This window comes from Tachypleus tridentatus, chromosome 3, assembly GCF_004210375.1.
Source record: "Tachypleus tridentatus isolate NWPU-2018 chromosome 3, ASM421037v1, whole genome shotgun sequence".
NCBI classification, from domain to species: Eukaryota; Metazoa; Arthropoda; class Merostomata; order Xiphosura; family Limulidae; genus Tachypleus; species Tachypleus tridentatus.
This window is the reverse complement of record NC_134827.1, coordinates 28,065,062-28,209,240: the sequence shown is the minus strand read 5'-3', so window position 1 is coordinate 28,209,240 and position 144,179 is coordinate 28,065,062. Positions and strand designations below refer to the sequence as shown.

Genomic DNA, 144,179 nt, shown 5'->3' with positions numbered 1-144,179 from the left:
ATGTTATCTAATTAATTCACTTTACCTTTTCTGAAAGAAAGTTTGACTACAGAAGAGATGTTATCTAATTAATTCACTTTACCTTTTCTGAAAGAAAGTTTGACTACAGAAGAGATGTTATCTAATTAATTCACTTTACCTTTTGTGAAAGAAAGTTTGACTACAGAAGAGATGTTATCTAATTAATTCATTTTACCTTTTCTGAGAGAAAGTTTGACTACAGAAGAGATGTTATCTAATTAATTCACTTTACCTTTTCTGAGAGAAAGTTTGACTACAGAAGAGATGTTATCTAATTAATTCACTTTACCTTTTCTGAAAGAAAGTTTGACTACAGAAGAGATGTTATCTAATTAATTCACTTTACCTTTTCTGAAAGAAAGTTTGACTACAGAAGAGATGTTATCTAATTAATTCACTTTACCTTTTCTGAGAGAAAGTTTGACTACAGAAGAGATGTTATCTAATTAATTCACTTTACCTTTTCTGAAAGAATGTTTGACTACAGAAGAGATGTTATCTAATTAATTCACTTTACCTTTTCTGAGAGAAAGTTTGACTACAGAAGCGATGTTATCTAATTAATTCACTTTACCTTTTCTGAAAGAATGTTTGACTACAGAAGAGATGTTATCTAATTAATTCACTTTACCTTTTCTGAGAGAAAGTTTGACTACAGAAGAGATGTTATCTAATTAATTCACTTTACCTTTTCTGAGAGAAAGTTTGACTACAGAAGAGATGTTATCTAATTAATTCACTTTACCTTCTTACCTTTTCTGAAAGAAAGTTTGACTACAGAAGAGATGTTATCTAATTAATTCACTTTACCTTTTCTGAAAGAAAGTTTGACTACAGAAGAGATGTTATCTAATTAATTCACTTTACCTTTTCTGAAAGAAAGTTTGACTACAGAAGAGATGTTATCTAATTAATTCACTTTACCTTTTCTGAAAGAAAGTTTGACAACAGAAGAGATGTTATCTAATTAATTCACTTTACCTTTTCTGAGAGAAAGTTTGACTACAGAAGAGACGTTATCTATTGTTTATGTTAAATTTATTTCTAAATCACCGTGTTTTGAAAAGATCTAAAACCTTTGTTTTATTTTGCCAGTAACGCACATATAATATTTTCGCAATTATCACGACGTTATTCGATGTTTCCTATCAGTGCATCAAAATCCTGGAAATTAGGAAAGACTATTCTATATGAGTGATATAACCAGGAGAAATGAGCAGAATACGAAATAGAAACCAGTGTTCATAAATAAATACACGTGATATATGATTGTGCTAATTTTTAGATTGTTTGTTTGTTTGAATTTCGCGCAAAGCTACTCGAGGACTATCTTCGCTAGCCGTCCCTAATTTAGCAGTGTAAGACTAGAGGGAAGGCAGCTAGTCATCACCACCTACCGCCAACTCTTGAGATACTCTTTTACTAACGAATAATGGAATTGACCGTCACATTATAACACTCCTACGACTAAGAGGACGAGCTTGTTTGGTGTGATAGAGATTCGAACCATCGACCATCAGATGGAGAGTCGGATGCCTTAACCACCTGGCCATTCCGGGCCAATAATCCTCAGAAACCAAATTGAAACTGTAATTAGTTTGTATGGATATTTCAATCTTGAGAAAAATTCCCCTGAAACACGTGATTGTTTCTGTTTACCATTTTTAATTTCCCATTCATTGTATTTAGTTATGTATGACGACTGTTTCATTCCTGGATATCTCGTAGTACAGTGCTCGCTTTTCTCCTTAAATTTCAAATACTTTAAGGAATCAGCCTTCATCTGAATTATTAAAATGTCTACTGAGATGAAAACCAAATTTTACAGAAATGTTCGTGTAATGTTGTACAATTAACAGTAAGACTTTAAAAGCGCATCTTTATTTTTTCTATAAATGTTGTTCTCGATGGAACAGTGCTACGTTTGCAGACTTAGAATGTTAAAATCCGAGGTTCGATTCCCGCGGTGGATACACCAGGTATTCGTATGTGGCCTTTCCTCTACAAAAAAAAGAGCAAATTTTTATCTTCATCGCATTTGTTTGTAAGAACTTTCCTCCTGTAGGTTTTTCTTTGTTATTATAACTACCACTCGTCCAGTAGTTTAGTAACTATAGGAAACTTCTCTCGCGTTTTCTTTTATAAGTGTACCAAACACGGCATTACAATCTGTATACAACACGGTTTTAGGTATAAAAAAAACAGTATTACAATCTGTATATACAAGGTTTTAGGTATACCAAACACAATATTACAATCTGTATATACAAGATTTTAGGTATAGTATACCAAAAACAGTATCACAATCTGTATGTAACACGGTTTTAGGTATACCAAAAACAATATTACAATCTGTATATACAAGGTTTTAGGTATACCAAACACAATATTACAATCTGTATATACAATGTTTTAGGTATACCAAACACAATATTACAATCTGTATATACAATGTTTTAGGTATACCAAACACAATATTACAATCTGTATATACAAGATTTTAGGTATAGTATACCAAAAACAGTATCACAATCTGTATGTAACACGGTTTTAGGTATACCAACAACACTATTAAAATCTGTATATAACACGGTTTTAACTGTACTAAAACATGACATTACAATATGCATACAATGTTTCAAATATATTCATAAAGCATTACGGTCTGCATGTAACACGGTTTCTATAGTTTCAAAACAATCGCAGTATCTATCTATTATTTAGTGTAAACTGTGTGACAAGACATTGACTTCTCGATACCGATTTTAAGTGCATATAATTTCCATAAATATATATTAGAAACAAGATGCTACAGATGTGTTAGTCGTTGTGTCTGCACACTGCTTACGTATGTAAGTTTCTTCATCGAAACTCGAAAACGTATGTTTTCATTTAGCTCCGAGCTATTCTATTATCGTGACAAAACTATCTGTTCTACACACATGAAAAACATTCTTAATAAGTCTGCTCACTGTAGTCGTTGTGTTTCTTGTTTTTTTTTAATGAGCTCTCCATGTAAGTATAGGAGCTGGAAAAATATATGCTTTCTAATTTGATATATTGAACGGCCGACTTTGGCGTAAGAAACTTAATACAAAGTACTACAAACAAGCGTATTTCAACAAACGTCATGGAGGTAAAGATATAGAAAAGAAATTAGGAAGAAAAGTACATACTGCTAACAACTTTGGCTTTTGTAGAAATGAAACAAATTAATTGCCTATTAATCAGTGATCTCGAGAAACCCACTTGTTGAGAAATTTATTCATCGTCGTGAAACTGACGATGACCGAAGAAGGTCGAAACGTTGTTCGGTTTTCTATGTAAAATATTTTCTCAACCCAAACGAGCCGTTTTTGCATATAATTGCCTATTAGATATACACGTTGTACGTAGGTAGACGTTTAACAATAGTTCATGTCACTAAACTATGGATAACTTAGAATATACGCATCTATATATATTCATTAATACATTAGCTGTATACCATTCTTCTGGCAATCTAGTAACGTATTTGTATTTGTCTTAGTGTTTGTAAAATAATTTTTCCCAATTTACTTATATCCACGAGGGACAACTAAAAATAATGTTCATTTTACTTCCAAGCTCCTCAGACTGCGCCATCTGGTGTCAGAGCTGTTGCAGTGAGCTCCAGAGAAATTCTTGTGTCATGGCTGGTAGGTGCTTTTTTTATTTATTTATAATAATTTATTTATCATTCTTCTTCTTTGAACGACTTTTTTTCTCAATTTTAAAGCAGAAATTATACTTCTGTGTTTCGAATACGTTTCTCTTTTCTATCCAACAATTTTTTTCTCCTTTTCAAAGAAGAAACTGAAAAACTAACAAAGGATATTTGACATGAAATTCGATGGACCAAAGAGCAACAAACGTCAATATAAATTTTGGATCGATGTAATGCCGTATTCTTAAGCCTTGTGTCGAACAGCGCAGCATCGTGTGCTGAGACGAATCAGAGAAATAGATTCACGTTCACAGAGTTGAAAAAGTTATGCTAAAACGATTTTGAATACGCAAACCTGAAACTTACGTGACAACCACAGACTATCAGAGTGGAACAGGATGTATCAGAATCGCATTTTTTTCCATTATTTGGCGTTTTGTAAATAACGTAATATTGCAGAAAATCGATCGTTGTGGGGGGGAGATATGTAGGAGCCTCTTCAAATGTAAAATACCCGGTATTCTTACACTCGCAGTAACACAACGGTACGTCTGCTTATTTATAACGCTAGAAACTGGGTTTCGATACCCTCGGTAGTCAGAGCACATACAGATAGCCCATTGTATAGCTTTGTGTCCAGCTTCAAACAAAACAAATAAGCTCATGTTGTGAAGATCGAGATTTATAATTTCAAAAGAAATGCAATGTTCCTTGCCCTTAATTATCATTGAAAGTCAAAAGAATGTGGATCAGCTTAGGGTACCAGGACCATAAGAAAACGTTTTGCAATAAAGTCGTACTCAAAGCGTGGTAAGCAAAGTTTCAGAAACCACTAAGCAACAACTATGAAAGATATCCGTTGGAAAAGAGGCAAATAGGATATGAGTTCCCCGAGAAAAAAATTCCAGTCATATCTCCTTTATTATCATTGCATATCTCAAGCAGTTGGAGAATGAAACGAGAATCCATGATATTACATACGATGTCATGCCGTTTCAGTTGCTGGACGCAGCAGCTAGGAATTTTTGTGCGACTAGACGCTTTAAACAGGTGTTGGTTAATCTTTATATTTGCACATTAGATGAATTATGGAAAGATTAAAAGAAGAGAGGTGTGTTTTTGCACATGACAATTTTACGACGAAGCCTTTTGAAATGGAAACTATGCTACAGGGCTATTTCAAGATGTGAGATGGTCAGAAAGAGAATCCCCCCAGTGGCACAGCGATATATCTCTGGATTACATCACTAGAAATCGAGTTTCCATACCCGTAATGAGCAGAGCACAGGTAACCCACTGTGTAGTTTTGTGCTTAGTCACAAATACACAGAAATACCATAGCCGGACTTTTCCACATGGACTGTAACCACGTGACAAGGCTGCATATCATTTTAATACCACGTACTCAACTTTTGTGAACATAAATGTATATAGAGAGAAACATTGATATGAAAATAAGTATATATATATATATGTATGTGTGAGTTTGTATACATGTAAACAAAACTAGATATAAAATAACATTATACTTACTTTTCTGTATGAAAACAAACCAGCATTGTAAATAATTTATCCAATTGATCCATTATTCAAAAAATCCATGTATGTCTATGTTTACAAATACCGTGTTTTCTCCGATGTTTGGAGATACTTCATATATTTATTTAATGTGTAGTGATGGTATATTTGTTTAATATGTAAAGATACTATAATTATCTAATGCCTATAGATACCATATTTAGGTAATGACTGAAGATATGTTTGTCTAATGTTTAGAGATACAATATTTGTTTAGCGCGAAGAGCTACTATTTGTGCCTAATATAGGGAGACAACTCGTTTGGAATACTTCTCGGTAAACGTGTCCATTTTGCCGTTTATCACCTGCGAAGGAGACTGGACTGAATTACTGTGAAATAAGTCAAAATGAGTCATTAACGTTAACTCCAGCTCTTGTGCCTTATAGCGTCTCTACACTGCGGTTTACCTAGAAATATTGAACCTGAAATGAAGGAAAGGCGCCTATGTTGTGCTATAAAAAAATAGATATTGTTTTTTATATAAAAAAATTGGACACTTTTCCAAATAGATATTCTTATAGAGATTTATTATTAATGGGCCCATTGATATTCTGTAGCCATACATTAGAATGGAATGACGTAGAATGATTAGAAATCGATTACCTTTAAATGTTGGTCTACATTGCGGTGTAAGTGAAAAATGATGTAATTTTTTTCAAACACGCTATTGCGCATGTACATATTTTCAGAGAGCAGTCTCTCTTTCTCTTTTTATCTCACCTGGAATTTTTTACTTTCTGAGAGTATTTTAGTCGCGTTGTCTGTTTGTTTGTTTGTTTAGCCTAATTTAGCAGGGTAAGACTAGAGGAAAGACAGCTAGTCATCGCCACTCACCGCCAAATCTTGGACTACTCTTTTGCCAACGAATAGTGGGATTGACCGTCACATTATAACTCCCCCACGGTTGAAAGGGCGGGCATGTTTGGTGCGACCATGATTCGAACCCGCGACCTTCAGATTGCGAGTTAAACGCCTTAACCCACCTGTCCATGCCGGGCCGTGTCTGTCGGAATGGGTGTTGGGTATTGAATATGGGCAGTTTAACTCAAACATATACATATATAAGTAGATAAACGTTTTTCTTGTACTGGATGTTATCTGAAAATCAAATTCAAAAGATCAGATATCATTTATTTCCGAAATAAGAAGAAGGAAATAGGGCACTCTATTTCTATCGAAACACAGTTGTAGCTCCTGTATTGGTTAACTCGCATTAATTTATCTTGCATTATTTATTACACTTTCTACACTCAAGTTACAGCTCCCCAGTGGCACAGCGGTATGTCTGCGGACTCACACCTCTAGAAAACGGATTTTGATACCCGTGGTGGGGAGAGGCACAGATAGCCCTTTGTGTAGCTTTGTGCTTAATACCAAAACAATCAGTCAGTTCTCCCCAGTGGCACAGCGGTATGTCTGCGGACTTGCAACGCTAAAAACGGGTTTTGATACTCGTGGTGGGCGGAGCACAGATAGCCCTTTGTGTAGCTTTGTGCTTAATACCAAAACAATTAATAAAACTACAAGTGCCAGTTTTATAACTTCCTCTATTTTTCTCCTTTTGGTCTATTAGAACGTATCACTGTTAAAGTTACCACACTCCAAATATAGCTATGCTCGGATCCAATATTAACGATACAATTTATAAAGTAATGAATATTCTTTATGATCCAATTATTTCCCATATGAATAACTGATGCTGATTAGGTGTCCATTTCCATGGAAATTTGTGCCGACGATTGCGCAGTGACCTTTAATTTAATAGTGCGATACACCGAATCCAGTCATTTTGTATTACGTCAACTTCAAAGACATTGATCATTACACTGTTCTCTTCAGTGGTTCCTCAGCAGAGCTCCAAGGTTTAATCTAATTTGCAACAGTCAACAGTCGTGTTTTACGTTACATGCTTACTTTGTTGCTTTATTTAACTTGTTCATTTCTAATTATCCGATTTACCCATGTAGAGAAGTAATATAATTAATACGTTTTAAACATGAGCTTTTCACGTATGTTGCATGTTTTGTATCGTGAGTTACACATGTCAGTGACATATATCGTGATATGACGCGACGAGTGATTTTCAAAATATACACTCTCTATAATATTGTTTTAATAACATTTGTTGTTATAAACACGTAGTAGATTGCAAAGTCCACATATAATGCAAACTCAAGATAGAATTTTTAATAAAACAATGAAGAAATTTATGATCCGTAATAAAAGTACACCTCCCCTCCCCCCTCCCTTCAAGAGAGCCAGTGACAACTAAAATCTGGATTGAGGCTCAAAGCGATGAACCCCGCACAGGTTGCTTATTGTGTGGTTTTGCTCTAAAACAAACCAAAACGACCAAATAAAAGTTAAATTCTTTCCTTCGAAGCCTTTGGTGTAAGATTTAATGTTGTTTTTACAGGTTCATTTTACTTTGACATCTCAAGGAAAGATGGACGAGACATCAAAAAGATGTGTGTCTATTTGATAAATCTGCTGTTTTTTATTTAAAGTTTCTGTATTATCTCAACATTAAAACTCGTAAAGCAGAAAATATTTTCCTTTGAATCGAAAGATCGAAGGTATATTCGGAATCTACAGTAGCGTTCTCTTGTGGCCAATATTAAATTATTATTTTTTTAGCAGTATCATATGGCACAACGATAAATATGGAGGTTGACAGAACTGTGACCGGTAAGGTGAATGTATCTGCTTTACCAGTTTTGTGTTTTTCTTATGTATAGTTTTGTAAGAACCACTAGTTTTTGTGTGTGTTTTCTTATAGCACATCAGACTATCTGCTGAGTCATGTATAATGGTGCAGAAGTTCTGTGAATATTCTACTATTCTATTCTATTGTTGTTATAGATTGGTGGAAGCTATTACCGGGGTCCGTGCACTCTTCTAAGTAGCAATTTCATCTACAAATTGCGATGCGTATCCATAGCTTATGTCGTATCCACAGCTTATGTCGCCTAGGAATACATGACTGACAAACGTGATGACCGAAATAGGGCTAACTACCTATCTTTGAGAGACACCTGGCTCGGGAGTGAAGTTCTCCGAAAATGTGCCCTCTACGTTTAAGTCTACGTTTTCTGTTTTCCATAAAACTGGATAGTCAGAGAATAATACTTAGCGGTAGTACAAATTACGACATTCCGATCATTGAATCATTGCCAAATGCTTTCTCGAAATCGACAAAATATGGTACAGTGCGGTTTTCTTTAAATAAAGCTTTCTACTATGGATTCAGCTAATTAGATAATTTTTGTTTATTTGAATCCATTTTTGAGTTCCGGGTCTTTTGATGTGATTTACAGGTAAATAAAGAGTCTGCGATATGTTATTTAACAGACTGTTGTGTTTGTTCATTCGTTGTTTTTTTTAATTTCACTCAAAACTACTCGGGGACTATTTGCGTTTGCTGTTCCTAACTTAGTAGTGATAAAGTACAAAGAATCGTAGAATTAAACGTCACGTTATAACTCTCCCACGGTTAAAAGGGCGACCGTGTTCGATGACGAAGATTCGAACCCTCGACCCGCAGGTTGCGAATCGATTAATTTGGAACTGATATACTAGAGAGAGAAGGCAGCTGATTATCACCATCCGCCGCCAGTTGGGATACTCTTGTTTTACAAAATTGTAAGACTTTACTATCAGCATTATAGCGCACTGTGACTCCAGAGTGCAGAGATACGTCTAACAGCAACGGGATACAAACCACATTTCATCGTATTTACAGTTCGGACAAGCTCAACAAGGTCCATATATACATAAACAAAAAGTGGTTCAATAAACTCTTCACGAGAGAACCATAAAACCAGAAATTACTGATAATGCCATTGGTTCTTAAATGTGTATGTCCGACGTGGAATAAGGCTAAGTTGTTTTCGTAAAGCATTGGAATCTGTTGTTACCAAGGGTTGTGAGTTTATGTGCTCAATTAAATACACTTAATCCTGTGCATTAATAGTAACGTTAAAATGTTCTCAAGTCAATTGAACATTTTGCCGCTAGGACTGTTTTGTTTGTTTTTTTGGTGTGTTTTTTTAATTTCGCGCAAACCTACTCGAGGGCTATGTGCGCTAGTCGTCCCTAATTTAGCAGTGTAAGACTAGAGGGAAGGCAGTTAGTCATCATCACTCACCGCCAACTCTTTGGCTACTTTTTTTACCAATGAATAGTGGGATTGACCGTCACATTATAACGCCCCCCACGGCTGAAAGGGCGAACATATTTGGTGCGACCGGTATTCGAACCCGCGACCCTCGGATTACGAGTCAAACGCCTTAACACACTTGGCCACGCCGGGCCCCGTTAGGACTGTTACTCGTCTCTGTCTTGTGTACACATAATTTTGCTCTCGCTCAGTGTAATGAATTCCAATATATTTTTTCTTATTTAAATATTTTTTCACTTTGATAAGAATATTGTTTACGTAACCCTACGTGAGAACAACAGGGCAATATAATTTATATTTAATTTGTGTTAAACAGGTTTTAAAAAATGTGTAGATGTAACTAAACTGGCCTCACAGAAATATCATTGGGTCAGAGGTAGGCTTTATAGACTATAACGCAAATATTCGAGTTTCGATCCCTGTCTAGCTGTGCACTTACAATCGGCCCGGCATGGCCAGGTGGTTAAGGCACTCGACTCGTAATTCGAGGGTCGCGGGTTCGAATCTCCGTCACACCAAACAAGCTCGCCTTTTCAGCCGTGGGCGCGTTATAATATAATGGTCAAGCCCACTATTCGCTGGTAAAAAAGAGTTGGCGGTGGGTGGTGATGACTAGCTGCCTTCCGTCTAGTCTTACACTGCTAAATTAGGGACGGCTAACCCAGAGACCCCTTGTTCAGCTTTGCGCGAAATTCAAAACAAACCAAAAGATTTCACACACTATGGAAACAAACTGAAGAACACAAAACGGAAACTTTGGTTGCTCTGGTGCATCATTAGGCAGTGGGATTATTTATTGTGATAAGCAATGTTGTAGTTAAATTGTCATAAATAGCGTTGTAGTTAGGCTTAGGTAACATGAAATTTTAGGTGCATCATTAGGCAGTGGGATTATTTATTGTGATAAGCAATGTTGTAGTTAAATTGTCATAAATAGCGTTGTAGTTAGGCTTAGGTAACATGAAATTTTTCTTGTTTAATCGGTGAATTATGAGAGAATTATTTTTCACCCTATTAAATACATGGATCAGGTGTTTATGATGCTCGACTAACAATCTGAGAGTCGCGGGTTCGAATCTATATCACGCTAAACATGTTCGCCCTTTCAGCCGTGGGGGCGTTATAATGCCAAGCCCACTACTCGTTGATGAAAGAGTAGCCCAAGAGGTGGCTGTGGGTGGTAAATAATTCTGCTTTTCCTGTAGTATTACACTGCTAAATTAGGGACGGCTAACACAACAAACGAACCAATCACAACTTTGCGCGAAATTCATAACAAATAAATTGAGTACATTTTTACTTTTGTGTATCAACAACATACAACAATAGATTACGTATTTCTTAATCCACGATTATGGCACGAAATGTTATAAAACTATACACAATCGCTAAAAAATTTGTTTTTTTCATCTGCTAAATAATTTAGTAAAATAAATTAATTGTTATTTGCTAATCAGTAACTTGCTAATCAGTAAAGTATTTGTGGTAACTACAGGAGACCCTAAACATCGTACAGTTCTTTTATTATTTTATTCATATTTAACATTTAAAAATTCGTTATTATTAAGCTATTATATGGATTAAAAGCTAATCTAAATCTCCTTCGCTGACCGATCGAACCTCATACAGTATTATTGGCAATTACGGTTAAAGAAATCGATAAGAGAGGAGATGCTTCGCTGACGTATCAGTAGATTTCGATCATTATTGGTTATTGTTGTTTTTTGTGTTATTTGTTTTATGGCATTACGTACCTATAGTTTGATTGGTACATTAAATACGATGCAGTTTGTACCATGTTACTCACTACTTTGTGTGTGTTTTGATCTGTGTTATTAGCTTACTTTTATCGAAAGTATCAGACATTTCCAGCCTGATCGAATTTTGAAACAGTCGGGTTTTCATTTTTCGGATTCATTTTGTTCGTCAGTTTCATAATTCAATTCTGGCTATAATCAGGCCCTGCGTGGTCAGGCGGTTAAGGCGCTCGACTGGTAATCCGAGGGTCGCAAATTCGAATCCCCGTCGCACCAAACATGCTCGCCCTTTAAACCGTGGGGGCGTTATAATGTCACGGTCAATCCCACTATTCTTTGGTAAAAGAGTAGCCCAAAAGTTGACGGTGGGTGGTGATGACTAGCTGCCTTCCGTCTAGTGTTATATTGGTGAAATAGGAAAGGCTAGCACAGATAGCCCTCGTGTAGCTTTGCGTGAAATTCTAAACAAACAGTCTGTATTCAGGTTTTTTTGGGGCTGTTGTTTTTTTTCGAATAATTTTAATTAGATGACAAATGAGTAACGTGTACACGATAATCCGAAGACACTCTATCTTAAAGTCTTTTGCCATCCATTCGCATTAATAAGTCAATTTGAAGAAAGGCCGCTAAAGTTTACTAAAACCGTACATCGCTTGTGGAGAAATGTTCACAACCAGATGTTCTGACTTATTGACAAGAAGACGTTTCTCTCAGTAAACGTGTGAAATAGACATCAGTCGGACAAAAGTACACGACCGATACACGACCTCGTCTCAAGCTGTACTGGAGACTGTGTGCTATACTTAGATTTACCAAAGCAAATCATAAAAAAAGAACTGTATTTAGTGTACTGAAGGTACCATATTCCCTTTACAAAGTGTTATCTGGATATGGTCCTTTCTACCCGAAAAAACAAACAAACTAAAAATGTCTTTATACAGGATGTTCGGAAAGTCACTGTGCAGTTTTGTACAACAGCATTCATTCAGTCTGTTTCATGCCAGCAACTGATAGCGGTGTTTAGAAACAAAATAAGAAGGATCCAAGCCTGTATTGATGCCAACGGGCATCAACATTGTTTATAATTGGCATTCATATTTACCTCCTGCATTCTATATTGAAACATGTCTGTTAATAAATATATATGTGCACACTGACTTTCCGAACACCCCGTACTATACTTTTTATATGAAAATATCTTGAAATGGGTACAAAGATATATTATGTCACATATTGTGTGCCATACCACTGTGAATAATTTGTACATAATGAAAATAAAGAAATTCGACATAATTGTGTTACGTTTCTGAAAACTGCTACAAATTTGACCGAATGCTCCCAAACATGGGTCGAGACTTTGAAGAATTAGGCTTAACTAAGGAAAACTCGGAAAATTAATTAAACTTCAAATCATGGCATTAATTGGTATGCCCTAAGTTATAAATAACTGATATTTTATTGCAAGTGTTCCGTAGCACGTGCTCGTTCTCTTCTCAAATACTTCGTGTTGCGGTTTGTTTGTTTGTTGTTGTTTTTTTTTGTTTAGGGTTTAACTCTTGTCCCAACTATGTGTTATGCCTGTAATGTTTATCTTGACAATGTTAGAAACGTCTGCTTGTCTCTGGAATAAATGAACTTTAAATATCATAGAATACGTACGATCTTAATTAAAGTGATACAAAGACAGAACGATCACCTTCAAAACGGCTTTAGAAATAAACCAAATTTTAAGTTTGTTTTTCTATACGTAGCTCTTGAGAGAACCAGGAACAGGAGATTATGTGAAAGGTTACTACGTTGGGATAAAACCACGAGGCTCATCACATCCCTTCACCTACAGAACTGTGGTGCTCAGAGACGAAGACTTGGCCGAACTAGAGATCTCAGGCCTAGAGCGAAACACCGACTACGTTGTTGTTGTTCAGGCTTTCAACAGCAAGGGTCCAGGTCCTTCGTCAGACGAAGTTTACATGAGAACTCCCCAGTTTGGTAAGTTCATGAAAAATGGCAGTCAAAAGACGTTGGTTATAGCAGGCAGGGATCAGTGATACTAATGTGTGTATACAGAGGATAAACTGCTTTATTTGTTACGGCATGCAGGGGCCGTTGTTACAAAGGAATTCTGCAGAAAACGTGTTGTCATGTTTGTTCAGGCAGGCAGAGACAGTTGTTTCAAAGGAATTAATTCTACAGAAGACGTGTTGCCATGTTTATTAGGGCACGCAGGGGCGGTTGTTACATGAGAATTCTACAGAAAACCTGTTGCCATGTTTATTAGGGCACGCAGGGGCGGTTGTTACATGAGAATTCTACAGAAAATGTGTTGCCATGTTTATTAGGGCACACAGGGGCGGTTGTTACATGAGAATTCTACAGAAAACGTGTTGCCATGTTTCGTAAATAAATGGTAGCTGGTTAATAAGGTGGTTCAATGAAGGAATTACCATGCGGTTTGGCCTACGAGTGGCTATGAGTTTTGCACTTTTGGATAATAAATGTCATTGTACCGTTATGAATATGTTCTATTATTCTGCCAGACACATCGTACATTCATCAAAGTCTCAAATTTCCAATAAAAAATGTTTTTTTAAATTCTTGGGATTTGTTAGTTGATTTACCTTAAACTACGGACCCCGGCATGGCCAAGTGGTTAAGGCGTTCGACTCGTAATCAGAGGGTCATGGGTTCGAATCCCCGTCGCACCAAATATGCTCGTCTTTTCATCCGTAGGGGCGTTATAATGTTACGGCCAATCCCACTATCCATTGGTAAAAGAGTAGTCCAATAGTTGACAGTGGGTGGTGATGACTAGCTGTCTTCCCTCTAGTCTTACACTGCTAAATTAGGGACGGCTAGCGCAGATAGTCCTTGAATAGCTTTGCGCGAAATTCAAAACAAACCAAACCAAACAAGCCTTAAACTACAATGATGGCATACGTTAATAACAATGTTTAATTACAGTGTAATGTCTATCTAATGAACTAAAGATTAGGATTAGTTTTATGGTTTCTAGTGCCTTAATCTAATGAACTGAAGATTAGGACTAGTTTTATGGTTTCTAGTGCCTTAATAGTGGGAAATGAATACAATATCATAACCACCTTCGGTTTCCAGAATTTTAGAAACCTTGTATGTCATGTTGTTATAAAAGAACATACTTGTACAATTTTCAAATTAATGTAACTCCCTAATGGTATCTCAATTTGACAAATAATGTGGTCGAATTCTATATCTAATATTATATTATTGTGGTTGTTCTCCACGAGCCGTTATTTATTGTTTTGAATCAAAGTTATATCTGATTACATAACTCTGCTTGAATGGTCATACAAGAACTGACAAAATGGAATAACCTTCCCCCCCCCAGCGGTACATTGATATGTCTGCAGATTTATACTAATAGAAACCGGGTTTCGATATCCGTGGTTGGCAGAGCACAGGTACCCTTTTGTGTAGCTTTGCGCATAACAACAAACAAACAAATAAAATAGAAGACCGATTAATAATAACTATAGATTGGCTCTAATACAGTTAGGTTCAACCTATGAGAAGAAATCAAACACTCTTATATGCATATTCAATCAGACTCATACGCCTTTTTAAAACCTAAAACTAAACAGTGAATACTAGCGAATTAACACTTGATAACATATTATCACAATAATTAATCTATTTTATTCCTGTGTTCAATTCGTTTTAATAATTCTTTAAAGGAGAGTTTTTATGACTGAGGAAAATCACAAACCACCCCTCTTTGCACGTCACTGTGACAGAAAAAAGATTATAAATATATATAAACATACACACTTTTCTATCTGTCTGCCAGTTTTAGCAGAAAGTAGGTAGTTAACTAACCCGAATTTTAATAATTAAATTATTTTGAGTCAGTATTTCAGCCTGATTGTTGGTAGGCTATTTTTATTTTCAAAGAAATTCATTATTCCGGTTTTAATAAAACGTACATAAGAACGTATTGAATAAATATACGTTTTTTTTTATTCATTTTAATTATATAACTGATAAAGGAAACGAAAACCATAATTTCTCGGAAGTTACATAGACTTTTTATTGAATATAATTCTGTTAAGGCTGCTTTTATCACAAAGCTACAAAACGTGCATCTTCTCCATGCCCCTCGCCTGGAATTGAATCCTGGATTTTTAGGAAGTGTCACCGTAATCACACAAAACAGGAATACTGCACCAAACTCCAGATGGAAACGACCGCTAGCCTAAGGAGGTTATTATCTAGTTCACCAAACATGCTACGAAAGATCTTGATACCAAAATATTCAAACAAGTTACAGTAAACTACAGCCCCACCCCACACGTTTACGGTCTTTTCACAAAGAAAACTACTTTCTTTTCCTGTCCGTAATAAAGATTCATCACTCCAGATTCATCACTCCATTTCTTACTAGGCGTTCATCAGATATAATAACATTATCCCGGTTCGTAATAGAGATTCATCACTCCATTTCTTACTAGGCGTTCATCAGATATAATAACATTATCCCGGTCCGTAATAGAGATTCATCACTCCATTTCTTACTAGGCGTTCATCAGATATAATAACATTATCCCGGTCCGTAATAGAGATTCATCACTCCATTTCTTACTAGGCGTTCATCAGATATAATAACATTATCCCGGTCCGTAATAGAGATTCATCACTCCATTTCTTACTAGGCGTTCATCAGATATAATAACATTATCCCGGTCCGTAATAGAGATTCATCACTCCATTTCTTACTAGGCGTTCATCAGATATAATAACATTATCCCGGTCGCACCAAACATGCTCGCCCTTCCAGCCGTGGGAGAGTTACAATATTTCGGCCAATCCCACAATTCGTTGGTAAAAGAGTTGCCCACGAATCGGCGGTGGGTGGTGATGACTAGCTGCCTTCCCTCTAGTTTTACACTGCTAAATTAGGGACGGCTGGAGCAGATAGCTCCCGTGTAGCTTTGCATGAAATTCAAAAATAGACAAACAAACAATTTGTTTAAACATTCTCTATTTATATCTACAAGGCCCCCCGCTAGTACAGCGGTATGTCTCCGGATTTACAACGCTAAAATCAGGGGTTCGATTCCCCTCGGTGGGCTGAGCAGATAGCCCTTTGTGGCTTTGCTATACGAAAAACACACACACACACATATATCCAGAAACGTCAGCCGTATTTCATAGTTCATACCTTCCACCTCTGTTTCTTTTCTGGCTAACTTATGACGTCTCATTCTTTCTTGTTTTAACTCTTCGGATTCAAAAAACTCGTTAACTAATAGAAACGAAATAGTTAAATCATGGACTGATTAGATTCTCTTTGGAATGAATTACTTCTTGTGCTTAAAGTTTTCACGTTGTTGCCATAACAATTACTTGTATTAGGTCACAACAGTAGTGACAGTATTATTTTACGCGCATTTCTTTGCATAATACGAGTTTTCTGAGAATAAAAACTGAAAACTTAATGGTGTCTCGACTGCACACGTCGTGCACTGCTGGCCACTGTCAAAGTGGCCACTTGTCGTTACTCGTATATAAGACAGATTGTTACCAACCGCACTTGTTATCGTGGAGTATTGACAACTCTTCTGACAAACATTATTGTATAATAGATACGATGGTTAATTACACCGTCTGGGAACGTAGCACATAAAATATCGGTCATTACGCTGTTTGTACCAGCGTCTACGATATATATACTATATATTGTTAGTATAATATGTCATTATAATAATAATAATAACAGTTAACTAACACGCTCTAGTAGCGAACGAAAGACACAAGGAGTGCAGTCGAGATACTATTATGGTCTTTTTATAACATTAACAACTGGGTTTCGACACCTGTGCTGGGTACAGAACAGACATCTCATTGCGTAGCTTTTGAGTATTATTATACTGCTAGCGATTAGAATTTACAAACACGTGGTTTCCATATCTTTATATAACAATCGATTTTTTTCTCCTTAAAAATAAAACAAAACAGCGTTTAGCTGTTGATGGTTAAATAATTCACAACCACGTTTAACAATATAAATACTGTTATTACAAAGACGTAATATGAATTTCTTATTATCAATACGGGAGTCCAGTCTCGGTTTAACTACGCCAAGGACTTTGTTTTGGTATCAAGCACAAGGCTACACAAAGAATTATGTATTCTCTGCCCACCATGGGTATCGAAGCCCGATTTCTAGCAGTATAAATCCGCAGACGTATCGCTGTGCCACTGGGGAGAATGGAATAATTGATTTATTGTTTTGGTATTAAGCACAAAGCTACACAAAGAGCTATGTGTGCTCTGCCCACCATGGGTATCGAAGCCCGGTTTCTAGCAGTATAAATCCGCAGACATATCGCTGTGCCACTGGGGAGAATGGACTAATTGATTTATTGTTTTGGTATTAAGCACAAAGCTACACAAAGAGCTATGTGTGCTCTGCCCACCATGGGTATCGAAGCCCGGTTTCTAGCAGTATAAGTCCGCAGACATACCGCTGTGCCACTGGGGAGGGGAAGATTACGTTGATGAAGTTGTTAAGTTCGTCAGTATTTCCATGGATATTTTCAGATCGCCAATTCTTTTCAGTATATATTTAATAATCACATCAAACATTAGTTTTCGTATGTTGCTTAAAAGACATCACGATCATGAAAATTCACTTCGCTTATTTTCTCTTTTTAATTTAAGTTTTATCGTTAGAATAAATAAGCTTCTCTGATTCTCATAAGTAGTTTTATTACATTATTTATGAACTTCGTAAACTATCCCATCAAACTACTCCTTTCAACTGCAAAATTGATTTTTGTTTAAGTTACGAGCTCGCGTATTTCGAAAGCTAAGCCTCGATATTATTCAGCACAATGCCACTCAGTACACAATTTCGTTTTAGTCGAGTGCATGTTGTAAGAGTCTAGCGTGCCTCACATTAATTCAATTACACCTCAAGCAACCTACGTTAAAATTTACTACTTAATATTACTTTACTGGACTTGCAGGGAAAAGTAATTGGACTAAATTAGCTATAATCCACTGCTATCTATAATTATTAGCCATTACGGTTATAAACTACTGCATCTATGTATAATAAAACAAATGTGTTCGTGTATAGTGTATAAAGATACAGAAATCTACATGAGAAACCTATCGTGGAAACATATAATGTGTATTATCTTCAATATTTATTTGTTTGTTTAATACTGAGCTGCCTGATTGTATAGAATAAGTTTAATGTTTTTCTTTTCACTGTGAACTTTCTTTTCTGACCTTATGTAACCCTTATAGTAGGTAGTTTTTCCCTCTGTAACAAATGAACGAGGTTCTTTTTTGCGAGCAAAAGAAAACCAGAAATTCATTGAGAAAGTTCATTTGTTAGGGGTTCGCATCCCCGTCGCACTAAACATGCTCGCCCTTTCAGCCGTGGGGGCGTTATAATGTGACGGTCAATCCCACTATTCGTTGGTAAAAGAGTAGCCCAAGAGTTGGCGGTGGGTGGTGATGACTAGCTGCCTTCCCTCTATTCTTACACTGCTATATTAGGGACGGCTGGGGCAAATATCCCTAGTGTAGCTTTGCGCGATATTAAAAGAAATATATATGTAAACCCATCACGGTCGCAACGCTTGAATAGCAATCTGGCCCCGGCATGGTCAGGTGGGTTAAGGCGTGTGACTCGTAATCTGAGGGTCACGGGTTCGCATCCCCGTCGCATCAAACATGCTCACCCTTTCAGCCATGGGGGCGTTATAAAGTTACGGTCAATCCCACTATTCGTTGGTAAAAGAGTAGCCCAAGAATTGGCGGTGGGTGGTGATGACTAGCTGTCTTCCCTCTAGTCTTACACTTCTAAATTAGGGACGGCTAGCACAGATAGCCCTCGAGTAGCTTTGCGCGAAATTCAAAAAACAAAACAAGCTCTCTCTATGTTTGTATGTATATACATGCATATCTACACACACACATGTAACAAAACTCTAATCCTTTGTTTTTAACGTAATTTTACTTTACTTACCAAACTCTTCTTTATGTAACCGGTTTCTTAGCATCACTTACCTCGAGCTTTCTTATACATTTAAAATCACTTTAAATAAAACAAATATTCTTTTAAACGAGATCTGAACGAGATTTAGAACATCCAGGACAGTTTGGTGTTTTGCTAACTTGTTTATATTACACTACGTAACACAAATTTTGTTCCTGGATAGTATATGTTATTTCTTAATTGCTTATGTTGTAAAAGTACAGAAAATGGTCATTATTCCCTTCAAACTTTGCTTTGTGACTTAGATAATGAAATTTAGAAATTAACCTATTTTCTATGCAAAAATGGGCAAATTTGCACATTTTCATTTACATAAGGACTGTATAAAACAACATATGAATCAAGATTTATATGTATTTATACTAAAGTTATACAAAAATGTTTAGAAGTGAGTAGTTTTTCGAGATTTGCAACTGTAACATAAATCACTTTCACGTATCAGCCCCCAAATATAGTCTCCCACCATGTTTTCGTTATACGCTCCCAGGTCACAAAAGCAAAGTTTGAAGAGAAAAATAGGTCTTTTCCATTTACTTTAGGCATAAGTAGTTGAGAAATAACACTTAAGAGTGTAAAAAATAACACTTACATAGTGTAATTTTACACATTATGTTTTTGTACTGATACCCACACGTTGGTTTTTTACATGTGTTTTAAACGTAATCGAACTTGACAGCCATGTTATTACTTATACTTAGACCTTCATATTAAAGCTTCTGTATCTGTCCTATTGGATGGAAGTTATTACGGGAGAGCTGAAAGAACCGATTTAATCTAAATACTAATGTTAACTTTCACTCTGTAACTAGTTCTCCGTTTTCAACCGTGTTCGATGCACGTGGCAGTTCGAAGGTAGGTGGAATGTGATGTGAGCTGCAGATGAGTTGTAGAATAGTCGAAATATGTGAACGAAATAAAAATAATAAATTTTACAAATTTGATACCATGAGTAAGAGCCCTCCAGTGGCACAGCGGTATGTCTGCGAACTTACAACGCTAGAATCCGAGTTTCAATAGCCGTGATGGGCAGAGCACATGTAGCTCATAATGTTGCTTTACGCTTAACAACGAACAAACCACGAGTACGAAACCCAAGCGATTCGCCCTGACAAGTGTAAAATGTTGACAGAACTTTAGTAATTCACAAAGCGCTCTTTAATAAGAAATTATTACCAAATTTAAGCTTCCAGTAATTATTCTCGGTGCAAATAAAGTGAAAGGTTTGTTTGTTTGTTTGTTTTTTTAATTTCGCACAAAGCTACTTGAGGGCTATCTGTGCTAGCCGTCCCTAATTTAGCAGTGTAAGACTAGAGAGAAGGCAGCTAGTCATCACCACCCACCGCCGACTCTTGGGCTACTCTTTTACCAACGAATAGTGGGATTGATCGTCACATTATAATGCCCCCACGGCTAAAAGGGCGAGCATGTTTGGCGCGACCGGGATTCGAACCCACGACCCTCGAATTACGAGTCGCACTCCTTAACTCACCTGGCCATGCCGGGGCCTAAAGCGAAAGGTAGCGATTATATTTCTCCATTACTTTTTAATGGCTTTGATCTTTAACTTATCCAATTTAGAGTCCCACAAACGTTTAAAACGAGTGATGTTCTAGCAGTATTTTACTAGACAGTCAACACATAATGTTTTGTTACGTGCGTAACTGTTTCATGTTTTCAAATTTCTCTTTCCTTCTCTCTCTCTCTTGAAATGTTCACAACATCGAAAACAGTAGTATAATGTTTTCCACACTTACTGTCAGAAAGAATTTTAAAAACCAAAGATATTAAGGTAATATGTGTTGAGTGTGATACTGATATTAAATACCACAAAGATATTAAGATAATATGTGTTGAGTGTGATACTGATATTAAATACCACAAAGATATTAAGATAATATGTGTTGAGTGTGATACTGATATTAAATACCACAAAGGTATTAAGATAATATGTGTTGAGTGTGATACTGATATTAAATACCACAAAGGTATTAAGATAATATGTGTTGAGTGTGATACTGATATTAAATACCACAAAGGTACTAAGATAATATGTGTTGAGTGTGATACTGATATTAAATACCACAAAGGTATTAAGATAATATGTGTTGAGTGTGATACTGATATTAAATACCACAAAGGTATTAAGATAATATGTGTTGAGTTAGTGTGATACTGATATTAAATACCACAAAGACATTAAGATAATATGTGTTGTGTGTGATACTGATATTAAATACCACAAAGGTACTAAGATAATATGTGTTGAGTGTGATACTGATATTAAATACCACAAAGGTATTAAGATAATATGTGTTGAGTGTGATACTGATATTAAATACCGCAAAGGTATTAAGATAATATGTGTTGTGTGAGTGTGATACTGATATTAAATGCCACAAAGGTATTAAGATAATATGTGTTGAGTGTGATACTGATATTAAATACCACAAAGGTATTAAGATAATATGTGTTGTGTGAGTGTGATACTGATATTAAATACCACAAAGATATTAAGATAATATGTGTTGAGTGTGATACTGATATTAAATACCACAAAGGTATTAAGATAATATGTGTTGAGTGTGATACTGATATTAAATACCACAAAGATATTAAGATATGTGTTGAGTGTGATACTGATATTAAATACCACAAAGGTACTAAGATAATATGTGTTGAGTGTGATACTGATATTAAATACCACAAAGGTACTAAGATAATATGTGTTGAGTGTGATACTGATATTAAATACCACAAAGGTATTAAGATAATATGTGTTGAGTGTGATACTGATAATAAATACCACAAAGATATTAAGATAATATGTGTTGAGTGTGATACTGATATTAAATACCACAAAGGTGCTAAGATAATATGTGTTGAGTGTGATACTGATATTAAATACCACAAAGGTATTAAGATAATATGTGTTGAGTGTGATACTGATATTAAATACCACAAAGGTATTAAGATAATATGTGTTGAGTGTGATACTGATATTAAATACCACAAAGATATTAAGATAATATGTGTTGAGTGTGATACTGATATTAAATACCAAGATACAAATTTATCCTTACCTATCTACCCAGGACAAATTTAAAAAAAATAATTTTAAAACCAGCTAGTGAATCTCTGGCATGATTAAGGTATTACTTACACATCTATTTAAAGACAATCTTTTGATTCAATATGCCTGTTTTTGAAGATCCAGCGGGGCGAAAGGGTGTAGGAGGTGAAACTGCTTCAAGACAATCGAGGAGAGAATCAAAACCCATCAAAACCCAAATACCCAAATATCTCTACAACTTTAATATAATGGTATCTGTATTTCAGTTCAATCATTTTACGTCTATAAAATAAATTACATTAGTCTAGGAATATTTATTTTAATATAATTTTCCTTTTTGACTCGTCAATGTCGTCTCTTCAAACAACCTTCATTTAAACTTTCGATTCATTAAAACCACTTGTGAGCTGAAGATTATCATAGCTCGGTTCTGAGAAAAAGAAAACCCTCAAGACGTGAAATACCCTTCAACCCTTCAGGCATTCTCTCCCTACATCCCATGACTCATCTTAAAGCAAATAATCCCCTCTTCAGCCCTGAATTTATTCAAAGCAACCTTCTAATTAATTAAAAATAAAAAGGAATTTGAAAGATAAATTTATTTTAACAACAACAATAAAAAAGGTTTTTATACATAAACATTGGGTTTGAGAATATACACTTTGCCGTTAATTTTAACAATTTTGTTTTCGTTTCGATGAATCGTAACTGTTTCTCAACTTTTTCACTGTATACTTAGCTGGCTTGTGTTCTAATTGTAAGCCTTTAAGATAGGAGGTAACGAAAGATGCATCCCTATAACATAACTAATTCTACCATCGTCTGAGGAATGATGGATGTCTCATATCACTGTTAAGGTTTGCCGTGGATTAATGCTTGTCATTACACGGAATTAAAAAAAATAAATTTAAAAACAATACATACCCAAAAATAATCCCTTAATATAAAATAATGTTTAAATAATGATATATATATATAGGAACTTATGGCAGGGTATATCGGGAAAGCCACGTGTGCTAATTTTTTAGCCCACAGAAACGAAAAGTAGTTGTAATAGCTTTAACTCGACTGATTGATTTTGACGATCACAGGGCGTCAGGGTCGTGTCTGATTGGTTGACTTGAGAACCGAACACGCCATTTTGTTATAGCCTTCAAAATGCGACATGTCTTGTTCTGTGTTAAATCGCAATTCACTGAATTCTTGTTCCATTTATAAATGTTACGTCAGCAGAAAACTAATATATTTTTTTAAATGTCACCATGCTCATATAAATCTTTAGATGCACATATATACATATTACTTGTGTTATTAATATATACCAACTAAGTCAGAAATTATTGATTTTAGATATTATTGCGAAATAGCTATGCTGGATATAACATCTGCTGAGATATGGTGTTTAAACATTCAGAGGGCGCCACATTGTACCTGACCTAACCACAAATTAATAGGATATAAGGTCACATGGTTATGAAGTTAACCATTTTGTTTAGAATTGAGAACAAAGATGCACAGTGGGCTATATGTGCTCTGCTTAATACGGGTATCAAAACCTGGTTTCCAGGGCTGTACGTCCGCAGACATACCACTGTTCTGCTGTGTCTGCGTGGAGGGGGTCTGAATTGTAGTACAACTCTGGTTTCCGGAGTTGGCGATACATATTCGAATCCATTGAATATCACATCCCATAATCTATGGGTGTGTTATATGAATGAAAGTCAGCATATTGGCATGAATATTACCTCTGGTTAGTTGTCCAAAATTATGGACGGCTGCAGGGAATCTCAGTAGCTTTGACATAGATACAAATAAAAACATCATAATTAAATAACACTTGTCGTGAGCCTAATAGCTGTTGTTTTTTTTATATTTACTTGTTCCTATTCGTTTGTTTCACACTTAGAAACGTGTCGAACTGCAGACAATTGGTTCTGGGGAATCGAGACTTGATGTTTCTGAACATGTTGTTTCCTGTTATTGGCGCTTAAAAGAAAAAATAGCAGTAGTTACTCCCATTGTTTTAGTTTGGTTTGCTTTGAATTCTGCGCAAATTTACACCAGGGCTATCTGCACCTAGTCCTCTCTAATTTAGCAGTGTAAAACCAGAGGGAAGGCAGCTAGTCATCACCACCCACCGGCAGCTCTTGAGCTACTATTTTACCAACGAATAGTGGGATTAATCGTAACACTATAACGCCGCCACGGCTGAAAGGACGAGCATGTTTGGTGCGAACCCGTGACCCTCGGATTACCAGTCGAGCACCTTAACCACCTGGCCAAGCCGGATCCTCCCGTTGTTTCATTTAACGAACCGAACAAAGCCCTTACGATGACGCAAACTGCTGACTGGCCCCCTTCCCTCTAGTCAATAACTAAAATTTAAAGACAATTAAGTTATGCCTGAATCTTGGAGATCTCTGACGTAACGGTTTAGCCCACGTGCTTCATAACATGCCGTTCAAGTTGAAAAATTCCTTTTTATGTAGAAGTTATGTCATCAACTCCAACGCAACTTGTTCTTCACACTTTGAGTTGCTTGTTTGGAATTTCGCACAAAGCTACTCGAGGGCTATCTGTGCTAGCCGTCCCTAATTTTGCAGTGTAAGACTAGAGGGAAGGCAGCTAGTCATCACCACCCACCGCCAACTCTTGGGCTACTCTTTACCAACGAATAATGGGATTGACCGTCACATTATAACGCCCCCACGGCTGGGAGGGCGAGCATGTTTGGCGCGATGCGGGCGCGAACCCGCGACTCTCGGATTACGAGTCGCACGCCTTACGCGCTAGGCCATGCCAGGCCCTTTCAGTTGCAATCTACTTAGAACTGATAGGTTTTGACGCTATTCCAAAACCAAGAATACTGTTTCCGGTTTTAATTGAAAAAAATATGTAATTATATATGTTTGCTGTCTTCATAGATCGTCCATCTACACCTTCGTTAAAAGTATCTGTTACCATGGCAACGTCTATCACGGTGACGTGGGATGCTCCAAACGATCCAGACTGCCCAGTTTCAGGTAACATCAACAGTTATTTTTATTTTATTTACGTTTATAGAAATATTATAATGGAACTTGAGGCTTAAAAATCAAGTAAAACAAATAATATTTTATTCATTTTTTTATTTTTTTTTGTTTTCTAACTTAACCGAATATATCAAAATTAGAATACATCCTGAACCACAAAATCGAAGGAATGAAGAGTTGGCAACAGATTAATATTGATGGAGATGAAAACACTCACACGCTGCTGTCATTACACTGTGGCGCCATCTATCAATTCTACTTAGTGGCAATTAACGTCGTGGGAAAGAGTGAACCAAGCAAGACAATTTCGGCTAAAACAGCGGGCCACGGTAAAGACACTTTGTCATTCTGTGTACATAATTTAAATTAAACTTAATTTCACTATAAGCCAAAACACTCAAAAAAATATTAACTACATATTATAGTTGCCTTTTGTGAAATTCACTGTTCAGATTTTTGTAGAATTTTCGAAGTTTTAATATTGGTTTGGTTTGTTTTGAATTTCGCGCAAAGCTACACGAGGACTATCTGCGCTAACCATCCCTGATTTAGCAGTGTAAGACTAGAGGGAAGACGACTAGTCATGACCACCCACCGCCAACTCTTGGGTTACTCTTTTACCAACGAATAGTGGGATTGACCGTCACATTATAATGCCCCCACGGCTGAAAGGGCGAGCATGTTTGGTGTGACGGGGATTTGAACCCGCGATCCTCATATTACCAGTAGAGTGCGTTAACCCACTTGGCCATGCCGGGCAAATATTACTTGGAGCAACATTTTTAAAATAAGTAATCGTAGACTATTTTCGCAACCTGGAATTCTCGGGAAATTTGATTGTTGTCAACCACAAGCCGGCGCAATGGATTACCTGTAAGTCGCTCACTAAGGTACTATAAGTTTTGTATATGTGTGTGTGGAAAACCAGAGATGCTCGAACATTAAACAGTCCTGTTTCGTCACACACGCGAAAATTATTATAAAGCGCTAACTGAAGATAGAAAAGGATATAGACGTACAACTCAAAACAAGGGGAAGTATAAACAAAGATATTGGCACTAGTAAATTTGTTTGTTTGTTTTTGAATTTCGCGCAACGCTACACGAGGGCTATCTGTGCTAGCCGTCCCTAATTCAGCAGTATAAGATTAGAGGGAAGGCAATTAGTCATCACCACACACCGCCAACTCTTGGACTGCTCTTTCACCAACGAATAGTGGGAATGACCGTCATATTATAACGCCCCCACGGCTGAAAGGGCGAGCACGTTTTGTGTGATGGGGATTCGAACCCGCGACCCTCGGATTACGAGTCGAGTGCCTTAACCACCTAGCCATGCCGGTCCCCACTACTAAATATAGATAAAACCGTTCACAAATGGCATCTTATGTGGGATGTCTGTGCTTTGGCCGCCGCGGGTATCGAAATCCGATTTTAGCGTCGGAAACCTGCAGGGTTACGGCTGAACCACTGGATAACTTTTCAGAAAAAGCTCAAGTGTTAATAAAACTGCAAAATGTTAGAAAAATGAAGTTTGTGTGATTAAAGTTGGCATAAGTTATTTAAGAAATACAGTATTACCTCTGTTTTTTTTTTTTGCCTGTTTGCATTTATACTGTGCGTCAATTTTCTTATTATTGGAAGTTTTGTTGAAAAATGAAAGAAACACAGAAGTAGAATCTATGTTCCATGCAACTCCATTCTATATAAAAATAAAACTCTTATCATTATTCTGTAATTTTTGTTTATCTGCTTTGACAATATTAACTGTTTTAACTGTAGAATAGAACAGAAAGCTGTGTTCAGAGATAGAAATATCTGCTTTTATTCACCGACTATAATTTATAAAACTCTGTACCTAACTTCTATCTAGTTATATCTAACTTCTATTTTGTACTTAAACTTCGGAAAGCTTATATCTGTACACATTTTCTCTTACAAAACTATTGTAAACAGTTTGCTTTTATTTGTCCGTTTTAGCTCCAGTTTCTCCAGATAAAACGTTGTTCATCACGACTAACTCCACCTACATTATCCTCCATTTAAGTGTCTGGAAAGATGGGGGCTGTCCAATCAACTTTTTTGTCATCCAGTACAGACAGCGGGTGCAGGTGGAGTGGACACTGGTGTCTAACAACATTCTACCAAATCAGCAGGACGTAATGATCACGGATATGAGTCCTGGCACGTGGTACACCCTATCAGTTTCCGCTCACAATGATGCGGGAATTACTGACGCTGAATTTGTTTTTGCGACCCTGACTCCAAGCGGAGGTAAAACGAAATAATATAAAGACATTCTCTTAACAAACTCGAGTTTTCTTATTGTAAGTTTTGTAGTTTTTTATAGCAATAGAGTGTTTATCACCTGAAGTTGAAAGCTGTTATTACTTGAATCCATTATTAGGACTACGTTTTAGGGCTGTAGTATAAAAGTGTAAATAGATGCATGTCCAGCTCAATCGGCAAATCCGCTACAAGGCTTAACTATATGTATAACACTCAAAATCATTTCCGTACAAATACAAAATAAAAGTGTGTTTGTTGTTTAATTAAAACTACACAATATGCTATCTGTGCTATGCCTACCATAGGTATCGAAATCCAGTTTTAAGCATCGAAAATTTGCAGACTTACCCTCTGAGTCGCTTAGTACTCTTAAAACAAATAAATAAAAAACTTTCTATTTACAAAATGACATAAATCATTAATGTGAACTTCTTTAGAACAAGTTGTTACAGAATTAAAATAAATCTAAAGATGGACTAAATGTATAAATAACTTCAAGACTTAAAATATTTAAATAAAATTTCCTGTTTCTTAAAGCTCGTTGAAGTTAACTCGTAAAAATAAAGTGAAACCGAATACAGCTAAAATGTCTAAGAAAGAATATGGCTTAAGCCTTAAGAAATTTAACGGAAAAGTATTTTTGTTTAAATGCTTAAATCGAGACCATTATTCTACAAAAAAAAATATTTAAAATGATTAGGGACAAATATTTTAGAAAAAAATAGTAAAGGCTAAAAAAAATGGTAATTTTAAAGAAAATATTTTATGAAACGCACAGGTATAGATATTATGTATTACAAAAAAAAAACTTAAAATCGTGGATTGCGCAAAATTAATCCAACAATAGTTAGATCGCAACTTTAAGAGCTTAATGAAAAAATGTTACTTCTTCAAAGCTTAAACATGGTGTTTATTTAACCCTGAATTAGAAAATAAATTTAAAAATTGACCAAATTTGGATTGTTTTGAATCTCGCGCAAAGCACACGAGCGCCATCTGCGCTAGCCGTCCCTGATTTAGCACTGTAAGATTAGAGGGAAGGAAGCTAGTCATCGACACCCATCGCCAACTCTTAGGCTACTCTTTTACCACCGAATAGTTGGATTGACCGTCACATTATGACGCCCCCACGGCTAAAATGGCGAGCATATTTGGTGCGACGGGGATTCGAACCCGCGACCCTCAGATTACAAGTCGAGTACCTAAACCACCTGGCCTACCAAATTTTGAAACAGTCAATAGGAAACTTCAACATTTGAGATACATGCCCTTTAAGAATTATATTTTCTTGGAAATGAAGTGAAGCGAGAATTTTTAAGAAATGTTAAGCCTTAAATGTTGTAAGTGTTAATTAGCCACTAGGGTGCACAAGATATAGAAAACGTTGGATATTTACCTCTATATTACTTTTGGCTTCTAATTCTAGGAAAAGCTGCTAATATATTCTGGTTAAGTATAAAACATCTGACCCCCTCAGTGGCATAGTAAGCCAGCAGACTTACAACGCTAGAATCGGGATTCGATACCTGTAGTGAGCAGAGCACAGATGTCCCATTGTGCAACTATGTGCTTAATTAAAAACAACAGTGAAATATGTTTTACATTCAAGGTCTTAGTCGGAGGAAGAAGAAAACTTTGTTTGTTTGTAACTAAGCAAGAAGCTACACAATGGACAATATGAGTTCTGCCCCCATGGGTATCGAAACCCGGTTTCTAGTGGTGTGAGTCTATAGACATACCGCTGTGCCAGTGAAGAGGGCGTGCTATTAAACAGTCATAAAAATAATGATTGTTTGTTTGTTTTTGAATTTCGCACAAAACTACTCGAGGGCTATCTGTGCTAACCGTCCCTATTTTTGCAGTGTAAGACAAGAAGGAAGGCAGCTAGTCATCACCACCCACCGCCAACTCTTGAGCTACTCTTTTACCAACGAATAGTGGGATTGACCGTTACATTATAACGCTCCCACGGCTGAAAGGGCGAGCATGTTTGGCGCGACGGGGATGCGAACCCGCGACCCTCAGATTACGAGTCGCACGCCTTAACACGCTTGGCCATGCCGGGCCTAAATTAGTACTTTCAAAAAACAATGATAAATTCCCCCCAGTGGAACAGCGGTACGTCTGCGAATTAAAGAAAGCTAGAATCCGGGTTTCGATGTACGAGGTCAACAGAGCACAAACATCCCACTGTGAAGCGTTGTTCTTAATTACAAACAAATAAATACTAAGTCTCCTGGTGGATCAGTGGTGAGTTTGCCATCCTACAACGCAATAACCCGTGGTACAATTGGATAAAGTACGGACAACCCATTCTAGAGCTTTAGACTAAGAAAACAACAGTATTGCATCAAGTTTACAGTTAAAGAAAATCACTCAGTATCTTTTTGTTTTTTTGAAATCGTGATGTTAATAACGTTTCCACGTGGTGTGGGAGCCTCTTCTAAACGGTAGCACACGAGGACATAAACATATATTACACTATGTAACACAAATTTTGTTCCTGGATAGTATGTGTTGTTTCTTAACTGCTTGTGTTGTAAAAGTACAGAAAATGGTCATTATTCCCTTCAAACTTTGCTTATGTGACCTAGATAATGACATTTACAAATTAACCTATTTTCTATGCAAAAACGGGCAAATTTGCACATTTTCATTTACATAAGGACTGTATAAAACAACATATGAATCAAGATTTATATGTATTTATACTAAAGTTATACAAAAATGTTTAGAAGTGAGTAGTTTTTCGAGATTTGCAGCTGTAATGTAAATCACTTTCACGTATCAGCCCCCAAATATAGTCTCCCATCATGTTTTCGTTATACGCTCCCAATAGGTCACAATAGCAAAGTTTGAAGAGAAAAATAGGTCTTTTCCATTTACTTTAGGCATAAGTAGTTGAGAAATAACACTTTCTGACCAGGAACAAGAAAAAGTAAAAATTTGTTACATTGTGTTATCTGTATATGGTACATATCTCACTCTGACTCTTTAAATTAGTATTAGTAGTTATTGCTTTCATTGCTCTGGAATTAAAAACAAAGTTAGAGATTAATAAGCATTTCCATCAAACCAAGTACACATAAAGAATAAATTTCAAAGCTCTTTGAATTTGTGACTTAACATTCTAAACATCTGTATAATTTGAACTAGCCTTTGTGAGTGCATAGATCGCTTTAATTGATCGTTTAACGAGTTTTGTTTCGTAAAAATTCAAGTCATTAGACAGTTTAACCAATTTAGTTCGAAAATTCACCGAAAGAGGTACTTCTTCCCTACAGCACGAGAGAATTATTGATCTGCTGTGGTGGCCATACTTGTCACGCTGGTCACGATTAAACATTGTCGTGATAAGGTTTGCTAATCTTTACTCTTGCATATTTTATTCGTGATTTTGTTCATTCACTCGCTTTACTTAAGGTTAAAATTTAGATCAATCATTTATTCCTTTCTATTTCTCCAATCGATTTTTCTTTGAATCGTCGGACGTTGGTTCACCGTTTGGTAGTGCACTGAATTAAGCAACCGTGGAGACTAGCTCGATTCCGCATGATAGCACAAAATATTCGTCACATTTTATACTGTAGTGTGTTATAAGAATAACAGTCAATCCCTAGTTTGGGAGACTAGGTGCTTCTTATTTACTGCCTCCCATGAAATAATTCAGCCTTTCTGTTTCTACACAGCCACTCGATTATTGAACTCATGCTTTATTGAATTTAAGTTTTCAGAATAACAGATTACAATGATATTAAAATGCCTACAGAAAAGGTACATCATGGTAGGTGTTAAACAATTCTTGGTAAAATTTTAGCTTGATTAGTTTGTTTTTAGCGAGATATATTCCTTGACTATTTCTTATGTTCTCCTAGCGGGGGATTTTCTAAACCTTTAATTGCAGCTTGATTAGTTTGTTTTTAGCTAGATATATTCCTTGAATATTACTTATGTTCTCCCAGCTGGGGATTTTGTAAACCTTTAATTGCAGCTTGATTAGTTTGTTTTTAGCGAGATATATTCCTTGAATATTTGTTATGTTCTCCTAGCGGGGGATTTTGCAAACCTTTAATTGCAGCTTGATTAGTCTGTTTTTAGCTAGATATATTTCTTGACTATTTCTTATGTTCTCCTAGCGGGGGATTTTATAAACCTTTAATTGCAGCTTGATTAGTTTGTTTTTAGCGAGATATATTTCTTGAATATTATTTATGTTCTCCTAGCTGGGGATTTTGTAAACCTTTAATTGCAGCTTGATTAGTTTGTTTTTAGCGAGATATATTTCTTGACTATTTCTTATGTTCTCCTAGCTGGGGATTTTGTAAACCTTTAATTGCAGCTTGATTAGTTTGTTTTTAGCGAGATATATTCCTTGACTATTTCTTATGTTCTCCTTCCTGGGGATTTTGTAAACCTTTAATTGCAGCTTGATTAGTTTGTTTTTAGCGAGATATATTCCTTGAATATTACTTATGTTCTCCTAGCTGGGGATTTTGTAAACCTTTAATTGCAGCTTGATTAGTTTGTTTTAGCGAGATATATTCCTTGAATATTACTTATGTTCTCCTATCGGGTAATTTTGTAAACCTTTAATTGCAGCCTGATTAGTTTGTTTTTAGCGAGATATATTCCTTGACTATTTCTTATGTTCTCCTAGCGGGGGATTTTGTAAATCTTTAATTGCAGCTTCATTAGTTTGTTTTTAGCGAGGTATATTCCTTGAATATTACTTATGTTCTCCTAGCGGGGAATTTTGTAAACCTTTAATTGTAGCTTGATTAGTCTGTTTTTAGCGAGATATATTCCTTGAATATTATTTATGTTCTCCTATCGGGGGATTTTGTAAACCTTTAATTGCAGCATGATTAGTCTGTTTTTAGCGAGATATATTCCTTGAATGTTTCTTATGTTCTCCTAGCGGGGGATATTGTAAACCTTTAATTGCAGCTTGATTAGTTTGTTTTTAGCGAGATATATTTCTTGACTATTTCTTATGTTCTCCTAGCTGGGGATTTTGTAAACCTTTAATTGCAGTTTGATTAGTTTGTTTTTAGCGAGATATATTCCTTGACTATTTCTTATGTTCTCCTTGCTGGGGATTTTGTAAACCTTTAATTGCAGCTTGATTAGTTTGTTTTTAGCGAGATATATTCCTTGAATATTACTTATGTTCTCCTAGCTCGGGATTTTGTAAACCTTTAATTGCAGCTTTATTAGTTTGTTTTTAGCGAGATATATTCCTTGAATATTATTTATGTTCTCCTATCGGGGGATTTTGTAAACCTTTAATTGCAGCATGATTAGTCTGTTTTTAGCGAGATATATTCCTTGAATGTTTCTTATGTTCTCCTAGCGGGGGATTTTGTAAACCTTTAATTGCAGCTTCATTAGTCTGTTTTTAGCGAGATATATTCCTTGAATGTTTCTTATGTTCTCCTAGCGGGGGATTTTGTAAACCTTTAATTGCAGCTTCATTAGTCTGTTTTTAGCGAGATATATTCCTTGAATATTTGTTATGTTCTCCTAGCGGGGGATTTTGCAAACCTTTAATTGCAGCTTGATTAGTCTGTATTTAGCTAGATATATTTCTTGACTATTTCTTATGTTCTCCTAGCGGGGGATTTTATAAACCTTTAATTGCAGCTTGATTAGTTTGTTTTTAGCGAGATATATTTCTTGACTATTTCTTATGTTCTCCTAGCTGGGGATTTTGTAAACCTTTAATTGCAGCTTGATTAGTTTGTTTTTAGCGAGATATATTCCTTGACTATTTCTTATGTTCTCCTTGCTGGGGATTTTGTAAACCTTTAATTGCAGCTTGATTAGTTTGTTTTTAGCGAGATATATTCCTTGAATATTACTTATGTTCTCCTAGCTGGGGATTTTGTAAACCTTTAATTGCAGCTTGATTAGTTTGTTTTAGCGAGATATATTCCTTGAATATTACTTATGTTCTCCTATCGGGTAATTTTGTAAACCTTTAATTGCAGCCTGATTAGTTTGTTTTTAGCGAGATATATTCCTTGACTATTTCTTATGTTCTCCTAGCGGGGGATTTTGTAAATCTTTAATTGCAGCTTCATTAGTTTGTTTTTAGCGAGGTATATTCCTTGAATATAACTTATGTTCTCCTAGCGGGGAATTTTGTAAACCTTTAATTGTAGCTTGATTAGTCTCTTTTTAGCGAGATATATTCCTTGAATATTTCTTATGTTCTCCTAGCGGGAGATTTTGCAAACCTTTAATTGCAGCTTGATTAGTCTGTTTTTAGGTAGATATATTTCTTGACTATTTCTTATGTTCTCCTATCGGGGGATTTTGTAAACCTTTAATTGCAGCTTGATTAGTTTCTTTTTAGCGAGATATATTTCTTGACTATTTCTTATGTTCTCCTAGCTGGGGATTTTGTAAACCTTTAATTGCAGCTTCATTAGTTTGTTTTTAGCGAGATATATTCCTTGAATATTATTTATGTTCTCCTATCGGGGGATTTTGTAAACCTTTAATTGCAGCTTGATTAGTCTGTTTTTAGCGAGATATATTCCTTTAATATTTCTTATGTTCTCCTAGCGCTAGATTTTGCAAACCTTTAATTGCAGCTTGATTAGTCTGTTTTTAGCTATATATATTTCTTGACTATTTCTTATGTTCTTTTAACGGGGGATTTTGTAAACCTATAATTGCAGCTTGATTAGTCTGTTTTTAGGTAGATATATTTTTTGACTATTTCTTACGTTCTCCTATGGGGGAATTTGTAAACCTTTAATTGCAGCTTGATTAGTCTGTTTTTAGCGAGAGATATTTCTTGACTATTTCTTATGTTCTCCTTGCTGGGGATTTTGTAAACCTTTAATTGCAGCTTGATTAGTTTGTTTTTAGCGAGATATATTCCTTGAGTATTACTTATGTTCTCCTAGCTGGCGATTTTGTAAATCTTTAATTGCAGCTTGATTAGTTTGTTTTAGCGAGATATATTCTTTGAATATTACTTATGTTCTCCTAGCGGAAAATTTTGTAAACCTTTAATTGTAGCTTGATTAGTCTGTTTTTAGCGAGATATATTCCTTGAATATTTCTTATGTTCTCCTAGCGGGAGATTTTGCAAACCTTTAATTGCAGCTTGATTAGTCTGTTTTTAGGTAGATATATTTCTTGACTATTTCTTATGTTCTCCTATCGGGGGATTTTGTAAACCTTTAATTGCAGCTTGATTAGTTTGTTTTTAGGGAGATATATTTCTTGACTATTGCAAGACTAAGTAATTTGTTTGTTTGTTTGTTTGGGAATTTCGCACAAAGCTACTCGAGGGCTATCTGTGCTAGCCGTCCCTAATTTAGCAGTGTAAGACTAGAGGGAAGGCAGCTAGTCATCACCACCCACCGCCAACTCTTGGGCTACTCTTTTAACCAACGAATAGTGGGATTGACCGTCACATTATACACCCCCACGGCTGGGAGGGCGAGCATGTTTAGCGCATGTAAACCTTTAATTGCAGCTTGATTAGTTTGTTTTTAGCGAGATATATTTCTTGAATATTACTTATGTTCTCCTAGCTGGGGATTTTGTAAACCTTTAATTGCAGTTTGATTAGTTTGTTTTTAGCGAGATATATTCCTTGACTATTTCTTATGTTCTCCTTGCTGGGGATTTTGTAAACCTTTAATTGCAGCTTGATTAGTTTGTTTTTAGCGAGATATATTCCTTGAATATTACTTATGTTCTCCTAGCTCAGGATTTTGTAAACCTTTAATTGCAGCTTGATTAGTTTGTTTTTAGCGAGATATATTCCTTGAATATTACTTATGTTCTCCTAGCTGGGGATTTTGTAAACCTTTAATTGCAGCTTGATTAGTTTGTTTTAGCGAGATATATTTCTTGAATATTACTTATGTTCTCCTATCGGGTAATTTTGTAAACCTTTAATTGCAGCTTGATTAGTTTGTTTTTAGCGAGATATATTCCTTGACTATTTCTTATGTTCTCCTAGCGGGGGATTTTGTAAATCTTTAATTGCAGCTTCATTAGTTTGTTTTTAGCGAGGTATATTCCTTGAATATTACTTATGTTCTCCTAGCGGGGAATTTTGTAAACCTTTAATTGTAGCTTGATTAGTCTGTTTTTAGCGAGATATATTCCTTGAATATTTCTTATGTTCTCCTAGCGGGAGATTTTGCAAACCTTTAATTGCAGCTTGATTAGTCTGTTTTTAGGTAGATATATTTCTTGACTATTTCTTATGTTCTCCTATCGGGGGATTTTGTAAACCTTTAATTGCAGCTTGATTAGTTTCTTTTTAGCGAGATATATTTCTTGACTACCTCTTATGTTCTCCTAGCGGGGGATTTTGTAAACCTTTAATTGCAGCTTCATTAGTCTGTTTTTAGCGAGATATATTCCTTGAATATTTGTTATGTTCTCCTAGCGGGGGATTTTGCAAACCTTTAATTGCAGCTTGATTAGTCTGTATTTAGCTAGATATATTTCTTGACTATTTCTTATGTTCTCCTAGCGGGGGATTTTATAAACCTTTAATTGCAGCTTGATTAGTTTGTTTTTAGCGAGATATATTTCTTGACTATTTCTTATGTTCTCCTAGCTGGGGATTTTGTAAACCTTTAATTGCAGCTTGATTAGTTTGTTTTTAGCGAGATATATTCCTTGACTATTTCTTATGTTCTCCTTGCTGGGGATTTTGTAAACCTTTAATTGCAGCTTGATCAGTTTGTTTTTAGCGAGATATATTCCTTGAATATTACTTATGTTCTCCTAGCTGGGGATTTTGTAAACCTTTAATTGCAGCTTGATTAGTTTGTTTTAGCGAGATATATTCCTTGAATATTACTTATGTTCTCCTATCGGGTAATTTTGTAAACCTTTAATTGCAGCCTGATTAGTTTGTTTTAGCGAGATATATTCCTTGACTATTTCTTATGTTCTCCTAGCGGGGATTTTGTAAATCTTTAATTGCAGCTTCATTAGTTTGTTTTTAGCGAGGTATATTCCTTGAATATAACTTATGTTCTCCTAGCGGGGAATTTTGTAAACCTTTAATTGTAGCTTGATTAGTCTCTTTTTAGCGAGATATATTCCTTGAATATTTCTTATGTTCTCCTAGCGGGAGATTTTGCAAACCTTTAATTGCAGCTTGATTAGTCTGTTTTTAGGTAGATATATTTCTTGACTATTTCTTATGTTCTCCTATCGGGGGATTTTGTAAACCTTTAATTGCAGTTTGATTAGTTTCTTTTTAGCGAGATATATTTCTTGACTATTTCTTATGTTCTCCTAGCTGGGGATTTTGTAAACCTTTAATTGCAGCTTCATTAGTTTGTTTTTAGCGAGATATATTCCTTGAATATTATTTATGTTCTCCTATCGGGGGATTTTGTAAACCTTTAATTGCAGCTTGATTAGTCTGTTTTTAGCGAGATATATTCCTTTAATATTTCTTATGTTCTCCTAGCGCTAGATTTTGCAAACCTTTAATTGCAGCTTGATTAGTCTGTTTTTAGCTATATATATTTCTTGACTATTTCTTATGTTCTTTAACGGGGATTTTGTAAACCTATAATTGCAGCTTGATTAGTCTGTTTTTAGGTAGATATATTTTTTGACTATTTCTTACGTTCTCCTATGGGGGAATTTGTAAACCTTTAATTGCAGCTTGATTAGTCTGTTTTTAGCGAGAGATATTTCTTGACTATTTCTTATGTTCTCCTAGCTGGGGATTTTGTAAACCTTTAATTGCAGCTTCATTAGTTTGTTTCTAGCGAGATATATTACTTGAATATTATTTATGTTCTCCTTGCTGGGGATTTTGTAAACCTTTAATTGCAGCTTGATTAGTTTGTTTTTAGCGAGACATATTCCTTGAGTATTACTTATGTTCTCCTAGCTGGGGATTTTGTAAACCTTTAATTGCAGCTTGATTAGTTTGTTTTAGCGAGATATATTTCTTGAATATTACTTATGTTCTCCTATCGGGTAATTTTGTAAACCTTTAATTGCAGCTTGATTAGTTTGTTTTTAGCGAGATATATTCCTTGACTATTTCTTATGTTCTCCTAGCGGGGGATTTTGTAAATCTTTAATTGCAGCTTCATTAGTTTGTTTTTAGCGAGGTATATTCCTTGAATATTACTTATGTTCTCCTAGCGGGGAATTTTGTAAACCTTTAATTGTAGCTTGATTAGTCTGTTTTTAGCGAGATATATTCCTTGAATATTTCTTATGTTCTCCTAGCGGGAGATTTTGCAAACCTTTAATTGCAGCTTGATTAGTCTGTTTTTAGGTAGATATATTTCTTGACTATTTCTTATGTTCTCCTATCGGGGGATTTTGTAAACCTTTAATTGCAGCTTGATTAATTTCTTTTTAGCGAGATATATTTCTTGACTATTTCTTATGTTCTCCTAGCTGGGGATTTTGTAAACCTTTAATTGCGGCTTCATTAGTTTGTTTCTAGCGAGATATATTCCTTGAATATTATTTATGTTCTCCTAGCTGGGGATTTTGTAAACCTTTAATTGCAGCTTGATTAGTTTGTTTTTAGCGAGATATATTCCTTTAATATTACTTATGTTGGCCCGGCATGGCCTAGCGCGTAAGGCGTGCGACTCGTAATCCGAGGGTCGCGTGTTCGCGCCCCCGTCGCGCTAAACATGCTCGCCCTCCCAGCCGTGGGGGTGTATAATGTGACGGTCAATCCCACTATTCGTTGGTAAAAGAGTAGCCCAAGAGTTGGCGGTGGGTGGTGATGACTAGCTGCCTTCCCTCTAGTCTTACACTGCTAAATTAGGGACGGCTAGCACAGATAGCCCTCGAGTAGCTTTGTGCGAAATTCCCAAACAAACAAACAAACAAATTACTTATGTTCTCCAAGCTTGGGATTTTGTAAACCTTTAATTGCAGCTTTATTAGTTTGTTTTTAGCGAGATATATTCCTTGAATATTATTTATGTTCTCCTATCGGGGGATTTTGTAAACCTTTAATTGCAGCATGATTAGTCTGTTTTTAGCGAGATATATTCCTTGAATGTTTCTTATGTTCTCCTAGCGGCGGATTTTGTAAACTATTAATTGCAGCTTGATTAGTCTGTTTTTAGCGAGATATATTCCTTTAATATTTCTTATGTTCTCCTAGCGCTAGATTTTGCAAACCTTTAATTGCAGCTTGATTAGTCTGTTTTTAGCTATATATATTTCTTGACTATTTCTTATGTTCTTTTAGCGGGGGATTTTGTAAACCTACAATTGCAGCTTGATTAGTCTGTTTTTAGGTAGATATATTTTTTGACTATTTCTTACTTTCTCCTATGGGGGATTTTGTAAACCTTTAATTGCAGCTTGATTAGTCTGTTTTTAGCGAGATATATTTCTTGACTATTTCTTATGTTCTCCTAGCTGGGGATTTTGTAAACCTTTAATTGCAGCTTTATTAGTTTGTTTCTAGCGAGATATATTACTTGAATATTACTTATGTTCTCCTAGCTGGCGATTTTGTAAATCTTTAATTGCAGCTTGATTAGTTTGTTTTAGCGAGATATATTCCTTGAATATTACTTATGTTCTCCTAGCGGGGAATTTTGTAAACCTTTAATTGTAGCTTGATTAGTCTGTTTTTAGCGAGATATATTCCTTACATATTTCTTATGTTCACCTAGCGGGAGATTTTGCAAACCTTTAATTGCAGCTTGATTAGTCTGTTTTTAGGTAGATATATTTCTTGACTATTTCTTATGTTCTCCTATCGGGGGATTTTGTAAACCTTTAATTGCAGCTTGATTAGTTTGTTTTTAGGGAGATATATTTCTTGACTATTTCTTATGTTCTCCTAGCTGGGGATTTTGTAAACCTTTAATTGCAGCTTCATTAGTTTGTTTCTAGCGAGATATATTCCTTGAATATTATTTATGTTCTCCTAGCTGGGGATTTTGTAAACCTTTAATTGCAGCTTGATTAGTTTGTTTTTAGCGAGATATATTCCTTTAATATTACTTATGTTCTCCTAGCTGGCGATTTTGTAAATCTTTAATTGCAGCTTGATTAGTTTGTTTTAGCGAGATATATTCCTTGAATATTACTTATGTTCTCCTAGCGGGGAGTTTTGTAAACCTTTAATTGTAGCTTGATTAGTCTGTTTTTAGCGAGATATATTCCTTGAATATTTCTTATGTTCTCCTAGCGGGAGATTTTGTAAACCTTTAATTGCAGCTTGATTAGTCTGTTTTTAGCGAGATATATTCCTTGAATATTTCTTATGTTCTCCTAGCAGGAGATTTTGCAAACCTTTAATTGCAGCTTGATTAGTCTGTTTTTAGCTATATATATTTCTTGACTACCTCTTATGTTCTCCTAGCGGGGGATTTTGTAAACCTTTAATTGCAGCTTGATTAGTCTGTTTTTAGGTAGATATATTTCTTGACTATTTCTTATGTTCTCCTAGCTGGGGATTTTGTAAACCTTTAATTGCAGCTTGATTAGTTTGTTTTTAGCGAGATATATTCCTTGAATATTACTTATGTTCTCCTAGCTGGGGATTTTGTTAACCTTTAATTGCAGCTTGATTAGTGTGTTTTTAGCGAGATATATTCCTTGAATATTACTTATGTTCTTCTAGCTGGGGATTTTGTAAATCTTTAATTGCAGCTTGATTAGTTTGTTTTTAGCGAGATATATTCCTTGAATATTTCTTATGTTCTCCTAGCGGGGGATTTTGCAAACCTTTAATTGCAGCTTGATTAGTCTGTTTTTAGGTAGATATATTTCTTGACTATTTCTTCGGCACCGCATGGCCAAGCGTGTTAAGGCATGCAACTCGTAATCTGAGGGTCGCGGGTTCGCATGCCGGTCGCGCCAAACTTGCTCGTCCTTTTAGCCGTGGATGCGTTATGATGTAACAGTCAATCCAACTATTCGTTGGTAAAAGAGTAACCCAAGAGTTGGCGGTGGGTGGTGATGACTAGCTGCCTTCCCTCTAGTCTTACACTACTAAATTAGGGACGGCTAACACAGATAACCCTCGAGTAGCTTTGTGCGAAATTCCAAAACAAACAAACAAACATGTTTATTTCTTATGTTCTCCTAGCGGGGGATTTTGTAAACCTTTAACTGCAGCTCAAGCATACATCATAGCAAACGACCAGAGTATATTTTATATAGGTTGTTCTTAAAAAAAAAAAGGAAAAACACATTTATAATAAATTTAACAATAAGGATTAACGCGTGCTATTTTTAAACTGACAATACCTTATGCAGCACACGCTACAGACAAATATGTATATAACAACAACTTATGATAATTGATTGGTTTATTAACCTTAATGATTCCTAATACACACATTAGTTAAACAGCCAAATTCAGAAACCCCAGTGTTCATTGCATAATCGTCTAGTTAAAGCCACCCCACAACTGAAATTGCGCATCAATGTGGCTCGAACTTTGGACCTTCTGCACTCTTATCCCTTCAGTAATGGTGTAGTGGTAAACAGGAAACGTTTTGTTCAAAGCTCAAACGTTTCTAGTTCTCCTGAAATTAGAAACTCTCCGTACTTTAGAGTTTTCTGAACAGTCATCCTTATGAATGTTTGGATCCCTTGAACGTTTTGTTCGTTTGTTTGTTTCAGAACACTCATCATAATCTACCCACAAGGCTATATGTTACTAATATGGAACTGTTACACTAAAGAGAAAGCGCCTAGTCAACAAGTACCCACCGTTAAGCCTTGGGTTGGAAAACGACACTGGTCATCACATTATAATTCCTCTACTGTTCAAATGCTGATCATGTTCGGTGACAGGATTCAAACCAGTGATCTTGTTTATTATTTTAAATACTTCTGAGTTTATGGATTACACAAAAACTAAATAATAATTCAGTAAGAATCTAAACCTGGTTTTTATCGACTTAAAGGGCTAAAATCGGGTTTTGATACCCGTGGTTGGAAGAGCACACGTAGCCTATTGTGGAGCTTTGCGCTTGACAACAAACAAACAAACCTATATCGAGTTTGGTTTACACAATTATTTATTTTCTATCCTACATTGGAAAAGTTTTAAGTGGCTTGAATGACAGAATTGTCGATGTTATTTTTCCTTGTACACTGAGTGCAATGGCTTTACTTAGGCCTAAGAGTAGAATGGTGAGATAAAATGTAGTTCTTCTGACTTATTCAAATAAATATTTAATCGAGTTCTCATTTTAATATTTTTTTAAACATTTATTAACGTGCATTTAACTTCTTTTATATTCTTCAGAGTTTCCTACAGGTCCTTCGGAAATGACGTCAGTAAACTTTCTTTATCGCCATCTGACGGTAACAGTTCCAGTAGCCAGTTCCGTCCTGGTCTTAGTAGTTGTTTTCATAGTTGTGTGTCAAGTGACCCGGAGAAGATCCCCTGGGCCACGTACTTATTCCCCAGAAGGTAAAAAAGAAAAAAGAAACTATTTATGTAACCGTCATTTAATGTTTTTCAGACAAATATAATATTTAAAAATAAACTTATTTCTAGCTTTCAGTAATATTTTCCTAAACTTGTGTCACGCCTTGGGGGACAAATTTCATAGTTTTGTTCCAATGCTTCTCGGTTAAAACAGTGTCTTTAGTATTTACTGTTTTTCCAACTATTCAGTAAATGACAACATAATTCTGTCTTATTTATACGTGAATATTCAAGTCACGGTTTACTATTAACTGTATAAATGCTCTCTTATGGTATTTTATCAAAATTAAAAATCTATTTAAATAATAAGTTGTCCAGACGAGGTTATTACTGTATCCTGTGTCCGTTCAACAGAGAAAAGGTTCTTTGCCTACCGTGCGAAAATAATCCCATTTGAATTACTAATTGAAACACGCACGCGGCTGCTCACCCTTCGAACACTGGTTACAGGTTGGGTAAGAGTTTACAAAAGGTAACACTAAATTATTTAAACGTTCGTGCAAAGTTTCATAACATATGATTTCGTTAGTTGATTTCCTTAATCATCCAGTGAAAAACGTAACAAAGTTCTCCTTTTAATTCATGATAAAATTTAAAATTATTTTCTGCAGTACAATACAGCTAATATTATTTTATCCTGTTTATTAAAATATATTTAAATTACCCTAATACACTCTCTTAGTAATTTTAAGGAACGTGAAAACACGCATGAGAAATCTTTTTTTTTGTTTCTGCTTTATAAAGTTGCATCTTTGTTCAGAAATAGATTTTTTTCCTCTTTAAAATGTAGTATATTTGCTCAGAAATAAATTTATTCGCTTTTAAATTGCAGAGTCTTTGCTTAGAAATTAATTTTCTCTGTTAAAATATTGCATCTTTGCTCGAGCAAGGTGCCACTCTGACAAGAAATAATTTCAAACATTAACTTCGTAAGTATCTCATTTCTGACAGTAATTCTCCCGGTTTTTTTTTGTTTTTTTTTCTGGAGCAAACGTTCCTAGACTGCGTAAACTTTATGAAAAACAATTATATGAATTATGCAAGATATAATGGTCCCGCTAATAGACAGATGAGATAAAATTGGATTTAAGTTGTAGGTTCATTATGTAAAAAAAAAAAGTCCCTCCCGTGGATCAGCAGTAAGTTTACAGACTTACAATGCTAAAATCCGACCAAATAAATAATTACAAAGGTTTCCACTAAAACACACACACTGTTTAAAAGTATATTTAGCTTCTAGGGCTAAAGGCTTTTAATAATCTCATCAGAAAGATCATTGTGACTGGTTTGTTTGTTTTTGAATTTCGCACAAAGCTACTCGAGGGCTATCTGTGCTAGCCGTCCCTAATTTAGCAGTGTAAGACTAGAGGGAGGGCAGCTAGTCATCACCACCCACCTCCAACTCTTGGGCTACTCTTTTACCAACGAATAGTGGGATTGACCGTCACTTTATAACGCCCCCACGGCTGAAAGGGTGAGCATGTTTGGCGCGACGGGGATGCGAACCCGCGACCCTCAGATTACGAGTCACACGTCTTAACACGCTTGGCCATGCCGGGCCCGACTGGTTGGTAATATTTAAAAAATCTGCCCACAACTTTTAAAAACTGGGATAAATCAGGTTTTTTTATACAGTAAGTGACCTCAGTTTTTCCCATGAATCTATCTATTATATTTTGGTTTATTTTAACAGCATTAAAATGTGAAGATTCCGTCGATTTGACTGTTCTAGTCCTGTAGTTCTATATTGAATTTTTACGCGTTTGTTTTTTTAGGAACAGAAAACAGTGAACAAGTGAAGCCAGAAAATATGTCACTCACAGTAACGTACGACAGTAACCACGAACCAGCATACCTTCCTGCACCCTATGCTACCACTAAGATCCCGGTGTACTCTCGAGATCAGAGTGGACCACTCAGGGGAGGATCAGATCCAGGCATGCGCACATTTGGCAACAGTCGACATCTTTATGATGTACCAAATCCAAACAGAAGGGTAGGTTTAAATTTTACGGTTCTTCAGGTTCGCTAATTATATTAAACCTTTTGTCTAATAAAATATCGTGTTCTATATTTCCACTAGTGTCTCATTGTCGAGCCTGGATTAAGAACCAGGGGAGCCCATCGCAAACTTTTATGGATTTGGGAACGTCAGAATCAAACTGTTATAAATATAATACAAAATATAATATAATACAAAATATAAATGTAATACAAATATAATTTGATACTGTGTATTAAGTACTTTGTTTGTTTACTATAAAGCAGAACCATATGGGTCTACCTGCTGTACTCAGCGTGGGGTACCGAATTCTGCATTTTAACGTTGTAAAATATATCATTGTCTTACCAGGGGGCGTATTAGGTACAGTTAGAGCAGCACACAAGCACAAGTATTACACAAAATATTAATTATTATGTTTGTAATAAATATAAAGTAATGAAAATAATATGTGAGAAAACATTGATGAAAATTCACAAAATAACAATTTTTAACAAAAAGAGTAAAATCGCTGTTGTGTTAGTAACGCAGTCACGATTGTTTGGGTGGAGTTGGGAGAAATGGATATTTTGGGGCTCTTAGATGGGGTGATTTTTCTGAACATCGCTTATCACTTGTCAAGTATATATAACCTTATTTTCCTCGATAAATCTTTTTTTTCAATTATGTTGCATGTAATATTGAAAAAAAACATTCAGAAAGTTATGTATGATATTTTAATTCTATACCTAAGCCTTACATCTGGCCTTGTATAGATTCAGGTTTAGAATTTCTTTCATTTTCTTTCTAGATATACTATCGCCGCTGTAGCATAATATGAGCTAGTTAAAATTTAATGGGACTTATTCATTGAAGAGAAAGATTTGTTGTTTTGTTTTTTTAATTTCGAGTAAAGCTACACGAGGGCATTCTGCGCTAGCCGTCCGCAATTTAGCAGTGTAAGATAAGAGGGAAAGTGGCTAAGTCATTACCACCCACTGCCAACTCTTGAGCTACTCTTTTACCAATGAATAGTGGGATTGACCGTTGAATAATAACGCCCCCACGGCTGAAAGGGCGAACATGTTTGGTGTTTGTTTGTTTAGAATTTTTCACAAAGCTATGCGAGGGCTATCTGCGCTAGTCGTCCCTAATTTAGCAGTGTAAGACTAGAAGGAAGGCAGCTAGCCATTGCCACCCACCGCCAAGTCTTGGACTATTCTTTTACCAACGAATAGTGGGATTGACCATCATATTATAACGCCTCCACGGCTAAAAGGGCGAGCATGTTTGGTGTGACGGGGATTCGAACCCGCGACCTTCAGATTACGAATCGAGCGCCTTAACCACCTGATCATGCCAGGCCCATGTTTAGTGTGACGGGGATTCGAGCCCCCGACCCGCAGATTACGAGTCGTGTGCTCTAACCACATGGCCATACCGGGCCGAGGGAGAAAGGCGGGGAAACTCCTAAATGTATCTAACATAACACCAATTAGTATTAGTTCTCATATAATTTGTTTTTAATTACAATCTGATATGTAATACTTCAAAAATCAGAGGTTCTGTCATTGTATTAAGATAATCTATTTTTATAGTTTAATTCTTGAAGCTCTATGTGTTTCTATGTATGCGAACTAAACACTATTTCAAGCTGTTGTACCATAACCATTTTTCTGAATATAATGTTAGAATTGTGGTAATATGTAGGCTTCAATGTGCAGTGAGTTATAGAATTATTGTTGCGTAGGTAAGTGTTGCTATGTGTATTTTCTCAACAATTATTATCCTAGTGATGTGTATGTAGTTCAAAAGTATTATAACAATTATCCTTCCAGTGATGTCTATGTAGTTCAAAAGTATTGTAACAATTATCATCCTAGTGATGTGTATGTAGTTCAAAAGTATTATAACAATTATCCTTCCAGTGATGTCTATGTAGTTCAAAAGTATTATAACAATTATTATCAATCTAGTGATGTTCATGTAGTTCAAAAGTATTATAACAATTATTATCCTAGTGATGTGTATGTAGTTCAAAAGTATTATAACAATTATCCTTCCAGTGATGTCTATGTAGTTCAAAAGTATTGTAACAATTATCATCCTAGTGATGTGTATGTAGTTCAAAAGTATTATAACAATTATCCTTCCAGTGATGTCTATGTAGTTCAAAAGTATTATAACAATTATTATCAATCTAGTGATGTTCATGTAGTTCAAAAGTATTATAACAATTATTATCCTAGTGATGTGTATGTAGTTCAAAAGTATTATAACAATTATCATCCTAGTGATGTGTATGTAGTTCAAAAGTATTGTAACAATTATCCTTCCAGTGATGTCTATGTAGTTCAAAAGTATTATAACAATTATCATCCTAGTGATGTGTATGTAGTTCAAAAGTTTTGTAACAATTATCCTTCCAGTGATGTCTATGTAGTTCAAAAGTTTTCCAATTATTATCAATCTAGTGATGTTCATGTAGTTCAAAAGTATTTTAATAATTTTAAATGAAACTACACCTGTTATAAAATAAGTAGTTTTGATGTGTGATAATGAACTTCACTTAGTGTTTTAGTTTGTTGTTGTTGTTTTTTATAACTACTATCCTGTAGATGGAACCTAAGCCTGTCACCAGCAGCATTGTCAGCAGCGAATATCAGAAGAGTGGTAAGTATTTCACGTGAAATATTTTTAATCATATCACATTACCTTCTAACATTCTCGTATATTCTCGTATACTTCGATAAATCATGTAAGCTGAAATGCTGATCAAATATCATTTTATCTTTCAGAAGAAAAAAAAATACGAAAAGTCAATGAAACTTCCTCTTTACTATCATTGTACTTACGACACCGAAACTTTCGATATGTAGCTAAGACATAAGGAAACATTAAAATAAAGCTCATGAGAAGGATATGAAAAAAAAACTTCGGTTAGCGTTTCTTTTATAGAAGTTTTTCTGTGTTTTTTTCACAACTTTTGTAATTTAGTTTCATTGTGAGGAATGTATCGGTTATCGATATGATTGTTTACTCTCTATATGAAAATAGTTTAACATTCAAAACATTGTACTTTGCGAGTCCAAACTGCGAACTACAATAATGGAACGAAAATCAATGGGATTTTTTTTTTTTTTCAAATTATGTAATCAGTTCCACGCGTGTGTTATAACTCACCGGAAATTCGAGTTATTCTTAGGATGTGTTTATATGCAAATATCTGAAAATATACATCCGATACAAGTTTGAAGACACGCCATATAACCACATCTTTTAATGTTTGTCTGTTGTTTTTTTTTAATTTCGCGCAAAGCTACACGAAGGCTATCTGCGCTAGCCGTCCCTGATTTAGCAGTGTAAGAATAGAGAAAAGAAAAGGCAGCTTGTCATCACCACCCCCGCCAACTCTTGGACTATTTTTTACCAACGAATAGTGGGGTTGATCTTAACATTATAAAGCCCCAACGGATGAAAGGACAATTCAAACTCGCGACCCTCTGATTACGAGTCGAGTGCCTTAACCACCTGGCTATGCCGGGCCTCGTAGTAACAGTATTAGAACACAAATTTTTCAGAGCTCTTATCTTTCAGAAAAAGCTATGGAAATAATTATTTCTAATCTCTGAAAATAATACCTGACTGAATAAAATTACTCATAGATATTACATTTACAGCACGCGACGCAGCGTTCTTTTCTATTGGTCCATGGTTTCACTAGCCCGTTGCCCAATTTGTTATTAAAATGAAACAGCTAAATTCTTGTTATGGTTTAGTTTAAATCTAAAAAGACATATTTGCTTAAATTTACTACCATAACAATGCCTGTAATGACGATTTGTTTGTTTGTGAAATTTCTCGCACAGATAATCGAAGGCTAACTGCAATAGCCATTCATAATTGTAAAATGGGCCCGGCATGGCCTGGCGGGTTAAGGCGTGCGACTCGTAATCTGAGAGTTGCGGGTTCGCATCCCCGTCGCGCCAAACATGCTCCCACTTTCAGTCGTGGGGGCGTTATAATATGACAGTCAATCCTACTATTCGTTGGTGAAAGAAGAGTCGGCGGTGGGTGGTGATGACTAGCTGCCTTCCCTCTAGTCTTACACTGCTAAATTAGGGACGGCTAGGGCAGATAACCCTCGAGTAGCTTTGTGCGAAATTCCAAAAAAAACCAAAAAAAACAAAAACAAACAGGTACAAAGTCTCTCTCACCAACCATCAGGCAATGCCGGGCCTGTAGTGATGGAGATATACACTGAAGAACGTTACTGCAAAACTTTATTAGATGACCTTTTAGTACAATACAAAAACTTCGATTTTTTTGAAATGTGTGTTAATGAAGACAAAGAGCCCCCCCAATGACACAATGTCTGCGGACAGCTAGAAAACCCATTGTGTAGCTTTGTGCTTGATTCCAAAACAAGTAAAAACAAAACTCGTTTTCATGAATGATTGGTTTGTTTCCAATTTTGCGCAAAGCTACACGAGGGCTGTCTGCGCTAGCCTTCCCTGATTTAACAGTGTATGAATAGAGGGAAGGCAGCTAGTCATCAATACCCACCGCCACCTCTTGGGCTACTCTTTTATCAACGAATAGTGGGATTGGCTATCATGTTATAACGCCTCAACCGCAGAAAGGGCGAGCATGTTTGGTGTGACGGGGTCTCGAACCGACAACCCTCGGATTACGAGTCGCTCACCTTAACCACCTGAGAATTTACTTTGACATTTAAATTTGTCTGTATTATGTCACTAGCTCTACTTCAAGATGGTCCACAATGTCTGGACAAAAGAAGCCGAAATCTTATTAGTTACGGCAAGAGAGGCCATAAAAGGGACTTTGGAGATGGGTAAGTAAGATTTATCATTGCCTGTGAAATAGATAATTTTTCTCCCGCTTTAACATTACAGTTGCTTCTTCATAAGTATAATAATTAATTAAATTGGTTACAGGATACTTTTAATTAGATCAAATGATCCACTATAATACAAAAATTGTGAATCGCTTCTGTTCTACGTCTTTTCTAAACGCCGTAAATTAAATATTTTATGACCTTCCAAAATCATTTTGTTAAAGTGAATTAAAAAGTGTGTCTATTTCACGAAATCATTATTTCGTCAGAAGATTACTTTCATTGTTTTAATTCTGTAGATGTGATTTTTAAAAAATCATTGAATACACACGCACGTCACACTGCATATTTAAACAAATGTACATTTATTCCCATTATGTAACTTCTAAAGTATGTTTTCAGAAAATGTAATATTTTTTTTTGTGTCAAAGTCTACTAGGTTTAGGCCATTAGAATTTATCATTGTTCAATAACGCTGGTTGTATTTGCCGAGGTAAACAAATAAGGACGTTGAGAGTCATCGGTTAAGCCAGTCGTTATGGTTGATGTTCGTTGAATTAACCTGTTAAGTGCCGTAAACGAGATAACTCGTCCAAGCTGATCGGTAACACAGTGCCACGGACGAGCTAATTAGTTGTCAATAATACCTAACTTCAACGGTAGATGTCAGCACCATACATACACTTGACTTACTTACGTATTGTTTCACTTTCGATCCAAAATGGCGTCACGAAAAAGGGTACAAAATGAAGAAGCATTAGAGTTGTATTTTGAACTTGGTTCGGAGTTGCCGTAGCAGCTGAAATACTTGGCAGTCAACAGGTTAAAGGTTAAGTAAGAATTAAGTAGATGTTGATTTCTTTGGTGGAAAACTAAGTCTAATTATAAATATAAGAACCACAGCAATAATTATAAATATATTTAATGAATGTTAAAACCCATCTCAATAAGCTACTCAGGTCTTTCTACCCATTTCAGCCATCATTTCTTATCACTAACTTTTTGTTTAACGAAAGACGTTTCACCTTCAAACGTCTTATATAAATATTAACGTGATAGCTGTAGGGCCACCTACGTAGACAAGACTTCTCGCCACTAAAAAATACGCACCTTGGAACACGAGGGTTTGTGAAATACTCATGTGATAGCTGTAGAGCCACCGACACAGGCAAGACTTCTCACCTTTAACAAATATGCGCCTTGAAGCACGTGTATTTGTTTGTAGTTAAGCGTAAACCTGCACAATAGGCTTCCTGTGCTCTGCCCTCCATGGGTATCGAAACTCGGTTTCTAATGTTAGTCCCATAACATACCGCTGTGTGGGGGTGGAGGCGGAACACGTGACAGTTTTTAACAGAACAAGACTTAAACTTGGAACCTCACCTAACTCTCCTATATATTCTATATATGCATAATATATATATTCGCACAACAAAAATTCATTACACTTGTTTCCTCAGAAAACTTTCATTTCTAACTTATGGTGCAATAGTCGGAACTGTTGATAAAAGAAAGTCGACATATTATGTTTTTTTTTCTTAAGAATTAAGTACAAAGCTACACAAAGGGCTATCTGTGCTCTGCCCATCACGGGTATCAAAACCTATGCCACTGAAAATCAAAGTTGTGATAGAAATTCATCATCTTTCCTCATTTTTTTTACTCAAATGGCTTTTTTTTATATTCTTGAAGACCGCCAGTGGCACAGCAGCATGTCTGCAGACTTAGAAATGCTACAAACCAGGTTTCGATACCCGTGGTGGGCAGAGCACAGATAGCCCTTTGTGTAGCTTTGTGCTTAACTTCAAACAAACACTATTTTTGAACAAAACTGAAATGTTTTATCATTTTCTAACGCTATTCATTGTATTTTAATATTAGAAATTGTACTAATGATTGTCCCATTCGTTATTGTCATAGAATTGAATGTTTTCTAAATATTCCCAGTTTTACATTTTGTTATACTTAATCTGAACGTGTGAACACGTGCATCACCCACGTCAAATCTGAATTTGGCTTATAAGATTAACCTTCATTTGAAGTAAGGATGACTTCGCGTTCGGAATACCATGACGTTTTACTATTGCTACAATTTTATCAATAAAATAGGGTGTTTTTCTTCAAGGAGAAAACTGACTTAAGAATTATGAAAGAATGTTGCTCCACAGGAAAGAAAATCTCGTAAACTGACAGATGATATAAAACACATAAAGTTATGGGATGTTATCCACGAATGACCTCAGAAGCTCCCTAATACTGCCCAGTAAGTGTTATGAGGCACACAGTCATTACCGTCACACATATTTGAAGGTAAAAGGAACGGAAAGAAATCGAATTAAATGTTACTAAGTGCACAAAAGGTTTACCCTTGTCTAGGACCTAGCTACGAAACACTGTAAACGCACTAATTAAATTACACATTGGATGAGTGTGGTTTGGTTAATTTTGAATTTCGCACAAAGCTACACAAGGGCTATCTACACTAGCCGTCTTTAGTGTAGCAGTAAAAGACTAGAGAGAATACAGCCAGTCATCACCATCCACCGCCAACGCTTGAGCTACTCTTTCTAACCAATGAATAATGGGATTAATTGTAACATGGTAACGACCCCACAGCTGAAAAGGCGAGCATGTTTGGAGAAACGGAAATTTGAACCAGCGACCTTCAGACTACGAGTCAAGCACCTAAACCATTTGGTCACTTTGGACTTGAATGACCATGAGCCATTAATCAAGCATTTAAGAGAGTTGCCCGAAGTATCTGCCATTGTTGTTGGTTTATTTGTAATTACGCACAAAGCTACACAATGGGCTATCTATGCTGTACTAACTATGGGTATAAAAGCCCGATTTTTAGAGTTCTAAGCCTTTGGATTATGTCTAATTGGACGGAAGGCTAAGTTTGCTGAGATGCGTCAATAAGTCCTATGACGTTCAAACCGACAAGAAGCATGTTTTGAAATGGGTGTGCTTGTAAACCATTTTAATTTGTGTAATCGAATGATATTCAAATAATACTGTAAAATAATTTCTAATAATTATTAGATGATTAAAGAAAAAGAAAATAGGTATGAGAAACTTTTGTTCTCTCTGAAACTTTTCAGTAAATTTCTCAGAACTTTTATCTGAGCTGGGTATTTTATTAAAAATCAAGCTTGAGTTCAGTTACTTCTGGAATGAATACTTTGTCTAGGTTTTAAAACATATTATCTTACAGACTTATATCTTGGCTCACCCAACCTAAGGTGTTGCAGCCATCTTAGATACTAATACCGGTGACACAGGCTGTGATAATTAAGATACGGAATGATCAGAAGATGTAAATAAGTTATGACAATACAATATTACATTCACAAAGGAAGAGAATGAATGATTTATAGCTAATATGTTTGTGAGAAAAAAATTATATTTAGGATAAATCACACACTTCTTTGTAATGGCTGATGATGAAACATCGGAGTCCTGATGAAATGATTGCAATTCTAGACGAACTTGCGTTTGTAACCAAGCACCACCAAGAGATATCACAGAGTAATGTAAAAAACAAAGTTTTATCACCATCTGGAGATTGATGTCATGGTTTATAAGCTTCAAATATAATACATCAGATAAATAAAAGATTGAAAGCAGTAAATATAAATTAAGAAGAGGGAACGCCGAGATTAATGGAAAAAATGTTAAATCAATCACATTTTTTAAAGCAATTGAGAGTTGAAAGCAAGCATTTCACGAATGTTACAAACGAAAACTAAAGGATAACAAATACACCAGTGCAGTTGAGGTAAAAAGATGTAATTATAGGAACCTTTGGAGTGAATACCTTGGCTTGTAAAATGTGTTAAGAGGTTCTCTCCTGATTTTTGGTAAATGATGGACAAGCCAGTTCACCAATAACGCAGTTCAGTTACTACTTCTTAAACGTTTAAGATAGGAGCTTCCAGAAATGATTCACAAAACCAGTACTAAAAAGAAAGCCACGTGAGCTAAATCCATCTCCAGTGAAAATAGGAACAAGCAATTGGTTTGAGGGTAATACGGGACCTGATTTTGATTTATCCAAAGTTGATCTCAGAGTTGCAGTTACCAGAGTGTCCAAACTCTTCATCCCAAGAAATTATTCGTTTATGCATGTTGAAAGAGGTTGGAAATTCTCTCAGGTTCTTTTCAGATTCTGATTCTGGTGCCATAACCAGGTTTTATCGAATAATACGTCTTTAGCGATGTGTGAAGTACACCAAAGTTTTATACCATTGCTCAACCACATCAAACTTAATTGTGTACATTCCTTGGCACAACAAAGGCACGTAAACTGTAAATGACGAGTCTTTGTTTGCTCTTAAAATGAAGGGCTGGAAGTGAACAAATTTTAATGGACAAGCCGAAATTGGTTTGTTTTGAGTTTCGCGCAAAGCTACACGAGGGCTATCTGCGACAGCCGTCCCTGATTTAGTAGTGTAAGACTAGAGGGAAGGCAGCTAGTCATCACCAACCACTGCTAACTCTTGGGCTACTCTTTCACCAACGAATAGTAGGATTGACTGTCATATTATAACGCCCCCACGACTGAAAGTGGGAGCATGTTTGGCGCGACGGGGATGCGAATCCGCTACCCTCGGATTACGAGTTGAGTGCCTTAACCACCTGGCCATGCCGGGCCCACCGAACTTGTATTTACAGATATACTATTTTTACGAAAGTCAAAATCTCCTCTCTCATATAGTAGGAATTTGTTTGCTCTGTTTGTTTGGAATTAAGCACAAACTTACACAATGGGTTATCTGTGGGTTGCCCACTACGGGTATCGAAACCCGGTTTCTAGAAGGATGAGTCTGAAATCATACTGGTGTGCCTTTGGGGGTGGGAGAGCATATAGGGATTATCCCGTATAACATAAAACTCTTCGAACAGAATGTTTGAGAAAAAATAAAGTCAAATTTTAAAACGGTCAACTTGTCTAAGTTCCTACAACAGAGCACCCTAGTTTTTGATAAATAGTAAGATATGCTTTACATAACTTATTATTGTGTCCAAATCTAAATGTTCAATTATTTAAATAAAACTTTACATATGACAAACATATATCAAATAACTGAACACTTAATAAACTTATGAGCACTCTTCAGAACATGGATAAGTGAGAAGACCCAGTAAGATTCTACGAACATAAACATTAGTTTTTTTTTAGTTTCATTCAATGAGTTCCAACACCTTCTCCTTCCCGGATGTTGGCTTCCTGCCAATGGGATCTATTGATTTATTACTTTAAGACATTTTTCTTCAACTAGGTTAGAAGCATTACCATAGAGTCAGGTTCCAGTTACTGAGTTTCGTAAAAATGGCAGCGCCCTCTACCTCTTGACATTTATTTAGGTATAGTTCCCATTCTCTCACTTTTATTGGTAAATATTCATTCAACTTCACTCTTCGTCTTACTGGATCAATCATTTCTTTTCTTCTGCTCATTCACGTTGTCTTCTTATTCGATTCTCTCGCCCTCTGACACTAATTCTCTCATTCTCTGACTCTTTCATGTTATTAAAAAAAAAAGATTACTTCTTCACCCATATCAATTTACTTTTACATGTTGAAGGATTTCGTTTTGACACTGCCTTCACGAAACCTACTAAAACGTATTATTTAACCAATGATACCATGTCTTGATTGGGTGATGTCTAAACAAGGTTTAGTCTGTTAGAAATCATTGTTTATCAGAGAGTTTGACACCAGTCGTTGAGATGTGGAAAGGTAAATAGACAGTTTTTGTTTGCATGGAGTTTTTGGACACTTGATGTATTTGGTTATTTATAAATAACCAATGGTTAATAATAAGTTATCCAACTGTGACAGACTTTTAGATATTAAGTGACAGTTAGCCAGGTTAGCTGAAGTAAAACACAAAGCAATACCATAAAAATTAATAAAGAATCTCAACTAGAAATTAGATGTATTTCTACTACTTAACAATAAACTCTGTGTCTTGTGAATAAACGATAAACACTATCAGACCCTTTATAGTCATATGTAAATATGATTTTTGTAATGTTTTCTCTGAGTTACTGTAAGGTCTGACGAGTTCAAACGTGCGTCACGTTCTTGCGCAAGTGCGAAACCTGATGGACTTAAATGAAACATGATATCACGAGACCTGAAGTCACTAACACAAAACACCATATTATTTGTAAAATATCCCATTATTGCATGAAACTTGAATATTAGTATTAAACACAATAATATAGCCTTCTGTGAAATACCTAAAATTCCTTGACTTACCTAAAACAAGTTTGTTTGTTTGTTTGTTTTGGAATTTCACACAAAGCTACTCGAGGGCTATCTGTGCTAGCCGTCCCTAATTTAGCAATGTAAGACTAGAGGGAAGGCAGCTAGTCATCACCACCCACCGCCAACTCTTGGGCTACTCTTTTACCAACGAATAGTGGGATTGACCGTCACATTATACACCCCCACGGCTGGAGGGCGAGCATGTTTAGCGCGACACGGGCGCGAACCCGCGACCCTCGGATTACGAGTCGCACGCCTTACGCGCTTGGCCATGCCAGGCCTACCTAAAACAAAAACATTATATTTTCACCCCAAACCTCGCAGCTTTATTTACAGGAGCTTACGCAAAGGGTATTAGTGTTGTACTAGATCCAAAAAACTATAATTACTGATAAGTTATGCTGCATTTCTCGCATAATGTACAGAATGTGTACAAAAAAGCTTGAAACACCTGTTTAAAGATGAACCTGTGCTACCCCAGATGTTATATGGACTAGATCCTGATTACCTAATATTTGTTCTGTGTTACTTAAACATCTCTAAGGTGTTTTAGATTGTTTTAATGATCCAATTTGCACAAAGATCATTACCGAAGGTTATTAAAGCTCGACGATTATTCCACAAGTTTAATCAGATAAATGTAACTGCTCGGAACACCAACAAGAGCTGTCAAGATTGTCATTTATATCAGATTGTATCCTCGAGGAATGGAACCTAATTCCTCAAAACACCTTTCAAGGACTTGTAGGTGCTATACTACAGAGAACCTAACCGGTTCTATCAACCAAAAATAAAACCATACTAACAATTAAAAAATAAAAACCAATCTCAAGGAGAAGATGTGCTGGTTTCTAAGTTAATTTACGATGTTTTCCTCGTGTCATTAAACGTATATTGTGCTCAGAAAAATATTTGAAATTATTCAGATAACAATTGTCCTCAGAGTATTATCAGTCTCTTACTAGTGACGAAACAGTGTTATAAATTCGTTCCATATTAAACCTAAATGCAAAATTTAAATCACTCGCTAATATACAGTTAGAACCTATATATAAACAATTATCGATACACATGGATATATTACGAATTGGTAAAATAACAACTATATCTACAGAATGAACACCTATAGGATGTTTTATTTAATATCGTTTAATCAGAGATTAATATAACGTTCAGGGACAATAAGGGGCCTATTGGTCCATTTCTGCTGTCCCATTCTGTAAACCAAACTAAAACTATTTTTAAAGATATTAAAGTCAGCCTTTATCATCCATTTATCTATCAAACTTTGTCCTAAACTCAAATTTATTGCCTCAACATCTGAAGGCAATCCCATTCCACAGGCCAACAATTCCACTTGAAAAATAAAACTGTCTTAGCTGAAAGATGGCTTCTTCCTTGCCTAAATCTATATTTATGTCTCCTAGCTTTATAACCCTCGCTGTTAAGTATGAAAAATGTTGATGCACCAACATTACCAATTCCTTTTACAATCTTAAACACTACAATCAGATCCCTTCTAACTCTTCATTTCTCAAAAGAAAAGTATTTTAAGAATGTTAACCTCTCTTTATGTGATAACCACTCTGTCCCAGGTACCATTTCAGTAACTCTTCTCAACAATTCAATGTCTTTCTTAAGGTAAGGAGCCCAAACTGAACACAATACTCGAAATGTAGTTTAACCGGTGACCTATACAATGAAATTATAACATCTTTAAACATATATTCAATATTTCTGTAAACACAACCTAAACTCCTATCTGCCTTATCACTAGCAATAACATACTACTTGCGTGGCTTTAGAGACTGATCGGCTATTACGCCCAGATCTGTTTATTCCATGTAATATTGCCATCGAAATTATAATTCGAATTTATTTGCCCAACTCATTAAATTATCTAACTCCTTTTGAAAATCAGTCGCATTCCCTTAACAGCAGCAACACCCAAGACCTTGATGTCATCAGTAGCTTTAAGTAATGTATTGGCCATTCCCTCATCTATGTCATTGATGTAAATCAAAGAAAGAAATGGTCCCAAGACTGATCGCTGAGGCACGTCACTTGCAGTATTAATTCAGTTTGACTGAGCTCTATTTATAAAATATCTCTACTTTCTCCCATCAAGCCACTCATCTATCTGGTTAGGGTCAAGTTCAACTGGGTCTTCTTTCCCTGCTGATTTCTCGAAGCCCGCCGTACCCTTGGCTGTGGTTTCAATAGTTAGTAGACAGGGACAGTGGGAATCTCGTTAATCCATTCATGCACGTCACCAGTCAGATGACGAGGCATTTGGCTACCTTAAGAGAGTCATTTGGCGACCTCAGGAAAGTCATTTGGCGACCTCAGGAAAGTCATACTCCAGCCGTTTACCAGCGCTTGTCTGGACTTCTTCACTTTGACATTCAGAGCACCGGACCTTTTATGTGGCATTTTGTCAGATGCTTTCTGAAAATGCAGTTACACGAAATCTACACTCTTAACCCTCTTCTACATATGCAGTAACATTTTTAAAGCATGTCAGAATATCTGTAAGGCAAGATTTTCCCTTATGATTATGCGATAAGATTCTAAACCTTTTTAAGTGACTTTGTAAAGTATCTTTTATCAGACTTTCCACTTTTCCAACAACTAATGTAAGACTAATAGGACTATAATTACTGGGACAACTTGTATAACCTCCCTTGAAGATAAAAATGGCATTAGATAATTTCCAATCTATTGGTACTTGTTCACTCTGCAAGGGCTTACAAAAGTTGTGGTAAGTGGCTCTCATATCAAATCGTTGACCTTCTTTAACATCCTCTTGGAAGTATTATCTGGTCCAGGAACCTTTCGTTTTTTAATCTTCCCTACTTTTCTTAACAAGCTTAAATTTATGCAGTTGTCTTGTTCAACTTTGTTTTCATTGCTCAAGATGAGGAATACTGCTGAAGTATTCATTAGTACAAACTGAAGAAAAAGCAGACTTAATAACCTAGCCATTTCATAATCATTAAACACAAGCCTTCCTTTGTCTTCCCTCGAGAATCTCATCCTCATCCGAACATTTTGTTTACTCCTAATGCATTTAAATATCCTTACAGTTAATTTTTATGTTTCCATCCACATTTTTCATGCATCCTTTTGGAAATCCTAATTTTCTGTTTGACCAACTTTCTTGACTTTTTATAATATCAGTCAATTTAAAATTTCGTAAATTTGTGATACTTTGCTTTAATTTTATCTCTTATATCCTTTGTGAGCCAATCTGGTTTTTTTTTCTCTACTTGCAGCTACCATTTTCTTTCTGTAAGGAATATATTTATTTTGAATAATGAAAATGTTTTCTTTAAAAATTTTCCACATTTCCTCAGTGTCTTCAATTCACAACAGACAATTCTTGTTGGATCCCTTTAAAATTTGCTTTTATGAAATTTGGAATCAAAATATCATTATTCCCAATTTCCACATACAGCAAAATATCAAACCTAATACAACAATGATCACTTCTCAAACATTTCTATATTAGAAGTTAACAACGAATCTAAAATAGCATTATTTTTAGGAGGTTCCTTGACCAACTTGAGAAGAAATCCATCTTCATCAGTTTCAAAAAACTGGTTTGACTATAGCATTTTCCAAACAATATGTCCGAGATTAAAATCACTCATCATTATGACTTCATTAACAGATGAAATTTTATTCTCACTGTGAAGTTTCACACTAGTTTCATCTGGTGGTCTGTAACAAGTTCCTACAAAGAGATGTTTCCCTTTACATGCACTAACAGACGGATTCAATCTCGTTGCTATCTTCCTTAATGTTCTCAACTTCAACAGGATGTAACTCACACTTTACATATGGTATCCCGACATTTCGCAACCGCAATTTCGCACCCGACTCTTGGCAGCTAACAATTTGACAGCCGAGCTCGTTGGCAGCGGACAATTTCGCATCCAGGAAAATTGACAGCTGATGATTACCCAGCCGAATATTTACATCAACATTACAGTTTAAGAAAAAAAGACCTATATATCATACAGCCATGTAGCCACATTTATTCACAGTCAAAATCATACAGCCATGTTGTCACCCAGCCGAGTATTTATATCCATATTAAAGTTTAATAGTGACGTCAATTTTCAAATGGATGTTAATATGTTGTTAAGTGAGCATTAGTAACATTATGAACAACACCATAACTTAGCTATGTATTGCCTGACTGGGTAATCATCCGCTGCCAACGAGCTCGGCTGTTAAATTGTTGGCTGCCAAGAGTCGAGTGCGAAATTGCGGCTGTGAAATGTCGTAGAACCTTCTCTTTATCACTCTGTCCCTAATAACATATAACCAGGTATTTAAAAGAAATTTCTGTCATCAAAATCACCTACATCTAACCATGTTTTAGTTCTTTCAATGATATAAAAATCTTTTATTCCTACCAGTGACCTAGTCATCTATTTTATTTCTTATACTTCTAACATTACAATAGTAACAGCTAAGCCTATTCCTATAACTATTGTTATACTGACTCCCTGTGCTAATTTTTTTCTCTACATCTTAATTTTGTTTCATGTGGTTTATCTTTGTCCTCACCACTATCTAGTCCTAATTTAAAACTTCCCTCACAGTTGTGTTAATAGCCCTTAGAAACGTGCCAGATCCTTTCCTACTATAAACCATCCATTTCAAAAAGTACCCTCCTGCCACTGAACCGATGCCACATGTCCGACCAGCTAACCTGCTCATCCTTACACATCAATTTCAGCATAGCATGTAATTCTAATGACCTACTCAAAATTTCATCTCAACAAGTAATTGTTGGAAATATCCTTGACACAGTTAGTTTGTAATCTTTATCTTTAAACGCTTTTATAAATCTCTTCTACTAATTAATTAGTTCCTCTGGCTCACACTTCCCTATATCGTTAGCCCCTATGTGCATGACAAAGACAGCATTGTTGCCAGTCCCTTTTGTTACATTTTCTGCTCTGTCAGTTATGTCTTCCACCTGTGTCCCAGGGTACCATAATCTAATTATTTTTATCCTATTTACCCCACATACTATTTTAACCACATGCCATATGAAGGAATGACCCATAACTATAACTTCTTTATGTTCATAATTCATATCAGTTTCTATTCCTATTGCTTTCCCTCCCTCCAATACTTCTTCGTCGGCACAAATCAAGGACTGAAATCTCTTGCTGAATAGAACAGGGTCCTCACAATGATGTTCATAACTTTAAACCCTGATACTACTCGTTCTAACTTCCTGAATATCATTGCTAATCTTAGCTGATAGCTTCCTTGTATGTAAAAGCTTAAGCACAAATACCAGTAGCTTACTGTTAACACTATTAAATCTAAGTTCGATAATTAACTAGTTTTTAGACTGTATTTATTAAACAAAGTGAGGTATTTAATCTTTGTTACAATTTCACTTCAAGTTGAATTATAACTAAGCCTAAAGAACCATTACGAGTACTAAGCCTAATTTAACGCAATATTATCAATCTCAGATTTCTAACGTCCTTTCTTTTCAAACAGCGCTCCCTATTACGATTTGAAAATATTCTTTACGTTTACGGTCTAAAAAAATTATATCTAACATTTATTTAAAATTTATAATTTAAAAGGTCACACAGGTCAACAATAACAGTTTCAGTTAAATAGTGATCAGTTATACGACAACTTTGTGTGTTACGTTTGTGTAAGGCTATAAGATCTTCGTGAATTAAATCATTTTGTGTTACAGATTGTAACATAAGATTATTGTGAATTATATGAAGTTTTGAATCAGTTATCTGTGAGACAATAGGTTTATTTTTGTGTTATTTTTCGACAAGAAACTGTTTCAAAACATTATATTGTTCGCTAATTAAGTAGATACCTCTTGAAAAGCAATTTGGGAATTATTTTCCGAATGCGTCTACTTGTTTCGGCCATATATATTCCTCACCACAAAGTTTGCATGTTAAGTTATATGCAGCATTTTTCAATATATTTTACGGCTAAACCAACTCGAAATTCTGAACGTTTATCAAACGATTTGTTGAACTGCTAACTTTACTACTCTTTTACTAAGACCTGTTTCACTGTGTTCTATCTGAAGCATATTAGGGATTTTAAGCAAATGGGAGAGATATCTAAAGTTATACTAGACTTCATTTGTTCTGTACCTTTCATTAGGAACTTTATTTGTGTTTTGACAATATACAATGGTGTTCTCAAGTGTGTAAAATAATAACGTATTATCAACTTATATTAACAAATACTGTTAACATATGCAAGTTCAAGTTGACCGGTAATATCAACGCAATTAACTTGCAATACATGAAGTGTTTAGTTGTTCTGTAGTGTTTGTTTGTTTGGAAATTTCGCACAAAGCTACTCGAGGGCTATCTGTGCTAGCCGTCCCTAATTTAGCAGTGTAAGACTAGAGGGAAGGCAGCTAGTCATCACCACCCACCGCCAACTCTTGGGCTACTCTTTACCAACGAATAGTGGGATTGACCGTCACATTATACACCCCCACGGCTGGGAGGGCGAGCATGTTTAGCGCGACGCGGGCGCAAACCCGCGACCCTCGGATTACGAGTCGCACGCCTTACGCGCTAGGCCATGCCGCGCCTGTTCTGTAGTGAAGCGTGAAACTACACAATGAGCATATTGTGACGTGCCCACCTAAGGTGTCGAAATAGGTGTTGTTGTTGTTTTACTTTTTATTCGTTGGTACAAAAAGGTTTGTTTGTTTTGAATTTCGCGCAAAGCTACTCGAGGGCTATCTGCGCTAGCCGTCCCTAATTTAGCAGTGTAAGACTAGAGGGAAGGCAGCTAATCATCACCACCCACCTTCTACTATTGAGCTACTCTTTTACCAACGAATAATGGGATTGACCGTCACGTTGTAACGCCCCCACGGCTGAAATGGCGAGCTTGTTTGGTACGACCGGGATTCGAACCCGCGACCCTCAGATTACGAGTCAAACGCCTTAACACGCTTGGCTGTGCCGGGCCGGTACAAAAAGGATACCAAGAGTTGGCGGTGGGTGATGATGACTAGCTTCCTTCCCTCTAGTCTTACAATTCTGAATTAGGGACAGCTAGCACTGGCTCGTGTAATGTTGTTCAAAATTCAAAACAAACCGATAATAATTATTCCTAATCACGAACTTCAAAACACTGTAAAGTAGTCCATTATTAAAACCACATATATCTAGGTTATGACAATTCTAGGTGATGACTAGCTGCCTTCCCTCTAGTCTTACACTGCTAAATTAGGAACGGCTAGCACAGATAGACCTCGAGTAGCTTTGTGTGAAATTCAAAAACAAACAAACAAATCTTTGTCTTCTTGTTTGTTTGTTTATTTGTAAGTAAAAACACAAACCTACACCACGGGCTATATGTGGCCTGCTCATTATGGATATTGAAACTAGATTTGTAGTGCTATACGTCTGCAGGCATATCGCTGTGCCGCTCAAGGGTTTCTCTCTGTTCTATTTCTTTGTCAGCTACTAAATAAAAGATGACTCAACTTCGAAAGTAAACAATATCTTATCACAACATTGTTCAGTGTAATTCAAAAATGCGTTCATTAATATAAAAAATAAAATCTACAGCAGTAAGTGAACTTGTAAACAGACTGATAATAAATTATTATCCTACGTACTTTATTGGGGAAAATATTATACAATATCAAAAAGACGCTTACATATGCAAGAATAAAATAATATTGTGTTCAAAACAAGAAAAAATATAATATGACATAACTTTCTAAGTTATCGCTTAAATTAGTTATTTGAATTAAACACAAAGCTACTCAACTGGCTATCTGTGATCTGCCCACCATATCGAAACCCGGTTGTTAGCATTGTTAAGTTCGCAGACATACCGCTGAGCCACTGGGGGTCGCTTAAATTAGTTCGAAATTCCCTGCACGTTTCAGGCAGCGAACAGTTAGGTTTTAATATAAGAGTGACTGGAAAATACTAATAAAACTTAAAACCAGTAAAAGAGTAGCCCAAGAGTTGGCGATGGGTGGTGATGACTAGCTGCCTTCCCTCTAGTCTTACACTGCTAAATTAGGGACGGCTAGCACAGATAGCCCTCGAGTAGCTTTGTGTGAAATTCAAAAACAAACAAACAAACAAATCACGAGAAAGATCATTATAACTTAACTCATTAATTAAAGTATCTTTGGTCCTACCTCAGTGTTTCTCAAGCCTTTCAGGTTTCGTTCTTTTTCATTCATGTGAAACACAGTCCCCCTCCCAGTGGTGGATACAGGAGTTTTTGGTAACAGTGACTTAAACCTGACCCCAAGTAAGCTTTTCCTTGTTACTGCAACTTAAACTTCATGGGATTAATTTAGAAACAAAGAAAAGAAACATATATGTCTATGAACTCTCAGTTATTGATTTTATTCTAAAATATCAAGTTAGAAGTAATCGTACAGCACTATACTGAATCACACAACATAGTGCATGTGACAATGAACTTTCATGTATTCCTAAATAACATGTTACAAGTAAACATACAGCAAAAATATTCTAATTGGGATGATCAGTACTTCATATTTCTGATTTCCCATTTACCACACACAATTTTGGTATGGCCAGTGGGGGGATGTATCCCCCTCTGTATCCATCCTTGTCCCCCAAACACAAAAGAACGTTCAATTAACTGTTTGTTTGTTTTTTAATTTCGCGCAAAGCTGCATGAGGGCTATATGCGCTCGACATCACTAATATAGCAGTGTTAAACTAGATGGAAGGCAGCTAGTCATCACCACCCACCGTCAACTCTTGGGCTACTCTTTTACCAACGAATAGTGAAATTGACCGTCACGTTGTAACGCCCCTACGGCTGAAAGAGCGAGCATGTTTGGTAAAATGGGAATTCGAACCCGCAACTGTCGGATTACGAGTCGAATGCCTTAACCACCTGGCCATGCCGGGCCTCAACTAATTTAAACTGTGATATATATATATTCAACTAATGATGATAACGACAAGTTTATTTTTTTAAAAAAAGGGAACATGAAATAATTTCCTGATTCTCCGCGGCCCGGCATGGCCAGGTGGTTAGGGTGATCGACTCGCGGGTTCGAATCCCCGTCTGCGAACTTACACACTAAAAACCGGGTTTCGATACCCGTGGTGGGCAGAGTACAGATAGCTCATTGTGTAGCTTTGTGCTTAATTCAAAACAAACAAACAAAAGCTTTACGCGAAATTCAAAACCAAACCAAACTGACTCTCCTCACGCCTTCCCCCCTGAAAAATAATTTGATTCTGCTTCTTGGATGGGATAGAACCCCACAGTTTTAGAACCACACTGTCATATTTGTCAATTTTATACAGCCTTGACAAAAATCTTACTGGCAAAGTTTTAATGTACTAATTAAATTATTATTTATCTGGAATAAATGGTCATTTTCCTTCCTCTTTTTTATCCAAAAACGTATAAACTGATAATTTATATACATATAACTTAAATTTATTCATGAACGAATTTTCAATTCTTGAAATGAAATACTTCCATTAATAAAGGAGCTCCGGAAGTGAATCCGAAGATGAGATTCGAGCCACTGCCAACAGGGGGGCTCTTTAAAGAACACGAACATCACGTAATCCATGGATCTGAAATGGAATGTGACCGACAGTGTAAGAATATAAGAATTTTATTTTTTAAAGCAAAGTAGCGGAAAATAATAATTGATAAAAATATCTTTAATTCAAAGTGGAGTATTTACTAATATATATATTTATAAAGATACAATATTTAATAAAATATCGACCCTCCCCCCGATATGGGATGCCTCTTCACCCGAAAACAACTAGAATAATAAACGTTTATCATCTAAAAATCTAACTGATTTGTCACTTATAAAAATTCGACAGTTCTTTTTAGCTGTCAAATATTAATTTATTGCAACAGGAGATAAAAACCTTATAAATTGACTGATTTTTATTATTTTTAAGTTTATCTTAGATAGCCAAAAGAAATTCCTTGTCATCTGCAATATCTTATATTTCATTATGTTTTGAATAGAATATATTATATATTGTTATATTAAACAGTTCAGAAACAAACAGTTAAAATGAGTAACGGAATATCAAATTCACTCTTTTTTCCTTTGGTTTCTGGAATCTCATAGAATCTGTTAGCTTTAGTTTTATAAAGTTTTATTGAAACTTCATTTTTATTTGACAGCTTTTTCAACATCTCTACAAGTAAAATAAGATTATTATAGTATTGGAGCGATTTGTAAGTGTAACATGGCGGATTAATATGACATTTTGGACGACTCTGAATTTATTTTTAGGGAAAAAAGTTCAGCACTCAAGACACCGCCTAGATGAGCTGGACACAATACAAGTTTCATAGTCAGATGAGTCTACCTACACGTCACTGGAATATTATGTGTTTATATTCAAGGCAGTGGAACTTTGAAAGCTAAGGAAAATGTTACTGATAAGCCAGTTGTTATCGAACGAATATTTAATTTACATGAGACAATTTTTTTGTATGATTTGGACTGTGTGTTTCATACTTAGGTTCTATTGGAGAGAAATATTTATATCCAAGTTTGCATTTCTCTGCGAAAAATAAATTGTTCATTTCGAGTTATTTATGGTTTTTCAATGGCTTTTGAGTTTCAAAATAGTTTCTCTCTTTATTAAAGATGGAACTATTGAGGTTTAATCCCTTTTTCTGGGATTGTAGTTGTTTTGAACAGCATCTTAGAAGTATTATTTCTATTGTAATGTCTAGTTGTTGGTCCATTGTAGTGTGTATGATGTTCATTTGGAGTTTAGTTTTATTCTATGAAAACTTACTAGGTTCTAAAAAAATTTAATAAGATGGCCTTTAGAGCTAATAATTAGACATTTTCAAACTGGCATGATAATAATTGAAGACGAATTATGAGGTGTTAAAATATGCCACGTATCGATGCTTTCTTTTTCATCTATTGAATTTTCCAATTATCTAATACAGACTTAAATAACAAAAAAAGTAAGTTATGTATTGAAATTAAAATATAAAGTTGGTCGTGTTGTTTTGCTCTACTGTTCATTATAAAATAAACTATTTTTTCATGCTTTTACTGCAATAAATGGTCAGTGATAAGTTTTAGTTATCCAGAACTTTCTTTAATGCAAAAAAGTTAATAGACTCGTAACAAGTACTACTCTGTTTATTTATGAAGCATTTGTAAAATATATAAACATTATAATATTGCATACTGTGCTTCTGAAACTGATTAAAAATTATGTATTGATCTGTTTACGTAATAAAAATTTTGAAAAGTATTGTATTCTGATTGTTCTCGTGTAAGAACAAAATTTATTTTTTTGTAAGGAAATGTTGTAATAAGTGAAATAAAAATAAGACAGGGAAAAGGAAGAATTAGCAGAATGATTTTATTTCTAACAGCAGAATCTCGAAGTTGGTTATAAGTATCTTATTGGAAGATGTTTTTTCATCTTATATCCTTTGCTTTTCTCAATTTCCTCTTGACATTTATAAGCTCGATACAAATATAATGAACTTATGGAACATTGTGGATTGGCCATCTTATTCCCACGTTTTTTTGCTTGTCTCTCTTGTTGGTTCTCAGCCCAGACTCGTATTTCATATAATATTCATTCAGCTGCCTTATGGTGTCAGTGATATTTTAAAAGGGCCATACTTTCGAGTATGTAGTGGGCCATGAGTAAAGTTGGGAGTGTAACTGCTTTTAGGGTCCAGAGGAGAATGATTTTGATGCTATATTCAAAGTGGAAGCACTGTCCTGGTGGTTTTCTGTTTTATGAATGTTCTGGCATATGGTGGCTTGTCTGAAGTCTCGTTGTGGTGCTTGATATGTAGGAACATTTTCCAAGACTTATCTCGTTGGAGATATTCAAGACAATGTTTATGGTGGCATTTCATCTTATGACATCCTTTAATGGAACATTTCCTTGAATGTATTAACCACTTTTCCTTTTGCATCTTCTCCTTAGCTAGTTACATAAAAGTTGCAACTGGTGGTGTCAATTTAACAGGCTAAGAAGTAAGTATGGTCAGCTCAAAAAGAGTCATTTGAATCTCCCACGCTGTTTTGTAATAGGAAAACCTGATGACAAGGAGATTTAGATAAAGATATTTTTATTGGGCTTGTGAATTCCATAGATGGACTACAAGTGGTTTCGAACAGAGCCATCATGTCAGAAGGATCCGCTTTTAGAATATTATAACTCATTGACTTAATATCAGCTCCATGTTTGTTTGTTTAGAATAAAACACGAAACTACACAATGGGCTATCTGTGTTCTGCCTACCACGGGTATTGAAACCCAACTTTTAGCGATACGAGTCCGCAGACATACCGCTGTGTCACTGGAGGAGGCTTCCATGTTCAAAAATAAATTACTTTTCATTATTACAAGGTTGTCAAACAAAAATAAGATAGTCAAAAGGTTTAAGAATTTAACTTTATGTAACAAAAAGTAGAATTACCAAACCTTGATTAACTGCAATCCAAATAGCCCAGAAGTTCTACTAATAAAAAAGGCTTAAATGTTATAACCAAAATCTTCTCTGCGATTATATTTTAGATAATAGCTCATTTCCATCTACATTGTCAGACACAATCTTTTCTGAGCACCTGGAAATGACCCATTGCGATAAGTTTCCTCTTAGGCCCTTATCTAATGGCAACCATTTCAAGTTATTAAAGCTACCATTCATACGTTACGAGTCTTACACTGTTGTCTGGTTACAAAAACAGAATCCAGATCCCACGTGGAAAGAAGAAGCAAACATTTTAATGTAGTCTAAATTGGTTTGGCCTCTTTAAAAATATTTTCCAACATCTCCTAACCCTGAAACTCCATGAACACAAGTATTGTACCTTCATACGGTTCTGTTTTCGGAAACAAATAATTTTACATGTGTGTTACTAACATGTCTCAAGCTATATGAAACACGTCCCACATTAATGTTCGTGTGTTCAAGCTTTTACTTTTAAAGAATAAGAAAAGTTAATACAATATTCAGTAAAACTATATGTTTTTGAAATATTTCCATTCTAAAAAATTCTATCAAAAGTAATGAAAACATCGTGTGTTTTTTGCTTTCCCTTAAGTTGTGAAGTTGTGACAACCAGGCTATCATGGTTAGTAGCCAAGACTTATGTAATCATGTTGATCACCAACTATAGCAATAAAACATGAAACAATAGCACATAATACAATGCATATACGTATATGCATGTGCAGTTATCCTATTAACTTATGGCCTACTTATAATAACCGCTATCCATGTCTCTATTCATGAGAACAGTAACTGTGCTGCCATCTATCAACTGATAACATTACAGACAGAATTTAGTAAAATCTGATACTTGTCAACTATAATTCAAACAAGCTGGATCAATATTCGCTCTTTCCGTGACAACATACATCAATACACACTCAGACTGGTGCAAGCTACGTGTGACACTATGGAAAAACACATTTGGTGCCTAGAAAGCACAAACATCACCTGTCGAATTAGTATTGAGAGGCTGAGCCATCACTTACAGTTGCCATTAGAGAAAAACAAGTCAAGCAAAATCCAACGAAACAACGACTTTTGTCATTGTTACAGTTTGGTTCATCTCACATGTTTAGCAAGAACACGTCTCTTTCACTGTACTAAGAAGTGATGTGCAAATCTTATGCACTTGTTGTAAATATTAATTATATACACAAACAACACTGCACAACAATTTTTTTTTTAAAGTTTTGCTTCCTGAAAAGTTTTTGCTGATTGTGACAGGTACCTGGTGGATATGCACTAATATAGTTTTGGTTTTGCTTCATCACGTAGGAACTCTTGAGAAATAGACAGTTAACTGTTTACCGGCAATAATGTATTTAATAGCGTTTATGTTTCTAATACGTTATTAAGTTTAACACAATTAAAAGTGTTTTGCTCCTGATTTTCGTTTGGTGGTCAGCAAGCATTGACGGATTCCAGTTGCCCTAATATCGTTTTTCCATTGTAGCAATGTCCTGGTGAAACTGAAGATTTCGATGAAACGGTACGTGATGGGCAAATTTGGATGTGATTTTCATGATCAGCAGCCAAACATCTACAAGGAACACCCAACAGTGTTCAAGAAGCAAAAACTTTGTTGTGCAGTGTAATATCGGGCATTTTCTCATATCAATATTCAAATATGTTTATAACAAAATAGGAAGAACCTTGACCCAGTTATTAATGTTCCAGACCAATGAACTAGGAATCAGTGGTTTGTGTCCTGTTGCCACAGAAGAAAGAGTGCTGAGAAGTTTCCACTATTCAGTCTGACAGCAGGAGGCCAAGAATTGGTAATGGGTGGTGTTTACTGGCTATCTTCCTTTCTATAACGTCCAAATTAGTGGTGGCGAGTGCAAATAGCTTTTCAACGAAAATAATTACCTCAGAAACTTCACCTGGATGCTTCAAAATCCTTTCAGCACAAGCATTTTTAAATTTCTATCAATCATTTCCATCCATACCAATTTCCCATTTTTTGACAGTAAATTCACTGCTATTTTAATTGAACTGTAATCAACTAGCTATCAAATAATTTCTACATACATTCTACCGTGAAACACCACTTGGAAGCTTGCAAATAAATATTCACAGAACTCTTTCCAGCATCTTCCTTGTATCCAAAAGATTGATCGATTTAGGCCCGGAACTATTCAGACTCAGCACCAGACATTAAACTACGTGTTCCTGAGTACATCCATCATAGAAAGTTATCTGCCGAAATCATGTAATGAAGTAGTCCACGAGCAGAATGTTTCCAGGTGCATCTCCTGGTGAGAGATCCCTGGGTATAGATTTATATTGTTCACCAAACATATACTTTCCGTTCTCGATTGACAGAACGATGGTTTTCTTTAACAAACTCTTACCAAGCTGTTTGACCTTAAGATTCAATATGATCTCTTGTTGTTCGGCATTAGGACTCCTTTTCATAAAGGTTCCCGTCTGTTTCATGGGTCACTGCCTTCTTCACTGAATTTTCTCTTTTTTTCAAGGTGGTGAGTCTCATTCAATCTTCTTGTGGACACAGGTGGTAATGACAATCAGTAAAGTTCACTTCCACTGATTGACAACAATCTGTCATATCGAAACTTTCGCACTCGGTCCCAGGAACTCTAGACTGTAAATCACCATTACAGTGCACAGTGTATTCTGTACACAAACGTTCATGTTTAAAAGAAATACAGGGTCGCCATTTTGGAAAATTCCTGTATGGGTCCCATTAAAATCTTGGGTCAGATCCAAATCACAGACATGTTCTTTGTGTCAACAGTAAAGAGTATTTCGCTCTGATCATATCAAGTTTTGAATCATATACCGCCTTCAGTGGCTAATTCGTTCCACATGCATAAGTTCTCATCTGAAAATTTTCATTTCCAAGTTTTATCAAAGTACATACTGACCTAGACAAAAACGATACAAATTGCAGAAAAACATACATTAAGAAATCACAGAAAGCCATTGAAAAATCACCCTGGTCACGGTACCAGTATTTCACCGTTACTAAGCCACTCTATGGAATTCTCAGCTATACTGATAACCTTGAAATAGAAATAATACATCTAGGGTTAAATACAAGTTTTCTACCTGATTTAATTGAAGAAGAAAGTGTGCGAAAGTTTGCAGTTTAAACAAAAATATCACGCTACATTACATGCACACAAACAAATACAATTAGCAAGTGTATATAGGCACATAACGAAAGGTTGCACCAGTATAACTGTTGTGAATTATTTTGTGGTCGAAAAAAATACTTCTTGACCTTGAGACAACAAATCTGAATATATACATGTTGCAATAGGACCAATACGTTAAACGTGAATTTGCACTCGTGTCACTTGGTCGTCCTATGAGAAAAATAAAGAGAGGTATTCCTAAGCCTATACACTTCCAATTCTGCCATAGAAGAATGGATGGGCACAGTGTGCTTCACACACCACACGTGTAAATCTCTAAGTACAATAACAAACAGTAAGGCAAAAAAGTACGTATTATAATAGTACAATAACAAACAGTAAGGCAAAAAATTGCGTATTATAATATTTCAACCACAGTACACCACCTGACGTAGCCAGTTCAAACATACACTTTCGTCAATATCAAGATTCATCAGACAGAGGGAGTTATGACAAATATAGTAATAGTCAAGTGAATTGTAATTATTATTGTTTTTATTTAGGTATTGTCAAGTCAGATTTTCAAAGAAAGAATTAATAACATATCATTATTTACTTCGTTTTATTTATAACACCATTATTTTTATCAATTTCTTTTAATTAACTTTTACGTCACTTAGACAAAAACTAGTTCCTTTTTTTGTTTCTGAAGTGAATCATTAGAATAATTAAAAAACCAGCAACTCGGTCTTTTTTGTTTCTGAAGTGAATCATTAGATGATATGGAAGCAGAAAGCCAGTCTTTTTTGTTCCTGAAGTAAATCATTAGATGATATGGAACCAGAAAGCTAGTTCTTTTTGTTTCTGAAGTGAATCATTAGGTAAACTGTGGAAAAAGACAGCTAGTCCTCTCTTTCTGAGATGGCTTATTAGATAAACTGTGGAACCAGAAGGCTAGCCATTTTTGTTCCTGAAGTGGATTATTAGATGAAGTGGAGAACCAGCAAGCTAGTTCTTTTTGTTCCTGAAGTGAGTTACTGAATGAACTGTTTGTTTGTTTTGTTTTTGAATTTCGCACAAAGCTACTCAAGGACTATCTGTGCTAGCCGTCCCTAATTTTGCAGTGTAAGACTAGAGGGAAAGCAGCTAGTCATCAATACCCACCGCCAACTCTTGGGCTACTCTTTTATCAACGAATAGTGGGATTGACCGTAACATTATAACGCCCCCACGGCTGAAAGGGCGAGCATGTTTGGCACGACGGGGATGCGAACCCGCGACCCTCGGATTACGAGTCGCACGCCTTAACGCGCTTGGCCATGCCGGGGCCATCTAAATGAACTGAGGAACCAGAAAGCTAGTCATTTTTGTTTCTGAAGCAAGTCAAAGAGATAAAACGATTCTGATTTGTTTATTTTGTGTTAAGCATATAGCTACACTATGGACTAGTTGTTGTGTGTCTCCCACGAGTATCGAAATCCAGTTTTTAGCGTTAAAGCCTTCTCACTTGCCACTGAGTTACTGTGGAGGGACAACGACGTTGGTGATTCTAAGAACATGTTATTAAAAGCAAAGAATAACATGTTGTTATAAACTGTTGATAATAACATAAAATATTATTCAAGCTTGCTCGTTTTCTCTATCGAGTTACAAAAACACCTTTAAGCGCACTGTTTATATATTGTCTAACTGTACAAAACCATGGTTAATGTTTAACCGTTCTTCGGTAAATAATAAAGGTGTGGTAATATAGCCATACGATACTCGTGTGCTCTAAAGCCGTAAAACTATTGTATAGAAACATGGTTCAATACGATAAGATTTATATATCTTCACAAAATTTAAAATATTAGTAAACGTCATAAGTCTTTAAAACAGAAAAAAGTAAAATTTTCTAATAAAACATTTTTGCTAAAAATTAAAGATTTATTGAAGGAAAATGAGTATTGTTGTTTTTATTTATTTTATCAAAAACATTACATGTAAAGTGACATAAATTAAAAACAACAAAATAGATACCGATATTAACTATTCTTTATTGTTGCTAGTTTTCATTCAGTTTATCAAAAAGCACTATGAAGTATGAAGTGTTTAAATAAGACAGTGTTAATGATATAGATAAGAAATTACAGACAAGACTGTCAAACTTTGTAACAAACTATTGGTAAACCTTCTGTGTCTAGACATGTATCGTATCGCTACATCAATATCTAAATAGTATCATATCGACTACTATGATGAAATATGCACTCCTGGTAAATAACCACACATGTATGTTTTTATCATCAGCTTGAACATTTTATTTGACAAATTTTCTTGCAAATACTTGAAAAAATGTGAAAACATATCTTAAAATAACTAATTCGTACATATGTGTTTCATTTTTATGAAAAGTACATACCATTGTTTGTCATTTCTAGTTCCTAGTATTGTATATCATACTATATTGGAACTCTTGCTTGTATGATACTGGAAAAGCCTTTTTATTCCACAATGTGCAACCCCAGCTTCGCAAAATTTTTATTTTATGTGCATGTAGATTTGCAGTAGGGGTCATGATTTTCTCATTTCGCCTTTGTTTACCATCATGGAGAATTTTACTTTTCCCATTCGAATATTATTAATGTTTTAATTTAAATGTTCGGTAGATTGAGGTGCGTGTTATTGAGATAAGCTTAAAACACAAAACAAAGCTATAATAATGTAACATAATGTGTTTTTTTTATATACAATAGTACTGTCTATTGTATAATCATGGAACTACTTTGTAGAGTTTCGATGGGTCTTCACCCAATTTGGTATGGAGGCTTATTAATTCCATGTGGAGATATATAAAATTTTTCAGTTTAGCAGTTTGCATTTTGCGGTTTTTTTAATTTGTTTTCTTATCCCTACCTCCTTGTAAATGGATCTTCATCAAATTTGGTATCGATGTTCATTGTATCCAAGGAAAGATACACACAAATTTTACATTTTGTGTGTTTTGCTGTTTTCATGGACGATTTTTCGTTTTTTTTACAACAGCATATAACTAAGCAAGTTTATATCCTAAGATTAACCTTTCATTAATCATGAATTACACAACTTTCCAAGGGACGGGTACTTGAACTAGTTATCAAATAATGTTCGTTACTATAAATAGTAATAAAATAAAAAATCCATACAAGACAATCATTTTTGAACAGGAATATTTGTCTGTACTTTGATACATAATTACGCTGAAACTAGTATTTTATGGCTTATGTTTCCCAAACCGCCCCAATGGCTCAGCGATAAGTCTAAAAGTTTACAACCTTAAAATTGTACTCCATTATCCGTGGTAGGAACACTAGAGATAGCCTTTTACGTTGCTTTTCACTTATCAAGAAACAAGCAAACTTTCTTAACTTTAGGGTTAACTCGTGTGGTCACTCAATGGTTAAAACTCATTGGCTGTACGAGTAATTTAAAATGTAATTATTTCAAAGTTTCATTAGTCACCTTAATTTATATCTTACAAGGTCAAACTTTTTGGGAATATGAAATGAACCATCTACAGATAATTATTTTCTCGGAAGGAAACTTTGAGTGCTTACTGAATATTTTGATTTTCTTTTTAACATATCCTGGTTCTTAACATAACATAATACTTAAACAGCTGGGTCCGACATGGCCACGTTCGACTCATAGTCTGAGGGTCGCGGGTTCGAATTCCCATCATACCAAACATGCTCACCCTTTCAGCTGTGGGGGCGTTATAACGTTACAGCCAATCCCACTATTCGTTGGTAAAAGAGTAGCCCAAGAGTTGGTGGTGGGTGGTGATGACTAGCTATCTTCTCTCTAGTCATACACTGCTAAATTAGGGACAGCTAGCGTAAATAGCCCTCGTGTAGCTTTGCGCGAAATTGAAAAAAAAACTTAAATTGCTCTTTTTTAATTTGAACAAACGAATTTTCTTATAAGCTCAACAGTTTTTTATTCTAATCAAAAAGAAATTTGTGCACTCAAACAATATTCTCAACGAGATAAAAAAATTGCTGATTCTTGGACAAAATTTCTTATGTTTACTGACTCTTATTTAAACACAGCAATCATAAGCTAGTCTGTGTTACAAAAAGTAAGTAGCATTTAAATACAACACCTTCAAGTCCTGGTGAAGTAACTTAGTTTATAATCAACATATTTTCTTACTTATTGCTGGGGTGTTCTATTATAAATGCTTTATTCAGCAAAGTTTCTTAATTAATAACGAAACTTAAAATATGGAAGAAATTTGAAAAACAAATGGGTTTTTAATTGTGATTTAAAAAGTCGTTAACGTTTCATTCTAATGGTCCACCGCCCCCTTCCGGTGTTTGAGTGATAAACATTTGGCTTAGGCCTTTCGTGATCATATTTTAATCTTCAACTCAGTATCACTTTATTTAGGTTACATTCTATTCCAGTTTGTAAAAACCACCCAATGCACCACAAATATTTTGAGCCCTTACTGAAACCCAGAAAAGGTGATACTGACTGACAGATTTGAGAAATCAACTGTGATAGCTTACCACATTTCACATTTTCACAAATTAACTAAATTATGATTTAAAAGAAAAAATACTACAATGTAACTGAGCTGTAAAATCAATTTCGATTTATCACATATTCTCATGGAACAACTTGAACTTATTGACAAGTTTCTCTGAATCACTAGATTGTGATGGTTATTATCAGTTTTTGTATACAGATGTTGTTTGGATCATTGAGGTTTCTAAGTTTATTCCTATATTCGCGTAATCCTGAAGTGTAATAATCTTAAGTATATTTCGATTTTTGAATGACATTTCATGGTGATTTATTTAAGAAATGTCATATATTCCACATCTAATTTGCTGATACACTTTGGTATTAATTAAATAACGCAAACATGAACGAGCTTTCTAAACTATATATATAGTTGTTTTTTTTTAACTTTTTAAATAACCATCACAATCTAGCGATTCACATAAACTTATCAATAAACGCGCAATTCAAATTACAAACGAACTTTGGAAATTCGGTGTCGTCCTTCTTAAGCTTTTGGATTCCGTTTACTGCCAATTTTTTTTTTTCCCCTTTATTACTTGTGCCTAAATAGGAAGGACTCTGCAACAACTGAGAGGGCGTAAAGCATTAACGACGTCATTCACATTCGTGTTCAGTGTTCCTTTAAATCTGCGCAGCTGCACAACAAACAGTCGAGTGCTGCATATATCCTCAGTTAGGGTGTGATTGGCAGTCTATAAGCATAAAGCCCAAGTATTTCATTTTAATCAGTTCTGCATGGTTTGTTTGTTTGTTTCTGAATTTCACACAAAGCTACACGAAGGCTATCTGTGCTAGCCGTCCCTAATTTAGCGGTGTAAGACTGGAGGGATGTAACTTTATAACGCCCCCACGGCTGGGAGGGCGAGCATGTTTAGCGCGACGCGGGCTCGAACTCGCGACCCTCGGATTGCGAGGCACACGCCTTACGCGCTTGGCCATGCCAGGCCTCAGTTCTGCATGGATTGATAAATTTAGAGTAAAGGTTTTTCGTGTCTATTTTCAACTAAATCTTCGTCATATGATTCATACTTAAATTAACCACTACAACACAGGACAAAATTCAGTGAAAAGAGGAAGTCTTTTGGTATCAAATATTAAGATAATTTTAGGGTATTTTTGTTGCTGTTTTCTTACTGTTCATTAAAAAAGTAAAAGATTTTGATGCACTCGTCTTAATGTTAAAACTGAACTTTGTCTTTTTATTATTACTCCAAAAAAATAAAGATATAAGCATTAAAACAATTCTGAGTATGTTCAACAGTAAATTACTCTTAACGTAAGAACAAATAATAAGAAAAATACTTCTGTCTGTAGTTTAACAAACAATACGAATATGTAAAATTAAACAAACACAAAATATTTTGTTTAAGGCACATAAAATATTCACGTAACGAAACAATGAAATAATCTGTAATTAAAGCACATATATTTATACAGCAAAAAAACCAAATGAATTTGTACAGTGTTTACTATAAACAAATAATTTATAATTCTATTAACGATAACTTCATTGTTACTTATCTGAGGTACAATATTTCAACCTCATTCAAAGTCTGGAGCTCCAGAGTGCTCAGTATTTATGAATATGCCCTTTGCTGTTAAAGCAGATCAAGTGCACCCAGCTATTCACCCTAAGTTTCCAGTGTAGGTCTATTTGTATGCTACTGTTGTTATAACACATTATTCTAAAGTATTTATGCACTAGTCGCTTGTGGATATCTATGAACTGGTTGTTTCCACACTGCCTACGTAGTGACGACATTTCAGTATTTTGGGAATCATAGGTAGAGCAGTTGATCCCTCATAAAATTGTTCCTACTAACCTACAAGTCCCAAAAATAAATTATCGATATTATATTTAATCTTATTAATTACTGCTGGAGTCTTCAAATTATATTATATAGAAAATAAAAGAATTAATTTAATCATATGTGTAGACTCTACAGTAATTGGTTTGGTTTGTCTTGAATTTGAAACAAACCAATTACCATAACCAAATATAACAGCATAATATTCTTTTTTGCCACTAACAACAAGCTTGCTACTAGTTCCGAACGAGAAGTCGTAAGGTTATCCTATTTATATTCTACAAATTTGAGAACAGGTAGTACATGCGTTATATACAGTCCAGAATATACACGCCACGTGAGAAAAGAAAATTATTCCGAAAAAAGCGTAGGTATTAAAATAAACATATTACGATAAATCCGTTACAACATAAAAACGGTAAGCAGCTAAAATTAGTTCCGGTAATAGTACCAGCTTAAAGCATAAATTTCACTACTCAGTACTGAAGTAGTTACAGGCTAGGCAACTTTTTTTCAAACTAGTGAAGAAATAAAAATGCCAAAACACATTGACTTGCTCAAAAAATTCACACAGGTGACTGCATATGTCAGTTTTCTTTCTGATACTAGCTTCGGTTTGTTTGTTTGTCTTGAATTTCGTGCAAAGCTACACGAAGGCTATGTGCGCTAGGCTTCCCTAATTTAGCAGTGTAAGACTAGAGGGTAAGCAGTTAGTCATCATCACTCACCGCCAACTCTTGGGCTACTCTTTTATCAACGAATAGTGGAATTGACCGTCACATTATAACGCCTCCACGGCTGAAAGGGCGAGCATGTTTGGTGTGACGTGGGTTCGAACCCGCGATCCTCATATTACCAGTTGAGTGCCTTAACCACCTGGCCATGCCGGGCCTCTCTACGGTAATAAACGATATCAAAACTAGCCGGTAGTTTAATTGTTAAGAGAAGAAACCTCAATTTTGTCTAAGAATTAGATCATCAACCACAACAATAGTTGAAATGTTACGTATTGTAATTTACGATTTTCTATGATCTGAAACTGAGTTAAATTGAAATTTGGATTTAGAAGTTAATTGAATGTAGAAGTGTATCAAATTTATGATATTTGCTAACGTGATTGATATTCACAATTTTCTTTCTTAATATAAATATGTTTCAATATATAAACAATAATACATATTATAATAACGGTTATTAAAAATAGTCATTACAAATAATGAGTTATATGTAAAAGTTTTACAAACTTACAAACAATACTGAGTCCTGTATCTGGTCTGGAACTGAATACTTTGTCGAAGGCTTAAGATAAGCGAACCGATTATCAGTTGATATAGGTAAACTTCATTGAATGGTTATCAAACTAGCTCTTCTCTGGTCACACTTGAGTTTCCACAAATGAAGTTATAGAATATTTTCGTAAAAATGCTTAGGCCCGAAGCTATTCCGCTGAAGTTAAACGGTGTGAAACCTTCGAAATTTATAAATACAATCTGTAGTTCCCGATTAATAAGCGTGAATTACGGTTACAGCTTCCGATGTGTGTAATATACCAACTGTAGTAAACCAACAATATAAACAATCTCTTCGCGTTGCGTTGATTACCTTTCATAAGCTTGAGAGAAGAGTTTCTAGAAATTTCTGCGAAGGCAACAAAACTGAAAGTCACTAATATTTACATACACACATAGTACATTGTTCATTCTTTCACTAGAGAATCTTTTACAACTTTAGTGAATAGGTGGGAAAATCACAATACAGAGTTAATAATATACGTCACATGCATTTCTAAATATATTTTTAACTGAAACAAACATCAATATTAAAATAAGTAAATAATAGTAAATCCGTCACATAGCATAATGATTCTCTCTGATATTAAATAAAAAAAACATCAACTTGATTTTCAACTAAATCAATATTTATGAACGTCGGATATAGGAGTTATTACGTTTAATTAATAACATTTGTTATAAGACATAAGTATGAGGTCTGTTATATTTTTAAATAATATAGTATTTGCTTAATTCCTTAAGAATGTTCAAGAATTAGAATAGTGCATATCAGTAGTATTACAACCACATTATATTCGCCATATTTTTTTTCAATTTAGAGCTTTTCAGAACAGCTGTGATCGAGAATACATTGTTCAACTGCAGTGTCAGGCAATTGTCTGGTGAGCCAGTACATTTGAGAAATTCTTAGACACAGGTATTAAATTTGAATTATTTAATCAGTATGTAGTACGTATATGATATTTCCTGGGTTGAGACAACCAGCAGTGTGATGTATAACGTAACCATAAAAGCAAAGGTTAAAACTTTACTTGTTAGAGTATCTGATCGGTGATCCGAGCCAAAGTATGTTTGCAAAGTGTGCAGAAAAAGGTTTTAAATTTCAATTATTTAGTCAGTATGTAGTATATGATATTTCCCAGGCTGTTCCTTTAATGACAATCCGCCCCTGACTCAGATACAAGAAACACAGTAGTGGTCAAAACACTATTTATGTAAGCTGTGTGTTAAAACATAGTTTACTATGGTGGAATCAGGGTTGAGACAACCAGCAATGTAATGTATAACGTAAGCATGATCAAAACACTATTTATTTAAGCTATGTGTTACAACATAGCTCACGATGGTGGAACACCTTTTCTAAACCTGGTGGGCAAGATTGTAACTAACTTACATATAATTGGTGAAGCATGATTATAAGTCTTGTTTGATGTAACTCCAATATTATAATGAGATGTGACACCAGGTATGAAGCTCAAATTGTAGTATAAGTTGTCTGTATCCAAACTATTCTTGGAGTGTAAGTTGAAGATAAATTAGATTTGGAAAATAAAAGATAGACAAAGTCTCTTGATATGGTGCAAACACCATTTATAAAAATTATTTGTCAGTTATCCAATACTGGATGCAATAATAATTGGTTATGCGTAGCTTCTATCTAACCTAGCCAATTTTCAAATACATATTTTTGCGATATTTCTTGACCTTTTCTTCTGCACACTTTGCAAACATACTTTGGCCCGGATAACAATGAATTTAACGTCAGTTGTTCCCTACTAAAAATCCTGTCAGTCTTTTTACTGTGTTCCTCAGGGGCGTCGACCCAACCATTCAACCCGACAAAATTGAACAAGCCATGAAATGTCAAATCCACACCAAGGTACACGCCGAACATCGCATATTCTCCAAACACACCAATCTGTCCACTTATTTCATCAAGATAGTGACAACCTCGAAGTACATTGCATATTGCATTTTACGTAACGGGTGATACTATCACATATTTCACTTCAGTGCCGAACACCCGCATCGCCGTTCCACCAACTCGTGGTCTCATAAACCTTCCAGACAACATAGACAATCAACAGTCAACCACCGATGTACCGCCAAAAACAGCCAGGAAGAACACGAAAACAGACTCGTACAACTCTACATCGATGCCGCCAACTTCCACTGCCAGCAACATCTCAAGACTAACTAAATCAAAGAAAACATGCGATAGCTCTTGCCAGACTTCAATTCTAACTTCACGTAATACAACCACCAGCCAGACTCGGACCATTCAAATTACGACTACCGATGCATCAGTTCAAACAGACAGCCAGTTCACAAGCACTCAGAAGTAATAAACTAAAATTGTAGGAGGAAACAAATCTTCCCAGACCTCTGAAAACAGCCAGTCAACTCACCTTTACTCTCACGTTTTTCTCCATCACCTCTGGTCATCATATGTGAACGCAAGTTCAACCTGAAGTTTCTCCCTGCTTTACATGACCACAGCAAGTAGTTTTCCAAGTCACCATCCAACTAGCTACTTCTACATTCTTGCCTTAAGCCACATGTGTTCTATTCCACTATGAATTAATAACCTTGACTTTCTTTCTAGCTACTTCTTGGCACGGTCTGGGTTGATTATTTCGCACCTTGGCTGTAAAAGTGGGTTTACTCGGGTACTCCCCTTTCCCCTACACACCTAAATTTTAGACATTTGATCATTAGATCCCAACCAAGGCAACATTCTTGCCCGGCCCCCGAGTCGTGCTGTTTGAGATGATGTTTCGTCTCATCTACTGTCCGTCTATTTGAACCACGGATCCGATCAGGCCTACTTCCCTTATTCCGCCTTGATCTCGCTCAGCGTTCTCATCCGATATTTTAATACTGCTCCACCTCACTTTATCGCCTCAAACAAGCCAAATTAAAACACTGAAAAACTCCCACGTAAAGATAAATAATCCAAACCCCTGCCAAGGTTTCGTTTCGTTTCAGTGGCCAGTGTTGCGAATTGTGAACCTGTGGGTTTACTTAATACTTTTCGATTAAACAAAAGTATCCCAAGAGTTGGCGTTGGTGTTGTTGCCTAGTTTCCCTCACTCTAGTCTCTCATTTCAAAATTTAGAAAGATTAGCGCATATAGCTATTGAGTGCGAATATTCACAAAACAAAAATTTCTTTTGTTCTAGAAAAATTCTTATTTTCATTCATTTTTCACGTAAGCTGTCTTTCAAAAACAATTCAGAAGCGTAAAAACATAGGAAAAGTAATTCTTATTTGTGGGCTGTTTTAAACTTATTTTGCCAAAATATAGCTCCTATTTCTTATCTCAGCAATTATGTAACAAAACTTCATTAAACATCAAAAATCATGTAACAGTTTCTAGTTTATTAGAATTTACAACAGTTTTCACAATAAAAATACTTTTAAAATAGATTCGGTGTTTCGATTACTATTAGAATAATTCTTTTACCTGTTTTAAAACTGCTATTCCTTACTGTATAAGCTGTAACTTTTAATATAAAATTTATGACAGGTAAACTGAGAAAAAGTAACAGTTTTGTTATCAAAGTTTTAATTGTAGAGGGCAAAAATGTTTTGCATGACGTAAATAAAATACAGTACGCTTCAGCCTTGAGTTAGCGGTGAATCATGAAAGCATGTGATGATTGTTTTTTTAATAAATGAACGTGTATTATAGGAATGGTAATACGCACATTTAAGTAGTTTATTTTGTTTTATATTTTAAAAATGGACAGTGAACCAACTAATGATGTTAGAAGAGTACTGAAGCAGAAGAAACCGTTGTGTAGTAAGATCAAACTGGTCCTCGACTATTATTAATGTTATCAATATATTTGTTGAATTCGATTTGATTACAAATTTAATGAATTTGAAATTCGCAGTACTACTTAAAGTGAAGCTTGTAGAAATCTAGTCACAATATATATGTGTGTGTAACCTAGTTAGTCTAAATTAAAATTAATTATAAATTGTAATAAGTGCCTGAGATGTGACTGTATGATATGCGGACATATGATTGGATATATATTTTAAAATATACAAATTTTAAATTGTTTGTTTGTATACTATAAAGCTTCCATTGTAATTTTGCAACAGTAAGTCCAGCAAAGCAGTAACTTTGCCTTATTCTAGTTACTTCACAATTTTTCCTGTAATAGGTAATATCTCTTCCTGCAGGAATGCTTCAGTATTGTATATAGAATCAGGATTGACTGGATTAGAGTGATGGCTGTCCACTGCTGCCAGGGAATACATAATAGTGCTTGTTCGTTCAGTTCTGTACTAGTCGACCTATGATAAGAACTTGCTTTCTCTCCCCTTTTTTTGGAGAGTCATAGTGTTTGGTTTTCGGGTATCCGATCCCAACAGAAAAAAAAAGCAACAAAGCTAAACATACACAATCGCAAGAAAAAAAAACAGGCCTACCGCCTGTAAGGATAGTGTCCTTGTTTTTGTTGTATAATATTAGTGCAATGAAAAGTTTTAGTTGCATAAGAAATATAGCCTGTCATTGAACATGCTCGCTCTTTCAGCCAAGGTTACGTTATGATGTGACAGTCCAATTTTCAGTTGGCAAAGAGTGACCCAAGAGGTGACTGTAGGTGCTGTTGACTAGTTGCCTTCCCTTTGCTCTATCGCTTCTAAATTAAGTACGACTAAGGACTCTTTTGTAGCTTTGTGCAAAATTAAACAAAAACAAGTAAATAAATACACTTATCTTATCTCTTTATTTTAACTTTTTAAATAGAAAATAGTTTCCTTTCAAGGGCATTTTTTTACAGTTGTGGATGAATCAACTTCTTGTATGGATTTACTAGTTTAATATAATAGTGTAACGTGTAATCGGTGTAATAGAGAAGATATTCCAAGCTGTTCTGCAAGTTAGTACAATTACTAAACAATACAACTCGACAAATTTTTTCATTCTAATTCTTCAAGTTTATCATTATGAAACTCAAAATTCACAGACCTCTTTTCAGAATAAGCATAACGCAATATCAACGTAGTGACAATCTACACTGTTTACTGGAAGAAATTTCATAGTAAGGAGCAAATGATGGTCCGTAAGTTTTTGTCGATCTTCTTATGAATATAGAGTTTTAAATCATTTCTTGCAAAGCACAAAGATTCACAAATAAGCTGTCGGACCTCTATATTTAGTGTTATAATCCCTCAAAATTACAGACGCGTTACTGGAAGGCATATTAATTTATAGATTAACATGGAAATTTCTATTCTAAATGTGATTTTTTATTAGATGTAATCGTGAACTTTGATGAAGAAATTTTGTATATATTTTGATACTTCATAGCTTAAACTTTCTTCTGTCCCTGATTCACATGGATGTGGCTAGTGTTGTTGTGACAAGCAAATTTTCGGTTCAAAACAATGTGTTTAATGACCTTCAGACATTTTCTGACAATGAAATGGGACAATTTTAAGAAGACATATTACAAAGTAGAGAAAAGTTTCCTTTTGCCTAAGATCAGTTATAACAGTATTGAACAACAAGGGACCTTTTGTTCTATCCACACCATCCTAGCCATTAAATTAAACTAAAACACTCTAAGGTTCAAAACCAGCTTTTGTCATTTAATTATTACAGAATTTTACTTCAAGTGATCTATACAGTGACATCACAAACTCTTGTATATCAATTTTTATTTAGATAGAACCTAAAATCTTATCTGTCAGGGCAACAAGCTGTTATAACCAGTGATATATTGAAATAAAATTTGAATGAATTGATGGGAAGTTTCACATGTCTCTATCTTTTGTGCTTGTACATTAAATATGTATTTTATGCATTAAATGATATGCGTGCTTGAACTCTCAAGCATACTTGGTAGCTATGAGGATCAATATTCGTGACATTAATGCAGTTTGACCAAACTCTGTTTATAACAACTCTTTCCCCAACATTGACAAAGATAGTTATTCAAACAAATCTTTTATGTTGCACTTTGCCAGATACTTCCTGGATGTTAAAATATAACAAGTTTATATCATACCCTCAGCTACTTAAATAGCATCCTCTTCAAAGAAATCAGTATGTACCAGTTGATGGTGCATTCTTTAACAAACAATCTTCATAGTAGTGCTCACTGACAGTTGACACGTGAAACCATAAAATGATGATGTAACACTATGAGGTGCTAAATTACCATGGTGAATATTTTATTTTCGTTACTATGAGAAAAGAGTGAGTCCAACCGTTCAGATTTACTTCTGCAACTTTGCCTTTTTCTAGATTTTTGTCTTATTACAACCAAAATGCCTTAAGTTATATTTTAAAGATAATGCATTAATTCTCTGAACCAATGTTATTTTTTTATTACCTGAAGGTTTTATTGTACACTGTAAGGACGGAAAATGTTGCATATTGGTGGTCTTTTCATAATTGGAACAATGTAAATTTTTGAATAGGCTTGTTTTTGTTTGTAAGTCACTGAATGACCATCCTACATGTTTTATTTTTCTGTGTATTTTTAATTTATTTCTAATAAATTTCTAAGTATGTCTTATTAGGTTAAGCAGTATGTGTTCAGTGAAGGAAGTTATCATAAAAATTAAGTTTTTTTAATATCAGATTGGATTCCAGCTCGATATGCTGTTACATTCTTGACATTTCTTGGAGTTTTCATTGTTTATGCATTACGAGCAAATCTCAGTGTAACTTTGGTAGCCATGTTGAACAATACAGCACTTGAAACCAATGAGACAATTTCAAAGGAATGCCCAGTTGTACACTCTTTAAATGATTCTTCTTATCACTATGAAAAGGTAAGAAGGCAAATTTTATTTCTGTCACATAGTAACAAATATTATTTTATGATTAAATAATGGTAATGTAATTTTTTCTTTCCTCTTCAGTTTCCCTTTTTTCACATTAATATAAAGTTAACTCTATTGACTAACAGAGAGAAGTTCATACATATATTTTAGGTTTGATAGTTTTGTATGTAGATGCACCATTTCTCATTATACAAACTGCAAAAGTTATTTGGAATTGTTATTATTTTGTTTGAATCCTAACATAATGTTCAGGAATAAGGGACCTATTGGTTCGTCTTGCTGTCCACCCTCTAAAATAAAATAAACTAAAACTATGATGTAATTAAATTAGGAAAAAATAAGTAAATAAATAAAATATTTATCACCAGTTCTTATCATTCATATAACTATTAAGTTTTAAGTCCTTACAAGACTGTGTGACAGCTAATTGAAACCATGATAGATTTTGTTACATGTATATGATTTGTTGAATATTGTTATTGATTAATTTAGTTCTCATAGAAAATGCAAATTTAAGCAACTACTTCAGAATATAGCAATGTTGACGTAATGTTAGGAAGGCAGTTGTTTTATATGTTTAATTTTTTTAAAACAAACACTGTACATGTTATTTAGGCTTAGCTATATTCCATATATTTTGCTACATATAGACATAAGGAAAAATAATGTTTCTGGTCACAAATTTGAAAAAAAACATTTTGAAGAGTTGTGAAAAGAATTATCTGTTATAAGATGGGTAGCTGACTCATTTGGAGATGCTCATCAGATGTGGAACATTTTCAAATATAAATTTTTAAACATTTAAAGTAAATATATTCTTTATAGAAAAAAAAGAGTAACTTAAGTAAAAAAGCTGCATTGGCTCATAAAGACTATGAGATAAAATTAAACTGAAGCGTCATAAATGTAAATAAGTCAAAATAACTGATATGATATGATATTAATATGAACAAGGAAATTGATGAAACAGAAAAATAGGACATCAAAATGAATGTATGAGAAAATTAATAGTTCGAGTTTCTTTAACCACATTAAGAGTAAACAAAATGTTAAGATAGGAGTAGGACCCTTGAGGGATGGTAAAGGAAGATTTTATCTGATGAATATGAGATAGCTGGGTTATTAATTTTTTTCAGTTTTTAATAATAAAAGATTTAAGCAGTATTCCACATCTTGAACAGTTGATAGGTGGAAACAAGATCAAATAAGATGACTACATTGATTCTTAGCTTGTCAAGAAAATATTGGGAAAATTAGAGAACAAAAGGCTCCTGGTCCTGATGATATTTTTCCAAGAATTTTGAAGGATGTTAAAGACTAGATTTGTGAGCCATGTATTATTTATTATATTTCTTTATAACCCTTGAATAGTGGGTAAGTATCAGAGGATTGAAAGTTTGCTGATGCCACTTTTGGCCCACTCGTCTCATGTTTGTCGTGGAAAAAGTTTGGACATTCTGATAAAAGATGTATTCTAAAGTCGTTTAACAAAGTTTAGAATATTATTGGACAGTTAATATGTTTCATAAAGGCAAAATCTGGTCTTACAAATCTTTTGACATTTTTTGAAAAAGTTACTGCTCATGTAGTTAAGAGTAAAAGTGTAGGTTTGGTGTATCTGGATTTTCAGAAAGAATATGACAAAGTGAAACATAAAAGGGTTGTAAAAATATATCTTTAGATAGGGGATAATTTAGCTAATTGTACAGAAGAGTAACTGGATAGAAAAAAATAGAGGATCGTTACTAATGGAGTTCAGTCAGACTGTAATATTACAAGTTGGGTACCTCAGGTCTCTATCTTATGGCATTTGCCCTGTTTGATTTACATCAATGACATAAATGAAGGAACTGACAATAAATTACTTAAATATGCTGAGAATATTAAGGTCCTCTGTGTTCCTAAGGAAGAAGATGCTGCTGATTTACAAAAGGGTTTAGATCATTTATTGAGTTGGGCAAATAAACAGAAAAAGTGTTTTAATTATAATAAGTGCAAGATAATTGCACCAGATGCTGGAAAAACAAAACAGTTATTACTTGTAAGAGATTGAAATAGGTGCACTTTTCACAGCCATAGGAGTTTTTAAACAAAGTTTACAATTGATGTATGCATTTCAGAAAAGGCTGATAATTATAGAAGTTCATATTTTTTTTATCTTGGTTATTTTATCCATTTTAATAAGCATTTATATACTTTTCAGCAATCATTATTTTAATGTAGCTATGAATTTTAGAAAATATTCCAGTTGTTTTGTTTAAAATAATTCAAGGTTATTTCTGTTACATATTCTTTATTCGTAAAAGTCTCCATTACCCCATACAACTCTTTCTTTAACCCATATGACTCTTTCTTTTGTTCTTATGTATGAACAAATGAGAGAAAGAGAAGTTATGTTTCTACTAGAATTCTCTTTTTTTGTACATGTGCTGCCACCTGTGAAATATATATTTCCAAGAAACCATTATTCTCTACATTGAAACTTATTGTGCTTATTTCCTAAAGCCATCTGCACAAGGCTACTCAATTGTTTAAACAAATAAGAACTTATACAGTGACCTCTATTTCCCAGTACTTGATGCTTACCTTAAAAGTACAAGTGACCATTTTGAAACACACTTCATATATGCCCAGCTTTGTGCTGTTGGCATTAAATACAAAAGCTTGTTTAAGGAGAAAGAGGATGTGTTGTAAGTTTTAAGCAGGAATTACAGTCAGGAGTAAAATATATTTGCCAGGAAGTGCAGGCACTGTACAGATAACATAGAAAAATAAAACTGGTTATAATGGAAAACTGGTAATCTTATTAATACTTTTTGGATATGAAATAAATAATGTATATATTATAAAATTAATTTATAAATTGACAACTTTGTTCAAGTTTCATTTTCAAAGTGTATAAATTGTTTGTTAAAATGGGATTTTTGTATGACATACTGAATTTCACTAACCACAACAACAGTTTTGTGATTCTTCTAACAATATTTAAACTCATTTTATTTCTAATATCATAATTTTTATATTTTTATCAACATTTTCCTAATAAGTATTATTAATTATATATTAGTAATAAACACTTCTTTCTTCCTTTTTTAGTTAAACCTAAATAACAGACTCCCTTTTCTGTCTTTAGTTATTCTAGACTGTTTCTCATGGTTTTGATAAAGAATTTTCTTTGTTTTCAGAAAGCCAGCTGTCAATGGCATTAACTAACCTACAATAAATATGCATGACTTTTGAAAGTTGTAGCAGTCAGTAATCTATAGTTTTGATACTATATTTTTGATATCAAAGTATAAAACAAAATGATGTGATATGAGCAGCATAGAATTCGGTTAAGAGATTTTTTTTTGTAAATATAAAATTATTTACAACATGTGTTTAGCATAAGTAGATATATTGTCAACAGTAGAAACAACAAAGACTGGACAACAGTGTTTTCTGTACTTTGTGATAATATGTTGTGTTCTTTTCTCTATCTGTTTACTTTGTGTACTTGTATTGTGCACTGTGTTAAAATACTTCCTCTTTTTTTGCTGTTACTTCTGTTCTACACGTGCAGCTCAGTTTAATTTAATTTTGTTTCCTCAAGTACACACACGCCTACACATAAAGGAAATCTCATAAATGTCTAGCTTGAATAGCAGCATTAAATTATTTTAGAAAGTTCCTTCGGCATTTTGAAACTTCTATTTTTCAAAGAGTTATAAAATAACGTGTAACTAAAGAAGTGAAAAACTTTCCTATAAATATGTTTTAATATATTATAGTATTTAACAACCCTTTGATTTTTTCTTTTAGGATGGAGAATTTGTCTGGGACGAGAATATTCAGGGCTTGATTCTCGGTGCATTTTTCTACGGGTACTGTATCACTCAACTCCCTGGTGGTATTCTTGCAGATGTTTTTAATGCAAAATGGATATTTGGAGGAGGAATATTTGTAACAGCTGTGTTAAGTCTTCTGACCCCTGTTGCAAGTAGACATAGTGTAGAAGCTCTCATTGTTTTGAGAGTACTAGAAGGTTTAGGAGAAGTACGATAAACATGTTTTTTAGTTTATACAATTGCAGTGTTTGTTATGGATTGATACATTTAAGGATTATTCTTGAAATTGTAGAAAACCTAAACTTTGCCTTATTTCCAAACATTATTAAAGTGGAATTTTTGTATTACATATTGAATTTTAATAACCACAACAAATGTTTTATGTTTATTTCAACCATATTTATCTTTGTTTTTGTCTCTTTAAATTTGTTTTAATTCATTAATAATTACCAGTAACATTTAGTTAAATGGTTCCATTGTTATTAATTTCAAGATTAATGTTGTTCTATTTTCTTTCTAAGTTAATAAACTAAAATTTAAAAAAAATTCTTATTCCACATTTCATTCCCTAAATAAGAGTGGATAATTTTTATGATAACCTAATATAAAAGTGTAGTGCATATACTCAAACTTGTGTTCATATGTACAAGACTCTTTAGATTTTGGTACACAATGTGTTAGTGTATATATGTGTATCTTATGAGTGGAACAGTGTGGGATTGTGGTATGTTTGTAAAATGACATTTTAATATTAGAATAAGTAATTAAAATAACAATAAAAAGTTACTTTCCAATTGAATAGATATTTTTTATTAAAAATCCATATTTCCACATATATTAATTTTTTGGAGTATTCGTGTCATATCCATATTTCATAATACTAGTGTACATGTATTTTATTTATGGGACAAAGTTCATCTGTACAGGTATTCAGACAGCTGGTGTGATAGAATGTAGAGTATATACATGTTTATATTGCATAGTGTTAGTTGCTGTATTCCATCTGTTCTACATTATTACAGTTTATTTGTACCTTCTCTGATGGTCCTGGCATAGTCAGTTGTTTAAGGCACTCCACTCTTTATCCAAGGGTTGTGGGTTCGAATCCCCATTGCACCAAACATGCTCGCCTTTCAGCCATGGGGGCATTATAATGTGACAATTAATCCCACTATTTATTGATAATAGAGTAGCCCAAGAGTTGGCAGTGGGTGGTGATGACTAGCTTCCTTCCCTCTAGCAAAATTAGAGATGGCTAATGCAAATAGCCCTCTAATAGCTTTGCTCAAAATTCAAAACAAACCAAACCAACAGCTTCTCAGTGTAAATATTTCTTGATTGTAGTTGAAAAATTTGAAATATTAAGTTTCATACTAAATTTACACTGTTCTTAAAAAAAACAGATTTAATGTTTTGTATAAACCAACTAATGTAACTTACATTTTACTTCATTAATAATTACCAAAAACATTTCATTTTTACAAAGAAATGAACTTTTTGTTACTTTAAAGTAGTTGACATTTTACTTTGTAGTTCACATTAAATCTGTATATACTGAATAGGCTAAATAATTCTAGAAGATTCTAAGATATACTGCAAAGTTCTAGTATATTATTATGGAATATATAGCACATTTTAGAATGTCAGAGAGTGTTCCACACTACTCGGAATGTTCAAGAACGTTTTCTACATGATTAATTATGTTGTCATTTTTCTTACTTCTGGAATATTCTGCATCGTATCTCAGAACTATAGACTAGCCTTTTTTCTGGGGCAGGTATTGAATACTCAACTTTTCACACAGTTTAGTTATCTGCAAGTTCTGCCAAAGAGAATGCCACTAACTTTATGAAAACATTCTCCTAATTTCATCTGAATTTGTGTTACTTGTATGATTATGGTCTCCTCTGACAAAAACATTCTGCTGATAGGAGAGCAATTTAAATTTCTTGTCTGTGTTCAATTAGAAAAACAAAGAAACTTGTATACTGTATTTGATATTGATATAATTTTTCTATCTCAAACAGGGGGTGACTTTTCCTTCTCTGTTTTCTCTTTTGTCTCATTGGTCACCGATACAGGAGAGAAGTACATTAACAGCTATCACAACTAGTGGGGCTAACTTAGGAATGGTTGTCACACTTCCAGTGTCAGCCTTACTTTGTGAATATGGGTTTGATGGAGGTTGGCCTTCTGTGTTTTATGTTTTTGGTATGTTCATTATGTAGTTGTTTAAATGTTGAAAATATGTTTAATGTTATGATAGGATTTACAACTGAATGTTTTTAAATAAAGAAAGTGATTACCTTCCTTCATTTAGAGTCTTGCTTATAAATCCTCAGAAACCAATTTTTATTAATAGCTAAGTTAATTCTGGTAGAACATAAACATAGAGACAGAATTATTTCTGAAATCTTAAATGAAACCTCTAATTATATCTTGGCATGTAATAACATCAAACTGACAATTTTGAGAAACTGTTAAATTTCTATATGCCTAAACAATGAAAATATTACATAGTAAGTAAAATTGTATCAAACACAACATAGCATTTTGGGACAACATGGGACCTGTTAGTTCATCTTGGATGTTCCATCCTTTAAACAAAACTAAAAATATTAAAAAATAAATTTTACAAAAATTTTAAAGCCAGCCATTATCAAATTAGCATTGTATTTACTTAGTTAATGTCTTATGAAACTGAAAAAATTATGAGGTCCCCAATTCAGGGTGACTTGACGTAAAGATTAGCACGTGAGATTGTGAATCTAATAGTCTATGGATTAAAGCTCTTTGCTATCAAATCTGCACTTTGGAACAATGAATGTGTTATGGAAGTGATGGTCAAAGCTATTTTACAGTTATTCTAAGATGGTGGGAGTTGTTGGCTAGCTGGCTTCTGTCTAATTAATGATTTTAAAATTTGGGTTAGCAAGCACAGATAGCTCTTGTATAGCTTTATGCAAATATTCTAAACCTACAAACAGTGCTACATTTTTGTATTTGATTCTTTAATAGTTTCTCTATAATTATTCTTCTAATATTCTTAATTAATTAATTCTTAATATTCTCTATAATTATTCTTCTAATTGGTTATCTTCTAAGATAGCCAATTCTTTTTATTCATAAACAATGTTTATTAAAACAAGTAGCCATTGGAAATACTTGTAAAACTAATGTGCATACTCATATTTTGTTCATTGAATATGTACCCCAATTTACAATCCCTCAAACTACTTTAAATTGTAAAGTAAAAATTAATTGAAGTTTCAGTACTTGTCTTGTTGTATTTATTTCTTCCTATAATATAAATATTGAAAAAGGATACTTGTGAATATCTTCTTGTCAGTTTTGATCTTTTTTCAATTTCTGTTGTATGATGCATTTTTAGGTTCTTGTGGAGTTATTTGGTTTTTATTTTGGAGTATACTTGTAACAAACACTCCAGAAAGTCATCCAAGGATTTCTGAAGAAGAGTTAATATACATTCAACAAAACAGACAAACTGTGTCATCACCACTTCATCAGGTATAAGTATTTAATTAACTTTCTGATAATCTAACTCTTTAAAAAAAATCATCCCTAAATATTAGGGACAGCTAGTACAGATAGTCCTTGTTTAACTTTGCATTAAACTTAGTAAAAAACGAATGACAGTTTTGCAGTAATTGAGCACTTGCATATCTGTTTGTTCCTCAGATCTGTGTAGGTATAAATAGAACTTCAGAACATTATTGCTTGTTTACTATTCCAATAAAACCTTTGAATTCCTTTTTTGTCAGAACACAAAATAAACTAATGACAGCAGTAATAACCAAAAATATTTTTCTTACTGTTTCTTTCTACATAAGCAGGCAATTCCATGGAGAGCCATCTTGACTTCTGGACCAGTGTGGGCTGTAGCATTAACAAAATGCTGTGTATCTTGGGGCTTCTACACACTCTTCACAGAACTTCCAAATTATTTTAAAAGGGTTTTACATTCCCCCATCAAAAGAGTAAGTAAAGTAAACTAAGCTTCATAGATAAGGATATCAAGAGGGAATTTTCAATCTTAAATCATGAAAAGATGCTATTAACTGTTAACTATCTTATAAAAAAAAAAAAAAAAATTGCCCACACATTTATGGGTAGTAAACAAATAATGTAATAAAAATACTTCATGTTGTTATTAATTTTACTTGTATATAGTACATTAGAATAAAGGTAGAAGTGTTGTTAGTGGTAAGCTTTTTGAAAATTATATTTGCCATACTCCTATTTGTGAATTTACATACAATTATATTCATGAGTATGGCTTGTTTATAATCTTGGTTTCAACAAATTTAACATATCTTGATGTCACCATTATCAGTTGATTTTAGGTTTTGCTCATAGGAGTTAGTATTTTTCTTATTGGAAATTAATACTAATCAGTGTGTGTTTGTGTGTGTTTTTCTTATAGCAAAGCCACATCAGGCTATCTGCTGAACCCACCGAGGGGAATCGAACCCCTAATTTTAGCATTGTAAATCCGTGGATATACCGCTGTTATAGCAGGGTGCTCAATACTAATCAGAAATAAATAGATTAGTCAAAAATTGTTCATAAAATTTATATTCCTTTTATGGAAATTTTTAAGACTTTAACTTGTTTATGATTCAATTGAAGCTTGACCAATATTTGTTTTACCATAAGTCATCTGAGTTTGTGTTGTCATAAGTTTGCACTTGTAAATTCAGTGCCTAATTATTTTGTTTTTTGTCAACATATCATGTCCATTTTTATGTTTGAGAGATAAAATAAACTGACATTCATGAAAACAGAAATATTTTGCTGCTGTGTATAAAAGACATAATTGCTAATCATTATGAGTTTTAAGTATTACACCTCACACCAACTAGAAGATCATGTTTTGCTAGCTTAGCTATTATACATCATAAAATGTTAAGAGTATGTCTCTTCTTGGAAAGTGAACTTTTCCCTGTTAAGGAAGAATAGAAAGTATACACAACATTAAATATTTCCATATACAGGGTGTCCAGGGTGGATCATTATAACTTGCCTTGTTTATTGATTTTAACAATGAAACAAGATACATATGATAGCCAAAGGATTTATTTAAAGATTTAATACTGAAATCAAGAGAAAAAATAACAAATAAAATTCTTTCCAAGGAAAACTCTCCTTGGTTGAGGTTCTAAAATGTCACAATTTGCTTGCTTCACTTCAGGTGTTCAAACTGAAATCCGTTCTGCTCCAGACACATCTCATAACAGGAAGAAATGGAAGTGCACACATCAAACACCATAACATCTGGTATTAAAGCACATTGTTCATCAAACTTGGCAATGATGCGTGAAATGCTGGGGCGACATGGAGCATCCATATAGAACTTTCTAGTAAAACATCTTTGCACTTCAGCTTTGTTTTCAACTTTCCAAAACGTTTTGAGAATGAATATTTTGTGCTCGATTGTAAGCTGATTATCCGCCATCCTTGGACACAAGTCAAATCTGAAACAAAAGAAATGGTTTATTAGCTATACACAGTCACAGAGTGTAAACATTATTTTGGGACACCCTGTATATGCCAAACATAATGGGTTTATCTTCTTAAAAGTTAATGGATTGTTAATTACTAGGTACTTCTGTATCTCTCAAGTCATGTTTTATTTTCTCTTGTTTTGAAATGCAGAGATACATGAGATTTCTTATTTAAGTTATCCTATGACCTTATAGATGTTATTTAAAATTTATGCACTTACTAGTATGTCTTGAATTATATCCCTTCATTTTACAGAAAGTTACAAATAATGATTTATTATTTTATATAAGAAAATGTCCCATGTATTTTTATACTGATACAGTAGTTTACTTTCTGCCAAGGCTAATGAAGCAAATCTGTTCCAGCCAAAAATTATAATTGCATTTTACATGTAAAGATGTGTTTATGATCTTGATTTGTTTCTCAAACCTATCACCCATTTTATGGAGTTGTATGTCTTATGTTTACATGTGTGCATAAAATGATTACATCATTCCTGATGGTGTTGCTCTGATTTATATGTTTATACTCTTATATGGCACTTGCTTGTTTTTGTACTTGGCTTCCAATCCCTCTGTAGACATCCTTTGTTTTGTTTTCCTTTGCGTCTACAGAATGGTTTTGAAAATTCCGCAATATACCTTGCCCTAACCGTGTCATCTGTTATTTTTGGTGTCATTGCTGATTGCATCAGGGTTCGAAGTCGGCTTAAGATTACTCACATAAGAAAACTGTTTGAAACAACAGGCAAGTAAAAAACAAAAACCAATTCTTCCATATAACTTTATTTACATATAGAAAAATGTTGATATTTCGGTTATATATATATATATATATACACTCTAGTCTGTAGTTAAACACACAGGTAAATCCATCATAATAAATAGAGGTGAATAAAAAGTCCACTTCAAACGTTTCACTTGTAAGCACCAAGAACATATTTCTTTAAGTGTAGGTAAGGTAGGTGACACAGAACAATTCCACCTAACCCACAGTCATTCTTATTAGACTTGTAAGATACAGAAAAATCATACATAAAACCATCAAACACATTAACAAAGAGCTTTTATGACAGAAGTACAATTAGAATATGAATGTTAAATTATTAAGGTCTATAATGCATTTATAAATTAAGTAAATAAAGGGAATTGAAAGGGCCAGTACCAGAAACATGAAAATTGCCTACTTAGCTTTATCTCGCATGGGAATTTTTAAGGGTCAAAATGTCTTCAATTGGGACAATATTTGATAAATTCATGCAGTTTATTATAGCTTGAGTTAACTTTTGTAGATCACCAGTGCATCAGGTTTGAGTGTGTAAGCTTACATTCATATCTTGACTTTACTATAAACAAGTTTCATATTTATTTATTTCACCACAAATGCACATAATTAGTTTGTCAGTGCTTTAGAAATGGCTGGAGTAATGGAACCACTTTTGCATGTCATTTTGGTAAATTTTACAAACACATAAGCCTTTTTATTCATTAATTTATTTTCAGTTTGTTTTTCATTTTGTAACATAATGGCAGAAAGATTTATGATCAAAGTCACTGTCATGCAAATTATATGTTATAAAATATATGAAAATAACTGCTATTCTAAATCCTTAATAATTTGAATTGTGTAGAATTATACATACTTTTATCTGTTAACAAGCAATCAGCTACAGAAAAGTCCATGTATAATTCTACACATTATGAGTCTTGAAAATGAGTAATGTGTTGTTATCAAAGATTCATTGTTAGAGACCGAGGAAGGCATTGTTTATCAAAGATTAAATGACAGTCCATATTTTAAAACTAGTTTGTAGTATGCACTCTTCAAGATTACAGTGTAGCTTCATACTTTATTTATTTATATACTTTTGATTAACAGCAGACCATTTCTGGTACAATGAATTGAGGTCAGTATACTGAATCTGATAATTCTAAAATACAATGTTTTGAGAGGTTTTATAAATTGAGGTATTGCAGAACCAGAAATGTATTTATAGTAACACGAAAATGCATATTTATTAATATTTGAACTAAAAGGCAACAGAAGATGTTCAGAGAGACAAAGTAATGAAGACTTTTCAAGAATAAGCATATAACTAACAGTTTAGATGTAATTAGCTTGAGTCTTGAAGGTATGACTTTTTTTTTGTAAGTTTATATATATATATACAAAACATCCTGAAGCTTTTACTGGTGAAACAATGGTCATAAATAAATGAAATGTTTTTGTGAAAAGTGCAATTTTGTTTGATTTTTCTTCAATTCTGTAATTACAAACTTTCATGAAGTACCGACAGTTTGAAGTATCAGTTATTATATATGTATATTTGTGTTCACTTTCATCAAGAACTACTTTTTTCAGTGATTTTTAATTTTTCACTTTCTTTCTTTTTTACGGTAGGTTTACTTCTTACTGGCCTGTGCTTCGTAGCTGTTCCTGTCCTTCGCTGTAATCACATTAGCATTCTATCAGTTTTGATACTTAACATGGTTTTCTTAGCACTTACAGCTGGTGGTGATGCTCCTGTTCCATTGGATCTTGCCCCAGCATATGCAGGTTAGAATGAAGGAACAGTTTTTCTTTGTAATTTTTTAAGTGATTATTTTCATTCTAGTTAAACAGTATGTTTGCAAAACTGTTACATACTATAGTAATAATTACTTATTGCAATACTGTGATAACAAAGCTCTGTTTTCAAACGTTTCAGTGCATTTGGTGAGCTATAAGTAAGGTCTCAATAAAGATATTAATTCTATTGTATTTTGGGAAGTTTTTAAGAACCTTTATGTACTTACATGCTGTGATGGTAGTAGTTGAAATTAATTTGAAACTGCTATATCATGCAAGTGCAATTTTATCACAAAGAAAGATTTGTTATTTCACTTATAATTTGATTTTGGAAATGGGCTTTTCTATAGGCCACCTTGTATTTTAGTTTTAGCTTTCTTACAAAAGATTGTAAGTTTGGAGATGCTTTTCAGTCTTCCAGAAGTGGGAAGAGCAAAGTTAGAGGAAGGTGTTCTTTGTAGATGAATCTAAACTCAATTTGTGTTGCAAGAAACAAAAAGTACTTTATTCAATGGAAGATAATTACAATAAAGCTTACTGTGGGACTAATACCAGTATATCAGCAATGATGTTGGAGATCTTCACAAAATTAATGGCATTGTGATTACAGATTCTTATCCATTACATCATCATCTCAGAGACAAGATCTGTTGAGCAGGGATACTTCTACTACTAAAAACATTATTTCAGATATGTGGAATAAGTGATGAACAATAGCTGGATGGAAAAAGGGACATTCAACTTGTGGCATGACCCACACAAAGTCTCATTATGAATACAATTAACCCTGTCGATGTGGGAGGGTCAAAGTGCACATGTACAACTTTATACAGTGCTACATTAAAGTACTTCATTACTAAACTATCTTAATAAACTTGGCACCAACACATAGTTTATAATTCAAATTTGTTTATATCTTAACATTAATATTTTAACTTTAAAAGCAAATATTTAAATAGAATCGTAAGTCTACATCTCTGAGTCACATGATGAGATGGTTCTCAGAATTGTGTTTTATAGATTTTCTCTCATGTAAAGGTTTCAAATTGTTCAACCACACAGAACATCATACTGTGGTTATTAATAAGCCAGAACATACAATTTCAACTTTTTTTTGTTTTACTGAGACACTGTTATGTATGTTCAAACGACATTTATTTGTATCCTCTGATTTTTAATAAGTGTCTTTAATTCTCTTTGAGATTTACAATTGAACACATTTATAACCAATAGAAAGAAAATATTCTAAACTACATTAGTAATGTGGTTGTCTGTTTTATTTTAGTGAACAAAACCAATGACTGCGAAGAGAGATTCATGTGTTTAGGCTGTTAAAACATTGCTCCCAGCAGTAATGAAATTGTTTTAAATTATTTATAATTTTAAAGTATTTACATGTTAGTTAGAAAGTCAGATAAATTATGATGACTTTACATCATTCTTATCCAGTACCCAATATGTTTTTACTGTTTTAAAATGCATATTTGAAACCTACATGAACTGTTTTTGTGTAACCAAAACAGTAAGAAAAATATGCTCACTAAACCACACACCAAGATACAAAGGTTTTGGTTTTAATCCATTTTTTCTTCATTAATAGACTTATTGTTTGTGAGTCCTGTAGCTTATTAATTGTGTGTTATGCACTTGCATTTCCAGTACACTACATTTTGAGACAAACAGGCTGATGATTCTACTCAATAATAAGTTTGGAGTAGAATACAAATAATTAAAACATTGACGACACATTAATCACCTAATCAGATGAGCTCTTAGAAACGTTACCAGTGGTTAATAATATGTTATCACTAGTTTAATTATTTCTCTGTTTTGTTCTTGTGTACCATTATATAGATGTAGTATGTTTATTGACATGCTTCTCTTTTACATTTGCGAGTTTTGTAATATTTGTCATTGTTATTATTGTAGTTTCTGCTCATATCTGTTGATAAACGTAAAATTAGAATAAATGTTTTTAGTTATTTAACATTCCTATTTTCTTTAAACATGGAATTGTAATGAAAGAGTAATTGAAATGTATTCTCATCTCAAGGATTTAAAAACATTAAAAATTAATGTCTGAAATATGACATTAGTCACCATTAATGTTAATCATAAATTACTTTTCTTTAAACCTGTATACTCAAATGGAGGTCAAAGTGTCACTCAACAGGAATGTCAGAGTTATCAGATATTCATGTTATGCTACACTGCTCATTTAATGATAATTGATGAGAGACGAGAGTAAATACTAAATGCAATATACAGGGCTACTGAAAGATAAAGTAGATATACATTTTGGAAGTTTCAGATGTGATGTGAATGTAATATGCAAACTGTACAATGGATAAAACTACTTTTATTTTTCACTGAGTCATGCTAACACTGTCACGTCAGTAACATAAATTAACACAGAAAACTGTGTGCAATATTGTTCCAGTAATACTTTCTTTCTTTGTTTCTTATGCTGTTTATAACACTCACACACACACACACACACACACACACACACACACACACTCATGCATATATATAGAGATACTCAATAATACTTTAGAGTTTTTGGTATTGCATGTTATTGTCCTACAAAGATGGAAATATTTCTACAGATACATTTTCATAAAACGAAGTAACTTATATTGACATTTTGTGTTATTTTTTTAGGTGTTGTGATGGGAATTGTTAATACAGTTTCTAATTGTCCTGGTATTTTTGCACCAACGGTTGCTGGTGCTTTGACAGAGCATGCAGTAAGTAAATGTGCATATTTCTATTTTCATTATATATAACTTATTTTACATTTCTGAGTATTTAAGTTAACATGTTAATACTGTGAAGACACGTAAATCTAAAAAGAGTTTTAAATTATTTTATCTGCATTGTACAATCTGCTGATTAGTACTGGAATAAATCAACATAGCAGTGAGATTAAAGCAAGTTTAAAATTGTCAGAAATATGCCTTATTTAATTTCAACAGAAACGTGGGTGGTGCTATTTTAAATGTTAAAAAAATTAAATGAAATTTTTTTTCATTTGTTTCTCACCAACATGCAAATAATGAAAATAGTTCATTTATTAATCAGAGGTAATTATCAATCCCTGTTTCAAATGATGTTTTCTTACATGTATGAGCCCATAAAAGACAGTATGTTTGTAGCAAAACCCTTAAATGTCAAGATATGTCTGTATGAAACTTACAGCACACCTGCAGTTTGACAAAGTTAATAAGTTTGCATCAAGAGATTACAAATTTTTTATCATCATTTATATGGTAGAGTCTCTAGAATGAAATAATACCATTTAACAATAGTCTACACTATTTGACATTCATTTTAACCTTTAGTTGTAATGGCTGATTAAAAAAATTAGTGTTTGAAATCTCACTGAAAGCTATTTATAATTAATAAAAAAAAAGAATATAATCTTTTATTGAGTTTTCAACTTTTTATATCTGAAAACACTAAACTTTTCCTCATTTAACATGATTTATAAATTTGTAGTACTTAGTTAAACTTAATTAAACTTACTTCACTAAATCTTCAACTTCAGGACCATGATTTTATCATTTTTATCTATAAACTTCTGGGTCATTCTTGGGATTATTACTAACAACTTACCTACACTTTCTGGTTATGATTAAATCTACCATAAGGCAATGAACAAGAGGACTGGCCTAGTGTTCATCTTGTTCAAACTAAATCCATGGCTTTATGGTACGTGATCTTTTGTTGACAAAATACACTTTAAGAGTGACAGTCATATCAAAATATTCAGTCAGACAAGAGTACTCTCGGAGTTGGCAATGGTTGTTGTTGTCTTCCTGCTTGTCCTCTAGTCTATCATACAAATTTTTTGAAAAAGAATTCTAAAACAAACAATTGAAACTTTACCAATTATGGTACATAAATCACTCTGATTTTTTATTTTTAGTCCAATAAAGACACCAGCTTTGATCTTTGCCTCAGAAAGCTCAGGAAAGAAGTCTCGAAGGTACTTGAAGGCTGCAGACTTTTTATTAAGAGCTGTGACAACCTTCTGAAGGTCCACTAGTGGCTCACACTTGACATTGTTCCTCCCCAAAGAGAGCTTGGTCCATTATGGCCAGTGCTTTCTGTTGCAGTGCAATGTGGTGTCCCTGCTGTCCCAAAGGCAAAGATAACATGGAAACTTGGTAAAGCCTCCTTGGAAACCTATCAGGAATGCCACCATTTTGAAGTCTTCTATAATCTTCCAGCCATACTCATCATACTTTAAGGCTTCTAGCAAGGTCTTGATGCTGTTTTATTCCTTTTTGAGGTGCACTGAATGAACCATGTGAAGAGATGGATACTTATTCCTGTTATGGAGCAGCACAGCTTTGAGGCTTCTGGATAAGCTTTCATTGAAGAGGCACCACTTGTTCGGAGTACAGGCAATTCCAGTTGCCTCACACAGACTAGATACATTGTGGTAGAGGCAGAGCACATCTTGACAAGTGAAGAAGCTTGAAAAATGTTAGTGATGCTTCCTCTTACTTGCGACTTGCACACTTTCATCTAATAACAAATCCCACTCCTTAAACCTAGACGTCAAAACTTGGCATTCAACTTTGTTAGATCAAGTCATTTAGGTCTCTTTGGTTGTGGTAGTATGGATTTATCTCACCAGCCGCACCTCTGAAATTGTAATCTGCATCTTCAGCATCTATCTTCTCTTCTGATTTGCTGCTCTCTTGTGAGGATGGCTGCTTTCTCTCTGGCAGAGTGGTTACAAGGAGCACAGGGCAGTGTCGCACTGGGAGATGGATGATAGAAGGTCTGAATATGTGATAGTAGATGCATTATTGCCAACTCAATGTTTCGAAGGGTCCACCATGCAGAAGTAGCAATTGCTTGAATGGTCAGTGGGTTCATGCCAAATTCTTGAAATAGTGAACTTCACGGCTCTCTTTTCCCTCTGTACCAACCTGCAAAATAGCAAAATAAAATTGTTATTATGAAGAATAAATTTATTTCATCCACAACTAATGTGTAAGAGGTTCATGTAAAATATTTTATATATTTTTTCTGTACTATTGGAAACTTTAAAAAAAATTAAAATATATAAATTCTAAAAGGTCTAAAATTTGTATAATATAAAATCTTACTACTGAAGCAAGCAAAAATTGTCTGTCTTATCTTCTAGAGTTTTTTGCAGTGCTCACAGATAAAATGAGGTGCCCATGGTTTGTCTTGATCCCCGAAAGGCATACCGAAATATGCCTTGTAGGCTTCACACATCTTAGCAGATGCTGTCGCAGAGTACTTTTTTGCTCTTGATAAATTGGCCACATACATAGCAGAATGCATCTGGAGAATGCTTGCAGCTTCTTGATGCCATCTCTGATAAAATCAAATAGGTCTCTGTGTTGACATTAGGCAGCTAGAATTAAACTCAAGTGGTGAGTGGCGAGCATCTGTATGTACATTAATTTGGAAATTCTAGAAAATTCTCTCAACCTCTACAACATTCTACAAAGTTCTTGAAAATTCTTTTAAGTTTGAGAAAATTCTCTCTCAGCTACTCAGCACTAAATCTACCTGGAATGTTCTGGAAAGTAGATAAATTTGAAAATTTCATTACTCAGGTCACTTTGCTTTTGAAGAGAAAGTTTGAAGAGAAAAATAGGTCTTTTATATTTACTTTTGGTATAATAAATTGGGAAATAACACTTTCTGCCCAGGAACAAGAAAAAGTAAAAATTTTGTTACATAGTGTAATAGACTATTAAAATATTTAGGATATAAACACAGTATAATTTTAATATTTATTTTATTAAGTGGTTTAATGCAACATGTGTCTTGTTAATCATATAATCTATAACAAATCCGTATCACCAGTTTTAACTTTTGACACCTACTCTTAATCAGAGTGGACAGAGAGTGTTGCCTGTTCCTGAGGGAGAGTAACAGAATATGTGCTCTTTCCATAAATGCAGGAAATGATAAACACCTAGAGAGTTCTTTGCAATATGAGAGTTTGGTTGCAAAAGACAAACACAGGTTTGTGAACAAAATAACTGGGGCACTCAAGCAGCACCAAACTCTGTTGCTAAATACATTCTACAAGTTCAGTTCATTAATTTTTACTTATGGATAGAACTGAACCTTTTTATTTCATTGTGACAACTCAGGATAAAGCAAGAATATCTGGCAGAAGAATATGAATTAAATGACTTGGATTCTGTCTCGATACTGTTGTTGAATTACTGTTATTTCTGATTATTGTGTGATCTTTTATTTTTAGTTCCACTGGACTAGGATGGTTTTCTTGTGGGTATATCAATGCATGTAATAAGTAATGTATACCTACATTATTAACTCATCCATAAAAATGTGTCCTTTTAAATCCCTAGTGTGCATCTTTACACAATACACTTTGGTGACTTGAATTATGCAAAACTTTATGTATGTCTGAGGAAATGTGTGTTGATCTGTCAGTCATAGTAACTTACAGTGGTACCTATTCACTTGTGTCCGACTGTCGTCGTTATTAAACTGTTAACCCAGATTATTTAAAGTAGTAGAATATTCACAGTATATCATTCGATTAACATTAATTTCTGATCTTCAAGTTATCAACTGATATCACATGGTTAACACTAACTTCTGATCTTCACAATATATCAACATATATCAAATGATTAGTACCAACTTATGATCTTTATAAGCTATCAACATATAATAGAACTAGACATTATCTGTCACTAATTTATCATAATGTTCATCCTTTCTTAATTATAATTCTTTCATCAGTTTGAGAATCTCATCATTATTGATATTTTTGTCCACTTAGACAAAGTATGTTTTACTCATTTTAGAAAGAAAATGTATATTTAATAAACATTTACACAGAACTGATTTTTACTTTGTGTCTGACAATACCTAATGATTGTAATTTTATTTTTCTACTCAGGAGACTATTGAACATTGGGGCATTGTCTTTTATCTCTCGGGTGGAATTTGTATGGTCGGAGCCATCATCTTCGTCCTCTTTGGATCTTCTGACCTTCAGCCTTGGGCTGTTCCATTAGACATTGCTGATGACACTCAGCCTATTGTTTATGAACAAAATAATGTAAATTTGCCTGACATATAGGCAAAATGCCTTTAATAGTTGGTTGTAAAAAATTTAAAAGTATCATGTGATGCTTTAAAATGTGTTGAGGAATTTGCATTTTAACAAAACTTTTATTTTTGTATTTTTAACTGTTTGTATATTCCTGTTGTCGGTTTTCTTTGTATGTTAAACAAATGCAAACATATTTCAAGTTAAAACTATACTTATTCAATTATAGTTAAATAATACCTAAGAGCGGACAGTTATTAATTATTTCTAATATTATTATTATATTTTAATTTTTGAGAGAATTTTCAGCACATTTTTGTGACCTGATAATTGTTGATTTATGCATGTAGGGATAAACATTGTATGATCTTTCCTTCTCCCGTGTGTTTTATATAACTTAAACTAATGAGTTATTATAAGATTCTGTGAAATTGTGGCACTTGTATTCTGGAAGCCTAAGAATAGTTAGTTCATATACAGATATTACCAGAAATCTTAGGAAGTCATACTTTAGAATAGATTTGATTATAGTCCCCCATTGTTTGTTTCAGATGTTTTGGATACGAGATTTAATACTAAAACACTTGGTAACAGAACGTTACCAATTAATTGAAACACATTTATTGAAATAATAAATATATTAATTATATTTATCAATTATAAAATATATTAATAATAAATATATTTATTTATATATAAAAGTTATATTAATTATATTTATTAATTATAAGATATAGTAATAAATATATGTATATTATATATAAAAGTTATATCTTTTTGTGTGGCTCATAGATTAACCATCATTAGGAAGTAGACAGCATAATGTGAACATATGGTCAATCAATTACCATAAGTCACGCTGCCACCAATTTATCTCTGTTTTAAAGTAGAATTTCAGTAATAATTTTATGCAACTACTGAACAAGAATCTCTATTTAAAATTAACTTCAAATTATTGAATGTTTTTAATGATTGTATTGTATTTAGTTTGCCTTTGTCATAAGAATCTTTAATCGATTTTATATTGTTCCATTTATGGTCATTACCAAACTACTCTAACGTGGTTGTGAGCTGACTTGTAGGAAGACTAAGTGCATTCTCTCAGTGTAGCCCTTCTGATTTGACTTATACTACCTGCTATTACGTGAAATATTTATTTGAAGTGAGGATGCATTAGGCAAATGTAGCACACAGGCCATTGACTTGAGAGTTTATAGTTTAGTCTTCTGGTTATTATAAATTATTTACTGTTTGGCTTCTGGTTATTTTCTTATCAAATGATATTCTTTTCAAAATGACATTCAGTGAGTTTAAGTATTTTTCATTACTCTTTTACTTTCTTTAATTATTCTATACCTAATACATGACTGAAAGACACAAAACAGTTGAATTTTCAACACAGGTGATAACTTTAACTTGAGAGTCATTATTGGATGTATTGAGAGAATAAAACTATAAAAATATGGATGTATTGAGAGAATAAAATTATAAAAACATGGATGTATTGAGAGAATAAAACTATAAAAATATGGATGTATTGAGAGAATAAAACTAAAAATATGGATGTATTGAGAGAATAAAACTATAAAAACATGGATGTATTGAGAGAATAAAACTATAAAAACATGCATGTATTGAGAGAATAAAACTGTAAAAATATGGATGTATTGAGAGAATAAAACTATAAAAACATGGATGTATTGAGAGAATAAAACTATAAAAACATGGATGTATTGAGAGAATAAAACTATAAAAACATGGATGTATTGAGAGAATAAAACTATAAAAACATGGATGTATTGAGAGAATAAAACAATAAAAACATGGATGTATTGAGAGAATAAAACTATAAAAATATGGATATATTGAGAGAATAAAACTATAAAAACATGGATGTATTGAGAGAATAAAACTATAAAAACATGGATGTATTGAGAGAATAAAACTATAAAAGCATGGATGTATTGAGAGAATAAAACTAAAAATATGGATGTATTGAGAGAATAAAACCAAAAGTATTGATGTATAGAAAGAATAAAACTAAAAATAACGATGTATAGAGAAAATAAAACTTTAAAAATAAGGATGTATAGAGAAAATAAAACTTTAAAAATAAGGATGTATAGAGAAAATAAAACTTTAAAAATAAGGATGTATATAGAAAATGAAACTAAAAATAAGGATGTATAGAGAAAATAAAACTATAAAAATAAGGATGTATATATAAAATAAAACTAAAAATAAGGATGTATATAGAAAATAAAACTAAAAATAAGGATATGTAGAGAAAAAACTAAAATAAGGATGTATATATAAAATAAAACTAAAAATAAGGATGTATATAGAAAATAAAATTAAAAATAAGGATGTATATAGAAAATAAAACTAAAAATAAGGATGTATATAGAAAATAAAATTAAAAATAAGGATGTATAGAGAAAATAAAACTAAAAATGTTGATGTATAATGAAAATAAAAATAAAAATGTGGATGTATAATGAAAATAAAGCTGTAAAAATAAGGATGTATTGAGAAAATAAGACTAAAAATATGGATGTACAGAGAAAAGACAAAATGTGGGTGTACAGAGAAAATAAAACTAAAAATAAGGATGTATAGAGAAAATAAAACTAAAAATAAGGATGTATAGAGAAGATAAAACTATAAAAACATGGATGTATTGACAGAATACAACTATAAAAACATGGATGTATTGAGAGAATAAAACTATAAAATTATGGATGTATTGAGAGAATAAAACAAAATATGGATGTATTGAGAGAATAAAACTATAAAAATATGGATGTATTGAGAGAATAAAACTATAAAAATATGGATGTATTGAGAGAATAAAACTATAAAAACATGGATGTATTGAGAGAATAAAACTATAAAAACATGGATGTATTGAGAGAATAAAACTATAAAAACATGGATGTATTGAGAGAATAAAACTATAAAAATATGGATGTATTGAGAGAATAAAACAATAAAAACATGGATTTATTGAGAGAATAAAACAATAAAAACATGGATTTATTGAGAGAATAAAACAATAAAAACATGGATGTATTGAGAGAATAAAACCAAAAACATGGATGTATTGAGAGAATAAAACTAAAAATATAGATGTATTGAGAGAATAAAACTATAAAAACATGGATGTATTGAGAGAATAAAACTATAAAAACATGGATGTATTGAGAGAATAAAACTATAAAAACATGGATGTATTGAGAGAATAAAACTATAAAAACATGGATGTATTGAGAGAATAAAACTATAAAAATATGGATGTATTGAGAGAATAAGACTAAAAATAAGGATATATAGAGAAAATAAAACTATAAAAATATGGATGTATTGAGAGAATAAGACTAAAAATAAGGATATATAGAGAAAATAAAACTATAAAAACATGGATGTATTGAGAGAATAAAACTATAAAAACTATAAAAACATGGATGTATTGAGAGAATAAAACTATAAAAACATGGATGTATTGAGAGAATAAAACTATAAAAACATGGATGTATTGAGAGAATAAAACTATAAAAACATGGATGTATTGAGAGAATAAAACTATAAAAACATGGATGTATTGAGAGAATAAAACTATAAAAACATGGATGTATTGAGAGAATAAAACTATAAAAATATGGATGTATTGAGAGAATAAGACTAAAAAAAAGGATGAGAAAATAAAACTATAAAAACATGGATGAGAAGAATAAAACTATAAAAACATGGATGTATTGAGAGGATAAAACTATAAAAACATGGATGTATTGAGAGAATAAAACTATAAAAATATGGATGTATTGAGAGAATAAAACTATAAAAACATGGATGTATTGAGAGAATGAAACTATAAAAACATGGATGTATTGAGAGAATAAAACTAAAAATATGGATGTATTGAGAGAATAAAACTATAAAAACATGGATGTATTGAGAGAATAAAACTATAAAAACATGGATGTATTGAGAGAATAAAACTATAAAAACATGGATGTATTGAGAGAATAAAACCATAAAACATGGATGTATTGAGAGAATAAAACCAAAAACATGGATGTATTGAGAGAATAAAACCAAAAACATGGATGTATTGAGAGAATAAAACTAAAAATATGGATGTATTGAGAGAATAAAACTAAAAATATAGATGTATTGAGAGAATAAAACTATAAAAACATGGATGTATTGAGAGAATAAAACTATAAAAACATGGATGTATTGAGAGAATAAAACTATAAAAACATGGATGTATTGAGAGAATAAAACTATAAAAACATGGATGTATTGAGAGAATAAAACTATAAAAATATGGATGTATTGAGAGAATAAGACTAAAAATAAGGATATATAGAGAAAATAAAACTATAAAAACATGGATGTATTGAGAGAATAAAACTATAAAAACATGGATGTATTGAGAGGATAAAACTATAAAAACATGGATGTATTGAGAGAATAAAACTATAAAAATATGGATGTATTGAGAGAATAAGACTAAAAATAAGGATATATAGAGAAAATAAAACTATAAAAACATGGATGTATTGAGAGAATAAAACTATAAAAACATGGATGTATTGAGAGAATAAAACTATAAAAACATGGATGTATTGAGAGAATAAAACTATAAAAACATGGATGTATTGAGAGAATAAAACTATAAAAACATGGATGTATTGAGAGAATAAAACTAAAAAACAAGGATATATAGAGAGAAATAAAACTATAAAAACATGGATGTATTGAGAGAATAAAACTATAAAAATATGGATGTATTGAGAGAATAAAACTAAAAAATAAGGATATATTGAGAAAATAAAACTATAAAAACATGGATGTATTGAGAGAATAAAACTATAAAAACATGGATGTATTGAGAGAATAAAACTATAAAAATATGGATGTATTGAGAGAATAAAACTATAAAAACATGGATGTATTGAGAGAATAAAACTATAAAAACATGGATGTATTGAGAGAATAAAACTAAAAATATGGATGTATTGAGAGAATAAAACTATAAAAACATGGATGTATTGAGAGAATAAAACTATAAAAATATGGATGTATTGAGAGAATAAAACTATAAAAACATGGATGTATTGAGAGAATAAAACTATAAAAACATGGATGTATTGAGAGAATAAAACTATAAAAATATGGATGTATTGAGAGAATAAGACTAAAAATAAGGATATATAGAGAAAATAAAACTATAAAAACATCGATGTATTGAGAGAATAAAACTATAAAAACATAGATGTATTGAGAAAATAAAACTATAAAAATATGGATGTATTGAGAGAATAAAACTATAAAAACATGGATGTATTGAGAGAATAAAACTATAAAAACATAGATGTATTGAGAGAATAAAACTATAAAAACATAGATGTATTGAGAGAATAAAACTAAAAACATGGATGTATTGAGAGAATAAAACTAAAAATATGGATGTATTGAGAGAATAAAACTAAAAACATGGATGTATTGAGAGAATAAAACTAAAAATATGGATGTATTGAGAGAATAAAACTATAAAAATATGGATGTATTGAGAAAATAAAACTATAAAAATATGGATGTATTGAGAGAATAAAACTATAAAAACATGGGTGTATTGAGAGAATAAAATTATAAAAACATGGATGTATTGAGAGAATAAAACTATAAAAACATGGATGTATTGAGAGAATAAAACTATAAAAACATGGATGTATTGAGAGAATAAAACTATAAAAATATGGATGTATTGAGAGAATAAGACTAAAAATAAGGATATATAGAGAAAATAAAACTATAAAAACATGGATGTATTGAGAGAATAAAACTATAAAAACATGGATGTATTGAGAGAATAAAACTATAAAAACATGGATGTATTGAGAGAATAAAACTATAAAAACATGGATGTATTGAGAGAATAAAACTATAGAAACATGGATGTATTGAGAGAATGAAACTATAAAAATATGGATGTATTGAGAGAATAAGACTAAAATATGGGTATATATAGAGAATAAAAACTGTTAAAATAAGGATGAACAGAGAAAATAAAACTAAAAATATGAATGTATAGAGAGAATAAAACTAAATGGTAAACATTTCAATTTCAATAATCTATCTTCAAGTTTTAAACATATCTTTTATGAGTTATTTGAAATTAATTTATAGCAATGTATAGAAATTATTTTTTTATTTTTAAAGAGCATCTAGCGTCATGTATTTAACAAATTATTTTTCTTTACTATTGTTTGCTGTTCTTTTTAAGAATTTGCCTACCATTCAAGGTAGAATATTTATTAGTGTTTATGATGCCTTTATTGTTCCGGTTTTATTTTGTTATTGTTCTGGTCAACACAATAATAATCATAGCATATTACTTAGCATTTTTCGTCAATTTTGTATGTATAATATATGTATACAATCAAACAATTATCCGATAAGTACATTTTTTCTTAACTTGTGGGGAAAGAATTTTTTTCCCTCCATGTTTTACATCGTATCTACTTTTAGAATAATGAAATATATGTTTCGAATTTAGTAAAATTCTACCAAAATAGTGTTTTGCCTTCGTGTATGACATTTTTTGTTTCTTTTATTTACAATGAATTATTGTTTATATTAGACATAAGTGTTATTACAGTGGAGCCCCTCACTAACGACTTCAAAAATTCCTTGACAAAAAGGTCGTTACTGAGGGGAAGTCGTTAGTGAGGGGTGGATACCCAATTCGTTACGAAGATTTAAATTATGTACGTTTTTATAATAGGCAATCGGTCTCTGTTCATTTTAAGGGTATGGAGTATTTAAAAACGAAATAAAAAATGCGTTAATATGTAATACAAAATATATTTTCACTAGTTCTCACTACTTTACCTTGATTTTATGAGGCTATTAAATGTTTAAACACAAGTCTATTCACCATTCTGTACACAAAAAATGTTCAAAGGCAGGTTTAAAATACGATCCTAAAATACATTTCTTAAAAAAATCACTGTAAAATGTTACACGCAAAAGTGTTCAAATACTGACTGGATATACGATCGTAAACTAAAGAAGTCACTAATGCTCATGCAGACTTAAAATGCGATGATAAAATACATTTTTATAAAGAAATCACTGTAGAAGAAATGCTACACACGCACAAAAATGATCAAATACAGACTTAAAATACGATAAGAAACTACATTTTCTTAAAGAAATAACTAATTTTTGTTTGTTTTTTCTTCGAAAATTGTACAGTTTCAATGTCTTTGCTCACTGCTACCATCCAATCTACAATGTCCATTTTCCCGTGTTTGAGACCAAACTGTAAAAGTTTTTCTGCATATGACATTGCAGTGGCACAGTCAATTGGCTCGAAAGACTCTACGGTTGTTGCGCAGAATTCTTCACCATCATCACTCTCGATTTCTTCAGGACACACGATAATATTGTCAGAAACTGAATCATCACAAACTGGAGTTTCGTTTTAAAAGTCACTTATTTTGCAATAAAAAGTACATTTACCTCATATCTTGGCGTATATGTATATACTGTATGTTCCAAAAAAATATGTGTAACTTTTACAATCGCCTTGTTTTTTCTGTAAGGGATGCAGAAAAGAGATGTTGTTATGGGTAACTCAACTAATGACAACTAACTAATTCCACGTAAATTTTAGACCTTTGATCTTTAGATCCCAGCCAAGGCAACATCCTTGCGCGGCCCCTGAGTTGTGCTGTTGATGTTTCGTTTAGTCTGCTGTCCGTATATTTGAACTACGGACTCCGATCTGGCCTATTTTCCTTGTGCCGCTTTGGTCTCGCTCAGCGTTCTCACCTGACATTTTCATACTGCCCCACTTCACTTTATCGCCTCAAACAAGCCAAATTAAAATACAGAAAAACTCCCACGTAAAGATAAATAATCTAAACCCCTGCCAAGGTTCCATTTCGTTTCAGTGGCCAGTGTTGCGAATTGTGAACCTGTGGGTTTGCTATTCGATTAAACAAAAGTAGCCCAAGAGTTGGCGTTGGTGCTGTTACCTAGTTTCCCTCACTCAGGTCTCTCATTCCAAAATTTAGGAAGATTAGCGCATATAGCAATTGAGTAATTTTATGCGAATATTCACAAAACAAACATTTCTTTAGTTCTAGAAAAATTCTCATTTTCATTTTTTTTTTTTACGTAAGCTGTCTTTCAAAAATAATTTAGAGGCGTAAAAACATAGGAAAAGTAATTTTAATTTGTGGGCTGTTTTGAACTTATTTTGCCAAAATATATCTCCAATTTCTTATCTTAGCATTCAGTAACATTACTTCATTAAACATCAAAAATCATGTAACAGTTCTGTTTTATTAAAATTTACAATAGTTTTCACAATAAAAATATTTTTAAAATAGATACGGTGTTTCAATTATCATTAGAATCATTCTTTTATCTGTTTTAAAACTGCTATTCCTTACTGTATAAGCTGTAACTTTTAATATAAAATTTATGATAGGTAAGCTGAGAAAAAGTAACAGTTTTGTTATCAGAGTTTTAATTATAGAGGGCGAAAATGTTTTGCATGACGTAACAAAATACAGTACGCTTCAGCCTTGAGTTAGCGGTGAATCATGAAAACACTTGATGATTGTTTTATAATAAATGCACGTGTATTATAGGAATGTTTATACGCACATTTAAGTAGTTTATTTTGTTTTATATTTTAAAAATGGACAGTGATCCAACTAGTGATGTTAGAAGAGTACTGAAGCAGAAGAAACCGTTATGTAGTAAGATCAAACCGGTCCTCAACTATTATTAATGTTATCAATATATTTATTGAATTCGATTTGATTACAAATTTAATGAATTTGAAATTCGCAGTACTAAAATTGAAGCTTGTAGAAATCTAGTCACAATATATATGTGTGTGTAACATAGTTAGTCTAAATTAAAATTAATTATAAAATGCAATAAGTGCCTGAGATGTGACTGCGAGTATGATATGCGGACATAGGATGAGTGTTATATTGTAAAATATACAATTTTTAAATTATTGTTTGCATACTATAAAGCTTCCACATTGTAATATTGCAATAGTAAGTCCAGAATAGCATTAACTTTGCGTTATTCTAGTTACTTCACCATTTTTCCTGTAATAGGTGATATCTCTTCCAGCAGGAATGCTTCAGTATTGTATATAGAATTAGGATTGACTGGATTAGAGCTGGACGATTATGGCGATTTAAAGTGACGGCTGACTAGTGCTGCCGAGGAATAGATTATAGTTCTTGTTAGTTCAGTTCTGTACTAGTCGACCCATGATAAGAACTTGCTCTCTCTTTTTGTATGGATAATGTCCTTGTTTTTGTTGTATAATATTAGTGCAATGAAAAGTTTTACATTGTTTACTGGAAGAATTTTCGTAGTACGGAGCAAATGATGGTCCGTAAGTTTTGTTGGGCTTCTTATGAATATAGAGTATTAAATCCTTTGTTGCAAAGTGCAAAGATTAAGAAATATGCTGTCGGACCTCTATATTTAGCATTATAAGCCCTCAAAATTACAAACGCATCATTGGAAGGCGTATTTACTTGCAAATTAACATGGTAATTTCTATTCTAAATATAATTTTTTTATCAGATGTAATCGTGGACTTTGTATATATTATTATACTTCATAGCTTAAACTTACTTCTGTACTTGATTCACATGGATGTGGCTAGTGTTGTTGTGATTAGCAAACTTCCAGTTCAAAACAATGTGTTTAATGACTTTCAGACATTTTCTGATGATGAAATGGGACAATTGTAGGAAGACATACTACAAAATACAGAAAAGCTTGCTTTTGCCAAAGATCAGTCATAACAGTATTGGACAACAAGGGGCCTTTTGTTCTGTCTGAACCATACTAGTCATTAAATTAAACTAAAACACTCTAAAGTTCAAACCCAGCTTTTGTCATTTAATTATTACAGAATTTTAATTTCCAGTGATCTATACAGTGGTGTCAAAAGCTCTTTATACTTGTATATTCAATCTTTATTCAAATAGAACCTAAAATCTTATCTGTCAGGGGAACAAGTTGTTACAACCAGTGATGTCTTGAAATAAAATTTGAATGGATATATGGGAAGACATTAGTTTCACATGCCTCTACCTTTTGTGTTTATACATTAAATATATATTTTATGCATTAAATGATATGCGTGCTTGAACTCTCAAGCATAGTTGGTAGCTATGAGGATCAATATTCGTGACATTAATGCAGTTTGACCAAACTTTGTTTATAACAACTCTTTCCCGAACATTGACAAAGATAGTTATTTAAACAAATCTTTTATGTTGCACTTTGCCAAATACTTCCTGGATGTTAAAATATAAATTTATATCATACCCTCAGCTACTTAAATAGCATCCTCTTCAAAGAAATCAGTATGTACCAGTTGATGGTGCATTCTTTAAGAAACGATCTTCACAGTAGTGCTCACTGACAGTTGGCACGTGAAACCATAAAATGATGATGTAACACTATGAGGTGCTAAATTATCATAGTTAATATTTTATTTTCATTACTATGAGAAAAGGGTGAGTCCAACCGTTCAGATCTACTTCTGCAACTTTGTCTTTTTCTAAATTTTTGTCTGATAACAACCAAAATGCCTTAAGTTATATTTTAAAGATAATGCATTAATTCTCTGAACCAATGTTATTTTTTTATTACCTGAAGGTTTTATTGTACACTGTAAGGACGGAAAATGTTGCATATTGGTGGTCTTTTCATAATTGGAACAATGTAAGATTTTGAATAGGCTTGTTTTTGTTTGTAAGTCATTGAATGACCATCCTACATGTTTCATATTTCTGTGTATTTTTAATTTATTTCTAATAAATTTCTAAGTATGTCTTATTAGGTTAAGCAGTATGTGTTCAGTGAAGGAAGTTATCATAAAAATTAAGTTTTCTTAATATCAGATTGGATTCCAGCTCGATATGCTGTTACATTCTTGACATTTCTTGGAGTTTTCATTGTTTATGCGTTACGAGCAAATCTCAGTGTAACTTTGGTAGCCATGTTGAACAATACAGCACTTGAAACCAATGAGACAATTTCAAAGGAATGCCCAGTTGTACACTCTTTAAATGATTCTTCTTATCACTATGAAAAGGTAAGAATGCAAATTTTATTTCTGTCACATAGTAACAAATATTAGTTTATGATTAAATAATGGTAATGTAATTTTTTCTTTTCTCTTCAGTTTCCCTTTTTTCATATTAATATAAAGTTAACTCTGTTGACTAACAGAGAGAAGTTCATACATGTATTTTAGGTTTGATAGTTTTGTATGTAAATGCACCATTTCTCATTATTCAAACTGTAAAAGTTATTTGAAATTGTTATTATTTTGTTTAAATCCTGACATAATGTTCAGGAACAACAAGGCACCTATTGGTTCGTCTTTCTGTCCACCCTCTAAAATAAACTAAACTAAAACTATGATGTAACTAAATTAGGAAAAATAAGTAAATAAATAAATTATCAATAACCAGCTTTTATCATTCATATAATTATTAAGCTTTAAGTTCTTACAAGACTGTGTGACAGCTATATTTTAATATAGCTCAGCAGGAAATGTTACGAACACATTTTTAATACATTAAGATTTCAAGTGTGTTTGGGTAAAATCTCAATATACAGAAAAAAATGTGAAAATGTAATGGTTTTCAGTGAAATGATCTAATAAGCATAATTGAAATCATCAGAAATTTTGTTACATGTACATGATTTGTTGAACATTGTTATTGATGAATTTAGTTCTCATAGAAAATGCAAATTTAAGCAACTACTTCAGAATATAGCAATGTTGACGTAATGTCAGGAAGGCAGTGGTTTTATATGTTTAATTTTTTTTAAAACAAACTGTACATGTCATTTAGGCTTAGCTTTATTTGAAAAAAACATTTTGAAAAGTTGTGAAAAGAATTATCTGTTATAAGATGGGTAGCTGACTCATTTGGAGATGCTCATCAGATGTGGAACATTTTCAAAGATAAATTTTTAAACATTTAAAGTAAATATGTTCTTCATAGAAAGAAAACAGTAACTTAAGTAAAAAAGCCGTGTTGGCTCGTAAAGACTATGAGATAAAATTAAACTGAAGTGTCATAAATGTAAATAAATCAAAATAACTGATATGATATGATATTAATATGAACAAGGAAATTGGTGAAACAGAAAAATAGGACATCAAAATGAATGTATGAGAAAATTAACAGTTCGAGTTTCTTTAACCACATTAAGAGTAAACAAAATGTTAAGATAGGAGTAGGACCCTTGGCGGATGGTAAAGGAAGACTTTTATCTGATGAATATGAGATAGCTGGGTTATTAATTTTTTTCAGTTTTTAATAATAAAAGATTTAAGCAGTATTTCACATCTTGAACAGTTGATAGGTGGAAACAAGATCACAAAAGATGACTACATTGATTATCAGCTTGTCAAGAAAATATTGGGAAAATTAGAGAACAAAAGGCTCCTGGTCATGATGATATTTCTCCAAGAATTTTGAAGGATGTTAAAGACTAGATGTTTTAATTATAATAAGTGCAAGATAATTGCACCTGATGATGGAAAAACAAAACAGTTATTAATCAGTGATGTCGAGAAACCCACTTGTTGAGAAATTTATATACAAAAACGGCTCATTTGGGTTGAGAAAATATTTTACATAGAAGAGCGAACAATATTTCGACCTTCTATGTAAAATATTTTCTCAACCCAAACGAGCCGTTTTTGCATATAAAACAGTTATTACTTGTTAGAGATTGAGATAGGTGCACTTTTCACAGCCATAGGGGTTTTTAAACAAAATTTACAATTGGTGTATGCATTTCAGAAAAGTCTGATAATTATACTGTTACCCACTACTTGATACTTACCTTAAAAGTACAGGTGACCATTTTGAAACACACTTCATATATGCCCAGCTTTGTGCTGTTAGCATTAAATACAAAAGCTTGTTAAAGGAAGAAGAGGATGTGTTGTAAGTTTTAAGCAGGAATTACAGTTAGGAGTAAAATATATTTGCCAGGAAGTGCAGGCACTGTACAGATAACATAGAAAAATAAAACTGATTATAATGGAAAACTGGTAATCTTATTAATACTTTTTGGATATGAAATAAATAATGTATATATTATAAAATTAATTTATAAATTGACAACTTGGTTCAAGTATCATTTTCAAAGTGTATAAATTGTTTGTTAAAATGGGATTTTTGTATGACATACTGAATTTCACTAATCACAACAACAGTTTTGTGATTCTTCTAACAATATTTAAACTCATTTTATTTCTAATATCATAATTTTTATATTTTTATCAACATTTTCCTAATAAGTATTATTAATTATATATTTGTAATAAACACTTCTTTCTTCCTATTTTTAGTTAAACCTAAAGAACAGACTGCATTTTCTGTCTTTAGTTATCCTAGACTCTTTCTCATGATTTTAATTAAGAATTTTCTTTGTTTTCAGAAAGCCAGCTGTCAGTGGCTTTAACTAACCAACAATATACCTGTAGGATACAATAAATATACACGACTTTTGAAAGTTCTATCACTCGGTAATCAATAGTTTTGATGCTATATTTTTGATATCAAAGTATAAAACAAAATGATGTGATATGAGCAGCATAGAATTGGGTTAAGAGATTATTTTTTTTTGTAAATATAAAATTATTTACAACATGTAGTGTTTAGCATAAGTAGATATGTTGTCAGCAGTAGAAACAACAAAGACTGGACAACAGTGTTTTCTGTACTTTGTTATAATATGTTGTGTTCTTTTTTCTATCTGTTTACTTTGTGTACTTGTATTGTGCACTGTGTTAAAATACTTCCTCTTTTTTTGCTGTTACTTCTGTTCTACACGTGCAGCTCAGTTTACACATGCACATACAAAAGGAAATCTCCTAAATGTCTAGCTTGAATAGCAGCATTAAATTAGTTTAGAAAGTTCCTTTGGCATTTTGAAACACTTCCATTTTTTAAAGAGTTATAAAATAACCTGTAACTAAAAGAAGTGAAAAACTTTCCTAGAAATATCTTTTAATATATTATAGTATTTAACAACCCTTTGATTTTTTCTTTTAGGATGGAGAATTTGTCTGGGACGAAAACATTCAGGGATTGGTTCTCGGGGCATTTTTCTACGGGTTTTGTATCACTCAACTCCCTGGTGGTATTCTTGCAGATGTTTTTAATGCAAAATGGATATTTGGAGGAGGAATATTTCTAACAGCTGTGCTAAGTCTTCTGACCCCTGTTGCAAGTAGACATAGTGTGGAAGCTCTCATTGTTTTGAGAGTACTAGAAGGTTTAGGAGAAGTACGATAAACATGTTTTTTATTTTATAATATACAATTGCAGTGTATGTTATGGATTGATACATTTAAGGATTATTCTTGAAATTGTAGAAAACCTAAACTTTACCTTATTTCCAAACATTATTAAAATTGGAATTTTTGTATTACATATTGAATTTCACTGACCACAACAAATGTTTTATGTTTATTTCAACCATATTTACCTTTGTTTTTGTCTCTTTAAACTTATTTTAATTCATTAATAATTGCCAGTAACCTTTAGTTAAATGGTTCCATTGTTATTAATTTCAAGGTTAATGTTGTTCTATTTTCTTTCTTAGTTAATAAACTAAAATAAAAAAAAAATTCTTATTCCACATTTCATTCCCTAAATAAGAGTGGATAATTTTTATGACAACATATAATGAAAAGTCTGCAGTGCATATACTTAAACTTGTGTTCGTATGTACAAGACTCTTTAGATTTTGGTACACAATGTGTTAGTGTATATATGTGTATCTTATGAGTGGAACAGTGTGGGATTGTGGTATGTTTGTAAAATGACATTTTAATATTAGAATAAGTAATTAAAATAACATTAAAAAGTTACTTTCCAATTGAATAGATATTTATTATTAAAAATCCATATTTGCACATATATTAATTTTTTGGAGTATTCGTGTCATATCCATATATCTCATAATACCAGTGTACATGCATTTTATTTATGGGACAAAGTTCATCTGTACAGGTATTCAGACAGCTGGTGTGATAGAATGTAGAGTATATACATGTTTATATTGCATAGTGTTAGTTGCTGTATTCCATCTGTTCTACGTAATTACAATGTATTTGTACCTTCTCTGATGGTCCTGGCATAGTCAGTTGTTTAAGGCACTCCACTCTTTATCCAAGGTTGTGGGTTTTAATCCCCATTGCACCAAACATGCTTGCCTTTCAGCCATGGGGGCATTATAATGTGACAATTAATCCCACTATTTATTGGTGATAGAGTAGCCCAAGAGTTGGCAGTGGGTGGTGATGACTAGCTTCCTTCCCTCTAGCAAAATTAGGGATGGCTAGTGCAAATAGTTCTCTAATAGCTTTGCTCAAAATTCAAAACAAACCAAACCAACAGCTTCTCAGTGTAAATATTTCTGGATTACAGTTGAAAAATTTGAAATATTAAGCTTCATAGTAAATTTACACTGTTCTTAAAAAAACAGATTTAATGTTTTGTATAAACCAACTAATGTAACTTACATTTTACTTCATTAATAATTACCAAAAACATTTCATTTTTACAAAGAAATGAACTTTTTGTTACTTTAAAGGTTTATTAACTGAAGCTAATGAGGTTATTCTTACAAGCAAATTATTAAAAATTGATATCCTTTTGATACCTTCTGGTAGACCCTATTTTTCAAAATTTGAAGTAGAACACTCACTCTGTTTTGTCCCAATATATTGATAAGTAATTCATACCAACTTACAATTTTTACAAATAAATGAACTTTTTGTTGCTTTAAAGTAGTTGACATTTTAATTTGTTGTTCACACTATATCTGTATATACTGAATAGGCTAAATAATTCTAGAAGATTCTAAGATATACTGCAAAGTTCTAGTATATTATTATGGAATATATAGCACATTTTAGAATGTCACAGAGTATTCCACACTACTCGGAATGTTCAAGAACGTTTCCTACATAAGTAATTATGTTGTCATTTTTCTTACTTTTTGAATATTCTGCATCGTATCTTAGAACTATAGGCTATAGCCTTTCTTCTAGGGCAGGTATTGAATACTCAACTTTTCACACAATTTAGTTATTTGCAAGTTCTGCCAAAGAGATTTGCATGCCACTAACGTTATGAAAACATTCTGCTAATTTCATCTGAATTTGTGTTACTTGCATGATTATGGTTTCCTCTGACAAAAACACTCTGCTGACAGGAGAGCAATGGTGTCCTTATGAATTTGCACTTGTGAATATTCATTTTTCTCTTTGGCACTTTATTGACCAAACATTTTTAAATTTCTCGTCTGTGTTCAATTTAAATAAAAAACGTTTAATACTTATGTATATGTACTGTATTTGATATTGATATAATTTTTCTACTCAAACAGGGGGTGTCCTTTCCTTCTCTATTTTCTCTTTTGTCTCATTGGTCACCGACACAGGAGAGAAGTACATTAACAGCTATCACAACTAGTGGGGCTGACTTAGGAATGGTTGTCACACTTCCAGTGTCAGCCTTACTTTGTGAATATGGGTTTGATGGAGGTTGGCCTTCTGTGTTTTATGTTTTTGGTATGTTCATTAGGTAGTTGTTCAAATGTTGAAAATATGTTTAATGTTATGATAAGATTTACAACTGAATGTTTTTAAATAAAGAAAGTGATTACCTTCCTTCATTTAGAGTCTTGCTTATAAATCCTCAGAAACCAATTTTTATTAATAGCTAAGTTAACTCTGGTAGAACATAAACGTAGAGACAGAATCATTTCTGAAATCTTAAATGAAACCTCTAATTATATCTTGGCATGTAATAACATCAAACTGACAATTTTGAGAAACTTAAATTTCTATATACCAAAACAATGAAAATGTTACATAGAAAGTAATATTGTATCAAACACAACGTGGCATTTTGGGACAACATGGGACCTTTTAGTTAATCTTGGCTGTTTCATCCTTTAAACAAAACTAAAAATATTAAAAGATAAATTTTACAAAAATTTTAAAGCCAGCCATTATCATGTTAGCATTGTATTTACATAGTTAATGTCTTATCAAACTGGAAAAATTACAAGTTCTCCAATTTAGGGTGGCTTGACATAAAGGTTAGTAATGCGAGATTGTGAATCTAATAGTCTTTGGATTAAAGCTCTTTGCTGTCAAATATGCACTTTGGAACAATGAATGTGTTATGGAAGTGATGGTCAAAGCTATTTGATTACAGTTATTCTAAGTTGTTGGGTGTTGTTGGTTAGCTGGCTTCTGTCTAATTAATGATTTTAAAATTAGGGTTAGTAAGCACAGATAGCTCTTGTACAGCTTTATGCAAATATTCTAAACCTACAAACAGTGCTACATTTTGTATTTAATCTTTATAATTATTCTTTTGATAGCCAATTTTTTGTATTCATAAACAATGTTTATTAAAATATGCTATCATTTGAAATACTTGTAAAGTTAATGTGTATACTCATATTTTGTTCATTGAATATGTTACCCCGATTTTCAATCCCTCAGCATACTTTAAATTGAAAAGTAAAAATTAATTGGTATATAAAAAGAGTTAAGTATACTTAAACCCTTTTAACTATAATAATGTGACCTTGTTATACATGCTGTAATTTTTTAGTTGTTGTGAATGGATTTTACTTTCATCATTAATTAGTGTCTTGACGTTTTGTCTTCGGACAATTGAAGTTTCTGTCTAGTTGGATTTTTTTTTCTTCCTGTAATATAAATATTGAAAAAGGATACTTGTGAATATCCTCTTGTCAGTTTTGATCTTTTTTAATTTCTTTTGTATGATCCATTTTTAGGTTCTTGTGGAGTTATTTGGTTTTTATTTTGGAGTATACTTGTAACAAACACTCCAGAAAGTCATCCAAGGATTTCTGAAGAAGAGTTAATATACATTCAACAAAACAGACAAACTGTGTCATCACCACTTCATCAGGTATAAGTATTTAATTAACTTTCTGATAATCTAACTATTTTAAAAAAATCATCCCTAAATATTAGGGACAGCTAGTACAGATAGTCCTTGTTTAACTTTGCATTAAACTTAGTAAAAAACGAATGACAGTTTTGCAGTAATTGAGCACTTGCATATCTGTTTGTTCCTCAGATCTGTGTAGGTATAAATAGAACTTCAGAACATTATTGCTTGTTTACTATTCCAATAAAACATTTGAATTCCTTTTTTGTCAGAACACAAAATAAACTAATGACAGCTGTAATAACCAAAAATATTTTTCTTACTGTTTCTTTCTACATAAGCAGGCAATTCCATGGAGAGCCATCTTGACTTCTGGACCAGTGTGGGCTGTAGCATTAACAAAATGCTGTGTATCTTGGGGCTTCTACACACTCTTCACAGAACTTCCAAATTATTTTAAAAGGGTTTTACATTCCCCCATCAAAAGAGTAAGTAAAGTAAACTAAGCTTCATAGATAAGGATATCAAGAGGGAATTTTCAATCTTAAATCATGAAAAGATGCTATTAACTGTTAACTATCTTATAAAAAAAAATTTGCCCACACATTAGTGGGTAGTAAACAAATAATGTAATAAAAATACTTCATGTTGTTATTAATTTTACTTGTATATAGTACATTAGAATAAAGGTAGAAATGTTGTTAGTGGTAAGCTTTTTGAAAATTATATTTGCCATACTCCTATTTGTGAATTTACATACAATTATATTCATGAGTATGGCTTGTTATTAATCTTGGTTTTAACAAATTTAACATATCTTGATGTCACCATTATCAGTTGATTTTAGGTTTTGCTCATAGGAGTTAGTATTTTTCTTGTTGGAAATTAATAGTAATCAGTGTGTTTTTCTTATACCAAAGCTACATTGGGCTGTCTGCTGAGCCCACCAAGGGGAATTGAACCCCTAATTTAAAGTTGTAAATCCGTAGACATACCGCTGTACTAGCAGGGGGTGCAATAGTGATTAGAAATAAGTAGATTAGTCAAAAACTGTTCATAAAATTTATATTTCTTTCATGGAAATTTTAAAGGCTTTAACTTATTTATGATTCAGTTAAAGCTTGACCAATATTTGTTTTGCGACAAGTCATCTGAGTTTGTGTTGTCATAAGTTTGCACTTGTAAATTTAGTGCCTAATTATTGCTTTGTTTTTCTGTCAACATACCATGTCCATTATAATGGTTGAAACATAAAATAAACTGACATTCAAGAAAACAGAAATATTTTGCTGTTGTATCCTATGATCTTATAGATGTTATTTAAAATTTATGCACTTACTAGTATGTCTTGAATTATATCCCTTCATTTTACAGAAAGTTACGAATAATGATTTATTATTTTATATAAGAAAATGCCCCATGTATTTTTATACCGATACAGTAGTTTACTTTCTGCCTAGGCTAATAAAGCAAATCTGTTTTAGCCAAAAATTATAATTGCATTTTACATGTAAAGATGTGTTTTTGACCTTGATTTGTTTCTCAAACCTACCACCCATTTTATGTAGTTGTATGTCATATATTTACATGTGTGAATAAAATGATTACATCATTTCTGATGGTGTTGCTCTGATTTATATGTTTAAACTCTTATATGGCACTTGCTTGTTTTTGTACTTGGCTTCCAAATCCTTTGTAGACCTCTTTTGTTTTGTCTTCCTTTGCATCTACAGAATGGGTTTGAAAATTCTGCAATATACCTTGCCCATACCGTGTCATTTGTTGCTTTTGGTGTCATTGCTGATTGCATCAGGGCTCGAAGTCAGCTTAAGATTACTCACATAAGAAAACTGTTTGAAACAACAGGCAAGTACAAAAAAAAGCCAGTTCTTCCATATAACTATTTACATATAGAAAAATGTTGATATTTCGGTTATATATATTCTAGTCTGTAGTTAAACACACAGCTAAATCCATCATAATAAATAGAGGTGAATAAGAAGTCCACTTCAAACGTTTCACTTGTAAGCACCAAGAACATATTTCTTTAAGTGTAGGTAAGGTAGGTGACATAGAACAATTCCACCTAACCCACAGTCATTCTTATTAGTCTTGTAACATACAGAAAAATCATACATAAAACCATCACACACATTAACAAAGAGCTTTTATGACAGAAGTACAATTAGAATATGAATGTTAAATTATTAAGGTCTATAATGTATTTATAAATTAAGTAAATAAAAGGAATTGAAAGGGCCAGTACCAGAGACATGAATATTGCCTACTTAGCTTTATCTCACGTGGGAATTTTTAAGGGTCGAAATGTCTTCAGTTGGGACACTATTTGATAAATTCATGCAGTTTATTATAGCTTGAGTTAACTTTTGTAGATCACCAGTGCATCAAGTTTGAGTGTGTAAGCTTACATTCATATCTTAAGTTTACTATAAACAAGTTTCATATTTATTTATTTCACCACAAATGCACATAATTAGTTTGTCAGTGCTTTGGAAATGGCTGGAGTAATGGAACCACTTTTGCATGTCATTTTGGTAAATTTTACAAACACATAAGCCTTTTTATTCATTAATTTATTTTCAGTTTGTTTTTCATTTTGTAACATAATGGCAGAAAGATTTATGATCAAAGTCACTGTCATGCAAATTATATGTTATAAAATATATGAAAATAACTGCTATTCTAAAACCTTAATAATTTGAATTGTGTAGAATTATACATACTTTTATCTGTTAACAAGCAATCAGCTAGAGAAAAGTCCGTGTATAATTCTACACATTAATTTATTACATTATGAGTCTTGAAAATGAGTAATGTGTTGTTATCGAAGATTCATTGTTAGAGATCGAGGAAGGCATTGTTTATCAAAGATTAAATGACAGTCCATATTTTAAAACTAGTTTGTAGTATGCACTCTTCAAGATTACAGTGTAGCTTCATACTTTATTTATTTATATACTTTTGATTAACAGCAGACCATTTCTAGTACAATGAATTGAGGTCAGTATACTGAATCTGATAATTCTAAAATACAATGTTTTGAGAGGTTTTATAAATTGAGGTATTGCAGAACCAGAAATGTATTTATTGTAACACAAAAATTTATATTTATTAATATTTGTACTAAAAGGCAACAGAAGAGACCTTCAGAGAGACAAAGGTAATGAAGACTTTTCAGGAATAAGCAAATAACTGACACTTTAGGCATAATTAGCTTGACTCTTGAAGGTATGACTTTTTTATAAGTTAAAATATATATATAGATATATATAGATATATATACAAAACATCCTGAAGCTTTTATTGATGAAGCAGTGGTCATAAATAAATGAAATGTTTTTGTGAAAAGTGCAATTTTGTTTGATTTTTCTTCAATTCTGTAATTACAAACTTTCATGAAGTACAGACAGTTTGAAGTATCAGTTATTATATATGTATATTTGTGTTCACTTTCATCAAGAACTACTTTTTTCAGTGATTTTTAATTTTTCACTTTCTTTTTTACGGTAGGTTTACTTCTTACTGGTCTGTGCTTCGTAGCTGTTCCTGTCCTTCGCTGTAATCACATTAGCATTCTATCAGTTTTGATACTTAACATGGTTTTCTTAGCACTTACAGCTGGTGGTGATTCTCCTGTTCCATTGGATCTTGCCCCAGCATATGCAGGTTAGAATGAAGAACAGTTTTTCTCAGTAGTTTTTTAACAATTTTCATTCTAGTTAAACAGTATGTTTGCAAAATTGTTTCGTTATTGCAATACTGTGATAATAAAGCTCTGTTTTCAAATGTTTCAATGCATTTGGTGAGCTATAAGTAAGGTCTCAATAAAGATACTAATTATATTGTATTTTGGGACGTTTTTAAGAACCTTTAAGTACTTACATGCTGTGATGGTAATAGTTGAAATTAATTTGAAACTGCTATATCATGCAAGTGCAATTTTATCACAAAGAAAGATTTGTTATTTCGCTAATAATTTGATTTTGGAAATGGGGTTTTCTGTGGGCCACCTTGTATTTTAGTTTTAGCTTTCTTACAAAAGATTGTAAGTTTGGAGATGCTTTTCAGTCTTCCAGAAGTGGGAAGAGCAAAGTTAGAGGAAGGTGTTCTTTGTAGATGAATCTAAACTCAATTTGTGTTGCAAGAAACAAAAAGTACTTTATTCAATGGAAGATAATTACAATAAAGCTTACTGTGGGACTAATACCAGTATATCAGCAATGATGTTGGAGATCTTCACAAAATTAATGGCATTGTGATTACAGATTCTTATCCATTACATCATCATCTCAGAGACAAGATCTGTTGAGCAGGGATACTTCTACTACTAAAAACATTACTTCAGATATGTGGAATAAGTGATGAACAATAGCTGGATGGAAAAAGGGACATTCAACTTGTGGCATGACCCACACAAAGTCTCATTATGAATACAATTAACCCTGTCGATGTGGGAGGGTCAAAGTGCACATGTACAACTTTAGGCATTGCCACATTAAAGTACTTCATTACTAAACTATCTTAATAAACTTGGCACCAACACATAGTTTATAATTCATATTTGTTTATATCTTAACATTAATATTTTAACTTTAAAAGCAAATATTTAAATAGAATCTTAAGTCTGCACCTCTGTGTCACATGATGAGATGGTTCTCAGAATTGTGTTTTATAGATTTTCTCTCATGTAAAGGTTTCAAGTTGTTCAACCACTTAGAACATAGAATATCATACTGTGGTTATTAACAAGCCAGAAAATATAATTTCAACGTTTTTTTGGTTTTTTTTACTGAGACACCGTTATATATGTTCAAACGACATTTAGTTGTATTCTCTGATTTTTAATAAGTTGGTTTATTGAAATGCTTCTCTTTTACATTTGCGAGTTTTGTAATATTTGTCATTGTTATTATTGTAGTGTCTGCTTATATCTATAGATAAATGTAAAACTAGAATAAATGTTTTTAGTTATTTAACATTCCTATTTTCTTTAAACATGGAATTGTAATGAAAGAATAATTGACATCTGTTCCCATCTCAAGGATTTAAAATTTTATTCAACATGAATGTCTAAATATGATACAGTGGAGCCCCTCACTAACGACTTCAAAAATTCCTTGACAAAAAGGTCGTTAATGATGGAGAGTCGTTAGTGAGGGGTGGATACCCAATTCGTTACCAAGATTTAAATTATGTACGTTTTTATAATAGGCAATCGGTCTCTGTTCATTTTAAGGGTATGGAGTATTTAAAAACGAAATAAAAAATGCGGTAATATGTAATGCAAAATATACTTTGACTAGTTCTCACTACTTTACCTTGATTTTATGAGGCTATTAAATGTTTAAACACAAGTCTATTCACCATTCTGTACAAAAAAATGTTCAAAGGCAGGTTTAAAATACGATCCTAAAATACATTTCTTAAAAATATCACTGTAAAATGTTACACGCAAAAGTGTTCAAATACTGACTGGATATACGATCGTAAACTAAAGAAATCACTAATGTTCATGCAGACTTAAAATACGATCATAAAAGACATTTTCTTAAATCACTAATGCTCATGCAGACTTAAAATGCGATGATAAAATACATTTTTATAAAGAAATCACTGTAGAAGAAATGCTACACACGCACAAAAATGATCAAATACAGACTTAAAATACAATAAACTACATTTTCTTAACGAAATCACTAATTTTTGTTTGTTTTTTCTTCGAAAATTGTACAGTTTCAATGTCTTTGCTCACTGCTACCATCCAATCTACAATGTCCATTTTGCCGTGTTTGAGACCAAACTGTAAACGTTTTTCTGCATATGACATTGCAGTGGCACAGTCAATTGGCTCGAAAGACACTACAGTTGTGTCGTCACATTCTTCACTATCATCACTCTCGATTTCTTCAGGACACGCGATAATATTGTCAGAAACTGAATGATCACAAACTGGAGTTTCGTTGTCGAAGTTGACATATTCGCCAAGAGTTACACCATTCAAGACAGGCCTGAAGTCGGGGTCATATTGGTTTTCTGAAACATTGTCTTCACTTTCGTTTGACCCTTCGCCTAAACAGAAGTTAAAGCCGCATTTCAAGAAACACTTTAGAATTGTGGAAGTCTTAACTCGAAGCCAAGCGACGCGTAACCACACAATTGCGTTCAGAAGAGTGATTTTTTTGCACAACTCAAGACCTGTAGCCGTCTGGTCGTTATCCATGTGAAACAAAAGTTGTCTCAAGAATGTTTTGCGATACAGCAGTTTGACGGTCTGTATAACTCCGGCGTCACAAGGCTGTAGCTTAGAAGTTGCATTAGGAGGAAGTAAAACAATTTTTACATCAGATAGAGGGATTGCAACATGGGCAGTGCAGTTGTCGATAAAAAGCAGAACATTGCGTTTCTGAAGTTTCATTTTGTTGTTAAAGTTTTTTGCCCATTCGGTGAATATGAGAATTGTCATCCAGGCTTTTCGGTTGTGATAAATGAGAAGGCAGACCGCTATGTAACTTCACAGAATATGCCACATAATAATGTCACTTAGTCGTTAGTGAGAGGTAAAATAATCAAAATTGTTCAATTTGGTAGGTTGTTAGTCGCGTTTGAGGGGAAGTCGTCCACGAGGGGTCAATTTAATGCAAACAGGGTACCGTCAAAAATTTTCCGGTCGTATGACAGGGGAAGTCGTTAGTAAGAGGGTCGTTAGTGAGGGGCTCCACTGTATTAGTTACCATAAAGCATACTTACTGTTAAGCATAAATTACTTTTTTTAAACCTGTATACTCAGTTCAGTAACATAAAGTAATGTAGAAAACTGTGTGCACAATATTGTTCCAGTAACACTTTCCTTCTTTGGCATCTCTTACGCTTTTTATAACAAACACACACACACAGATATATATACGAGGGCTGTTCAAAAAATACGCGGACTGACGTCATAAAACAAAATGTACTTTATTTAGAAGTTACAGGTCTGGGACCCCTTCAAAGTACTCTCCTCCCCAATGCACACACTTATCCCAACGGTGTTTCCACTTGTTGAAACAGTCCTGGTGCGCTTCTTTTGTAATGTCCTCCAGCTCCTTCGTCGCATTTGCCTTAATCTCGGGAATCGTCTCAAATCTTCTTCCAACATAATGTTAGAATGATTCACCACTCTTCACATTGAATACCCTCCAACATAATGTTAGAATGATTCACCCCTCTTCACATTGAATACCCTCCAACATAATGTTAGAATGATTCACCACTCTTCACATTGAATGCTCTTCAACATAATGTTAGAATGATTCACCCCTCTTCACATTGAATACCCTCCAACATAATGTTAGAATGATACACCCCTCTTCACATTGAATACCCTCCAACATAATGTTAGAATGATTCATCCCTCTTCACATTGAATACCCTCCAACATAATGTTAGAATGATTCACCCCTCTTCACATTGAATACCCTCCAACATAATGTTAGAATGATTCACCCCTCTTCATGTTGAGTACGAGGTCTGTTCAAAAAATACACGGACTAACGTCATAAAACAAAATGTACTTTATTTAGAAGTTACAGGTCTGGACCCCTTCAAAGTACTCTCCTCCCCAACGCACACACTTATCCCAACGGTGTTTCCACTTGTTGAAACAGTCCTGATATGCTTCTTTTGTAATGTCCTCCAGCTCCTTTGCCGCATTTGCCTTAATCTCGGGAATCGTCTCAAATCTTCTTCCTTTCAAGGGTCTTTTGAGTTTGGGGAACAAGAAAAAATCGCAAGGAGGAAGGTCAGGTGAGGAGGGGGGGAGAACAGTGATTGAGTGTTTGGTCAAAAACTCACGAGTTCAGGCACAAATTTCGCAGCAACTCGGTGTATCTTCAATTTTTCGGTCAAAATCTCTAAATAAGATCCAACTGATATCCCACACTCTTCAGCAAGCTCCCTGACAGTCAGATGTCAATTTGCCCGCACCAGGGTGTTGATTTTGTCGACGTGTGGGTCGTCAGTTGACGTGGAAGAACGTCCAGGATGCTCATCATCTTCAATGGACTGTCGACCATCCTTAAAACATTCATGCCACTTGAAACATGCTGTACGCTTCATAGCAACATCACCATAAGCCATGTTAAGCATAGCAAAAGTTTCAGTTGCAGATTTTCCAAGTTTAACACAAAATTTCACAGTAAGTTGTTGCTCCTTCAGGTCATTCATTCTGAAATCCGCCAAACGAAAAAATCGCACTTCACTTAAAACCACGTAGCTAATACACAAATGAAGATATCTGCAATCGGGAAATGGCGTCGTAATCAGCTGATCTTTGCGAACCTAGCGACACCAAGCGGATTCCCCTGGAACCAACTGGAGCCGCGCAATTCAAACAGTCCGCGTATTTTTTTTAACAGACCTTGTATATATATATATATATATATATGCTTGAGAATGTTTGGTATTGCACGTTACTATCCTACACAGACGAAAATATTTCTTTAGTTACGTTGTCATCAAAAGAAATAACTTATATTGACATTTTTGTTAAATATTTCAGTAATACTTTCCTTCTTTGGTTGTCTCATACACTGTTTATAACACACATGTACTCATCACACTTTAGAGCTTTTGGTATTGCATGTTACTGTCCTACAAAGATGAAAATATTTCTACAGATACACGTTCATAAAACGAAATAACTTATATTGACATTTTGTGTTATTTTTTTAGGTGTTGTGATGGGAATTGTCAATACAGTTTCTAGTTTTCCTGGTATTTTTGCACCAACGGTTGCTGGTGCTTTGACAGAGCATGCAGTAAGTAAATGTGCATATTTCTATTTTCATTATATATAACTTATTTTTTGTTTCTAAGTATTTAAGTTAACAGGTTATTACTGTGAAGACACATAAATCTAAAGAGTTTTAAATTATTTTATCTGCATTGTACAATCTGCCGATTAGTACTGGAATAAATCAACATAGCAGTGAGATTAAAGCAAGTTTAATATTGTCAGAAATATGCCTTATTTAATTTCAACAGAAACGTGGGTGGTGCTATTTTAAATGTTAAAAAAATTAAATGAATTTTTTTCATTTGTTTCTCACCAACATGCAAATAATGAAAATAGTTCATTTATTAATCAGAGGTAATTATCAATCTCTGTTTCAAATGTTTTCTTACATTTATGAGCCCATAAAAAGACAGTATGTTTGTAGCAAAACCCTTAACTGTCAAGATATGTCTGTATGAAACTTACAGCACACCTGCAGTTTGACAAAGTTAATAAGTTTGCATCAAGAGATTACAAATTTTTTATCATCATTTCTGTGGTACAGTCTCTAGAATGAAATAATACCATTTAACAATAGTCTACACCATTTAATATTCATTTTAACCTTTGTTTATAATGACTGAGTAAAAAACTAGTGTTTTGAAATTTCATTCAAAGCTCTTTGAAGTTAATAAAAAAAAAAGAATATAATCTTTTATTGAGTTTTCAACTTTTTATATCTGAAAACACTAAACGTTTCCTCATTTAACATGATTTATAAATTTGTAGTACTTTGTTAATCTTAATTAAACTTACTTCACTAAATCTTCAACTTCAGGACCATGATTTTATCATTTTTATCTATAAACTTCTGGTTCATTCTTGGGATTATTACTAACAACTTCCTACACTTTCTGGTTATGATTAAATCTACCATAAGTCAATGAACAAGAGGACTGGCCTACTGTTCATCCTGTTCAAACTAAATCCATGGCTTTATCGTACGTGATCTTTTGTTGACAAAATACACTTTAAGAGTGACAGTCATATCAAAATATTCAGTCAGACAAGAGTACTCTGAGAGTTGGCAGTGGATGTTGTTGTCTTCCTGCTTGTCCTCTAGTCTATCATACAAATATTGTGAATAAAAATTCTAAAACAAGCAATTGAAACTTTATCAATTACGATACAGCAGTCATGGATGATCACATGGTTTCAGCATGTGGTACTAAATGGCTAATATTCCCTTCAAACTTTGCTTTTGTGACGGAGATGATGAAATTTGGAAGTTAACCAATTTTCTATGTAAAAATGGGTAAATTTGCACATTTTCATTTACATAAAGACTGAATAAAACAACATATGAATCAATATTTACATGTATTTATACTAAAGTTATACTGAAATATTTAGAAGTGGGTAGTTTTTCGAGATTTGCAACTCTGATGTAACTCACTTTCACATCATGGTTCTGTTATACGCTCCCAGGTCACAAAAGCAAAGTTTGAAGAGAAAAATAGGTCTTTTCCATTTACTTTAGGCATAAGCAATTGAGAAATAACAATTTCTGTCCAGGAACAAGGAAAAGTAAAAATTTCGTTACATATTGTTATCTGTATGTGACACATAACTCACTCTGACTCTTTATTTGTGGTCCAGTGAAGACACCAGCTTTGATCTTTGTCTCAAAAAAGCTTAGGGAAGAAGTCTCAAAGGTACTTAAAGGTTGCAGACTCCTTATCAAGAGCTGTGACAAATTGTTTCATAAGACCCAATTTTATGTGCAATGATGGGAACACAACACCTTCTGAAGGTCCACTAGTGGCTCACACTTGACATTGTTTCTCCCCACAGAGAACTTGGTCCATTATGGTCAGTGCTTTCTGTTGTAGTGCAATGTGGTGTCCCTGCTGTCCCAAAGGCAAAGATAACATGGAAACTTGGTAAAGCCTCCTTGGAAACCTATCAGGAATGCCACCATTTTGAAGTCTTCTATAATCTTCCAGCCATACTCATCATACTTTAAGGCTTCTAGCAAGGTCTTGATGCTGTTTTATTCCTTTTTGAGGTGCACTGAATGAACCATGTGAAGAGATGGATACTTATTCCTGTTATGGAGCAGCACAGCTTTGAGGCTTCTGGATAAGCTTTCATTCAAGAGGCACCACTTGTTCGGATTACAGGCAATTCCAGTTGCCTCACACAGACTAGATACATTGTGGTAGAGGCAGAGCACATCTTGACAAGTGAAGAAGCTTGAAAAATGTTAGTGATGCTTCCTCTTACTTGCGACTTGCACACTTTCATCTAACAAATCCCACTCCTTGAACCTAGACGTCAAAACTTGGCATTCAACTTTGTTAGATCAAGTCATTTAGGTCTCTTTGGTTGTGGTAGTATGGATTTATCTCACCAGCTGCATCTCTGAAATTGTAATCTGCATCTTCAGCATCTATCTTCTCTTCTGATTTGCTGCTCTCTTGTGAGGATGGCTGCTTTCTCTCTGGCAGAGTGGTTACAGGGAGCGCAGGGCAGTGTCGCACTGGGTGATGGATGATAGAAGGTCTGAATATGTGATAGTAGATGCATTATTGCCAACTCAATGTTTCGAAGGGTCCACCATGCAGAAGTAGCAATTGCTTGAATGGTCAGTGGGTTCATGCCAAATTCTTGAAATAGTGAACTTCACGGCTCTCTTTTCCCTCTGTACCATTCTGCAAAATAGCAAAATAAAATTGTTATTATGAAGAATAAATTTATTTCATCCACAACTAATGTGTAAGAGGTTCATGCAAAATATTTTGTGATATTTTTTCTGTACTATTGGAAACTTTTAAAAAAAATGTAAATTCTAGAAGGTCTAAAATTTGTGTGATATAAAATCTTACTATTCAAGCAAGCAAAAATTGTCCATCTTCTAGAGTTTTTTGCAGTGCTCACAGATAAAATGAGGTACCCAGGGTTTGTCTTGATCCCCGAAAGGCATACCGAAATATGCCTTGTAGGCTTCACACATCTTAGCAGATGCTGTCGCAGAGTACTTTTTTGCTATTGATAAATTGGCCACATACATAGCAGAATGCATCTGGAGAATGCTTGGAGCTTCTTAATGCCATATCTGATAAAATCAAATAGGTCTATGTGTTGACTTTAGGCAGCTAGAACTAAACTCAAGTGGTGAGTGGCGAGCATCTGTATGTACATTAATGTAGAAATTCTAGAAAATTCTCGCAAGCTCTACCACATCCCAGAAAGTTCTTGTAAGTTTGAGAAAATTCTCTCTCAGCTCCTCAGCACTAAATATACCTGGAATATTCTGGAAAGTAGGTAAATTTGAAGATTTCACTACCCAGGTCACAAAAGCAAAGTTTGAAGAGAAAAAGAGGTCTTTTACGTTTACTTTAGGCATAAGAAATTGGGAAATAACACATTCTGCCCAGAAACAAGAAAAAGTAAAAATTTTGTTGCAAAGTGTAACAGACATTTTAAAATATTTAGGATATAAACACAGTATAATTGTAATATTTATTTTATTAAGTGGTTTAATGCAACATGTGTCTTGTTAATCATATAACCTATAACAAATCTGTATCACCAGTTTTAACATTTTGACACATACTCTTAATCAGAGTGGACAGAGAGTGTTGCCTGTTCCTGAGGGAGAGTAACAGAATATGTGCTCTTTCCATAGATACAGGATATGATAAACACCTAGAGAGTTCTTTGCAATTTGAGAGTTTGGTTGCAAAAGACAAATGCAGGTTTGTAAACAGAATAACTGGGACACTCAAGCAGCATTAAACTCTGTTGCTAAATACATTCTACAAGTTCAGTCCATTAATTTTTACTTATGGATAGAACTGAACCTTTTTATTTCATTGTGGCAACTTAGGATAAAGCAAGAATATCTAGCAGAAGAATATGAATTAAATGACTTGGATTCTGTTTGGATACAGTTGTTGAATTACTGTTATTTCTGATTATTGTGTGATCTTTTATTTTTAGTTCCACTGGACTATGCTGGTTTTCTTGTGGGTATATAATAAGTATGTAATAAGTCTCCAGAAAATGGATTCATTGTGCTTAGATAGCAGTTCTCAACTCAAAATCACTTAACCCTATCAGTTAAATTATATAATCTTATATGTAGTTAATGTATCACTGTTTCAGTGCTTATTCCAACTGTACCTGGTCCTCTATTCATTTGAGAGTTCTATCCGTATTTAAATTATTAACTCATCCATAAAAATCTGTCCTTTTAAATCCCTAGTGTGCATCTTTACACAATACTCTTTGGTGACTCGAATGATGCAAAATTTCATGTATGTCTGAGAAAATGTGTTGATCTGTCAGTCATAGTAACTTACAGTTGTAGTTTGACAACTGATAGTCCGACTGTCATCGTTATTAAACTGTTAACCCAGATTATTTAAAGTAGTAAAATATTCACAGTATATCATACGATTAACATTAATTTCTGATCTTCAAGTTATCAACTTATATCACATGGTTAACACCAACTTCTGATCTTCACAATATATCAACATTTCTCAGATGATTAGTACCAACTTATTATCTTTATAAGCTATCAACATATGATAGAACTAGACATTATCTGTCACTAATTTATCATAATGTTCATCCTTTCTTAATTATAATTCTTTCATCAGTTTGAGAATCTCATCATTAATGATATTTTTGTCCACTTAGACAAAGTATGTTTTACTCATTTTAGAAAGAAAATGTATATTTAATAAACATTTACACAGAACTGATTTTTACTTTGTGTCTGACAATACCTAATGATTGTAATTTTATTTTTCTACTCAGGAGACTATTGAACATTGGGGCATTGTCTTTTATCTCTCGGGCGGAATTTGTATGGTCGGAGCCATCATCTTCGTCCTCTTTGGATCTTCCGACCTTCAGCCTTGGGCTGTTCCATTAGACATTGCTGATGACACTCAGCCTATTGTTTATGAACAAAATAATGTAAATTTGCCTGACATATAGGCAAAATGCCTTTAATAGTTGGTTGTAAAAAATTTAAAAGTATCATGTGATGCTTTAAAATGTGTTGAGGAATTTGCATTTTAACAAAACTTTTATTTTTATATTTTTAACTATTTGTATATTCCTGTTGTCAGTTTTCTTTGTATGTTAAACAAATGCAAACATATTTCAAGTTAAAACTATACTTATTCAGTTATAGTTAAATAATACCTAAGAGCTGACAGTTATTAACTGTTTCTAATATTATTATTATATTTTAAGTTTTGAGAGAATTTTCAGCATATTTTTGTGACCTGATAATTGTTGATTTATGCATGTAGGGATAAACATTGTATGATCTTTCCTTCTCCCATGTGTTTTATATAACTTAAAATAACAAGTTATTATAAGATTCTGTGAAATTGTGGCACTTGTATTCTGGAAGCCTAAGAATAGTTAGTTCATATACAGATATTACCAGAAATCTTAGGAAGTCATACTTTAGAATAGATTTGATTATAGTCCTCAATTGTTTGTTTCATATGTTTTGGATACGAGATTTAATACTAAAACACTTGGTAACAGAATGTTACCAATGATGTTTCTGCTAACGGTAAGAGACATCTTCTCTTCTTCTTCTTTGAGATGAGCTGGATGTGAATGATCAGATCAGTTTGGATTATTTGCTAGATTTTGAACATTCTGGCATCTGTTCTAGGACCTTTTATATACTAGCTGATGGAATTGTCGGCCTATTCATAGTACCATGTTGTCAGCTGACTTCCTGTTTGTGATTTCTTAAGCTCATTTCATAATAATAACTTATACTAATGCATCATCAAGAGGTCAGTTTCCTCTTGTTTATGAGCTCCAAAACTCGTGAGTCACATTGGTTAATCAATCACTATAGCTCATACTGTCATGTCATCCCGCTATACAAGGTTCTTGTTGGTTTCAATGTTTAAGCTTCCTTAACCTTGACAGTGTCATTTCACTTCAACTCAAACATATGACAGACAGTTTCTCATCTTTAGTTTATAGCTTGAATAACCCCTCTTAACCTTAACAGTGTTTATCCGTTTCAATCTAAACAAATAGCAGATGTAACTCATTCTCCTGAATTATCGTAGTTTTAATGTTTTACTTGAGGCACATAAACTTCTGAAGGAGGTGAAGGTAGCATATCGCTAGCTCCTATTTTCTTCAAGCTTATGAAAAGTGCCACAAAACTGAGTGTTTCTTTATAAGAGCTAAAAAAAGAGGTGGAACCTTCCCACATGATGCTATCATGTCTAGTGTAGGTATGCACATGTGTCAGAACTCTGCAGACTTGGCTAATTAGAGCTGTTGCTAATGTGGACTGTGGAGATGTCAGTGCCCTCGATTCTGTTCAACCTGCCAGTTTTCATGAATAGTTGATATGAAGGAAGATAAACAATAAACACAAACCTGGACAATTTTATATCCAGCATCTGAAGCATGGACAAGAATCTGTTTGATCAAATCATCTCTCTTCCTCATAGCCATTTTCATTTGACCTTTAATTGTCAAGGTCCCAATCACAAATAAAATGACTTTATTTGTATCCCCATTGATTTGCACTAATTCAAGAAACTTATGCATCAGTCAAACACCTGCTTTTCTGCAGCTGTATATTAGTGTTAGTCTTTCAATGAACACTAGAATTAATGTAAATACACCATGTTTTGAAGCATTGAAGGTAAAAGTTGGCAAATTATGATGAAATCCAATATTCTTAGGTTTGAGCAGAGATGTTGCTTTGTGCTTAAGATTCAAGACTCAGGTGTGAACATTTGGGAATTTTCAGCAATCCACTATGATGTTGATCATGGTTTTCTCTTGATTCTTCAAGAGTACCAAATGTAATTGGGGCACTGTCAGTAAGAATCAGGGCATTAGATTTTGCAACACCTCTTGGTTTGAAATTTGACAACTAGATTATCTCTTTCTATACCATAATCATATCACCAGTCAGTTACCCATACCAAGAAACAGGGAAGTGCATACCTTGCTTGTTTCTGAATCTATTTTTGCCTTGGTGAAGTTTGTGTTCCTGGTGGAATGTACTACATGTTTCCATAAACATTTGTTTGTCTTTTTCAGATGTGATCAATATTAAGCTATACACAGTTTATATACTCTTCAAAAAAAAGAAATGCAAAAGGGATATTTTTTTTATTTTAAAGAGAAATATAAGTAATAACGTTACAAGCTCAGAGCATGTGATGTTACACGTGTTAAGGCACTGATTGTCAGACCAAACTGACAATAAAAGTTGTGCACTTTGAAAACGGAGGAAAACATCGGATTTTTCGCCAAAACGCATTCGTGTCCAATAAATTTGTTTGAGAGATCAGCATGTTCTGCACGTGCAACATGTGCAAAATCCCTATAAGAGTGATGGGTTCTCAGTTTCCATAGCTCAGTGTTAATCCACCGACACGCAATACAGTTGTGCCAAGATTGACTGTAGCACAACGCAACAACGCCACTGGTCGCTTGGAAGCAGGCGAATCTCGATCAGATGTCGCCAGAGCTGTGAATGTCCACCCAAGCACCATCACAAGGCTATGGAATTGTCACCAATAACATGGATCAACTCGTGACCATCCACGATCTGGCAGACCTCGTGTGACCACGCCCGCACAAGATCGCTACATTCGGTTATGTCACCTTCAGGATAGGACCACCACTGTGACGCCTACTGCCTCAACCATACCAGGGCTGCGTAGGATTTCTGATCAGACCGTATGCGACCATCGACGAGATTCTTAGGCCCCATGTGCAACCCATCATGGTGAACGTCAACGATGTTTTTCAACATGACAACGCCCGTCCTCACACAGCCCGACTCACCACTGTCTTCTTGAGACACCACAACATCAACGTTCTTCCCTGGCCCTCCAGATCACCAGCTTTAAACCCCATCGAACATCTTTGCGACGAGTTGGATCGACGTCTGCAACTGCGACAACCTCAACCGCAGACTCTACCTCAGCTTGCAGCAGCTTTGCAGGCTGAGTGGACAGCCATTCCACAGGATGTGATTCATCATCTCATTGCTTCCATGGGCAGGAGATGCCAAGCAATTATTGATGCTCATGGGGGGCATACTCATTATTGATGTTGAGTGACGTTAAACTTCAACTAGTGAGCATGGACTTTGCCTTTGCAGACATTGGATGTTCAGCAGTGAATGTGCAAAGTTTCACACATGTCGTACAGAACTACCCGGAATAAACTTGTTAACAATTTGTCTCAAATTTTGCCTTTTGCGTTTCTTTTTTTGAAGAATATATAACATTATGAAGGTTTTAGAAATAAGTAAGACAGAAATAATGTCAGCAGGTGACTGGATATAGTTAAATATAGTCTAATTGATCAATATTTGGAAACCATAGAAGTCATCAAAGCTAATGATTTCTCACTAAACTGTGATGACGGTCTCAACAACATAAACCATATTTGCCAAGGTATGTTCACTGCCCACACAGTTAACCATACTTGACCTTTACCTATATCCAGTTGCCTACAGATATTACTTACATCTTTGTAATTTCTTTTGTCTTCATAATGTTATATAAACTGTCTATAGCTTAATATTGAACATATCTGAAGAAGAAAGACCAATGTCCTGTCAAAATATGGAGTATATTCCATCACAAATAAAAATAAAAGTTTCTTATGCTTATATATCAATGTGTGTTTATCATACTGATAAAACAATGTATGTATATATGACTTTACTATTATTGATCCCGTCACTCCAAACATGTTCGTACTTTCAGTCATGGGGGCATTATAATGTGATGGTCAGTCCCACTATTCATCGGTAAAAGAGTTGGTGGTGGGTGGTGATGACTAGCTGCCTTTCCTCTAGTCTCACACTGCAAAATTAGGGATGGCTAGTGTAGATAACCCTCGAGTAGCTTTGCACAAAATTTAAAACCACACTATTATTGATTATAGTTTTACGAACCACTACAAAACAGAAAATGGCTACAGATATTTATTTTACTGAAACCACTTCACCACTAATTAATACGGTATTGAGAGTGTCATAGGGAGTTTTAAAATTAATTAAAGAATTTACCTTAGCCCTTCACTTTTTGCCATTGCAAAATATCTGTGCATTAATTGGAAAATAATTTGTGCATTTTATAGTGCATTAATTGGAAACTACCACATTGAGGATTCATCATTTCTCACTGGCCTGCTGTGTATCCACATGATTTTCTGCAACTATTTCAGTGAGTTTTCTAACTGTAGTTGAATATCATTCTAAGTTACTGCTGTGAGTGGTGATTAATTTTTTTTACTTTGCTGAAATTGTGAGTGGGTAGTTTAGTATTGTGTTACTATTATTATTCATCTTTTTTGTTCCACAACTCTACAATAAAATCAACTAGATATTTTGCACTAACCCCTAGAGAGATATAATATATGAAATTTGAAAGTTGAGTGATGTGGCTATAAGTGCATAATATGTGCAATATTTGTGGTGAGTGGCTTCTTTTGTATTCAACAAGAGTTAAACATGTTTACGTGAAACCTTAGGTGCAAATCCACCTGGCTCAGTAAGTAACAATTGGGTTTAAAAGAAGCCAAAATACCAGTAAGCTGTTGAAAGATATGTAACATTCAACTGAATGCATATGCACATATGTAGCTTAAACTTTATTCTCCATGCATGGACATAAAAACTTAAGAAACAAAGTAATTTAAAATTAATAAGTACTGTGGTGGGTATGGAGTCAAAATAGGAATTTGTAGTTTGAGGAAATAATGTTTTTGCTATTTCCAGCCTAATTGGTTTACTGTTTTAGAGTTCCAAGTTGTATTCTTCAAAATATATAATTTGCATTTTTATTAATCTTGTTTCTGTACTTTGGGGATTACTTCCATTTCTCTTTTTAAATTAACAATTTTTAATTGTCTTTTGTGATTTTTAGGTTCATGTGTGAGTTTGGCAAAAGCGATAACATGATAATTAATATATTCATTATAAACTTTACCAATATACATACGGGGAAATCAAATAAAGATATGGCAGGCAAATATTCTATGGACATAAGAAACCATAATTTTTGTACTTTGAGAAATTGTAATGTTACAAAACTAAAAACATTAATTCTGCCAATAGTTTCTTTACACAATCAAATGTTTAAGGCTCTTTCTATACACCCTTGTGCAAATTAATTGAAAGAAGACGGAAAATGATGATTTTTTCAATTTTTTTGCATTTTATTTCTGAAAATCCAAAAATTACTCACAAATTAATACATGATATGACCGCCTTTATTTTTCAGAAGATCATTAATTTGCTTTGGCATCGAGTCCACGAGTTGACTGCAATATTTACTAATTTTTGGATCGTGGTACCACACCTCAATTATGGCCTCAATTAGATTATCTTTCGTAGTACAGTCTTTTCCCCGAAGTCTTTCTTTACAAATCGCCCAAAGATTTTCAATAGAATTTAAGTCTGGAGAGTTTCCAGGCCAGCCCAGCACTTTCATTCCCGTTGTAGTCATAAAATTCTTCACAATTTTCGATGTGTGGCATGGAGCCAGATCTATCTGGAAATCTATTTTTCAATTCTGGAACGACTCTTCTCTGCAAGACTTTGATGTACTGTAGTCCTCGCATCATACCTTCTACGATATGTTAGCCTTCGATGCCATACTAGCTGAAAAAGTTCCAAAACATCTTCTTCAAGAGATGTTTTGCAAACTGATTGATGTGAGATTCTTGAAGTTTCTCGCCTGGAGATCTGCGAACATGCAGACTTCTTTGACCCTGTACGAAGAAATGCATCTTGTCACTGAATAACACCTTCCTCCATTGTTTCTGCATCCATTTATTGTATTTCAGACCCATTGATACCGTTTTTTCTTCATTGAGTTCGTAAGAAGTTGTTTTTTGACTGGTCTCCTTGCCCTTCTAACGCAATTTTGTAATATTTTTCAAAATTTCGTCACATATCCCAAAAAATCGATCGACTGTACTGCAAAACATAGCTTATTACACCGTCTGTGTGAAAAAATGACTATTAAAGGAAATCAGTGGGTCCAGCGAGCCTACACTGGCCACCATGCTAAAATATTGTAAAATGACCATTTGTTTCAATTAATTTGCACAAGGGTGTATGTGTGTGTGTGATGTGAAAAATTTGTTTTTATGATAAGGGTGACACAATATCTGTCTTTGGTGATATGACAAGTTAATTTTCTATAATTTGATGTGACTAATAAATTTTCCAACATGTGATGAATAATGCTGTCTTTTGCAGCGTTAATTGGAACAATATGAAATACAGTGTGTTTAGAATCATTAGAAACGTTTATGAAATGAAAGTTGATTTTACACGGTGATTTGGGTCCATAGGTTTCAAACCTTTGTTTTTAGAAATCTTTTATAAAAAAAGAATAAATAGGTGACAGCATCATTTATGTTAACTGATTGGTCAAAGTTTTATACATTATACAAAACTGGAAATCTATATAAACATAAGAGTAATAGTTTATACTGCTGTGTGCTTTCAATAAGATTTTAAAGCATTTAAATTGTATATTTTTAAAAATTTCCTTGAGTTTTTTTTATGTTCACGTGCATGAATAAAGATCAAAGTGAAGAACACCATTCAACATGACGTTACAAGTTTGATGTCAGAAATACTTAACCATTTTACACTAAATGGTAGAAGAGAGTAAATGCCAGACACAAGATACAGATAAAACTGTAGATATACATGTTGGAGGTATTATAGGTTGTATATACAATTTGAAATCTATACAAGGAATTGAAGTATTTTTTTCTTCTCATGAACATCATCACCCGACATTCTGACTTCACAGGTTAGGCTTCAAGATAGATGCATTTGTTGGTCATCTGATTTTTGTCTCACAACATACTTGTACGGTTTCCCAAAAGGTTTGCAAATTTCATGTAGACATACATAGTAAATTTGTAATTATAATCAATATTCCATCTCCAGTATAGAGCTGGTCCATTGGACCAACTCCATGTACATTCGCTTAATAAGTACTTTTACAAAAGGTTGGTTTCTAAGTTGATGTCAAATGGATTTTGATTGTTTAGTTATCTTTGATTTGCTGCATATAATATGTTTGAATGGAATTCAAATTAAAGATAACCTCCGAGTAAAAATAGATTTAAGAGTAACTGAGTAAAATGAAACAGGTAAGATAAGCTAGTTCAAAAATAAAATGAATGATTTCCATTACCTTGACATGAATTAATTAATATTTAGAGATTCCAACTGTAGTTCCATTAAACTATAAAATGTTGATAGAAAATCTATCTGTGAAATACATTATTTATTGTTTAGTCTTCTGATTATTATAAATTATTTACTGTTTAGTCTTCTGGTTATTATAAATTATTTACTGTTTAGTCTTCTGGTTATTTTCTCTCATCAAATGATATTCTTTTCAAAATGACATTCAGTGAGTTTAAGTATTTTTCATTACTCTTTTACTTTCTTTAATTATTCTATACCTAATACATGACTGAAAGACACAAAACAGTTGAATTTTTAACACAGGTGATAACTTTAACTTGAGAGTCATTATTTTCTTCCATGACTATTATAAACCAGTCCATGGGTACTCACTTTTATGGGTACTTAATGGCATTTTGTAGAAGTTGGTTACTAATGCTATCACATACAGTTGGTCATTACCACCTACCTCCAACACTGGAGCTATTATTTTAGCAAAAAATTAGTGCAATTCATCATCACACCATAATGGACCCCACAGCTTAAAGGCTGGGTATGTTTGGTGTGAAAGGGATTCGAACTTGAGACCCTTAGATTAGATGTTCAGTGTCTCAACCACCTGGTCATGCTGGGCCCACCAGCCAAAGTTTTCAACACCAAAGTTTTAAATTACTTCTCTTAAACTAATAAACTAGTCTAGTGTGATAAAACAAAAATAAAGTGTGAACTTCATGTAAACACAC

The 144,179-nt window shown here is 33.6% G+C and overlaps 3 protein-coding genes across 10 annotated transcripts in view; all 3 read left to right on the top strand.

The window, feature by feature from the left end:
- Positions 1–66,496, top strand: part of LOC143245773 (cell adhesion molecule Dscam2-like) — an 82,178-nt gene extending 15,682 nt beyond the window's left edge. The window contains exons 9-19 of the mRNA XM_076492027.1: positions 3,628–3,698; positions 12,974–13,211; positions 25,267–25,365; positions 25,515–25,703; positions 27,354–27,647; positions 41,920–42,087; positions 43,881–44,101; positions 46,705–46,759; positions 48,848–48,941; positions 64,763–64,876; positions 65,539–66,496. Of these exons, the coding sequence (XP_076348142.1) occupies positions 3,628–3,698; positions 12,974–13,211; positions 25,267–25,365; positions 25,515–25,703; positions 27,354–27,647; positions 41,920–42,087; positions 43,881–44,101; positions 46,705–46,759; positions 48,848–48,941; positions 64,763–64,823 (1,490 nt within the window). The 3' untranslated portion in view covers positions 64,824–64,876; positions 65,539–66,496. The remainder of the gene's footprint in view (positions 1–3,627; positions 3,699–12,973; positions 13,212–25,266; positions 25,366–25,514; positions 25,704–27,353; positions 27,648–41,919; positions 42,088–43,880; positions 44,102–46,704; positions 46,760–48,847; positions 48,942–64,762; positions 64,877–65,538) is intronic.
- Positions 66,497–82,149: 15,653 nt separating this feature from the next.
- Positions 82,150–107,811, top strand: LOC143246604 (sialin-like). 4 transcript variants are annotated; one of them, XM_076493624.1, is made up of 10 exons: positions 82,150–82,244; positions 85,153–85,346; positions 89,160–89,393; positions 91,213–91,396; positions 92,577–92,713; positions 93,037–93,183; positions 95,326–95,458; positions 97,112–97,267; positions 99,944–100,029; positions 104,214–107,811. In XM_076493624.1, the coding sequence occupies exons 1-10, from the start codon at positions 82,223–82,225 to the stop codon at positions 104,394–104,396; spliced, it is 1,476 nt and encodes a 491-aa protein (XP_076349739.1). In that variant the 5' UTR covers positions 82,150–82,222; the 3' UTR covers positions 104,397–107,811. The 4 variants fall into 4 exon arrangements, with proteins under 4 accessions (XP_076349739.1, XP_076349738.1, XP_076349737.1 ...); XM_076493623.1 differs by having other exon boundaries at positions 82,156–82,350; XM_076493622.1 differs by having other exon boundaries at positions 82,156–82,350; positions 85,138–85,346; positions 93,040–93,183.
- A 5,129-nt stretch (positions 107,812–112,940) lies between these two features.
- On the top strand, positions 112,941–142,470 carry LOC143246602 (sialin-like). Of its 5 annotated transcripts, none has more exons than XM_076493618.1 (11): positions 112,941–113,146; positions 115,334–115,527; positions 118,517–118,750; positions 120,861–121,044; positions 122,289–122,425; positions 122,749–122,895; positions 124,141–124,273; positions 125,559–125,588; positions 125,939–126,094; positions 131,138–131,223; positions 136,011–142,470. In XM_076493618.1, exons 1-11 carry the CDS (start codon positions 113,089–113,091, stop codon positions 136,191–136,193), a joined length of 1,542 nt encoding a protein of 513 aa, XP_076349733.1. In that variant the 5' UTR covers positions 112,941–113,088; the 3' UTR covers positions 136,194–142,470. The 5 variants fall into 5 exon arrangements, with proteins under 5 accessions (XP_076349733.1, XP_076349730.1, XP_076349732.1 ...); XM_076493615.1 differs by having other exon boundaries at positions 112,941–113,149; positions 115,319–115,527; XM_076493617.1 differs by having other exon boundaries at positions 112,942–113,149.
- Positions 142,471–144,179: the final 1,709 nt, after the last annotated feature.

Excerpts from the sequence above, each read along its gene's own strand:
- LOC143246604 (XM_076493620.1), top strand. The coding sequence starts at position 82,290 with ATGGACAGTGAACCAACTAATGATGTTAGAAGAGTACTGAAGCAGAAG. Across the intron at positions 91,397-92,576 it reads TTCTGTGTTTTATGTTTTTG|GTTCTTGTGGAGTTATTTGG; the intron begins GTATGTTCATTA and ends ATGCATTTTTAG. Across the intron at positions 93,184-95,325 it reads TACATTCCCCCATCAAAAGA|AATGGTTTTGAAAATTCCGC; the intron begins GTAAGTAAAGTA and ends TTGCGTCTACAG.
- LOC143246602 (XM_076493615.1), top strand. The coding sequence starts at position 113,089 with ATGGACAGTGATCCAACTAGTGATGTTAGAAGAGTACTGAAGCAGAAG. Across the intron at positions 113,150-115,318 it reads GCAGAAGAAACCGTTATGTA|TTTTCTTAATATCAGATTGG; the intron begins GTAAGATCAAAC and ends ATAAAAATTAAG. Across the intron at positions 131,224-136,010 it reads GTGCTTTGACAGAGCATGCA|GAGACTATTGAACATTGGGG; the intron begins GTAAGTAAATGT and ends TTTTCTACTCAG.